At 44.6% G+C, this 127770-nt stretch overlaps 1 protein-coding gene across 1 annotated transcript; it reads right to left on the bottom strand.

Annotated features, from left to right (window-relative positions):
* Nucleotides 1-7404: 7404 nt before the first annotated feature.
* Nucleotides 7405-83231, bottom strand: LOC137561289 (DNA ligase 1-like). Its single transcript, XM_068272551.1, has 7 exons — nt 83209-83231; nt 68880-69017; nt 49336-49515; nt 33182-33236; nt 13755-13857; nt 11359-11600; nt 7405-8840 (listed from the first exon to the last, which is right to left on the bottom strand). Exons 2-7 carry the CDS (start codon nt 68997-68999, stop codon nt 8083-8085), a joined length of 1458 nt encoding a protein of 485 aa, XP_068128652.1. The 5' UTR covers nt 69000-69017; nt 83209-83231; the 3' UTR covers nt 7405-8082.
* Between the last annotated feature and the right edge of the window lie 44539 nt (nt 83232-127770).

The raw sequence follows: 127770 nt of genomic DNA, 5'->3' as shown, positions 1-127770 counted from the left end.
AGCGCAATCGCGCTGCCACGCAGCGCATATGATGGGAACGGTAGAAGGGCTGTCTATGCCCTTCTACCGTTCTTGCGTGTCGCACACTATACGCGCTGCCAAAATGCGCACGGCAGTGCGTACAGTCTGAACGAGGCCTCAGGTCTGATAAGGATGTTTTTGTTTCTTTTACTATTACAATGTGTCATTACTAAGTCCCTTCAGACTATTACAGGTGTTCAGGAAAAAAGTTAAACTTTGATAGTGTTTATTTCAACTGGTTCTAACTAGATTATTTTTTGTGCACCTCCATCCATCAGTTGATACTTGTATATATAGCAATGTATACAGTAGAAATAGGAAGTGTTTCTGATGCTGAAACCAGAATAATTAACAAAAATGTGTTTCCTGAATAATGTATTTTATTTTACTATGTGTCGGTTTCTCTTTTTAATATATGGTTCCTCTTTTTAAGTCGCACACATGCCACAATCATGCGCCCAGCAGAATTGGGCTGAATCTATTGTGATGTACACACAACACCACTCATCACAGCAGATTTCAAAATGTGTGTCTCGCGGCATCACTGCATGTTCAGGAATGCTCCTGTAACAATGTATAATACATTTTCCTGAAAACACCATAAAGTTTTTTTTTGGTGTGTTATATATATTATATATATGTACAGATTATGATCTTATAGAAATTCTCCCAAAGGAATGCAAGAGGTACACTGAATGACAAGCCAAGATTTGAAACACCACTCATTCAGCACTGAACTGCTACAGCAATAGTTATATTTCAAAACACTTCTATAGCTTCAAACTACAGGTAGTCCCTGGTTAATGAATGAGGAATGGACTGCAGGTTCGTTCTTCACGTGATTGTGTCCATAAGTCAAAACACTGCCATCTCTGTCCCCTGTACCTCCCCTATGCCCCCCTGTGCCTCCAGTGTCGCCCTCTATTTCACCTTTGTTGCCTAGTGCCTTCAGTGTCCCCCTCTGTGGCACCTCTGCCCCCCCCCCCTACACACGCGCACGCACACACACACTGTGTCACCTCTGTTCCCTCAGTGTACCACAGCAAAATGTAATTTTACCATTTAAAAAAAAAAAAATTAGTTTGAATTTTTTAAATCAATTTTCTTAAAAACTACAAGGTCTTTTTGAGAAAAAAAAATTAACTTGATCCCACAGAATCACATTTCAAATTTTAGGCCTGTTAGCATCAGTAGGTCATTCGTAAGTCAGGGGCTACCTTTCATTTTAAAAGATAGACATTTTTTTTTGTTGGCGTAGTGATTTATCTATAAGTGTTTTTATTTTACTCAAATTCTTTAAAGGATAAAGCCAGTTGGGAAATATTTTTGCACCGAAGTCAAAGCACGGTCAGCTACTACTGCAAAACCTAGTAAGCGCAGACCAGTTTTGAAACTTACATGTCCTTATGTATACAGCTATAACACTGTATTTTCCGGCATACAAGACGCATTGTCCCACGTGTGTCCTCCTCCGCTGCCCCTTGTGTCCCCTCCGCTTTGCCCGTATAGATACAAGCAGTGGCAGTTCTGGCTCACCTGATCCATTAGCTCCAGCAGCGATCACAGTCCTCTATCGCACTGCTCCCCCTGCCCAGCCAGGGCACTATCTGCAAGGAATTTGTATGTTTTCCCAGTGTCTGCACGGGTTTCTTCTGGGCACTCCGGTCTCCTCCCACATCCCAAAACACAAATAAGTAATTTTTTATATAATGGACATATGACAATGGTAGAGATTAGTTTGTGGGCTCCTTTGAGGGACAGTTAGTGACAAGACTATATACGGTACTCTGTAAAGTGCTGCGGAAGATGTCGGCCCTATATAAATACTAAATAATAATAATAATATTCATAAAAAATCTCAAGAACTCGGCGAGCACCACCTCCTAACCTAATCCTAAAAAAATTATACTGTGGGTATGCTGCACAATTGATAATGTAGTACTAACACATGGATATCACAAAACTTGAAAAATTATGCGCTGCCTCACAGTCCACTATACTTAACAGAACACTGTCAAGTCCCACAGATCCTGAAAGTTCAGAATTTTCTTCTGTCCTTGGAGCCGGAGAGCCTCATGCAAAAGAGAGGGGAAAAGAAAAAACAGAAAACTTCATCGCATAGGCTACCACGGCAGATATCAGTCCTTCACCAACTATGGCCCGTGCACAGTTCTATTGCGTATCACCACTCGTCGTGCAAAACCATCACCCGTGGCTATTGCCCTCACCTTCTTCTCAGGCTGCCCAGACCCACAGACAGCTATAATAGCATAAAGATCCAACCGATCACACTCTCATTTCCTCTGGTTTAATTCCAATTCACGAACAGGTTGCTCAATAAAACAAAGAAAAAACCTCATTGCGCAGGCTGAACTGCTAATATGGAAAGGGGGATACACCCACTCCCAGGATATATCACCGTGTGGGCTTGCGAGGGTCACCACTGACACAATGTGTAGCCCCCCACCTGCCGGGATTGTGCTCACCTGATAGCGCGGCTGCCCAGGTCACAGACAGCTCAACAGCATATGTGCACACCCCAGCGACTCAGTAGTGCTTCCACCTTCCCACTTGTCAGCCAAATATTAATGCAGCCCACTGCAACTAAAAAGTTTATATAGCATAAAACCTTTTAATAAATGGTAAAAAAGCCAGTAGCGCTACTCACAAACGAAGATAAAATCAAAGCGTGTATCAATAAAAGTCCAGGACGTCTCCTCAGTTCACTGCCGCTTCCTGCCCGCTAAGCCACGCCCTACGCGTTTCGTCTTATGACTCATCAAGGACAGAAGAAAATTCTGAACTTTCAGGATCTGTGGGACTTGACAGTGTTCTGTTAAGTATAGTGGACTGTGAGGCAGCGCATAATTTTTCAAGTTTTGTAATAATAATAATATGTAGTGCCACCCCATTTATATTAATGCCTATGTAATACCGGTAGTCTTGCATAGTGGCCCTCCATACAGCTGCTTTATATTTTTGTTTTTGGTCTAGTAGTCTTACCTTTCCCTACAGAGATTCACAGATTGGAAGTGGTGCCAGACAATTGTAATTGTCACTTCTTTCCATGCCAGCCATAATGGCAGTTGGCCCTTGACCTGTACTCCAGACAGGCAGATAGAATCCTCTGCCATCTTTACTGAACTTCATCTTGACTGTGGCCTCAATTCACTAAGCGTATCTCCTGTCTTTAATAACGTTTCTAGAGTTGTTACCATGGTGATAAGGCATCTAGTATTCAGGAAACATTTTACCTCAGGCAAACCTAAAGTTAACTCCTCAGTCTTTCTGTTAACTCTCCAATCCTTAAAATAACTCCAGAGTTAAAGACAGGCTGTTAATTAACTGCGTGTGAAAATAACTACAGAGGAGGTAACTTAACTACAGAGGAGGTAACTTAACTACAGAGGAGGTAAATTAACTACAGAGGAAGTAACTTAAGGAATGAAGAGATAAGATAACTCTCTCACTGTGTGGAGGTAAGTTTTCTCTTGCCTTATTATCTCCAGCATAATCTTAGTGAATTGAGGCCAATGTCATCAAGCTAAGATCCAATGATTAGGACAGATGAAGCTGGGTGGAGAGCAAGGCATAAGAGCACCATAATTGTCTCTTATGCACAGAGAATTGAATATATTTCTTCTCACAGGATTACTTGGGATCTACAGTGGGTTGCAAAAGTATTCAACCCCCTTGACGGTTTCCACATTTTGTCACATTACTGCCACAAACATGCATCAATTTTATTGGAATTCCAGGTGGAAGACCAATACAAAGTGGTGTACATGTGAGAAGTGAATCGAAAATCATACATCATTCCAAACATTGTTTACAAATAAATAACTGCAAAGCAGGATGTGCATAATTATTCGGCCCCCTGAGTCAATACTTTGTAGAACCACCTTTTGCTGCAATTACAGCTGCCAGTCTTTTAGGGTATGTCTCTACCAGCTTTGCACATCTAGAGACTGAAATCCTTGCCCATTCTTCTTTGCAAAACAGCTCCAGCTCAGTCAGATTAGATGGACAGCATTTGTGAACAGCAGTTTTCAGGTCTTGCCACAGATTATTATTATTTTATTATTATTATTTATTGAATTTATAAAGCGCCAACATATTACGCAGCACAGATTCTTGATTGGATTTGGATCTGGACTTTGACTGGGCCATTCTAACAGATGGATATGTTTTGTTTTAAACCATTCCATTGTTGCCCTGGCTTTATGTTTAGGGTCATTGTCCTGCTGGAAGGTGAACCTCCGCCCCAGTCTCAAGTCTTTTGCAGTCTCCAAGAGGTTTTCTCCCAAGTTTGCCCTGTATTTGGCTCCATCCATCTTCCCATCAACTCTGACCAGCTTCCCTGTCCCTGCTGAAGAGATGCACCCCCCGAGCATGATGCTGCCACCACCATATTTGACAGTGGGGATGGTGTATTCAGAGTGATGTGCAGTGTTAGTTTTCTGCCACACATAGCGTTTTGCATTTTGGCCAAATCTTTTTGTAGCCTAAGCCTGCTTTAAATTTCTCAATAACTTGATCCCTGACCTGTCTTGTGTGTTCTTTGGACTTCACGGTGTTGTTGCTCCCAATTTTCTCTTAGACAACCCCTGAGGCCCTCACAGAGCAGCTGTATTTGTACTAACATTAGATTACACACAGGTGCACTCTATTTAGTCATTAGCACTCATCAGGCAATGTCTATAGGCAACTGACTGCACTCAGATCAAAGGGGGCGAATAATTATGCACACACCACTTTGCAGTTATTTATTTGTAAAAAATGTTTGGAATCATGTATGATTTTTGTTCCACTTCTTATGTGTACACCACTTTGTGTTGGTCTTTCATGTGGCATTCCAATAAAATTGATTCATGTTTGTGGCAGTAATATTACAAAACTTCAAGGGGGTCGAATATTTTTGCAACCCACTGTATGTAGAAGAGAAGGGGTAATCAGACATTGGGTAGTGCCTCCTTGATTAGTCCAAATCTGGTCCCTGGATTTAACAAAACACAGATTCATGATAACATATGTTCTGTACCCATCAATTCTTGAGGACACACATATATGGCCTTGAGGCTTAGAAAAAGTCTCAGAAAGCATAGATATACTGTCCTCAGAATAAAACGTGGTGTAACATCAATTTTGAATAGAAGTGTTATATATGTTTAGAAAGTTTAGCTGTATCCCAACCCATCCCACCCCTGTACTTTATAGAGGGTTTTCCAAGTCTTTTTATATATATATTTTTTTCACATAAAATTCTAATCGTTCATGGAAACAGCCTACCTTTTGGAAATACTGTAATTCTATGGACAGCAAGCCTCTGATTGTCTGTTGGATTTCAGAAGGGTTTCCTAAGCAGCAGGATTGTGCACGTAATCAGGGTGTCTGATAATTGATTAGTTGCGCATATAGAATAAACAAACATTTGTTTGAGTCCCTTCCATGCCATATTTTGGTGTCTTAACTTATACAAAACAACACCCTTTGCTTGCAATCTCCTCACAGATAGGGGGTAGAAAGTGTCGAGCAGGGCTTCTTGGCGTAGGCAGCATAGCGCCTGAGTTTGGCGTGGCTATAGCAGCAATGCTATAGTCCACGGCCCGCACACGGGTAATTAGATGATCCGGCAAATGATAGTCTATGAGATCTGCAGATCATCATACACACATGATTTAACAGACATTCATCTGCAGATCAGATCCACCAGGATGGATTTTTAGATCTGCAGATGATTGTCTGATCTACAGATGAATGTCAGTTAAACAAGATGTGTATGATGATCTGCAGATCTCATAGACTATCATTGCAATTTGCAGGAACGGATCTTTGGCAGGAACAGATCTTTTGCAGATACTGATCTTTTGTGTCTGTACAGCATCTTTGTGTGCAGCATCTTGCAAAGATTTTTTTCTGATGTGGAGTTCAGCTCCATAGAACAGACTGTGTAGAGTATGGCTCTCATACTACATGAAGGGTGGTAAGATTGGTCTGTGATCTTTCATTTTCCAAAGACTATAGTCTAATGTGTGTATGAGCCTTTAGTATAGATCCTTTCCAGGGAGTGCTTTTGTGCAGAATAAAGGTAATACTGAGAATCATCAATGAGAAGGTGGACTAGTCCAAAGCCTTCAGATCTGTCAGATTTTTACTTCCTACCGTGACAGCAACATAGGAAAAGGATGATTAAAAGTGCATTTTACTTTGAACGAAATGTACTTATTATATGTACAGTATGTGTACACGTTTTCACATTTTTTGCAATAGTGGTCCTTTGAGGTTACAGTGATTACATTTTTGTTTGTGGGTAATATACATTTAACATGTATATTTGCAATCAATATTATAGTAGGCTAAAACAAATCAAACAAAAATCCTCATGATGGTGAACCAACACAGCACATGCACAATCATGCCTAATAATGAGCTATTTGGATCTTAAAATGTAGTCATGACCCTTGTGTACTGATTAACACATACTAAGGACCATATCCTATTCAAGGTGATAAGTAGCTTGCAGATGCGAGCTACTTATCACCTTGCCATCGAGCGAGGATTACCGGCAAATCCTATTGCCCATATCCTTCGTGCGATGGCCGATCGTTAGGGAGCATTACTCAGGCAAAAGCCTGAGCGATGCTCCCTTTTATCGAGCGATGGGGAGTGAGGTTTACGCTGTGGTGCTGTCCATCAGCACCACGGCCTCACTCCCCACACACGCGCACTCGACCGCCGACATCTTCCGCCGCAGCATCTGGGGGTCTCCTTTAATAAGGAGACCCCCAGAGCTTCCCGTCGGGTCGCCGCACAGTTTAGAAGCCCCCGCGCAGCTCTGCAAAGGTTCCCCTGTCATTATACGTACCGCCGCCGATCACCCGCCGCCTCTCGCCGCAAAATCCATCGTGTAATTACAGTGTATATAACACTGTAATTACTGTGCGCATAGAAGGAGCCCGGGCAAAGCATCTTTGAATCTGCAGCCGGGCTCCCCATTGGTCCGCTGTCTGAACCAATAAAATGGCTCAGACAGCGGACCAATGGGGAGCCCGGCTGCAGATTCAAAGATGCTTTGCCCGGGCTCCCTCTATGCGCACAGTAATTACAGTGTTATATACACTGTAATTACACGACGGATTTTGCGGCGAGAAGCGGCGGGTGATCGGCGGCGGTACGTATGACGGGGAACCTTTGCAGAGCTGCGCGGGGTCTCTAAACTGTGCGGCGACCCGACGGGGAGCTCTGGGGGTCTCCGTATTAAAGGAGACCCCCAGATGCTGCGGCGACGACGTGCATTATCTAGTTTAGACCTGCTTTTTGCAGGTCTAAGCTAACGCTCATGTCTGCCGGGAAGCATCGCTTCCCGGAGACATGGTAAGGATAATTGGATTCCGTGGTAAGAACTCACTGGGCGATTATATCGCCCAAGCGAGTTCTTTTCCGCCTGGGGGGGGGTCTAAAGTTTAATTAGATTAGGCGATGCCCCTATCGCCTAGGTTAAGAACTCGCCAGTGCTTAGCGCTGGCGAGTTCAGCAATAGAATATGGCCCAAAGTCTTTACGTATTAAAGAAAGCCACTAGTCGGTCAGACATTCATCAAGCAAGAGCACACAATGTAAGTAAAGTAAATATCACATAAAGTACTTTTAAAACACAGGAAAATACACATACGGTAGTACAAAAATAGTCCTTTTACTGAACATTTATTTTAAGTGGAAATATATTGATTCTTCTTATGTTGTTTTGTAGGATTCACCCTTATAAAAATTTGCATGCATTTTGCGAAATGTACGAAAAAAGTGTTTGCTGCACATCTAATGAAAGTCAATGGAGAAATGTACGTCTACTAAAATTTCCATGTTTGAATTTTTGCACACGAGGAAAAAAAAAATCATACTTCTTGCAGCATAAAGTTGCATCTCGCATATGAATTCCCATTGATTTTCATTGGCTGCAGTAAAAAAAATTGCATGCAAAAATTCACATACGAACGTATGTGAAAAAAAAAACGGTCAGTTTTATGTCATGATGAGTGTTAATACATTTTTGAGGAGTTTTTCATTAAAAATCAGACAAATTTTCAAGGACTGATACTTTTTCATTTTTCTTATCTGTCTTTGGCATGCTTGCTTCATGTTCTTCGTTGTGTTCTTCAGTTTCTCTATCTTTATCTTTCCTTCTTGGACTGTAAACCTCTTTTTGTGAACCCTGTGCACCCGCTTTCTTTTTATCGTCTTTAGTTTTTTGTGTGACCTCTTTTCTGGCTGAAGTTTCCAGAGGTTTATCTTCTGATAATATAACGTTTAGTTTTCTCTCTTTTACGTCTTCTTGTGTTGGAGCAATTAGCTCTTTGCTTATAGCTGTGTTGTTGACATCAGTCATCTTTGCACTTTCATTCTTCTGTGCGTTTCCTTCATCATTATGCATTGAATAAGTTCCATTTGCAACTTTACTGTGATTACTTTTGTTTAAGTCCAAAGTCATATTTAAATATGGCACCTGTTTTTCCTTGATCAATTCGCTGCTTAGGTTTTGAGGCTTGGAAATGTTTAACTGTGATTTTTCATTGAAATCGTCTTTAGAGAGGATGTCATCATAGTTTTGTATATCTACAGCCAAGTCATCTAGAAGGCTAGACAAGGTATCCTCAGTTGGACTGGTCATATTCTTCTCTGCCGTGTCATTTTCATGGGATTCTTTTTCTGATACTTCAGGTGTTTCTCCTCTATATGAGGCATTTCCTTGACCTGTAGTTATTTTTGATTTTGGTTTGAAAATGTTTTCACTGAGCTTAGCAGTCAAATCTTTTTCTGTGCCATCTAAAATTATAAAATAAATAAAATAACTGATTTTTTTTAGAATTTATCTGCATATTTTCAAGTACTACAAAAGGTTGTTAAATTAAAGCACAATTGATTGAAAGAGGCTCCCTATGCTGACCATATCTTTGTAGTTTGGCACTGTTATTTGGCCTGAGGAAGCGGGCTCAGACCCGTGAAACGCGTTGCCTGTGCTACTAATAAAATCTCTTGTTTCCATCAAGGATTTTTGGTTCTTTGAGGTAAGCCACCTCAAAATATTTTGTTGATTTTATACTCATTTTAAGTGCTTTTATAAACCACCAGGGCGCCTCTTTCAATCAATTGTGCATTCCATACCCCCATACCTTATGGTCTGAGGGGTTGAGACAGAATACACGTGGGTAACCACGGTAGAAATCTGTCTCCCTTCCTTTTCCAAGGAGAGCGACCACATCCAGATCCCTAGGGGTCACCCCGAGTGGAGTCGGGTTCATTGTCTCCACCTGCTTCCTGTGGTCGGTTGCCCCACTGCAACCCACCTTTGTAAGTAGTCTTGTTTCCATTCTCTTTATCCAATTTTTCTTTGACATATTACACTATTGGGCTCCCGTCCTTGTCTCCTGTGTTTTTTTCCCCAGAGGGTGCACAGACACCCACACCCCACCACGTGTTAAATTAAAGGCTATACTTGAATTAATTGAGTATTCACTATTGTGAATGGTTAGCAGACATCTTATAAAAGCACAATAAATACGTAAGAGGCGCTATGTATGAGTATACTCAGCAGCATGCCTTTAAAGAGAAACCGTAACCAAGAATTGAACCTTATCCCAGACAGTAGCTGATACCCCATTTTACATGAGAAATCTATTCCTTTTCACAAATGGATCATCAGGGGGCTCTGTATGGCTGATATTGTGGTGAAACCCCTCCCACAGGAGACTGTGAGGACCATTTTCCTGGCAGTTTCCATGTCTGTGAACCTCATTGCATTGTGGGAAATGGCTGTTTACAGCTGTTTCCAACCGCCAAAAAAGCAAGCAGCAGGTACTTCCACTTACATCACCTGCCAGCAGTAAAAATGTCACCATGTGATAAATGTCAGAATGTAAATCAAGGAGAGAAATGGCTTTTACAATGGGCAAACATTGACTAAATCATTTATACATAATTATTGTAAAAATGAAGCACTTTTTAATTACATAATTTTCACTGGAGTTCCTCTTTAAAGCAGTATCAATGTGATGCAAATTCAGGCTCAGTAAACACTTTCTTCAGAATCAACCCAAATCAGTTTCTATACCAAACTGGACAATGGGTGTATGGTTTTATAGGCATCTATTGAACAGTTGTAATACCTGCCTAAAAAAACCCTTAGAAACAAACCCAATGGAAGTAATCATACAGTAATTATACTGACTTTTGCTGCTTGTATGGTTTTTGTATACCTGGAGTGAGGTTAAGAGTGCTCCCTTACTTTTTTTTTGAACATCATTTTTAATCTTAAATTGGGCATACCCGTATTTTTTCAGACAATAAAGCATTCTGGAATATAAGAAGCCCCAAGGTTTAGAGGCCAAAAATCTGGAGGATGAAACATGGAACCTGGTGTGCCTGTAAAGCAGGGGCATCGTATGGACCCCTGTATAATTTAAAAGGTAAGCACACTAATCAACAGCATGTAATTATAGAACTCAACAAGGGTGCTTGGTCTTATAAGACGGCACCTGCCCTAAGGTCAACAAACTTAAAAAAGGATCAGCACACCAAATTGCAATGAAAAATGTGTTTTTACAAAAAATGACTAGAACACAGATTACATAGACGAAATAGTAACAGATATAGCTCTGAACAACTCAGGCAAATACAGCAAGGTTCAAACAGTGATAGCTCTGCTAATAGAAACAAAAAAAGCTTCAATGCATCAGTACATCGGCAGAAATGCAAAACAGCAGCAGAAAGTGGCAACAGTCTTTAGCAGAGCATAATCACATAGGAAGTGTATTACCCCGACATCGCCGTTTCAGGCAGCGGTCCTTCATCACAGGGCATGGGGAGAATGGCTCAGTGGCTTACAGGGAGCCATCCTCTCCATACCCTCTGACTTTGTGCAAGACCTTTGCATGTAACTATGGTTGTCAAAAATTACCCTTTTAATATAATGCACTTTTGAGATGTAAAGTTACTCTGTATGTTAGTATCTTAAAGGGAACCTAAACCGAGAAGGATGTGGATTTTTCCTTTTAAAATAATACCAGTTGCCTGACTTCCCTGCTGATTCTGTGTCTCTAATACTTTTAGCCACAGCCCCTGAACAAGCATGCAGATCAGATGCTCTGACTGAAGTCAGACTGGATTAGCTGCATGCTTGTTTCAGGTGTGTGATGCTGCCGCTGCTGCAGCCAAAGGTCAGCAGGACTGACAGGCAACTGGTATTGTTTAAAAGGAAACATCCATATCACTCTCAGTTAAGGTTCCCTTCAATTATTCAGCAACAAATGAACTTTCATTTAAGACATAGTCACTAAGCTCCTACCTGACTGTGAATGTGTGCGCTTTGTAGTATTTTGCATCGCACCAGGCTTCTGAGTACTTGTTAAAGACTCTTCGGGAATTTGTTCCGGAGAAACTTTTTCGGATCTATTTGTTTTGGAAAATGCTTGCTTCGTCTCTGCATTCACCAACATATCCTTTTCTTTGACGAGTGGCAGTAGTTTTTCTAATTTTCCCTTTCTACATAATTGGCTGAGCATATTAATGACGTTCATACACTGAGTCCTGCAGAGAAAATTGAAAATTAGTTATCGGGAAATACTGAAGAATGCATCAAAATGAAAGAAAAAGTACATTTACATACAGGCTTGTGTATATTAAAAGGATACTGGCAAATCCTCTAAGCCCCCCCCCCCCCACCTTGTCAATCCTACAGTCTCAGTACTTACTAAGTCAAAGGAAAAAAATCTGGGGGTTGCCAAGGTAGCATTATAATCACAAATCCAATACTGTGGCCCTTATTTAATTCCCTTTTTCTCCTAGGTGATATTTTCACACTTTATCAATAAAATCCTTTTAAGCCACCAGCAAGCAAGAAACTACTCACAATAATTTGGACAGTACTTTCTTACCAACTTGCTGGTTATGCCCATCGCTGCCACCCTCATCTGGAGGTAGTGGGAACCGTCAAACACAGAAACATTGTAATTAAGCTAAAACTGTAACAGATCCATAAGAAGGATATTATGTATACGTTTCTCAAGGCCCATCTCATCCAGGAAGTCATCGACTTACAGTTGTATACAGTTGTATAGCGAAGGGGGGGGGGGGGGGGGGCATTAGATACCAGGGAACAGTATAAGGGAGGGAGGTTGCCACTGGACATCAAGGTTGGTCTGTGATTTGGTCCCAGTTTTCAATTTCGGCTCTCTATGTAGTTGAGTTTGACACCTGATCAACCCCCCACGACACCTAACCCTTACTGACCAATCCCCCGCCAATGCCTAACCTTAACCAACACCCCGCCTCCACCGATTCCTAACCCAAACCGACCCCCCGCCGCAATATCCACCGATACCGATGCCTAACACTAATCTACTACTACTACTACTACAATCCATGTCCACACTTTCCAGTGATCTGAGATGGGGGAGAACACCTCTAAAATTCAGAAGAAAGCACAGAAGAGGTTGTTTTTTCTGCTCCAGTTGAAAAAGTTTGAAATTCCATGGGAGCTGCTCACCAGCTTTTACTCGGCTAATGTCGATGTCGAATCTATTGTCTGGTATTCTGGGGCCACCCTCAGTGAAAAGTATAAGGTTAATAGAGTAATCAATGCTACAGAGAGGATCATAGGTTCGCCCCTGCCACCTCTTGACCTCCTGCACTCTGCCAAAATGAGGACGAGGACCTTTAGGATTTTGCAATACCCCCCACCCAGGCAGTCGATTCTTCAAGCTTCTTCCATTGAGATGTTGTTACAGAGCCATCCCCTCCAAGACCAACAAGCTCAAAAACTCCTTCTGTCCCCAGGCTGTGCAACTACTGAACTCCAGCCCCTCCTGCTAGGCAGTGACACCCTAGTCCCTCGAACCAGGGACTAGGGTGACACTGCCTAGCAGGAGGGGCTGGAGTTCAGTAGTCGCACACCGATCTTTTGATCATGCCCTGCTTGTCCCTGGTCATAGAACCACTCATCAAACACTATGTTCCCATCACTATCCCTAGCAATCCATCCCCCCGAATGCATGTTTCCCAAGTCTATAGTTGATTGTACTAATGTATTGTATGTGATGTAATATAATGTAATATTCTAAGTAATGCAATGTCTAAATAATGTCTATACTGCTGCTATTGCCATGTGCACCACAAGTAATTCTGGGTATGCTACTTGGCGTACTTGGCAAATTAACACGATTCTGATTCTTATGATTCTGGTGTTGATACACCCACCGACTTTACCGCTCAGTACGCTAATTAGCAGGTGCAGACAGCCCATCCCGTTATTTATTGGACAATTATCAAAGCACTATTAATGCTGCTAGAAAGTGCCACAGTGTTAACCAGCCCTTAGAGCCAGAGGATCGGCAGAACAGCCAACCAAGTAACATTTTTAAAAGAGAATGAAGATCTCATCCTTCATATCCCTCCTACTTCAGGCTTCAGTTTAACGCTTACATTTGTCTGATTCACTTTGGGCTGAATATGACTGCTGTAGGATGCTGCAATGTCCACCATATTATTTCTTTTTGTCCATAAAGAATTCTTGTATTTGTAAAATAATCTGATATGGAAGCGAATGGAATAAACAAAGTAATTTTTCAAGTTAGAATGAACCGTTGTTACTCTTTTAGAGGTGTTGGCTAAATGCAGTTCTGTAATGGAAATGTTCATTCATTCTGTCAATAGGCGTTTTTGAAATTTCGCTTCCCAACTTACGACTGTGTAGAAAATTTTTCCAGAAGTTTTGACTGATTTCTTTCCAGCTGTTCCAGTACTGAGTGAATACCGTCATAGCGTGATTTCAAATTTTCATATTGATCTGTAACGATAACATTTATAGAATTTGATTATAAAACGAACACTGGGGCCCACATACAATTCACTTTTTCTCCTAGTTGACATTTTTACACTTATCAATAAAATGCCTTTTAAGCCACCTGCAAGCAAGAATATTCTCAGAGTAAGCTTGATAGTACTTTTCCACCTAATATACTTTTTGGTACTTTTTTTTATTACAGAGTGCTGAAAAGGTATTTTTAACCGAAGATGAAAAATTATCTGCTAGGAAAAAACTTGGGAGAAAAAAAATAAAAAGAAAGTATTTTTCTGTAATTATAATAATAATAAAAAGAGATGTATACATCTCCAGATGTATGCTACACCACAGCGCTGTCATGAAGGACTCATAGCTACAGTAAAGGCCCATACCCACTACTTCCGAACGGTGTTTCATGATTAACAATTTTTCCATGATATTGTGCAACATTATTTAACGAAAATTCGTTAAAAGATGTTTCACGGCGCACACCCCATTGCGGCGATTGTTCATTTTTGAACAAATGCCATGTTGGATTAAATCGTGGACGATCACTCCGATCGTTTTCGGTCCTGAAAGGCATCAGCTCGGCGAGCAAGATTGGGGCACAGATAGAGATTTTTTGATGTCATACTTTACTACTCACAAAGGTATGACAGATATCACTTTTGTTTAGTGAAACTAACTTTATGGAGTTAGAGGACATATGACTAAAAGGAATAAATATCAGTGTTAGACTAAATATGAGTGTTGTCAGTCGGATTTTCTTTTTTTGTCTAGAGATATCCTTTAAACTTAGAACACTAGAATTGAGAGGCATATGGAGGCTGCCATATTTATTTCCATTAAAATAATGCCAGTTGCCTGGTCATCCTGTTGATCCCTTTGGTTGTAGTAGTATCTGATTTACACATCTGAAACACTCATGCAGCTAATCCCCTCAGACTTCTGTCAAAAACATCTGCTCTGCATGCTTGTTCAGGGTCTATGGCTAAAAGTATTAGACACAGATGATCAGCATATGGCAGTCTCCATATCACTCTCACTTCAGGGGCCATATGCAATTACCTTTTTCTCCTGAGTTTTCTCCTAGGAGATATTTTTCATCTTCTCTTTAAACTACATTTTCAGCATTTTACCATTTAAAAAGTACCCCCAAACTTAGTGAAAAAGTGCTGTAAGATGTATTCTTAGTATTTTATTGCTTGCTGGTGGCTTCAAAGACATTTTATGACAAGTTCTGAAAATATCACCTAGGAGAAAACTTAGGAGAAAAGGTTAATTGCATCTGGCCCCAGGTGTCCTTTGAGATTATTTAAAACAAGTTCCAGGACATTGTAGATTTCTTCATTTTTTTCACTTCTGGTACCAGATTGAGATGCTCCCATGACCCAGGTGTAGGCTACAATCTTATGAACAATAGCACACACATTTATTACCTCCTTAGCTGTAATCAAGAGTCAGGCTTGGGATGGAAATCCGCAGCTCAGAGTGGTAATCCCGAGCCTGAGTGTGTTATATGCAGGAGCTGCTGCAAATTTCTCAGTGGTATGCTTTTTTTCTTGTTTTTAGGGTCTAAAAGCCCCCAAATCTAGAAATAAATCACAACGCCAGTCGCCAGGAAGGTTAAAATGCCATCCAGGTTTGCTGGATGGAATATGATATCCCCACAAAAGATGCTTGTAAATCTCTAGAGATTCCTTTGTAAATCAGGGCCACTATGCGTTGAGTACATTTGTCTCATTGGGCTTGATTCACAAAAGACAACTGTTAGCACGGCCGTTTTCGCGCAAATTCTCGCATTTGCGCGTGATTGTGAATTTTCGAGCGCAATTAATTATTTCCGTGCAAAATTGTTATTGTTTTCACGCGAAAGTTCGCATTTGTGCGTGAAAACGATAACGATTTCCCGTGAAAATTTGCGTTTGCGTGCGAAAACTATTGTGTGCGAAAATTGCGTGAAAACGGCCGTGCTAACAGTTAGCACTCTTTTGTGAATCAAGTCCATTTTCTTTTACTTAACCATTTCAGCCCATGGGTTGTTTTCACCTTATGGACTAGAGGAATTTTCACCTTGGTTTTTTTGCCACCAATTAGGCTTTCTTTGGGTGGTACATTATGCTAAGAATTATTTTATTCTAAATGCATTTTTATGGGAATAATTTAAAAAAATGGGAAAAAAAATTATTATTTCTCAGTTTTCGGTCATTGTAGTTTTAAAATAAAATGTTCTTCTGTTGATAAAAGCCACACATTTCATTTGCCCATTTGTACCGATAATTGCAAAGTCAAAATGATATCCCTTGTGCAATGTATGAGGACAATATTTTATTTCAAAATAAAGGTGAATTTTTTTTCAGTTTTACATCCATCAGTAATCACATGCCCATAATTTAATAATAATATACTCTCTTGGCATACATATTAAAAAATTGTTAGTCCCTAATGTATGTAGGTGTAATTTTACTATTTGGCCACAAGATGTCCTTCACGCATTATTTCCTATAAGTGCACAATAAGTACGCTTGATAGGAAGTAATGCGTAACTGTGTTATTCGGAAGTGACGCAGGCATCTCAAAGTTCCCATTCATTAATCTTACGATTGGCGGCGGGAGCGGCGGAAACGAGCAAGCCGGAGGCAGAGTGGTGGCACCAATTGAGAATGATCACTGTTTTTGAACAGAAGCAGTGATCATTCTTGGCGGACATGCACGGATTGGCTCAGGGGGCTTCTGTCCCCTGCCACCAATCCCCACTGACGCCGGGACCATCACGATCACGGGGTTCTGCCCGCACGAATGCACGCACAGCCCTACAGACTGTACAGACATGAGCCTCACGGTCCTGCTACTGCAGCAGCACCAGCGGGGGATGTGAGGCTCACGTCTGTGTGGCAGTAATGGTTAAACGACCACTATTGCACAAAAATACAAAATGCATGTGTAAAATATGTGTAAAATATACATTTGTTCCAGAGTAAAATGCACTATGAATATTTTTTTCCTATCTCGCTGTCATGTATTATTATTCAGGGCTTTCTTTATTTTCAAAAAGACGTACTGAATGACAGTTGCTCAGTGCAACTGCCAAAAAACCATGAAAGCAAGTAGGAGGCTGGCCAGCCGGAATCCTTGTAGATACTTTCCATGAAGTGCTTTTGTAAAGAATAAAAGATAACATCGAGAATCTCCTATGAGGAGATAGACTAGTCCAAAACATGATCTATATTTTTACTGCCCATTGTAAGTGACAGCAGTATAGGAGAAAAGCAATTTATTGTGCATTTTACTCAGGGAGGAATGTGCATCTTATAAACATGTATTATAAATTTTACAATTTTTTATGACAGTGGTCCTTTAAGCGTTGGTATATTATGATGCTGTTAAAAATCCATTTGTGGGTTTCAAGCACAAATGAAGCAGCTGTGTAAATACGCAGATGGGTCAGACAGGACAGGCTTTCAGACTTTAGACATAATTTGCTCTTAAGCACAAGCACACTAGCACAGTTACTAGAATAGAAACAAATGGTATCCATCAAGAAAACTGTCTGCTTGGAGTCTGCTTATGCTGTAGCTCCAGCACTGCAGTCCTGTACTGTGCAATGTATGACCATTTACTGTAATTTTTAAATGAATGACCATTTACAGCATTTCTGAAGCTTTATTAGGGTGATGCACGAGATAAACAGGCACTGTGCACTCCTCTCCAAATCCTGACAACATCCATATGTCTAAAATGTAATTTTGCTGGCAAGATGAACTTGACATGAAATAATTTGATGGCATTGGGTTAGAGGAGACATTAGTAAAACTAATAGGGTTGTACAGCTATCAAATATGTCATATTTCATTACCAAGATATAGACCAGCTCCATGCATTTATTAAATCCAGTCTCTCTTCTGAGATTTGCAATCATGCTGCACAAAGGAGGCTGGACAATAGCCAACCTACACTCACCATGGCTGGATGAGGCACACATTTATCACAGTACAGGCATCACGTAGACTAAGGTTGAATTTCACCCAAGGAGATCAAAATCAGCTACGGCCAACTTGTTGGATAAAGAAAGCCTCAAGTGCTGTCACCGAAATCAGCAGAGAATAGCATGTTTTGTGCAAAGTTCGCCACCACTAGTCCCGTCATTTTGACCCAGACATGGTTTGGATTCCAGCATCTATAAATAGGTACCATTTTAAGTGATCAGCAGGATCCATAAACTTGGTCACTCCCAGAGTGCACCTCAAAACCTTTGAAGCCAGAGCTTTCTGCCTTTGGAACTTCCTACCACACCCAATAAAGACAGCCCCAAGCCTGAAGATATTCAAATCCAGACTGAAAAGCCACCTGTCTAGCCTGGCATTTGTTGATGTAGAATTATTCCTACAACCAACCAATAACTGGTCTGAGCCTTGCTTAAGGTGCCCATACACTGACTGCCGATAGACAGCAGATTTGATCACTGTGATCGAATCTGCTGTGAAATTGATGCGCAAGCGCTGACCGATCGACAAATTTCCGTCCGAAATCGATCGATCCCATCAATCTGTCCATGCGGAAAATTTCGCTCGATCACCGGTGGGTCGGCAGTGCGTCGATAGCGGTGTTCGAATGTCCGACAACCGACGCTAGTGGTAATACATTACCTGTTCCGCCGACGCGTGTCCCTGCTGTCCCTTCTCCGCGCTGGGCTCCGGCTGGCTTCACTTACTTCCTGTCAGGGGAAGTGTGAACAGTAGAGCGCCCTCTACTGTTTAAACTTCTCCCGACAGGAAGTAAAGTGAAGCCGGAGCCCAGAGCGGAGGAGAGACAGCTGAGACCGGGGCACTCGCGCCGGCCGGATCAGGTAATGTATGCTGGGGAGGCGGCAGCCGCAGCTCCACAGATTGTGAATCGATTTCATAGTGAAATTGATTCTAAATCTGTTTTGATATGTCCCATAGGTAGTATGGCAGCCAAAAGATCCCTCTGTGATCAGATTAGATCCCAGAGGGATCTATCTGCTGGTCAATCTGGTGGCAATCGACCAGTGTATGGCTGCCTTTAGGCACTTTGAGTCCTACGGGAGAAAAGCGTTTTGTAAATGTTTTGTTGTTGCTGGTTCAGGCTCTTCACACAATGTTTTCACAAGAAAACAGAGTATTTGGACAGATGTCCAATCTGTCTGTCTTCAAATGAATCGGTTGATGATCTTATCTCTGCAATTTCCCTACATAGACCATCAGCTAGGCTATACTGAAGAACCTTGCCTATTCACTAGTGCATTCATGTGCACAGCTCTTCCCTTTCCCTTACTGGTAATAGGTAATAGCAATGCTTTGCTGAGCCAAGTGTTCCTGCATAGCAGAGCTAGCAATTCTGGTACCCTGAACTGGATGGGATGTGGCCTGCCATTTAAAAAAAAATATATTTATATTGCATAACTTAAAATTGATTTCATTTGGTTAAAAAATAAAACAATTGTCTCAAAAACTGAGAGCTGCATGTTACAATACCAAAGAAGGTGCCCTTAGAATTGGATGTGCACTATGATCAACAAAAAAAGGTTTGTTTGTACAGACCTGATTGCATATACTTATCACACACAAGTGTGATTATGACTGTAAGGATGTATGGACGGCTCTCTCTCCTACTGTATCTCGGAATTGCTATATTCAATGACTGACACATTTATGTGTGTTTAGCACAAGATGTGCTACAACTGTATTTTGATCCATATTCCCCTAGTTAGTCCATGCAACTTGTTTATAAAATATTTAGCTGTACAGTGGAAGTTGTTGACATTATATAAATTAATAATAATATTAATGGTCATATGTTACATCCGGTCATATGTAGACAAGTTTCATTTATTTTAAGTTCCTATATGCCTGACATGGCTGTTTGGAATTATGATATAGAAATGTCACTTCACTTTTTGCATAATTCATTTGACAATTCACATTAAAAATGAAACAAAGCATGAAAAACTCTTTTTCTGCACTCAGCTGCCCACGCAGTAACTGAATCAAAGAACACTATTAGCTGAACAAAATCATACGTACGTAAGCATATGTCATTTGAAGTGCATTGACTATTTTACAGCTTTTTTCTACATCTGCCCTCCTCCCTCAGCACAATTATAAGGTGCATAGAGCTAACTGGGGATTAAAACAAAACTGATGCTCACAAGGTTTCCTAATGGTTCATGATTTATATGGGTGCTGCCACAGAACCCAGCTTAAAGGGAACCTAAACTGAGAGGGATATGGATGTTTCCTTGAAAACAATACCAGTTGCTTGGCAGTCCTGCTGATCTCTCTAGCTGCAGCAGTGGCTGAATCACACACCTGAAACAAGCATGCAGCTAATCCAGTATGACTTTAAGAGAACCCGAGGTGGGATTTAATTATGTTAGTGGGGCACAGAGGCTGGTTGTGCACACTAACACCAGCCTCTGTTGCCCCTTGGTGTGCCTCCAGGACCCCCCTGCGCGCCGCTATACCCCCGCAGTGCTGGCGACACACAGCGTGTCGCCAGCACAATGTTTACCTATGCGCTGTCTGTCAGCGACGCTCCCCCGCCCCCTCCGTATCGGCGCTACCCGCCCGCGTCACTTCCCTCCAATCAGCGGGAGGGAAGGGACACGGCGGGTAGCGCCGATACGGAGGAGGCGGGGGAGCGTCGCTGACAGACAGCGCATAGGTAAACATTGTGCTGCCGACACGCTGTGTGTCGCCAGCACTGCGGGGGTATAGCGGCGCGCAGGGGGGTCCTGGAGGCACACCAAGGGGCAACAGAGGCTGGTGTTAGTGTGCACAACCAGCCTCTGTGCCCCACTAACATAATTAAATCCCACCTCGGGTTCTCTTTCAGTCAGAACACCTGATCTGCACGCTTGTTTAGGGGCTGTGGCTAAAAGTATTAGAGACACAGGATAAGCAGGAGAGTCAGGCAACTGGTATTATTTTAAAAGGAAAAATTCATATCCTTCTCAGTTTAGGTTCCCTTTAAGTTTGTTGCACAGCAGTGTGAGGTGCTTCATTTATGCACTGGCATTCAGCTACTCTAAGCTGCCACTTGGTTATTGTATAGCTGAGTTCCAGCTGTCAGTTGGTAAATCTTTTGGGTGTGCAGTCTTCTATACCCTGGCTTAAGCTGGCCACTAACGGTCCAATTTCTAGCGAAAAATCGTTCGAGCGATCAGAAATTCTGATCGGATGAAAAATCGTTCACTACACCATCAACTAACCAATCATTGCTTCCTATCTATCCCGACCACCAAGAAAATCCAAATTTTCGTTCGATGAAAATTCATTCGGGCGACATTTTTTTCACTCGTTCATAATCGATTGTGTCCACCAATGGAGATTATTTACAACCAATCCGATCAGAATTTCTGATCGCTCGAACGATTTTTCACTAGAAATTGGACCGTTAGTGGCCAGCTTAATAGATACATGGAATTAATAAGCACCAGTATTTGGCTATTATTATATGCCATAAGTGTGTATGAAACCATCGTGCAGCCAATATATAATCAATGCGATGCCAGAGGCTTATTCCTGGTGAATGACTTCACCCATATGTATGCAAACTAGTGGTATGAGCCAGCACTTCTTTTTCAATATTACAACTTTATTGCTTCAAAAAGCAATGCATTATGAAGTAGCCCCTCCGCCTAAGCACATCTGTGCAAACGAGTGTATAGAGGTGATTTCACCCATCCAGACTGCCTCCTTTGTGAATTTTGCAGGAACAACTTTACATTGCAAACTTGGGCATGGTGCCTCGATAAAGAAGCCGCGTGTAGCCTTGAACCGTTTGCCTATAGTTGTCTTTTGAAGCATTAAGGTTTAAATATTGAAGAGGAATTACCTGTTGTTACCACTAGTGTTACCACTAAGCCTATAGGCTTAGCCCAGCAACCATATTATCCGAAGATATAGAGGACTCTGGTTTTGACTCACTGAGCATGGAAAGTGCAAAGTTTGGAAAAAGCAAAGTTTGGATATCCAGCTTGGCTAACCCTGGATTTGTTTTCTCTTATGTAATTCTGTGAGAAGATGGCACTAGCGTATAAAAATATCGCTTGCACAGTTTGGAAGGAAGGCTTAAGCTTTGATTTTTCTTGCACTTGGGGATCTTTGTAAATATCTTTTGACTGTGGGGATGTTGACACAAGCATGCCTCGAGTTTCCACTGGAGGTCAAGAAAATGGTGACCTTCCCGTTTAACTAATAAACATGCTCTAATCCTGAATGTATGTCATGTTTTGCTTAGGAGTAAATCAAAATATTTTTATGATGGGTGAAAGAAGTCAGAAAAGCATGGTTCTTCATTAGATGCCAAGAAAATACTGACCCCATCACTTTCTTATCTGTTCTTTGTGGATTTTACAGTCATAATACTCATGTGACTGGAATGTCATCAGGGAGCTCCCAAGGGAAAAAAGGTATGGGAGTCAAATAAGGAGGTATCAGTCTGACCCTAATCAATTCACCTCCCGTTTTACTTTCCAGCTTGTGTTTTCCACCCTGGGGCCACCAGTCATTGAGCGTTAAATCAACTTGTTGAGTTCAGGAAAAGGAGTATGGCACAGGACTGGCATAGGATAAATCAGTATGTACACAGAGATACAGATGACAGATAACTATACAACACTGCACATGGCTACATTTTCCAGTAGAAACTATGCATTAAATTGCCACTGTTGGAGAGGACCCTGCTGGGTGGGATACTTTGTAATTTGCTGATTTGAATCATTTACCACTGTGCATATGTGTGAGTGTAATTAAACATTGGGTCATAATGTGTTTAATACATAAAAACACACGCATATGGATGAGGATGACCTGTCTACCAGCTGTGTAATGGGAAGATCTTTCTGTGGTGTAGACTGGTGGATGGGGAATGAGGCCCTAAATTGTTTTGTGCCTTCAGGCTCCTGAGTGCTATGTGCAAAACGTTTTGCATTGCCAATTCTCACACGTTTACTATCATAAGTATTAAAAATGTTACCCTGACTTCAACACTTATCTTAAATTACATGTTGTATTGTCATTTGCTACCATTTTTAATTATTGCGCTCCCATTTTTGTCTAAAATGTGTAATTTAATGTGTTTATTTGCAGGAGGGCTTATACGGTTTGTAGGGGTGCATCTTATTTGGGCACGGTGAGAGCCGCAATGACGGCTCTCACCACTGCCGCTAAACTCCGAGGCGGCGTTAAATCAGAATCAGAATCAAGTTTAATGGCCAAGTACAGGGGTTGTACCTGGAATTATTTTTGGCACAGACAGGCTCGAGTAGTACAAAAGACAAATTTTGCAGATATGCAGTATTGTACAGTATTGTATACAGATATACAGTATTGAAGACAAACAGATACACAGTAAGTAGAGTAATTCAAGTAAGGAGAGCAGTAGAGTAGTTTAAGTGACTCTAGACTAGTTGGGGTGGTGTAACATGGGTGAGCTAACTACCCGGGTGTAAGCGCTGGAGCACGGGAGTGCGATGTGGAGGGTACATTGAGGAGATCAATGGCTTGGGGAAAGAAGGTGTTCCTGTGTCTAGTGGTCCTGGTGGGTAAAGACCTGTAGCGGCGGCCTAAAGGGAGAAGACTGAAGTAGTGGTTGCCAGGGTGGGTGGGGTCGCCTGCTATCCTCGCAGCCCCTGAGCGCAGTCTGGACGAGTAGAGAAGGTTGAGTGGTGGGAGGAGAGTACCGATGATCCTTTCTGCAGACTTTATGACTCTTTGTAGCTTGTACCTGTCCCTCGCAGAGGCCCCTGCATGCCACACGATGATGGAAGAGCCAAGTATTGACTCAATGGCAGCAGAGTAGAAGCAGGTCATAATGTCTTGCGACATTCCATTCTTTTTTAGCTGTCGTAGGAAAAACAGGCGTTGTTGCGCTTTCTTCTGGATCATTGTGGTGTTTTCCTCCCACCTTAGGTTGCTGGATATGGTGGTGCCTAGGAAACGCGCGTGCGGGACCCTGGCAACCTCAGTGCCTTCGATGTGGACCGGGAGGAGTTCGGAACGGCCTTTCCTGAAGTCAATGATCAGTTCTGCAGTTTTGGCTGTGTTCAGTACAAGCTTGTTTGCCTTGCACCAGTTGCAGATATTCGTAATCTGTTGGTGATAGGCTCGTTCATCGCTCTCATCTATAAGACCAAGGATGGTGGTGTCATCTGCAAACTTGATGACCTGGACCGAGTTGCTTGTTGAGGTGCAGAAGTTTGTGTACAGCGAGAACAGCATTGGGGACAGGACACAGCCCTGGGGGGCACCCGTGTTGGTGATTCGCATCTGCGAGGAGAAGGTGCCCAGCTTGACTGTCTGAGTCCTGTTTGTGAGAAAGTCCTTCAGCCAGCTACAGAGGCTGGGATGCACATTGAGGAGAACTAGTCTGTCGAAGAGAATGTCGGGTCTGATAGTATTGAAGGCGGAGCTGAAGTCCAAGAGGAGGATCCTGGCATAGGTATTTGGTCTGTCTAGGTGGCTCAGAACGTGCTCCAGGCTGATATTGATGGCATCCTCCACGGACCTGTTGGCCCTGTAGGCAAACTGGTAAGGATCCATCAGATTCTTGGTGGTGTGTTTCAGGTGGGAGAGGACCAGCCTCTCGAAGACCTTCATGATGTTTGATGTCAGTGCGACAGGTCTGAAGTTGTTTAGGTCAGTGGCGCCTGGTTTATTTGGGATGGGGATGATTGTGGAGATTTTTGGGCAAGAGGGAACCCTGTGTTCCTTTAACCACTTCCCGACCGCCTAACGCACAGAGGCGGCCGGGAAGTGGAGCCCTGAAGGACCGGCTCACCCACAGAGGCGGCGGTCCTTCTAAGGGCATGGGCGGAGCGATCGCGTCATCCGTGACGCGATCCTCCGCCGGCGCCTGTCACCGCTCACTCGCCGCAACATCCCGCCGGCTATACGGAAGCGCCGGCGGGATGTTAACCCCGCGATCGCCGCATACAAAGTGTATAATACACTTTGTAATGTTTACAAAGTGTATTATATAGGCTGCCTCCTGCCCTGGTGGTCCCAGTGTCCGAGGGACCACCAGGGCAGGCTGCAGCCACCCTAGCCTGCACCCAAGCACACTGATTTCTCCCCCCCCTGCCCCAGATCGCCCACAGCACCCATCCGAACCCCCCCCAGCCCACCCCCCAGACCCCTGTTTGCACCCAATCACCCCCCTAATCACCCATCAATCACTCCCTGTCACTATCTGTCAACGCTATTTTTTTTTATCCCCCCCCCCTGCTCCCTGCCCCCTCCTGATCACCCCCCACCCCTCAGATTCTCCCCAGACCCCCCCCCCCCCTGTTTACTGTATGCATCTATCCCCCTGATCACCTGTCAATCACCTGTCAATCACCCGTCAATCACCCGTCAATCACCCCCTGTCACTGCCCCCATCAATCAGCCCCTAACCTGCCCCTTGCGGGCAATCTGATCACCCCCCCAGACCAATAGATCGCCCACAGATCCGACATCAGATCACCTCCCAAATCCATTGTTTACATCTATTCTCTCCTCTAAACACCCACTAATTACCCATCAATCACCCATCAATCACCCCCTATCACCACCTGTCACTTTTACCTATCAGATCAGACCCTAATCTGCCCCTTGCGGGCACCCAATCACCCGCCCACACGCTCAGATTGCCCTCTGACCCCCCCCCCATATCAATTCACCAGTGCATTAATTACATCTGTTCTTCCCTGTAATAACCCACTGATCACCTGTCAATCACCTGCCAATCACCTATCACCCATCAATCACCCCCTGTCACTGCCACCCATCAATCAGCCCCTAACCTGCCCCTTGCGGGCAATCTGATCACCCACCCACACCATTAAATCGCCCGCAAACCCGCCGTCAGATTACCTCCCAAATGTATCGTTTACATCTGTTATCTTCTCTAAACACCCACTAATTACCCATCAATCACCCATCAATCACCCCCTATCACCACCTGTCACTGTTACCTATCAGATCAGACCCTAATCTGCCCCTTGCGGGCACCCAATCACCCGCCCACACGCTCAGATTGCCCTCAGACCCCCCCCTTATCAATTCGCCAGTGCATTAATTACATCTGTCCTTCCCTGTAATAACCCACTGATCACCTGTCAATCACCTGCCAATCACCTATCACCCATCAATCACCCCCTGTCACTGCCACCCAACAATCAGCCCCTAACCTGCCCCTTGCGGGCAATCTGATCACCCACCCACACCAATAGATCGCCCGCAGATCCGACATCAGATCACCACCCAAGCGCAGCGTTTACATCTATTCTCTCCTCTAAACACCCACTAATTACCCATCAATCACTCCCTATCACCACCTGTCACTGTTACCTATCAGATCAGACCCTAATCTGCCCCTTGCGGGCACCCAATCACCCGCCTACACGCTCAGATTGCCCTCAGACCCCCCTTTATCAATTCGCCAGTGCAATATTTACATCTGTCCTTCCCTGTAATAACCCACTGATCACCTGTCAATCACCTGCCAATCACCTATCACCCATCAATCACCCCCTGTCACTGCCACCCAACAATCAGCCCCTAACCTGCCCCTTGCGGGCAAACTGATCACCCACCCACACCAATAGATCGCCCGCAGATCTGACATCAGATCACCACCCAAGCGCAGTGTTTCCATCTATTCTCTCCTCTAAACACCCACTAATTACCCATCAATCACCCATCAATCACCCCCTATCACCACCTGTCACTGTTACCCATCAGATCAGACCCTAATCTGCCCCTTGCGGGCACCCAATCGCCCGCCTACACGCTCAGATTGCCCTCAGACCCCCCCTTATCAATTCGCCAGTGCAATATTTACATCTGTTCTCCCCTGTAATAACCCACTGATAACCTGTCAATCACCTATCAATTACCCATCAACCACCCCCTGTCACTGCCACCCATCAATCACCCCCTGTCACTGCCACCCATCAATCACCCGCTGTCACTGCCACCCATCAATCAGCCCCTAACCTGCCCCTTGCGGGCAAACTGATCACCCACCCACACCAATAGATCGCCCGCAGATCCGACATCAGATCACCACCCAAGCGCAGTGTTTCCATCTATTATCTACCCTAAACACCCACTAATTACCCATCAATCACCCCCTGTCACTGCTACCTATCAGATTAGACCCCTATCTGCCCCTAGGGCACTCAATCACCCGCCCACACCCTCAGAATGCCCTCAGACCCCAGCCCTGATCACCTCGCCAGTGCATTGCTTGCATCTATTCCCCCCTCTAATCACACCTTGAGACACCCATCAATCACCTCCTGTCACCCCCTAGCACACCTACCCATCAGATCAGGCCCCAATTTGCCCCGTGTGGGCTCCTGATCACTCGGCCAAACCCTCAGGCCCCCTTCCGATCACCTCCCCAGTGCATTGATTGCATCTATTTTCCCCTCTAACCACCCCCTGAGACACCCATCAATAACCTCCTGTCACCCCTCTAGCACTCCTATCCATCAGATCAGGCCCAATACAACCTGTCATCTAAAAGGCCACCCTGCTTATGACCGGTTCCACAAAATTCGCCCCCTCATAGACCACCTGTCATCAAAATTTGCAGATGCTTATACCCCTGAACAGTCATTTTGAGACATTTGGTTTCCAGACTACTCACGGTTTTGGGCCTGTAAAATGCCAGGGCGGTATAGGAACCCCACAAGTGACCCCATTTTAGAAAAAAAGACACCCCAAGGTATTCTGTTAGGTGTATGACGAGTTCATAGAAGATTTTATTTTTTGTCAAAAGTTAGCGGAAATTAATTTTTATTGGTTTTTTTTCACAAAGTGTCATTTTTCACTAACTTGTGACAAAAAATAAAATCTTCTATGAACTCGCCATACACCTAACGGAATACCTTGGGGTGTCTTCTTTCTAAAATGGGGTCACTTGTGGGGTTCCTATACTGCCCTGGCATTTTAGGGGCCCTAAACCGCGAGGAGTAGTCTAGAAAACAAATGCTTCAAAATGACCTGTGAATAGGACGTTGGGCCCCTTAGCGCACCTAGGCTGCAAAAAAGTGTCACACATGTGGTACCGCCGTACTCAGGAAAAGTAGTATAATGTGTTTTAGGGTGTATTTTTACACATACCCATGCTGGGTGGGAGAAATTTCTATGTAAATGGACAATTGTGTGTAAAAAAATCAAACAATTGTCATTTACAGAGATATTTCTCCCACTTAGCATGGGTATGTGTAAAAATACACCACAAAACGCATTATACTACTTCTCCTGAGTACAGCGGTACCACATGTGTGGCACTTTTTTACACCCTAAGTACGCTAAGGGGCCCAAAGTCCAATGAGTACCTTTAGGATTTCACAGGTCATTTTGCGACATTTGGTTTCAAGACTACTCCTCACGGTTTAGGGCCCCTAAAATGCCAGGGCAGTATAGGAACCCCACAAATGACCCCATTCTAGAAAGAAGACACCCAAAGGTATTCCGTACGGAGTATGGTGAGTTCATAGAAGATTTTATTTTTTGTCACAAGTTAGCGGAAAATGACACTTTGTGAAAAAAAACTATTAAAATCAATTTCCGCTAACTTGTGACAAAAAAATAAAAACTTCTATGAACTCACCATACTCCTAACGGAATACCTTGGGGTGTCTTCTTTCTAAAATGGGGTCATTAGTGGGGTTCCTATACTGTCCTGGCATTTTAGGAGCCCTAAACCGTGAGGAGTAGTCTTGAAACAAAAATGACCTGTGAAATCCTAAAGGTACTCATTGGACTTTGGGCCCCTTAGTGCAGTTAGGGTGCAAAAAAGTGCCACACATGTGGTATCGCCGTACTCGGGAGAAGTAGTACAATGTGTTTTGGGGTGTATTTTTACACATACCCATGCTGGGTGGGAGAAATACCTCTGTAAATGACAATCTTTTGATTTTTTTACACACAATTGTCCATTTACAGAGGTATTTCTCCCACCCAGCATGGATATGTGTAAAAATACACCCCAAAACACATTGTACTACTTCTCCCGAGTATGGCGATACCACATGTGTGGCACTTTTTTGCACCCTAACTGCGCTAAAGGGCCCAAAGTCCAATAAGTACCTTTAGGATTTCACAGGTCATTTTGAGAAATTTCGTTTCAAGACTACTCCTCACGGTTTAGGGCCCCTAAAATGCCAGGGCAGTATAGGAACCCCACAAATGACCCCATTTTAGAAAGAAGACACCCCAAGGTATTCCGTTAGGAGTATTGTGAGTTCATAGAAGATTTTATTTTTTGTCAAAAGTTAGCGGAAATTGATTTTAATTGTGTTTTTTCACAAAGTGTCATTTTCCGCTAACTTTTGACAAAAAATAAAATCTTCTATGAACTCACCATACTCCTAACGGAATACCTTGGGGTGTCTTCTTTCTAAAATGGGGTCATTTGTGGGGTTCCTATACTGCCCTGGCATTTTAGGGGCCCTAAACCGTGAGGAGTAGTCTTGAAACGAAATTTCTCAAAATGACCTGTGAAATCCTAAAGGTACTCATTGGACTTTGGGCCCTTTAGCGCAGTTAGGGTGCACACATGTGGTATCGCCGTACTCAGGAGAAGTAGTATAATGTCTTTTGTGGTGTATTTTTACACATACCCATGCTGAGTGGGAGAAATATCTCTGTAAATGGACAATTATGTGTAAAAAAAATTAACAAATTGTCATTTACAGAGATATTTCTCCCACCCAGCATGGGTATGTGTAAAAATACACCCCAAAACACATTATACTACTTCTCCTGAGTACGGCAATACCACATGTGTGGCACTTTTTTGCAGCCTAACTGCGCTAAGGGGTCCAAAGTCCAATGAGCACCTTTAGGCTTTACAGGGGTGCTTACAATTTAGCACCCCCCAAAATGTCAGGACAGTAAACACACCCCACAAATGATCCCATTTTGGAAAGTAGACCCTTTAAGGTATTCAGAGAGGGGCATGGTGAGTCCGTGGCAGATTTCATTTTTTTTTGTCGCAAGTTAGAAGAAATGGAAACTTTTTTTTTTTTTTTTTCTCACAAAGTGTCATTTTCCGCTTACTTGTGACAAAAAATAATATCTTCTATGAACTCACTATGCATCTCAGTGAATACTTTGGGATGTCTTCTTTCCAAAATGGGGTCATTTGGGGGGTATTTATACTATCCTGGAATTCTAGCCCCTCATGAAACATGACAGGGGGTCAGAAAAGTCAGAGATGCTTGAAAATGGGAAAATTCACTTTTTGCACCATAGTTTGTAAACGCTATAAACTTTTACCCAAACCAATAAATATACACTGAATGGGTTTTTTTTTTAATCAAAAACATGTTTGTCCACATTTTTCGCGCTGCATGTATACAGAAATTTTACTTTATTTGAAAAATGTCAGCACAGAAAGTTAAAAAAATCATTTTTTTGCCAAAATTCATGTCTTTTTTGATGAATATAATAAAAAGTAAAAATCGCAGGAGCAATCAAATAGCACCAAAAGAAAGCTTTATTAGTGACAAGAAAAGGAGCCAAAATTCATTTAGGTGGTAGGTTGTATGAGCGAGCAATAAACCGTGAAAGCTGCAGTGGTCTGAATGGAAAAAAAGTGGCCGGTCCTTAAGGGGTAGAAAGCCCTAGGTCCTCAAGTGGTTAAGGATTGTGAGAACAGGGAAGTGAGGACTGGGGCCAGTTGGTCTGCACAGGTTTTTAGGCAGAGGTTTGACACACCATCTGGGCCCGAAGCTTTCCTGGGATTGAGTAGCTTAAGGTGTCTAAGAACCTCGGCCTCTGAGACCATCACTGTGGCTGGAGGGCCTGGGCTAGTATAAGCCTGAGAGGCGTGACCAGTGGCACCTGGTCATAGGGTACATCTTCTTGGTTGTCTTCAAATACTATTCCCCCTCCGCGTTGTCGCAACTCGGAGGGAGATGTAATTCGGGGTCTGGCAGCCGCCGGAGCCCCAAATTACTGCTACGTGCCCCGGGCAGCATAGCATTGCTGCTTTGGGGCGCCCAGTTTCGGAGCTCGGCTCTCAGAGCCGCGCGCCGAAATCAGCTGATCCGGGTTTGTAGATCTGTTTCAATGGAATGAGGGAAATTAATGAAATGACCACTGCAAATGAAAACAAACTGTGAAATATAAATTTATCAATCTTCTAAATTTGCTGACAAAAGACCACTCACTTTTGTCTACTTGTATATCATATGAGTTTACTCTGTGCCCTATTTCTACTTAAGAGGTGAATGAGCACATATATCAAGACAGGATTTTTAGCTACAGAAGCTTTATTTCACATGATAAGATAATATCTGGACACTGTAATTACTAACTTACTAGGGACCCTTAGCCCGATTCATAACGGGCCCTAGGTCCGTCACCTGTCAGTGCGCATGTGCGCACACACGCCCGCTCGGCGTGCACGCAATCGCCTGGCTGGCCCCTGACTGTCCTGCTCCTGTCCGAGCAAAGGCTGTCCCTGCGGCACATGCGCAGTAGTGCAGAAGCAGGGACACACACATGGACATGGGTCGCAGAGACACAAATGTTTTATTACGTAGGATTTGTTTATATACACAGGGTCGGACTGGGACACTGGGGGCCCACCAAAGAAATTTCAACCTGGGGCCCACACATCCCATGATTGCAGTGAAAAAAGGGCGTGACCATGCACCAGAAGGTGGGCGTGGTCATGATGTATTATGGACAGGGCCAAATGTACATGATCTTAGCAGCATTGTAATTCAGAGACACTGCTGCCCAGCAAAACTTTGCATAGAGTCCCCTCCTTCAATATAAAGTTATGTCCTACTTTGCAGAGGTTGCGACCGCAGAGGTTACAGAGGTTGCGACCGCATCGGGGCCCTTGGGCCAAATGGTCCCCGAAGGGCCCTCCCTCAACTGCAGTATTACCTCTCTATTGATCCTGTGCTCATAATAACCACTTCTATAGATACTTTGAACAGTGGTAATCATTAACAAGCTATTTCCCATCCTTTTCTTGCACCTCTGACACTGTAGTTGCCATTAGCAGGTTTTGGTGCGCCGTATCAATTGTTATGTATAGAGTGCTTGGGGGACCCCATTGTAAAATTTGCATCGAGGCCTACAGCTCCTAAGCTACGCCACTGCTCTCAGCATGAGGGATTACAGCACTGAGAAGAGAATTTTTGTGCTGCAGGCAGCAATTGGAGCTCTGTCAGACAAGGAGATGGGGCCCACCAGAGACCTGGAGGCGGGGCCCACCGAGGGAAAGAACTGTACTACTGTGGCCCAGTCCGACAGCACGTTTAAAAACAGGCTCTAGGTCTGTGTCGGGAACCCTCCCCTCCCCTGTGACTGCCGCCACCGCCGCACAGTCAGCGCGCATGCTCGCGTCCGCCGCACGCACAAGCCCAGCGTCCGGCCCCCTCGACCCTCCTGCTCCCTGTCCCAAGGCTCTCCGTGCGGCACGCAGTAGAGCAAGGCACGGACACACACAGGAACGCAGAGACACAGGGATTAATATAGAGGATTTCAATCTGTGCCTAGAGAAAAGCTCCCACATTGAGGGTGCCATGTGTGGTAGAACCAAGACCCATTCCCCCCCTCCCCTCCCTACTCGAGTGGAGGCTAACTCATGTTCTCCACCCACCCTATGGTTGTATACCTCTAGGGCAACCCCATTTTTTTAAGTATCCATTATCTTCTTCAGCATTTGTTTTAACTACAGTGTTACAGAGTAACAGGTAGTCCTCAGTTAACAAACAACATAGGGACTGTAGGTTCGTTCTTAACCTGAATCTGTTCTTAAGTCGGAACAATGTGCTATCTCTGTCCCCTGTACCTCATCTGTGCCCCCCTATGCCTCCAGTGTCCCCCTCTGTGTCACCTCTGCCCTCTGTACCTGCTTATGCTAGTTTAAAAGCCATTTTTTCTTTGAATTTTTTAAAATCGATTTTCTCAAAAACTACAAGTCCAATCTGATTTTTTTTTTTACTTGTTCTCGTGGAAACACTGAACCCATGCCGTTCATATTGGCTGGTCATTCCTAAGTCGGACATTTGTAAGTCGGGGACTACCTGTACAGCTTCAGTGTGAGCTTATTTAGTCTATGTAACATAGCATTCTGATCACCAACAGCAGACCTACCCCTGCTTAGCAGACAGCTCACATGTTCAATGTCTGTGGGTTTGCTTTCATCTAAAACCACCATCCCACAAGCACACATAGCTGTACACCCTGCATAGAATCAATATGCTGTGCTACAGATTACTGTTATTTGTTCATCATTACCTAAACAGTTTCCTTAAAATGTTTATATTACATAGTCTTACCTTTTAAATCTGCAATTGCATCATCTTTCAAGGTTATAGCATCCTCAAGTTCTTCCTGTGTGGTTGATAAATATATACATTTATTAAATAAAGCACACTTTGAACACATAAATGACTGTGACTTAAATGTTACTTTTCATCAATACTGAAATTTGTACCTATTTAGGTGGAAGAAAAAATACATTTTGGTAACAGCTCAGTTTATGAAAATAACATATAGGACAAATATTTTAGAGTGCAGGGTTTCATTTTTAACCAGTAGGTGTTAGTATTTTAACTGCTACCTTGTATGGATAACCTATAATCAAGCTCTGTAAATTGCTGAATGGCAGATCATGGGCAGATTTATGTAAAAAAAACAACAACAAAAAACAGGAGGCAAATAACAAGGGGAGATGGCTATAAAATCAGAGGTAGTCATGCAGGCAAGAAATTATGCATGGAAATACCTTTAAATACTACAGTTATGTGTATCTTTTTTCACTTGCGGTGCTCTGCCTCTCCCAGCTTCCTGCAAACCAATATGAGGGCCTGCATTGGCCACTGAAACACACTGATCAGTGTGTCAGCAGGGCTGATCTGCTGGGAGCAGTAATGTATCTACTAATCTCTTGGCACCATGGAATTTGGTCCTTTCCCCCCCTCAATCCCGCCTTCACCACCAATTCTGCTCCCCATCTCTTTCTGCCGAAGACAATCTAGAGACAACCAGGACTGATGAAACCGGCACACTGCTGGGAGCAGTCACATAGCTTCAGATCTCTTAGCCCCAGTGTGGAATTTGGACCTTTTCCCTCACCCCCACCATTCTGCTCTCCATCTCTATCTGACATAGCTCACCCCTTAAATAAAAAGATACAGGATCTCAATAATTCACATTAACCTCCTCCTCCTTTAAAATAATCCATGTTACCATAATTAAAACCTATGTATTTTATTTGCCCGTATGTCTCGGTTATGTCACCATTTAAATTTTGTCCCTATCACAATGTATGGCGCCAATATTTTATTTGGAAATAAAGGTGCATTTTTTCCGTTTTGCGTCCATCACTATTTACAAGCTTATAATTTTAAAAATGTTTGTAGTATACCCCCTTCAAATGCATATTTTAAAATTTCAGACCCTCAGGTAACTATTTATGTATTTTTTTTTATTTATTTTTTTTTATTGTAATTTTTTTTTTTACCATTAAAAATTTTATTTGGGTAATATTTTGGTGTGGGACATAAACAGTTAATTTTTAACCACTTCAGCCTACAACTTCGAAAATCTTATGCATCCAAGCAATGTTCACCTCCCATTCATTCGCTAATAACTTTATCACTACTTATCAAAATTAATTGATCTATATCTCGTTTTTTCCGCCACTAATTAGGCTTTCTTTAGGTAGTACATTTTGCTAAGAGCCACTTTACTGTAAATACATTTTAACAGGAAGATTAAGATAGAAATGGAAAAAAAAACATTATTTCTCAGTTTTTAGCCATTATAGTTTAAAATTAATACATGCTACAGTAATTAAAACCCATGTATTTTATGTGCCCATTTGTCCCGCTTATTACACCATTTAAATTACGTCCCTATCACAATTTATGGCGCCGATATTTTATTTAGAAATAAAGGTGCATTTTTTCAATTTGCGTCGATCACTATTTACAAGCTTATAATTTTAAAAAATGTAATAAGATACTCTCTTGACATGTATATTTAAAAAGTTCAGACCCTTAGGTAACTATTGATGTAGTTTTTTTTTTTTAATTGTAATTTTTTTTATTATTTTTTTTAATACAAAAATTTATTTGGGTAATTTTAGTTTGTGAGGTAAATAGCCAATTTTAGATGTAAAATAATGTATTTTTTATTCAATACAGGTATGTGGGTGCAGTTTACTATTTGGCCACAAGATGGCCACATTCAAAAAGTTCCTAGATGCGAACGATGTCGCATCTAGGAACTAAAATGAAGAGAAGTTGTTTCCTGGGGGCAGAAATACCACGCTCTCTGATGAGAAAGCGTCGGTATTTCTGCCGGGGACTTGGATCGGTGAATGGGAATTATATTCCCATTCACTGATCGGGGGGGCAGCGGGAGGCAGCGGGGGCGCACGCGGGCGCGCGCCCGATCGCGCGCACCACACGGCTGCAGCACCACTGCCTATCTGGACGGATATATGCGTCCAGATACGGCGAAGTGGTTAATGTTGTAAAATGTGTTTATTGTAATGTAAAAAAATTCGTTTTTTTTTGTGGGGGAAAGGGATCGGTGATCGGGAACCTTCACTGATCCCAGGGCTACCAGGGGACACAGTGGGGGCGGGGACGCGGGGGCGCGCCCGCGTTCGCGGGCGGGAGCGCGCCCAAGCGCGGGAGCGCTGCAGAGCTGCCGCCCGGACGTGAGCTTCACGTCTGGGCGGCGGAAATGGTTAAACACGCAGCTAGCACTTTGCTAGCTGATTGTTGGGGATGATCGCCGCCAATGCGCCGCTACCCGCCGTGTAACAGCCCCCCCCCCCCCCCCGAGACCCCGTGTTCAGCCTGGCCAATCAGTGGCAGGCAGCGCTGAGGGGTGGATCGGGACTCCCTGTGACATCACGACATCGATGACATCATTCCGTTCATCGCCATGGCGACGGGGGAATCCCTAAAAGAAATCCCGTTCAGAACGGCATTTCCTGTTGGGTTTGATCGCCGGCGGCGATCGGAAGGGTGGGAGGGATTCTGCAGGGAGGGGGGAATCATGTAAAAAAAAAATCAAAAAATACTGCTGCGCAGCCACCTTGGCGATCTTAATAGAACGCCAGGGTGGTTAATAATGACACAGGACAAATTTCAACTCAGACTTGTAAAACATACTTTCCACTCCAGGGATTTCATTAGCATTTGTAGTTTGAAATGGTTGCCATGTGCCCCCGATAAAAAAAACTACTTGGCCAGGTGCCCCTTAGATGTAAGCAATAAGTAGCCATGCACATTGCCATGTGTTGCCCCTCCCCCTCACCCCGACAGCAGTATTAGGAAGCTATGTGAGATGGCCATAGTAACATTAGGTAGCCAAGTAAGTCCTCCAGATAGCAGTATTAGGTAGCCATTTGTATCTCCCAGACAGAGGTATTAGGTAGCCTTTGTGCCCCCTCGATAGCAATTCTAAGTAGCCTTTGTACCCCTAAGAAAGTAGTATTAAGAGGAATCCTGCCTCAGATAGCGGTATTAGATAACCACAAGTGCCCCTAAGATAACAGTGTTATGCTGGGCATACACGGCTCGTTTCTTCTTATCAATCAAGCCGCTGATGGCTCGATTGATAATTTCTGACAGGTCCGATTGCCCGCTGGCTCGATTCTGCGCTCGATACCGGCGGGCAGAACAATAGAAAAAACGAAGCGCTGATTAGAAAGTGCCCGCGGGGACGAGCGAGAATCGATCCGCGCGCATGTGCGGATGGGCTGTGACGTGCCAGCATCAAGGTGCTGGCTCGATACCGGCGCACTATAGGGCCGTTTTAATGCGTTGGTATGCATTAGTGTGCATTAGTATGCTTTGGTGTTTTTTCCATAGCAGTGCATTGTGAAAAAGATTTCAGTTAAAATGCATATAGGCCTCAATTCAATAAGCAGTTTAGACTAGTCTACAGATGGTTTTTAGTCTACTGATGGTTTGGTCAGTTGCATCAAAGGGGAATTCACTATTACCAAATGTTTTAGATCAAAAGATGCAATTCACAAACAAGTAGCTATGACTGACATCCTTCTCCTTTGATGAGCTCTCCTCTGCATACAATTAAACCCCTGCATAATTAATTCAAACGGTTCCATCTTCACATCTAAAATACCTCACAGAACTACTTTACCAACAGAAATCAGCTGGTCTAATCTCTGTCAGAAAAAGTGGGCGTGGTTACTTCTTGTTTGCTTTTGTGAATTGTGTCATTAGTGAATGTTAGAGCAGGTCTAAAAACAGGTCTAAAACATTACACCAAACCATCAGTACACTAAAAACCATATGTGGACTTGTCTAAACTGCTTAGTGAATTGAATGGCTAAAAACTGAGAAATAATGTTTTTTTTCCATTTTTTACTTAACCACTTCGCCATATCTGGACGCATATATCCGTCCAGATAGGCAGTGGTGCTGCAGCCGTGTGGTGCGCGCGATCAGGCGCGCGCCCGAGCGCGCTCCCGCTGCCTCCCGCTGCCCCCCCGATCAGTGAATGGGAATATAATTCCCATTCACCGATCTAAGTCCCCGGCAGAAATACCGACGCTTTCTCATCAGAGAGCGTGGTATTTCTGCCCCCAGGAAACTTCTTCTCTTCATTTTAGTTCCTAGATGCGACATCGTTCGCATCTAGGAATTTTTTGAATGTGGCCATCTTGTGGCCAAATAGTAAACTGCACCCACATACCTGTATTGAATAAAAAAATACATTATATTACATCTAAAATTGGCTATTTACCGCCCAAACTAAAATTACCCAAATACATTTTTGTATTAAAAAAAAAAAAAAAAAAAATTACAATTAAAAAAAAAAAAAAAAAACTACATAAATAGTTACCTAAGGGTCTGAACTTTTTAAATATACATGTCAAGAGAGTATCTTATTACATTTTTTAAAATTATAAGCTTGTAAATAGTGATGGACGCAAATTGAAAAAATGCACCTTTATTTCTAAATAAAATATCGGCGCCATAAATTGTGATAGGGACGTAATTTAAATGATGTAATAAGCGGGACAAATGTGCACATAAAATGCATGGGTTTTAATTACTGTAGCATGTATTAATTTTAAACTATAATGGCCAAAAACTGAGAAATAATGATTTTTTACTATTTCTATCTTAATCTTCCTGTTAAAATGTATTTACGGTAAAGTGGCTCTTAGCAAAATGTACTACCTAAAGAAAGCCTAATTAGTGGCGGAAAAAACGAGATATAGATCAATTAATTGTGATAAGTAGCGATAAAGTTATTAGCGAATGAATGGGAGGTGAACATTGCTCGGATGCATAAGATTTTCGAAGCTGTAGGCTGAAGTGGTTAATATTCCTGTTAAAATGTACCACCCAAAGAAAGCCTAATTGGTGGTGAAAAAACAAGATATAGATCATTCCATTGTGATAAGAAGTGATAAAGTTATTGGCGACTGAATGGGAGGTGAAAATTGCTCGGATGCATAAGGTGAAAAACGACTGAAGGCTGAAGTGGTTAAAGGACAACCGAAGGGAAAATAAACTTATGAGAAAAGCAATTTTTGCTGTCCTCCTCCTCTGAAAAATTACTTTTTAAGATATACCACAGTTTTATTTTATATTTAAATCTAATTTTTAAGTTTACGGTTTTATTGTCTCTGCTCAATGACACCTTCATTGAAGTATGCCAGAGCTCAAATCTATGAATTATTTACCATTTTTTTATCTCTTTCCTGGTCTCAGAAGCCATTTACTAACAGGAAAGTGTTTTATGGCTGTAATTATTTATCAGTGAGGGTTATGTTGTGGTCTGACCCAGTCTGACCCAGTCCGACCCGGACAGAAAAGGTCACTTACATACCTAATGTTTAACTCTTTCAGGCAGAAAAAGGAAAAAATGGAACACAGCATAGTTATTTGTGTCACATCAAAAGAAAAAGCATCCGTGGGTACCAGATCATGAAGCTTCAATTTATTCCAGGAGTAATTCACATTGATTATGCAGATGTAAGTTCGAAAATACATCACCATTCCAGGGTAACTGGCAGTTACAGAGATGTTGGTATTGTTGACAATTGTTTCGCGCTTACCAGCGCTTTATCTTAGACATAACTCCATGGCGGGGAGAAGCCATGAACTTTCATCTGCATAATCAATGTGAATTACTCCTGGAATAAATTGAAGCTTCATGATCTGGTGCCCACGGATGCTTTTTCTTTTGATGTGAAATGAATTGATGGTCTATGAACGTGGAGGCACAGGAGTAGAAGCTTATCCAGCAGTGAACTTGGTCATCCCAGCAGAGGTACATTGTGTGTGAGGTACTCTTTTTTTTTTTTTTTTCTTGGTGATTATTGATAGTTATTGGTGTGATTGGCACTGTGCACACAAGTGTCTATCTCATCATGTCACATGCCACCTCAGTTGTCCTTTAAATTAAATTTATAGAGAAACCGTAACCAAGAATTGAACTTCATCCCAATCGGTAGCTGATACCCCCTTTCCCATGAGAAATATTTTCCTTTTCACAAACGGATCATCAGGGGGCTCTGTATGGCTGATATTGTGGTAAAACCTCTCCCACAGTTTGATGTTAGGACTAGTGATGGGCGAACATCCAGATGTTCGGGTTCGAGAACGTTCGGCCGAAGAACGTACCGAACACCGAACATAATGGAAGTCAATGGAGACCCGAACTTTCCTGCTTTGCAAAGCCTCCTTACATGTAACATAGACCAAATTTTCAGGGTATGTGGACAGGGGGGGGTGGGTATAAGAGGAAACTATTTTTTTTCCGAAAGGACCTTATAGTTTTTGAGAAAAACGATGTTTAAGTTTCAAAGGGAAATTGTCTTTTAAATGCGGAAAATGTCAGTTTTTATTGGCACAGGTAACAACAATCTTGTATTATTTTCAAAGCAAAGCAATGAGTTTTGTCGCCATGCAGTGATTAATAAATAGAAATGGGATATTACGGAAAGTGGCAACGCTAAGCCATCACAGATGTTCATGGTCCTTGGTCGGGGTCGGACTCGGGGAGTGTTGCGTAGTCGTTTCCAATCCACGATTGATTCATTTTAATTTGTGTCAGCCGGTCTGCATTTGCTGTGGAGAGGCGGATACGCCGATCTGTAATCATGCCTCCGGCAGCACTGAAACAGCGTTCGGACATAACGCTGGCTGCAGGACAAGCCAGCACCTCTATTGCGTACATTGCCAGTTCGTGCCAGATGTGTAGCTTAGAGACCCAATAATTGAAGGGTGCAGATGGATTGTTCAACACGGCTACGCCATCTGACATGTAGTCCTTGACCATCTTCTGCAGGCGATCGGTGTTGGAGGTGGAACTGGGCGATTGCTGTTCTGTGGGCTGCTGCATGGGTGTCATAAAATTTTGCCACTCCAAGGACACTGCCGATACCATTCCCTTGTGGGCACTACCTGCAGCTTGCGTTCTTTGTTTCCCTCCTCGTCCTGGGTTAGCGGAAGTCAGTCTGTCGGCGTGGAACTGGCTAGAGAAGGAGGAGGATGTCAATCTCCTCTCTAATGTCTCCACAAGGGCCTGCTGGTATTCTTCAATTTTGACCTGTCTGACACTTTCTCAAATGAGTTTTGGAACATTGTCTTTGTACTGTGGATCCAGAAGGGTATAAACCCAGTAATCCACGTCGTCCAGAATTCGAACAACGCGCGGGTCGCGTTCAATGCAGTCTAGCATGAATTGAGCCATGTCTGCCACAGTCCTAACAGAATCCTCATCATGTTCTTCTGAGCTTGACGCACCCTCATCATCATCACCAGCATCACGCCGTCGCCCACCTTCTTCCTCGTCTTCTTCTGCTGTCCATTCCCGCTGAATCGTGGAAGTCCAATGTGCACCGCTCTGTCCCTCGGCAGTGGGGGCATCCAAGTCCTGCTCCAACTCCAGCTGTTCCTCGTCCTCATCTTCAGCATAGCTGGGAGGACCAGCGTTTCCTGAGGCAGATTGTCTGATGTTGGTATCATCATCACGCCGATCGTTGTCCTCTTGGGATTCCCCCACTTGCATCCTGACTGCGGCTTCCTTGATCTGCAACATTGATCTCTTCAGTAAACACAGCAGTGCTATCGTAATGCTGACAAGAGTTTTCACCGCTCACAAGCAACGTGGATTGCTCAAAATTTTGGAGGACTTGGCAGAGGTCCAACATGGTGGCCCAATCAGATCCACAGAAGCTTGGTAGCTGCCCGGATGCACCTCGGTACTGCGCCGTCATGTACTGGACCACTGCACTCTTCTGCTCGCAAAAGCGTGCTAGCATGTGCAGCGTCGAATTCCAGCGCGTGGGTACGTCACACACCAAGCGATGGTTCCGTAGATTGAACCGCTCCTGCATCTTGGTGAGTCCCTCCGAAGCAGTACTGGACTTTCGGAAATATTTGGCCACTCGTCGCACCTTCAGCAGAAGATCTGCCACGCCTGGGTATGTCCTCAGGAACCGTTGAACAACTAGGTTCATAACGTGTGCCAGGCAAGGGATGTGTCTCAGCTTATCCAACTTTAAAGCGCGAATGAGATTGCTCCCATTGTCACACACAACCATGCCTGGTTTCAGGTCCAGCGGTGCCAGCCACAAATCGGTCTGTTCCTTGATTCCCTTCCAAATTTCTTCACCTGTGTGCTGCTTATCCCCAAGGCAGATCAGCTTCAGTAAGGCTTGCTGACGCATGGCAACAGCTGTGCTGCACTGCTTCCACGACGACCCTATTGCTGGGTTACCGATGCCGGACGAGGTACAGCTTTGAGAGGCGTTGGAGGAGAAGGAGTCAGAGTCGAGATTGGTGCCTCTGAGGGACGTCGGTCCAGCAGTTTGCAGCGTGGGCAACACCCGCGCCGTAGCCGGTGAGGAGGAGTCACTGCCAGGCTCCACAAGGTTCACCCAGTGCGCCGTCAGGGAGAAGTATCGACCCTGTCCAAAGGCACTCGTCCAGGTGTCTGTGGTGAGGTGAACCTTGCAGGCAACGGCATTTTTCAAGCTTCTGGTTATTTTGCTAACCACGTGCTCATGTAACGCTGGCACTGCAGACCACGCAAAATAGTATCGGCTGGGAACCACGTAACGTGGGATGGCAAGCGCCATCATGCGCTTGAAGCTGTTTGTCTCCAACACGCAATATGGCAGCATTTCGCAGGCCACAAACTTGGCTATGCTGGCTGTTAGTGCCACGGCCCGGGGGTCATTTGCTGGCAATTTTCTCTTGCGCTCAAACATCTCCGGGACAGACAACTGAACCGTAGGATCGCACACTGAAGGACAGTTGGTTGTTGTTGTCGTGGTGGTTGAAGACTGGGAAACGTCAAGAGGACTGTTGCGGAAACTGACATCGTCGTCTACTACGGATGTTTGTGCACCACGTAATGGCTGGGCTGCTGCTGAGGAGGGTCTGGTGACAACGGAGGCAGTGTTGCTGGGGGCTGGAAGCGAGCCGCTACCCTGGCCTTGCGTGTTTGACCACAGAGTGCTATGTTTGGCTACAATGTGGCGGCGCATGCTGGTGGTGGAGAGGTTGTTGACATTTTTCCCCCTGCTCAGTTGGGTCCTGCACACCTTGCAAATCACCATGGTAACATCCACCCTGCAGTCTTCAAAGTAAGGCCAGATTTTTGAGCTCCTGCTTTGCTGGCGAGTTTGCTTCGTGCCTCTTTGGCGTCTCACTTCTACGGCTACGCCTGTTGTGTCCGAAATACCCCGCCTACTTTGTGGCACACGGTGAACTCTTGCAGCAGTGGGTTCTGCAGCAGACTCATCTGTACTGCTGCTATCCCGACGGCGAGGTTCTACTCGATAATCCGGGTCTGTGTCCACATCGTCCAAAACCTCCTCTTCCATCTCCTCATCTGTGACTGTGTCTGTGTGCAGTGGACTAGAGCTCCCCAGAACACCCTCTGCGCACCTCACTCCCATGTCTTCAAGATGTTCTTGGTGGACCTCCTGCAATTCCAATTCCTTCGCACATTGCTCAGGGATTTGGGTGTCTTCGTCCTCGCCTTGCATTTCAATGAGTGGTGCAGTTTCCTCACACAATGGTTGTGAATCCGGGCACAACATTTCTGGCTGTTCCATTGTTTGTGGGGGTAGGAGTGGGAATAGCTCCTCCGAAGAGCCCATTGTGTCTGGAAATAATTGTTCGGACTGGTTATTTGGCCATTGTGTGCATGGTGTAGCTGCTGGTTGTGTCACCTTTGTGCCCACTGGCTCCTTGTAACTGGCAGAGGACCTCGTGCGTGACAAGGATGTGCTGGTGCTGCTGCTGCTTAACCCGCTGCTGGACGCTTGAGAGGTCAACCAATTCACTATCCGGTCCTGCTCTTGTGGATTAGTGAGGGTTGTTTGTCTGGCACACATGGGTGGTATTGAGTGGGTTTACTTAGGTGCTCCACTGCGGCCTCTTCGTGAACCGTCAGGGGAAACACCTCTTCCCTTGCCCCTCCCTCTTTCACTGGATTTCTTCATTATGGTTGTACTGATCCCAGCAGTACACGCACACTGACTGGCAGTACAGTGGCAATAAGACAATGCTATATAGTATGTTATACACTGGTGACGGACGGAAGTACTACTGATCCCAGCAGTACACGCTGACTGTGGCAGTACAGTGGCAATAAGACAATGCTATATAGTATATACTGGTGACAGACGGAAGTACTACTGATCCCAGCAGTACACGCTGACTATGGCAATACAGTGGCAATAAGACAATGCTATATAGTATGCTATATACTGGTGACGGACGGAAGTACTACTGATCCCAGCAGTACACGCTGACTGTGGCAGTACAGTGGCAATAAGACAATGCTATATAGTATGCTATATACTGGTGACGGACGGAAGTACTACTGATCCCAGCAGTACACGCTGACTGTGGCAGTACAGTGGCAATAAGACAATGCTATATAGTATATACTGGTGACGGACGGAAGTACTACTGATCCCAGCAGTACACGCTGACTATGGCAATCCAGTGGCAATAAGACAATGCTATATAGTATGCTATATACTGGTGACGGACGGAAGTACTACTGATCCCAGCAGTACACGCTGACTGTGGCAGTACAGTGGCAATAAGACAATGCTATATAGTATGCTATATGCTGGTGACGGACGGAAGTACTACTGATCCCAGCAGTACACGCTGACTGTGGCAGTACAGTGGCAATAAGACAATGCTATATAGTATGCTATACACTGGTGACGGACGGAAGTACTACTGATCCCAGCAGTACACGCTGACTGTGGCAGTACAGTGGCAATAAGACAATGCTATATAGTATATACTGGTGATGGACGGAAGTACTACTGATCCCAGCAGTACACGCTGACTATGGCAGTACAGTGGCAATAAGACAATGCTATATAGTATATACTGGTGACGGACGGAAGTACTACTGATCCCAGCAGTACACGCTGACTGTGGCAATACAGTGGCAATAAGACAATGCTATATAGTATGCTATATACTGGTGACGGACGGAAGTACTACTGATCCTAGCAGTACACGCTGACTGTGGCAGTACAGTGGCAATAAGACAATGCTGTATAGTATGTTATACACTGGTGACGGACGGAAGTACTACTGATCCCAGAAGTACACGCTGACTGGCAGTACAGTGGCAAATAGACAATGCTATATACTGGTGGCGGAAGTACTACTGATCCCAGCAGTACAAGCACGCTGACTGGCACTACTGTAGTATGAGTAGGAGGCTGGGGGGGCCCTGGCTAGCCTAGCTGGTGAGAGAGTCTAACCTGCCTGCCTACCCAAAGCTAAACCCAACTTCAAGTGGCGGAGAAATGACGCGGTTCGGGTATTTATTTACCCGAAACACGTGACCCGCTCGGCCAATCGCAGTGCGAGCCGCGTGTTCGAGCCCGAACCACGTGACCCGCTCGGCCAATCACAGCGCGAGCCGAACGTTTGGGGAACGTTCGGCCATGCGCTGTCAGGCCGAACATAAGTTCGGCCACATGGCCGAACGCATAGTCGAACACCACGAGGTGTCCGGCGGAGCCCGAACCGAACTCGAACAGCCCAAAATCCGGGCAAACCCGAACAGTGGCGAACACTGTTCGCCCATCACTAGTTAGGACCATGGTTCTGACTTCACTCTGTGGGAGCCTTGTTGCATTGTGGGAAATAACAGCTATTTACAGCTGTTTCCAACTGCCAAAAAAGCAAACATCATCTACTTCCACTGACCTCACCTGCCAGCAGTAAAAATGTCACCTTGTGATCAATGTCAGAATGTAAATCAGGGAGAGGTAAGATTTTCCAATGGGCAAACACTTACTAAATCATTTATACATAATTATTGTAAAAATGAAGCACTTTTTTGTTACATCATTTTCACCGGAGTTCCTCTTTAAACGTAAAATGAGCTTGCATGGATGTCTACACATTCTTATAATATTGGATGCTTATAAGCAAACAAGGAAGTTGACACTATAAAAAACAAGGCTTATGCACCATGTGACCCAATAAATGTTATATTTTAACAACATTAGAAAGCTGGAACAAATACTTCATACACGCTAGTGTAACAAAGGGGAAAGTCTAAAGGTAGAGCAGGAACAAAAGCAGATGGAATTAAAACAGACATAGCAGTACAAGTGCAACTTCACATAGTTCTAGTTCAGACTGTTCAATACCAATGAGCATTCACCTCCCTTTAGTGCTGAGCTCTGCAACAATGAACCCATGTATGACACTGAATGGGGCGGTACATAATACACATACTGCCATGTGATAACGCATCTCACTGCAACATTCTGCACTCTAACTTTCATTATTCTATACTGCTTTTGCTATCTCTTCATAGTACAATGATGGACTTCAGCGTACTATGGTCTTATGGTTATGTCTATATCTTGCAGAGAACCTCAGTTAAAGCAGACGTATGACTAAAAGCCATACTTTACATGAAGAGAATAAAGTGCCACATTCACTAACCAGCGGTAAAGTTTCAACGGGCGGGGAGGACACGGTCATTTTATTTTTTAATAATGTTGACTATGTAGCTACCGTGACCTATGTTACCTAGGTATTGCCCACATTATTATTGATTTGCAAAGCACCAGTATATTCTGTGGTGTTGTACAGAGTAAAAATCGAACACATGGATCATAATAATACAAGGGTATACACATTGCATACACAAAATATTGACATTTGATACATAATGTTACTAATGTAATGCACGTTACACTGTTTGCATAGCGCGCATTACACCAGCAATGCAGGTGTTACTTTCGTAATGGAGCATGTTAATTGTGCAATGTGTGCTATGTAGTCAGCCTAAGAATGCGTAAAATTGCCATGTGCTCTCTGCAGCCACAGTTTTCAGTGGACAATTTTGTTTTTTATGTGCATTTCCCAAACGCCTCATGCACAGTCAGCTGATGAGCTGACAAGCAATGGGAGCAAGTGTATTTCCCTGCAATCAGGAACTACATTAGATGCAAACTAGCCCATTGTTTAACCACTTGAGGACCAGAGGTTTATACCCCCCTTGTGACCAGGCCATTTTTTACAATTCAGCACTTCACAACTTTAACGATTTATTGCTCGGTCATACAACTTAGCATCCAAATGAAATGTTCTTCTCACAAATAGAGCTTTCTTTTTGTGGTATCTGATTGCTGCTGATTTTTTATTTTATTTTTTATTAATTAAAAAATACCTAAATTTTGTAAAAAAAAAATTAACATAAAGATAAATGTAATTGTCTTCCCCCTTAATTGGCCCTAGACTACAATACATATACTACACTGTACGTACTTAGACATATGGGTATGGCAGGGATTAGATTGTTAGCCCCTCCAAGGGACAGTTAAGTGACAACCCCGTCAAATCTCGCTCCTCGTGAGATGACGCCATATGGTGTCGCTGAGACCTGAGGTGCCAAGTGTATAAAAAGTGTATAAAAAGGGCGCTGCATAAATTTAAAACAAAACTGTAGATTGTAAAAAGGCACCGTATAAATATAAAAGAACTATATCACTTGTTTTCTTTAACTTTGATTCCCAACTTTATTGATTCCAATAACCCATTATTTAACAAATAATAATTTCCAAAATGGTATAATTGTTTCTAATTCTGTTCTTGAATGCTTTCTTGTTTACATTTCAACTTTTTGCATGGAGGATTAACCCCCTTGGCGGTATGATTCTTTCTGGGTTTTAGGGTCTAAAAGTGGTGGAAATTTTTGCACCCTTTCAGACCCTAAAACCTGGAAAAAAATCAAGCTGCCATGGAGATCTGCAGCACTTCTGCAATCACTCACGTCCCTGGCTCCAGCACTGCAGGTATGCCTCCATCCTCCAGGTGGCGCTGCAACTCTAAAGTGAAATGACGACAGCCGGCAATCTCAACAGCAGGAAGCAGAGTCCCGGAGGAGAGGAAGAAGAATGGCGGCCGACATCGGGATCCCACGGGAGGTATGTAAAACAGCCAGCTGCACGATATACTCTGCACAGACCTCCCGGCGGCTACTGTGAGCAGAGGTTGGGATTACTGCTCTTAGCTGCGGTTTTCTGCCCCGTCCGTAGCTCGGGACTACCACCAAGGAGGTAAAGGTTAAGCACCACCAAGTAAAGGTTAGGCACCAATGGGGGGTTAAGGTTAGGCACCACCAGGGAGGTTAAGGTTAGGCACCAACATGGGGGGTTCAGGTTAGGCACCTTTGGAGGAGGGGCTAAGGTTAGGCACCAACAGGGGAGGGTTCTGTGTTAGAGTAGGAAGAGGTTAAGTTATTGTAAAATATCAGTAAGCATTAACCACTTCACCACTGAGGGGTTTTACACCTTGAACACCAGAGCAATTTTCACCTTTCAGCGCTCCTTCCATTCATTCGTCTAACTTTATTATTACTTATCGCAATTAAATGAACTATATCTTGTTTTTTTTCCCACCAATTAGGCTTTCTTTAGGTGGGACATTATGCCAAGAATTATTTTATTCTAAATGTGTTTTAATGGGAAAATAGAAAAAAATGTGGGAAAAAAAATATTATTTTTCAGTTTTCAGCCATTATAGTTTTTAAATAATGCATGGTACTGTAATTAAAACCCATGAAATGTATTTGCCCATTTGTCCCGGTTATAAAACCGTTTAAATTATGTCCCTATCACAATGTTTGGCGCCAATATTTTATTTGGAAATAAAGGTGCATTTTTTTCAGTTTTGCATCCATCCCTAATTACAAGCCCGTAGTTTATAAAGTAACAGTGTTATACCCTCTTGACATAAATATTTAAAAAGTTGAGTCCCTAAGGTAACTATCTATGTTTTTTTTATTGTATTTTTTTTTTTTATTACAAAAAAAATAATAATTGGGGAGTGTGGGAGGTAATGAGTTAATTTATTGTGTAAAACTAATGTGTTTGTATATGTAATATTCTTTAGGGTGTAGTTTTACTATTTGGCCACAAGATGGCCACAGTGTGCTTGTTTACTTGCGACCTGTAAGCGTCCGGAAGGACGCTTACAGGAAGCAGTAAGAGGCTGGGTAAATCACAATGATCGCTGTTTCTCAAACAAAGCAGCAGATCATTGCGGGGGTTTAGATCAACGAACGGGAATGGATTTTCCCGTTCATTGATCTCTGGGCGAGCGGGGTGGCAGCGTGCATGAGCGGCAGGAGCGCGCGCACGAGCGGCTGGAGCGCGGACAGCGGCGGTAGCGCGGAAGGTACGGATTTCTCCGTCCCTGTTTTTTTTGGGGGGGGGAAAAAGGGACGGAGAAATTCGTACCGCGGGGGGTAAAGTGGTTAAAGATATTTTACTATATAAATTAATATTTTATAACTTTTTCTGGTGCCCATTTTACTAAACGTAAAAATGGAGTTTACAGTGGGGAATAGTAGAATATCAGTATTACAAATGATATTTTACAGTATATATCCTTGTGCCCATTTTACTAAACGATAATTTCAATATCGTTTATGTCTGGTGCCCTTTTATTAATCGCAGCCTTTATTATATGCACACAAATTAAGTTTAAGTATACTAACACTTTAAGGAATAACCAAATTGCAGCAGTCAAAGAACTGCATTGGAATGCAATATAATAAAAGTCTATGGGAATGTTTCACATGTGAAAAAACGCACACAAACCGCAAATAGTGGAAACGGGAGCTTCATCACTCAATTGTTTGTCTTGTTAAATGAGATCCCTCAACACTGGGATTAGTTCTTCTTCTCATTTTTAACAACATTTCCATAACATTCCCCAAATGTATCAAGCAGAGAATGTTTTATCTGTTGAAACATTGGCTAGGACCCCTTTGCACTTCCCTATGGAGACTTTTTCAGAAAATGTTTCTGATTCACCTCTTATTTTACACAACTACCTTCATCAGCAGCACATATGATGGCATTCTGAGCATCTTTGTCTCATATTAAACTCATGATACACTGATTTTTTTTTACCTTTTCTCTTTCAAAGTTGTCGCTTTGTTGCTGGCTTCGGAACTCATAAATCTCTTGTAACCTCTTCTGGTCTTTGTCTTTGCCTTCTAGTTGTAGCTGTATTTGAGCTGCCCTCTGTTGCAAAACTGTCCTCTCGTCTACAGAATGGTGGGTTTGCCTTTGCAAAATTGAAACATCAGCCTGGAAAAGTAAAAAAAACTAAATAAAACACGAATTTAGCATAGGTCCCCATATTAGCTCAATTGAGGCTTCTTGCACACCAAGACGTTGTGTTAGGTGGCACGTTAAGGTCGCATAACGTGCACCTAACACAACGTATGGTGCTGCAAAAGCCGACGGTAGAGTGAGCCGCGTTAGGCTGCTCGATGCCCATAATATCTCCCAGAGTGGCGCTGATTGGCCAGCGGGACCACGTGATGCGGAGCGAGACACTCCGCATCACGTGGTCCCGCCGGCCAATCAGCGCCCGCCAGTGCAGTGAATATTAAGTAGCCATGTGCGCGGCTACTGTAGCTGGCTCTCCCCGCCTCCTCCGCCCCCCACTGCGCATGTGCAAACAGTCTAACGCGGCTATAGCCGCTCCAACGCCGTAGCATGCTGCACTTTGCACAGAACGTGCAGCGTTACATGTAACGCAACGTGGGCTGTGTGAACAGCCCACTTGTGTTACATTGCTGTGCGTTGGGGGAGCGTTACAGGCGCACTAACGTGCGCCTGTAACGTCTTGGTGTGCAAGCAGCCTAACTCAGTGAGAAACCCTAGTGAACATGGTGACATAAAAGTAGAAAATTGTCATTTATTGATTCACTTTGATTTGCATTTGACACAAAAATGTCCTCCTTCCATTTCCATCCTGTGACACTTCAAAGAAATGCTGTCTAATATTAGTTTGCTACTGTACAGAAGTGCTCATTTTTTCTGCTCATGACAGCCATAGAACTTATTCTGTACTAAGAAAATGAATAAACTGCCTTCACTGAACTGCTCGTAAAACTGCTAGCCATTTTCAGCTGTGTACTTTCTGAGACACAAAAAAAAAAAAACTTTAGTAAAATGTGTATGCCTACACAACAGACTATTTGAATACAACTGAAGGGGATAACTCTTTGCCAAACTACAAAATGTCTCTCAATAAACTTCTTTCTAAATATGTAAATTAGACATTCAAAAACACTGTCTATTATAGATCGGCACCACCATCTTAGCACAAATAAGTGCTACTGAGCCACCCCAATGCGTGCATACAGCTAAATAATAACAAATATACCTCTGGCACCCCAGTTGTGCAGCCATAAAGCTCTTCACATAAGATAATACTTATCAAACTCCTTTAACCTTGGGGAATTGAAACTGTAAAAAAGGGGTGCGAGACACGTCCTAGGTTATGGGGTCGGGGCTGTCTTCTATGCAAACGGACAGTCCTGAAGCACAATATTTTACCTTGGACCCTCTTCTACAGGACACTGGCGGGTGTGATAGACCACAGGGGTAGGGGGACAAGGTTTTTTTTTTGGGGGGGGGGTTTATTGTCTTAGGATTAGGCAGCGGTAGAGGGAGCATTCTGTGTGAAAGTAGGGTTAGGTTAGGTCATAGTAAAATATTGGTAAATATTGAATGTGAACTATGTGACTTAAATAGGAAGTTAAGGGAAAAGGGGAGAAAATAAATCAACACATTGCAAAGTGAAAAGTATAAAAAAAAATTGAAGTGAACATTTTGGTGGTCTTTATCCACAACCAAGTGCAACCACATTATACTACACTATGTAATTATTGCACCAAGTAATGGTGGTCAGAAGAACTTTTTTGAGCTTACTCAGATTACCAGGAATGTGCCTTGTTTATGTGGTCTACCCTGTCCAAATACTGTGATGATCAAACAGCCGAACCAATTACTGGAGGTGGCCACCTCATTTTGTGTCTATAATCTCATACTTCATTTCCAAGTGGACTATTTTGGGAATGGGGTATCAGCTACTAGTTGGGTTGAAGTTCAATCCTTCGTTACAGTTCCTCTTTAAGTAATGGGATATCAGAAATGTTACCGATATTCTATTATTGACTATTAAATGTATGCTTGGTAGTGTTTATTACTCCAGTCCTTGGTTGTGTCTAGGAATCTTTACCATTTTCCATTCATTCCACACAATGTTTCCATTGCAATTAGATACCTGACATCTTACAATGTCTGCGTTTTTAGTTCAAGTATGGCCTCCGGTAGTATCTTCTGGAATATGTCAATACAGCTTTGTTCCGTTTAATAGGAACTGTATGTCTTTCTACTCTGCTTGAATACCTGGATTCTACTGTGGTCTCCAGCAATGCTCTAGCACACTTTCTAGATAAAGCAGAGGCTACTGAATACTAGTGCCCAAGGTAAAAGGCATTTTATTGCCAGACAAACCAATGCTTGCAGCATGGCAGTGAAGAGGCTAGCACTCCCAGAAGCAGAAAATGTGCACGCCATACAGCTGCGTAAGTTTGGGTGCCGCTACAGGCTCCCCTAAAAAAATATCGTTTACGGTATCAGCCCTTCGTGTGAAAGGGCCCTAAGTGTGAACTAGCACATTAACATTGGTTTGTAGCTTAAATGCGTTTTCCTATACAAAAAACATGCACAAACAGACAAGAATGCTGTGAAAATGTCACTAAATCTTTGTGAATCATTCTGAACAGAGATCAGTGCTTTCAGTTAATGAGGAACAGGATTTTCTATTATCCACAACTTCCTCAACACACCTACAGTACATGATATTTTACCAGCTCATGTCACTCGTGTTAAATCACTGATGAAGGATATCATCTTACGCACATGTAAATAAAACATGTAAAATGAGAACCACCCTAGTCGGAGGCCGACCTGTTTAGGCTGACAAGTGTACGTAGTGTCAGTTATCGGGTTAGACTTGGCTTCCTTTTCACACAGGTGATACATTACCATCATTGTGCCTATTGTATCCCTGGAGGAAAACCTACGTACAGTCAATATTTGCTAACAACACTTCTAAGCTGTTAAGTATTTAGTTATGTTTTTGGTTTGTATTTTCATTATACAATCCATAAAAACAACAAAAACTAAAATGAGAACCACCCGCAAACACATAGATTTAGAAAGGGCGCCACAGTAATTTGAGTGCTTGAAAAAGGCACTAGTGGAATTTCAGTAAAATAATACTGTTCTGACATGAGCCCTCCCTCTACCGATGCCTAACTCTAACTGACCCTCCAAATGATGCATAACCCTACCTGATCCCCCATTGCAAAATGCTTTACACTTAATAATTTGCTCTCAGTTATAACTGAGTTATAATTATAACTGAAAGAAAACTGATTTTCAAAGTAATGCCCATGTTTTCCTATGGCCTCTTTTACACTTAACGCGTTTTAACCGAAATCTTCTTCCCAATGCACTGCTATGGAAAAAACGCGTACCAACGCGCACTAACGCATACTAACTCACACCAACTGATTAAGTGTAAAAGGGGCCTTACTCTCACTGACTCCCCAACCTATGCCTAACCTTAACTGTCATCTCCTCCCGCCAATTTCACATTGATTTGCTGCTAAATATCTGCTAAATATCTGCCGGTAGTTTGAACGCCTCCATAGGCACCCATGCTAAAAGCCGCAAGTAGCAATTATAAGGTTAGGTTCACAGTGGTCAGTTGTATAATGCATGCATTATAATACGGTATAATGTGTGAACTGCAATGGAGACTGGGCATAGACAAAAATACATAGACTTGTATGGGCAGTGAGTTCACATGCAGAATTATTCTATAGCGTAACTGACCACTGTGAACAGGGCCTAAGTGAAACTTTGGGCTCCGGAGGCACCCAATAGTAAGCACCCACTATACAAACTAGGGCTACAAATAGCAGACGCAAAGTGACAGATGAGTTCAGATACAAGCACTCTCCGCTCTGCATATGGTCTGGCAAGGGGGAGAGCACAGGCTATCTCTGTTTACTCCTCAGCTTCAGCCCAGACCTGGTTAACAGCACTGCACACATAAATAAAAAAGAGTCACACTGCATTTAAAATGGATAATACAGGTGGCCTGTCCATGATGCATGGTAAGGCAAATGCACTTATAGGGATTTTTCACATGCAGAGTTACTATGAGTCTGATCACAGCAGCTGATGCCAAGGAATGATAGTACTGTAGGGTCTCTGCACAGTGCTGCAGTCCATGTCCCAAGCATGGAAGCTACCACCTTCTGACTTCAGCTGTTTTTAACCGGGGTTCCGCTCCATTTTTCCACTTCTGCGGGATAGAATAGTACCGTTACCCCATTTTTGTGGGACCAAATAGTTGATGTGACCAGCGGATTAGTCCAATCCATGGCACGTCACCCAGACTGGTTTCTGCATGCTTCAAACTTGATGCAAGTGAGTGATGGAGGGGAAGTGATGTGACTCATGTGAGAGAGTGATTTGAAAGAGGTCCAGGAGAAGAAGAGGAAAAGAAGGATGGGGCAGAAGAAAATATTAAAATGAAGTGGTAAGTGTTCATTCACCAACTGAGCACGATTGAGAGGGAAGGGGAGAAGACAAAAGCCTACTGACACCAACCCCATTGTGGGACAGTGGATGAGGTGTGGGGGGGGGGGGGGGTATATGCTCATATCCTGCATGGGGGTACATTCTGTTTAGTCCACTGAAACCAGTTCTTTTGGGACAGTACATTGGCGGCATATGCTACATGGGTGGACACTTTAACTTTTTGAGCACAAATTACTGCCCATAGCCGGCCTTTGACCTTAGTGGTCGCTCAGGGCGCCGGCTTCCAAGGGGGCACCTAGAGCTGGCTATCTAACTGAGGGAGGACACCTCTCCTGGCTACCTATACTGAGGGCACCAACACCTGGCTACCTATGCTGGAGGTACTGACGTCTGGCTACCTATGGGGGAGACCTACACCTTACTTCCTATACTGGGGGCACCTATGCTTGGCTACCTATATTGAGAGCACGTACACATAAAATCTTATACTGGGGGCACGTATACCTGGCTACCTACCTATACTGAGTCTGAGGGCGTTTTTTTATTTTTATGGGGGGGGGGGGGGGGACTGCAGCTATAAGGTGTGGTGAAAATTGTTGGTGCTGTGCCATCATTCCAAATTGTGTGTGTATGTGTGTGTGTGTGTGTGTGGGGGGGGGGGGGGGGGCTAATTTTCCCACTGTTTTTATTAATATTCCTGAAAGTTTATAGCCTTCATTTTTTATGTGTATTTAGGATAATTCACTCTTTCCATCCATTTTGTGGTTATTAATAGTATTTTTCTATTAGTATAATCTTCAATTGTGACAGCACCAATGTGGCTTGACGTGCAGCGATCAACCCTGGAGTGCACAGGGTATTACATCAAATAGGATAGCAGGATCCGCACCGTCTAAAATCAAAACTTATTTGAACATTTAAAATCTATAACAGGCAATACTGAGTGTGAGCCGGGTCACCATGACGCACGGCGTTTCAGAATTTAGCTCTTTCCTCAGATGGCTGTAGCACACACTCACTGACGGTGCAGATCCTGCTATCCTATTTAGTATTTTTCTATTATACATATGTGATGTGTCACGGAGATCTGAGCGTTTGGTGTAATGTGTCACAACTTCAAAAAGGTAACTCAGGAGAAAAGGTGAATTGCATATGGGTCTGTGTGTGTGTGTATGTGTGTACATGCGAAGCGGATGAAAGGGGCACCAAAATCAGGTTTCGCTCAGGGCGCTGTGAAACCTAGGGCCGGCCCTGTTACTGCCTTTCATATATGGGGTGATTGGTGCATTTGGGGGTGATTGGTGCATTTCATATGTGTGGTAATTGCTGCATTTCATATGTGGAGGTGTTTTGTGCATTTTTTTCATGGGGTAATTGGTGCATTTCATATGTGGGGTAATTGCTGTATTTCATATATGGGGTGATTGGTCATTTTATATGTTGGGTAGTTGATGCATCTCATATAAGGAGTGATTGGGGCATTTCATTTTTGAGGTGTGGTTGCTGCATTTTTACCAAGAGGTGTATACAAGCAGGTAATATGTTTTCAAAAAATAAACAATGATTGACTAAAATTTCTATTTGTAGGTATAGAATGCAATCATTGTTACGTTAAAACATTTCATCCTGTCAATCGAAGTTGCATGTTTTGTATTGGTTATTTTAATGCATGGGTTCCCTGACATCTAAAAAAAATTGTACGGGTTCCTCAACTCTAAAAAGATTGTTAAAAGCTGAACTAGATGAACATGATCGGCCGACACAAGCTAGTAGCTTGCAAATTGTAGTCTTGTGGCATCATAAATCAGTCCATGTCCATCCCTTGTCAGCTGGACATGAGGTGACTGGAGTATGACACTGACTATCTCTCCTCAGAGGAAAAAACCTGAGCAGGAAGATACATCTGTAGAAGTAGCTGGTGAAATTCCAGAGAGATACACATGTACATGTGTACATGTGTATCTCTTCTTTTAAATTGGTTTGCTCATTTCTGTAAAGGTGGCCACACATGATACAATAAAATGATCTGATTTTACAGCAATTCGATAAAAACTATCAGATCTCCTGAAAATATCGAAAGCTTTTTTTTATTCGACTGAAAAATCCGATTGGATTTCTCGTTTTCTTCGATTTTTATCGATCCCGAATGCCAGATATTTTTCTTCAACCTTTCTAAAGATTGTATGGTGTGTGTTAGATTGTCAATTTATTAATATACACCCCCTAGCAATTTTGTCAGAGTTTCCAATCATTTTTATTATAATTGGGGAAAAATTAAACATACGTATGTGGTACATTGGTCATATTTTTGAAATGTTACAATCAGTCAGAAACATTGATTGCAATTCTTAAATTGAACAGATATTTAAAAAATTGTATGGTGTGTGGCCACCTTTAGACGGCTACATGGTCAAGGTCCCTTAACTTAATCTGTCTGGTCCTCAGAGGGAAGATTACAAGTGAAGGAGACCCCCCCCCCCCCCCCCCTCCAAAATCAATATCAATCAATGCCATTTACAATTCACAATCCAGTCTTGAAAACTCTGCAGGATTTAAAAGAATACCCTACGCTGCAGCGTGCTGATTACTTTGCCCGGAATTGCATAATGGTAATATTGCCTGGGCATCTCCTTATGCAGTAATATTATAATGAGTATCTGGAGCTGCGTAGCATTTATAGAGTCTACTGTAGAGAGAGTTATGACCCTGTTGGTTCTGTTTTGTTTTCCTGAAATGTGGCTGCCGTTGTTTTCCTTCTTTTGTGATTGCTTTGTGTAACTGTCTAATATCCAATTTTAATTGGCCAATCACCGGCCAATTTTACCACCTCCATGAGGTAAAGTATGAGAATCAACAGATTTTGAATACTATGAACAGATTGTGCAGGTAAGCTCTCATACTACATGGAGGTGGTATAATTGGCCAATCATTGGTCAATCAAAATTGGATGTGGGTTTGCACACCCGATTTTGATTGGTCAGTGACTGACCATTTTTACCACTTCCATGTAGTACCTACACAATCTGTTCATGGTATTTAAAATCCGTTGGCCCACATACTACATGGTATATTATTGGCCAATCAAAATTGGTTGTGTATATGCACCATAAGAGCTCATTCGCAAATGGAAAATGTTAGCTATAGAATTTTATGGTACTATTGAATTCAGTTCACATTTAAGGTCATTGCCTGTGTTTGGACGGTGTTGTGTGTATGCAGCAGTAAAAAAACAGCCTAAACCAGCATTTCAGAAATGGCAAATGCTTTAAAAACACAGGTTAAATACATTAGTGGGTTTTTTTTCTGATAAACAGGGGGTGTAGTAATCACAGGACAAACTCCCAGGCCCGGTCCACCCATGATGCCAAGTGAGGCGACTTCCTCAGGTGGCAGAAGTCTGGGGACAGCACCAGACAGAAACAGGAAGTGAAGAGAGTGCCTGGCCAACCTATACTGGGGGCAACTGTCATTAGCTACCAACACTGGGGGCACCTATAACTGGATGCCTACCTATACTGGGGGTGTTTTTTGGGGGGCTCACCACAGCTATAACGTGCGGTGCAAATTGTCAGGTGCTGTGCGATCATTCCAATTCGGGGATGGGGGGCATCCTCAAAAAGTCTAGAACTGGCCCTGCAAACTCCACAAAACTGACACCAAAATGTCAGCATGTTTACAGCAGTTACAGCATGTTTGTCAGCATGTTTACAGCAGTTATTCAGCTGTAGCAGCAAAACCTCAAGCAAGCTACATTATAGTCAACTTCCCCTAAAAAATAATTATGACACCCGGGCAAATAGCAGTTTTAAAAAGGTGTTTGCTATGTACACATTTCTCTTATTTAAGTTTACTTTTTGGTCACTCACCTAAAGTAAAAAAAAATATGGTAAATACATTGAAAAACCCTTAAAGGAAACCTTAGCTGAAAATAAACTGATGATATAAATAATCTTAAAAATGACTCTTTTTTTCTTAGAATCCTACAGTTTTATTTTCTGTTTAAAAGCTGAGGAAGTAGGTTTAATATTTTATTTTCTAAGCTGAATGACAGTCTTTCACACAGTTTGCCAGAGTTTAAAGCTACAATCTATGAAATATTGACTTTCCCCCTGCACTCAGAAGTTGTTCTGTTCAAGGAAAGGGTTTAATGGCTGTAATTCCTTATCAGTGAGGGTTAAAGTGGATCCGAGATGAACTTTTACTCATTGCATAATTGTGTTCCTTTCCTATTGTTTATAGGGCATTCCTCAAGCCAAATACTTTTTTCTTTTTGTTTTAATACTCTAATTCCCTATAAACTAAACAAGCCCCGCCCAGTTTTTCAGAGAGGGAGCTCAGTCTAGGCAGGAGGAGGGGGAGGTATTTCTAGCCAGAGATTTCAGAGGCAGAGGGGAGGATGGAGGGCTGGGGGATTAGGTTTTTTTCAGTCTGAGTGCTGATGGTACAGATAAGCCTGCCTCTGTGTAATGTTTACAAACAACATGGCTGCTGTCATTGTATCACAGGAAGAAATAACCATATTCTATTAAAGCTGTTTGAAGCTAGATTTGCTGTTTAAACTAGCTAAACTTTACATAAGATATATAGACAAGTTACTTGTTATAGTTAGTTTTTCATCTCGGATCCGCTTTAAGCAATAGTCCTAACTAGAGACAAACTGTCATTTGAATGTTTAACTCTTTCAGGCAGAAAAATAAAAAAAATAACGCAGCCTAGTTATTTGTATGCTTGGCACTGTACATACACATGTTTATATCATCAAGACATATGCTAGCTCAGGTACCCTTTATTACACTGATTTGTGTATGTTTTCTGAGCCACTGACAATGTTAGTAATTTAATTAGAGGGACATCATGACAAGTTAGCAACTAGCTTTAATAAATAGAGAACAGCAATACTATCTTCCAAATTCCTTTAGTGTTTTAACTTCCTTTTTCCATATGACTGTATAATTTGACCTGCTTTGTGACAGTATAAACAATGTAGCAAGGTCACAGTCACATTGCTGCGCTATGCAAAACCTAGAGACACGCCTTCCAACACAATAGGAAATAATAAGCACATTGCTAGCACTATTATAAGGGCAGATGATGAAATCCAAATTATACTGATAGTCCACAGTTTCTTTAGAATAATATCTACTATGTAACAGTCTCATAATTTGCTCACAAGAAATTACTTATAATTTATAACTTTGCATTGATAATTTTTTTTTTCATTTAATTTTTTTTTTTGATGGATGAGTCGTTGAAAGATATGATGTAAGGGTCTGGAATATGTGTGTATTATTGCAAAGTCAGCAGAAAATGACCAATAGAGGCTCAGTATGCCATGAAAAATACATAATTAGGAGTCACATTCAGTAAAAAGTGTCTGACAAAATAATCCACTGTTACACAGACATACAGGCTGCTAAGCTGTAAAGTAGCCTGATCCTTAGGCAGGGCATAACAATAGCCCTGCAACGCCCACCGTCACAGGAGGGCCCAGGGACTGGGGGGGGGGGGGGGTGCAGAGTGTGGCAGGGAAGCGGCACACATGACCTGTTAGCAGAGCGAGCGAAATGTCCTCGTCACTCCTCTTTTTAGCCGCACCGCACAGTGGAAGGCTCCCTGCACACTGCAAATCCGTTTTGCGATTCCGTTTCTGATTTGCAATTCTGATTTTCCCTGAATACAATCAACAGAAAAATGGAGGAAAAAACGCAGCATGCAGTAACGATTAAAAATCAGTATTGTAATCGGATGTAAAAACCGATTGTAAATCTGAATCTGAATCACCTGCAGTGTGTAGGGAGTCTTAGGGCTGAGCCCCACTGCAGAACACTTTTCAATCCGTTTTGTTTTTTGTAAAAACACGCTCCTATTGACTTGCATTAAAATCCCTGTTAAAATGCAGCAAAATAGCCCTGATTGCAATTTTTCAAAATATCGCGATCACGGCTACTTTTGCTGCAATTTCACCACAATTTTAATGCAAGTCAATGGGAGAGTGTTTTCAAAAACTAAAATGGATCACAAATCGCTCTGTGGAGGGGGTCAGCCCAAACTCCTTGCGGCGTCTGATGCCTGTGACAAGACATGCAGGGACAGGAGCCGCAGGGAATGCGTTTGCCGCTTCCAGTACTACACTCTGCATCTGGACCCTTTAGTCCCTGAGCCCCCCGTGATGGCGAGGGTCGTGGAGGCTATTGTTATGCTCTGTCTAGGAGAGCGGCTGGCTCAATTTTGCCGGGGGCCCGTCGGGTCCTAGTTATGCTCCTGCTCTTAGACTTAATTATTAAAAGTTTAACATTACCATTAACACTGACAATCCTGCTGCCACCAAAAATCTCTCACTCCACTCGTGCTATGGTCCTTCTCAGTGGTGAGTAGAGCGTAATGCATGGCATGTAACGCATTGCCTTCTGCCCTACTCATCGTGTGGGAACACTTTGCGCATGTGATTCTGCTTAAAGGTGCCCACTAAGGATACAATTTACTGATCGATTATTCGTATGAACTAAATTATAATTTGGGAACACTTACGGTGCCCACTCAATCTTACTATTTCTAGGTAATATCAGGGAACTGCCTAAATTATCCAATCAATATATTCACTCAGTTTACCCTTCTTCTACGTAGATTTGGTAAAATTGGAGGAAAAAGAGTAGATCATTCATGGCCACCTTCACAGACAAAAATCTCCTAACCAATCCGATCAGATTTATTGGATCGATCTGAAAATCGGATCGATTTCATTAATCTGATCGTTTTCGTTAGGAGATTCTCATCTATTAGTGGTCTAAAATGATCACTTCATAAAATAATTAAGTAAATGATAATTTGCCAAATTGTATTATTAGTGACCACCTTAACACAATTCATTGCATACACCCCCAAATCCCCTCCAAGGTTTGAGGTCCTTCCTTAGGCTGGATTCATAGTGGTGCGGAGCAAAATACACATGTTAACCACTTGAGGACCCACCCTTTACCCCCCCTTAAGGACCAGCGCTGGTTTGATTGATCTGTGCTGGGTGGGCTCTGCAGCCCCCAGCACAGATCAGGGTGCAGGCAGGGAGATCAGATTGCCCCCCTTTTTTCCCCCCTATGGGGATGATGTGCTGGGGGGGTCTGATCTCTCCTGCCTGCTGTGGGTGGCGGGGGGGGGGCACCTCAAAGCCCCCCTCCGCGGCGAAATTCCCCCCTCCCTCTCCTACCTGCTCCCCCCCCTGAGATCCGGGCTGCACAGGACGCTATCCGTCCTGTGCAGCCAGTGACAGGACGTCCCCTGTCACATGGCGGCGATCCCCGGCCGCTGATTGGCCGGGGATCGCCGATCTGCCTTACGGCGCTGCTGCGCAGCAGCGCCGTACAAATGTAAACAAAGCGGATTATTTCCGCTTGTGTTTACATCTAGCCTGCGAGCCGCCATCGGCGGCCCGCAGGCTATTCACGGAGCCCCCCGCCGTGATTTGACAGGAAGCAGCCGCTCGTACGAGCGGCTGCTTCCTGATTAATTAGGCTGCAGCTGGCGACGCAGTACTGCGTCGCTGGTCCTGCAGCTGCCACTTTGCCGACGCACGTTATGAGTGTGCGGTCGGCAAGTGGTTAAAATGTGTGTGAACTGCAATGGAGATTGGACTCAGAGATGAATTCTGAGCCTACATGCAGCGAGTTAGAATAATGGGATCTGTTACAATGCAGAGACGTGAACAGCCCCATAGAATTGTATGGGCAGTGAGTTGACTTGCAGAATTATTGCAATGTACCTATTATTATTATGTATTTATATAGTGTTGACATCTTCCGCAGTGCTGTACAGAGTATATATAGCCCTGTCACTAACTATCCCTCATAGGAGCTCACAATCTAGTCCCTACCATAGTCATATGTCTATGTATGTATTGTGTAGTGCATGTATATTTTAGTCTAGGGCCAATTAAGGGGGAAGCCAATTAACTTATCTGTATGTTTTTGGTATGTGGGAGGAAACCGGAGTGTCCGGAGGAAACCCACACAGACACAGGGAGAACATACAAACTATTTGCAGGTGTTGACCTGGTTGGGATTTGAAACGGGAACCCAGGGATGCAAGGCGAGAGCGCTAACCACTACGCCACTGTGCTGCCCGTGCTATATAGGCCCATATGCACTTCAGTTTTTCTCCTGCGTTTTCTCCTAGGGGATAATTTTTCATCTTCTCTTTAACCATTTCCGGACCGAGGTGATAGAGATCTACGCCCTGTTTTGATGGGCTCCTGGCTGGCAGGGCGTAGATCTCTATCACCGGCGCCGCCGCTCACCGCCGCGATCGCGCGCACCGAACCGGCTGCACTTAGCTGTCTTATGACAGCTAAGGCTTCCAGGTATCGGCAGGAGCCGTCACTGATTGGCTCCCTGCCGTGTGATCGCTGTAAGCCAATCATAGCGCTCACCCTCCGAAAGGCAACATAGTTGCTGTTCCGCCTCCCTCTCCCTGTCACTGTGTGGGTCTTGTGACAGGGAGAGACGCACAGCCTGCAGCCGTGACAGGCTGTGCGATTTTAGTGTAAAAAAAAACACTTTGTTGTCCCGATCTCCCCCCCCATTCATCCCTTGATCCCCTCCCAACCATATATATATATATATATATATATATATATATATATATATATATATATATATATATATATATATATATATATATATATATATATATATATATATATATATATATATATATATATATATATATATATATATATATATATATATATATATATATACCTATAGATATATCTATCTATCTATCTAGATAGATAGATAGATAGATAGATAGATAGATAGATAGATAGATAGATAGATAGATATAGATATAGATATATTACTGGATTGTGATTTTAACCACTTGCCGACCACCCCTACCTATGGGCGGCGGCAAAGTGGAGCCCGCAACGACCACAATACGCCTGTAAAGCGGATAATACGCTTTGTAATGTATACAAAGCGTATTATACAGGCTGCCTCCTTCCCTGGTGGTCTCAGTGATCGAGGGACCACCAAGGCAGGTTGCAGCCCTCCTAGTAAGCACCCAAGCACACTGATCCTGCCCCCTGATCGCCCACTGCACCCATCAGATCCCCCCTGCCCACCCCTCAGACCCCTGTTTGCACCCAATCACCCCCCTAATCACCCATTAATCACTCCCTGTCACTATCTCAACGCTATTTTTTAGATTAGATCCTAAACTGCCCCCTGAGGGCTCCTGAACACCCCCCACACCCTCAGATCCTCCCCAGACCCCCCCCCCCCCCCCCCCCGTGTACTGTATACATCTATTCTCCCCTATAATAACCCACTGATCACCTGTCAATCACCCACCTCTCACAAAAATAAAATCTTCTATGAACTCACCATCCTCCCAACGGAATACCTTGGGGTGTCTTCTTTCTAAAATGGGGTCACTTGTAGGGTTCCTATACTGTCCTGGCATTTTAGGGGCCCTAAACCGCGAGGAGTAGTCTAGAGACCAAATGCCTCAAAATGACCTGTGAAATCCCAAAGGTACTCATAGGACGTTGGGCCCCTTAGCGCACCTAGGCTGCAAAAAAGTGTCACACATGTGGTATCGCCGTACTCAGGAGAAGTAGTATAATGTGTTCTGGGGTGTATTTTTACACATATCCATGCTGGGTGGGAGAAATATCTCTGTAAATGGACAATTGTGTGTAAAAAAATAAAAAAAAATTCATTTACAGAGATATTTCTCCCACCCATCACACCCAAATACACCCCAAAACACATTATACTACTTCTCCTGAGTACGGCGATACCACATGTGTGACACTTTTTTTGCAGCCTAGGTGCGCTAATGGGCCCAAAGTCCTATGAGCACCTTTAAGCTTTACAGGGGTGCTTACAATTTAGCACCCCCCAAAATGCCAGGACAGTAAACACACCCCACAAATGACCCCATTTTGGCAAGTAGACACTTCAAGGTATTCAGAGAGGGGCATGGTGAGTTCGTCGCAGATTTCATTTTTTTTTTGTCACCAGTTAGCAGAAATGGAAACTTTTTATTTATTTTTTATTTTTTTGTCACAAAGTGTCATTTTCCGCTAACTTGTGACAAAAAATAAAATCTTCTATGAACTCACCATGCCTCTTAGTGAATACTTTGGGGTGTCTTCTTTCCAAAATGGGGTCATTTGGGGGGTTTTTATACTATCCTGGAATTCTAGCACCTCATGAAACCTGACAGGTGCTCAGAAATGAGAGAGATGCTTAAAAATGGGAAAATTCACTTTTTGAACCATAGTTTGTAAACGCTATAACTTTTACCCAAACCAATAAATATAGGCTGAATGGTTTTTTTTAATCAAAAACATGTTTGTCCACATTTTTCGTGCTGCATGTATACAGTTATTTTACTTCATTTGAAAAATGTCAGCATAGAAATTAAAAAAGATCATTTTTTTGACAAAATTAATGTCGTTTTTGATGAATATAATAAAAACTAAAACTCGCAGCAGCAATCAAATAGCACCAAAAGAAAGCTGTATTAGTGACAAGAAAAGGAGGTTAAATTCATTTAGATGGTAGCTTGTATGACTGAGCAATAAACCGTTAAAGCTGCAGTGGTCTGAATGGAAAAAAGGCTCTGGTCCTTAAGGGGCGAAAAGACTGCGGTCCTTAAGTGGTTGAAATACTTTTCAGCACTTTGAAATCAATAAAGTAACAAAAAGTAGGTGAAAAAGTACCATAAAACATATTTTGAGTATTTTCTTGCTCGCTGGTGGCTTGAAAAGCAGTTTATTGACAAGGCATGAAAATAGGAGAAAACGCAGGAGAAAAAGTTTATTGCTTATGAGCCATAGTGTGAATGCACCCTTTAAAAGCTCTTTTAAAACCAGTCCTTCTCTACAAAAGCCAATGGTGTGGTGGGCTTAATAAACAAAAATGGACCTGACTGTATTACTGCCTGCAGGAGATGCAGAAAGAACCTGCAGCATACAAAATAACATTTATAGACATGACAAAAGATCCAATGTATGTCACCAACTTGAGATTTAGTACATACTAACCACTTTCTGTCACCTCCAGAGGCTTCCCGCGCTGCTGTCCGGTCCTTCGCTGCTGCCCAGGACCCTCTGGAATATCCTGCGCTCCTCTTCTGGCCTGTGCGGTTGCACATAGTCCCTCATGCATGAGCGGCTCTAGCTTACCATAGGAGTGGCACTACACACACAGGGGCGGCACTACACACACAGGGGCAGTATGGCCACACTCGTGTTTAAAGAGGAGCATGGCCCTAATGTTCCTACCGACAAGCACTCTTCAGGGGTCCCCGCTCGGCAACAGTGGATCGGAGGACAGCATGGGAAACCTCTACAGGATCCAGAGGCTTCCTTCTTAGGTTAGTATTTGCGTTTTGTGCTTTTTGACTCCTCAGGTACATTTTAATTCTCTCCAACAAAGACAAAGAGGAACAAAATGACGGCTTTTGTAGAAATGTTAGAACAAGGTCAAGCTGTCACTGCTGTTCTTAGATCTCCAAGGATCATAAGAAAGCTTTATTGGACCCAGACACAAGGTGAGGGATAAATGTCTCTAATCAGAGCAGGTTCATCCACAAGGCAACCTAGGAAGGTCCCTGCGATGCAGTGGCTGTCAACAGCCCATTTGCCACATTCCTATGATTCTTCTCCTCAGCTTAACAGAAATACTATACCAGGGAGGCAAAGCTGTTACCTTGCCTTGGGCCCTATTTCTCCTTAACCCTCCTCTGTCTCTAATGGTTACATAGACACCAGCATAAGAGGCTCTGTACAAAATAAAAATATTTTTCCAGGAGTTTTGCTTATAATTCCGAAGCCCCCTCCAACCCAAACAGTGAATGTAAACACATAATCATTATACGGTACAAGAGATGAGACTTCAGTTTATTCCATATTCCTTACAAAAGCACCTACATACAGTGGCGTAACTAAGGAGCTGTGGGCCCCGATGCAAGTTTTACAATGGGCCCCCCCAAGCACTCTATACATAGCAATTGATACGGCGCACCAAAACCTGCCAACGGCAACTACAGTGTCAGAGGTGCAAGAAGGGGATGGGAAATAGCTTGTTAATGATTACCACTATTCAACGTATCTATAGAAGTGATTATTATGAGCATAGGACCAACAGAGAGCTAATACTGTAGTTGAGAGAGGGCCCTTCGGGGCCCCTCTGGCCCAAGGGCCCCGATGCGGTCGCTACCTCTGCACCCCCTATTGCTACGCCCCTGCCTACATAGGTGAACCAGCAAGTAAGACTCACCGTGATAGATGACAGGCATCAGTCAAAGGAGAAGGTGCGGAGCAGAATGGCCAACGTTTCATGTCTTAATTAGTGCTTTTTCAAAACTCATACTAGTTAAGGTGTGAAATGTTTAAGCAGTATGGAATAGACTGATGGTTTATGAAAGCCATATGTGCCCTAGGATTGCACTATGGTGAAATAAAGTTCATAAAGTTACCAGCAGCAGGTGTGTGCTGTCACCTAGTCTCTGGCTTCAAGTGAACTCCAGTGACATATAGTAGAATTTAGCAAATGATTCAAGATACCCACATTTATATTACTTATCCCAGTTTCAACACTTCCTTTATCTATATTTTGGTGTTTATTGGTATGTAGCCATGCACTCCCAGTGATGTTTAGCCTAGGCTGTTAATTATGCAGCCTTCTTCTCCCAGTGCATTCTGGGGAACCAGGGGTTATGTGTGCTCACTTCGGAACACACAACAAACAAACATTCCACAGTGATACTCTTTACCAGCACTAAAGATGTCACGACCTGTGATAAATTTAGGAATGTACTGTAAATCAAGGACAAGGCAAGACACTATATCATTTATATTTTGCGCTTTTCTCCTGGCTCTTCAGAGCCACAGCTTCATAGTGTGCGTTCCATGGGCGGTCAGAAGTATTAAGGAGCCTTGCCCAAAGACTCTAAGGCTAGGTTCACAGTGGTCAGTTGCATAATGCATGCGTTATAAAGACTGTGAACTGCAATGGAGACTGGACATAAACTTCAATATAAAGCTTTCATGCACGAGATAGAATATCGCAATCTGTTACTGTGAACAGGCAAATACACTTATATGGGCAGTGAGTTGTCATGCAGAATTTTTCTGCAACGCAACTGACCACTGTGAACAAGGTCTTAGGCCTGGAACCCACTAGCAGTGTTTTCTAAGCCTTTTCTCAGTGCTTTGTGATTTGAAAAGCTCTTGCTAATGTAATGCTGTGCGTGTGATCCCACTAGAGGGATGTGATTTTAAAAAAATTCACCCATAGCATTGCATTAGCAAGACTTTTAGAAATCACTGGTACATTGAAGACACTGCTAGTGGGTTCCAGGCCTTACTCTTTTATGTACTGGCTTGAGCCAGGTTTTGAACCCTGGTCAAAGGATCAAACCCTAAGTACACTAAGGAGAGGAAAGATTTTACAATGGGCAAACACTGACTAAATTATTTCTAAAGTATAAATTGTAAAAATTAGACATTTTATTCATTATGTTGTATTTAGTTCATTATGATCAGTGTGAACTGCAGTGAAGACTGGACATAGACTTCAATACAAAGCCTGCATGCAGCAAGTTAGAATAACGCGATCAGTTACTGTGCAGAGATGTGAACAGGCCTCATAGAATTGTATGGGCAGTGAGGTAACATACTGGCGTACATTTAAAAAAGTCGCGGTCAAATTTAGGCGCGATTTATCGGGAAAAGAAAAATATCGTAATTTAGAAATATCGATAATTTAACGGTATTTGTAATGTAAAATCGATAAGTCTGATTATTATTATTACAGGTATAAAACAGATGTGAGATGAAAACGAAAATATAATAACGTTAAATATCGTAATGTAATTCAACAACACAGCTTAACCAAACCCTACTCTCACACAGAACCCTCCCTTGGTGGTGCCTAACCCTAACCACCCCCCTGGTGGTGCCTAACCCTAACCCCCCATGGTGGTGGCTAACCCGAAATGTACCTAACCCTACTCTGACACAGAACCCTCCCTGTACCTATCCCTAACCCCTAGACCCCCCCTAGTGGTGCCTAACCCTAACCACCCCCCTGGTGGTGCCTAACCTTAAAACTCCCCTGGTGGTGCCTAACCCTAACCACCCCCTGGTGCCTAACCCTAACCACCCCCCTGGTGGTGCCTAACCCTAACAACCCCCCTGGTGGTGCCTAACCCTAACCACCCCCTCTGGTGGTGCCTAACCCTAAAACTCCCCTGGTGGTGCCTAACCCTAACCACCCCCCCCTGATGGTGCCTAACCCTTAAACTCCCCTGGTGGTGCCTAACCCTAACCACCCCCCTGGTGGTGTCTAACCCTAAATTATCGTAAATACTTTATATATTATCGTAAATAGAAATGTCAAATATCGTTATTACATCTGTACAGTGAATGTTATATTTTCGTAATTACAAAATTATATGTATTTGGACAGAATTTGCTTACATTAAATATGTTCATTTACCGTTATTACACCAAAAGACTTTTTAAGTTATCGTTATGACTGACATTGTTTTTCTTTATTCAGCGTTATGATATTCGTTCTGATATATTATCATAAACTTTAAATTACCGATATTACCGATTCCACAACAAAATTAGGAATATTACCGAGTTTACTTTATCGATTTACGTACAATATCGATTTTAGGCACTTGCGCCCAAACATATGCAAAATTGAGTGTACATTTACAAAAACGATAATTAACATTAGAAATATAGCCGCGCCCAAATCTATTAGCGCTATTTTTAGCTGATCCGACATAGCGTGTCTCTCTGTTGCAATTGATCAGGTGTCACCTAATCAGCACTAGAAAAGAGAGGGTGTACTGTAGTAACATAGTCATCATATTTTCCATTTTTTCTAGAAATCATACAAGACAGCGGTGAGTCCCATTAAATAGGGATACATATGAAAGCATAAGTGCAGTGTGAGGACTAACATACCTTTTCTTTGCCTTTGATATATAAAGAAAATAAAGCCATATTGGGTTACCTGAAGCTGGATTCTTTGATACATCTCATTGAGATATCCGAACCCCAGAATAATAGAACTGGCCGCCAGCATCAGCAGGAGTAAATGGCCAGATCTTAGGGTGTAGTCACTCCCCAACATTCTGGTAGCAGCAGTGTTCTGAATGCAGAAACCAAAACAGCAAGTTAATTTTAAGGTTATGTTGTTTTATTGCAATCACTGCGCAATATAATAATTGCTTGTGTCATTTATTATTTTTTTTACAAGGCCTACACACATTGTAAAGAAGCTCAATTCTGTAATACTGATTTAGTGATGGTTTACTGCATTACAATTACAATACTTAACCCAGTTCTAATTATACCACTATATCATTGTACATATTCCCTGCATGTGTTTATAGGCTACCAGTGTTTAACAGACATTTATCAGTTTTAACAAAGAAGCTTCAAAATACCATAACCATAGCTCCCAACTGTCACTTTTTTTGGACTTTCTTCTTCATCTGTCCCTTTTTCAAGACTGATGTACAGATCTGTGAACATTTGTTTTTTTGTTTTTTTGTCTTTACTGAAAAATGTGTTTAATTGACTCTATCCCATCCTTTAAATTTATATATTTTTTATTATTAAATGTTAAAATTAAGGAAAATAATGATGATAGACGGAACCAGTGTGGTTTAAATGATAAAACTACATCTTTGGCTTCCAAATTCTTTGTGGTATGCATGATAAGGGGTGTGGTGGGGGCGTGGTTAGACATGTGGCAGAGGCATGTCTTAAAGGACACCCGAGGCGAAAATAAACGAATGAAATAAACGATTGTATCTATCTTCCTTCTCCTAAAACTGACTTTTTAAGATATACCACAGTTTTATTTTATGTTTAAATCTACTTTTTAAGTTTTAACTGTTTAATTGTTTTTGCTCAATGACACATTCATTGAAGTATGCCAGAGCTAAAATCTATGAACTATTGACCCTTTTTATCGCTTTCCTGCTCTCAGAAGCCATTTTCTGCTAGGACAGTGTTTTATAGTTGGAATTTCTTATCAGTGAGGTTCACACTGTAGTCACTTCCTGTCTGAGTCAGGACCGAGTCAGCCACTTGCATACCTAATATTTAACTCTTTCAGGCAGAGAAAGAAAAAAAGGAACACAGCATAGTTATTAGTGTGCTAGGCACTGTACATACCCATGTCTATCTCATGTCACATGTCACCTCGGGTATCCTTAAAAACTTGGGAAGTATGCTTTAAAGGGGAACTGAAAAAAGAGGTATACGGAGGCTGCCATGTTTATTTCCTTTTAAGCAATACCAGTTGCCTGGTATTAAAAGATAAGAAAAATGAGTGGAAGATAAGAGAATCGGGCGGGCAAAATGATTGGGCGCAGAATCGACCTGTGTATTCCCAGCATTAGTGGCAGAGGATCAGCAGGACAGCCAGGCAATTTGCATTGTTTAAAGAGAACCCGAGGTGGGTTTGAAGAATATTATCTGCATACAGAGGCTGGATCTGCCTATACAGCCCAGCCTCTGTTGCTATCCCAAACCCCCCTAAGGTCCCCCTGCACTCTGCAATCCCTCATAAATCACAGCCACTCTGCTGACAAACAGCTTGTCAGAGCTGGCTGTGTTTATCTCTATAGTGTCAGTCTGCTGCTCTCCCCGCCTCCTGCAGAACTCCAGTCCCCGCCTGCATCCCTTCCCTCCCTGCTGATTGGAGGGAAGGGACGGGGCAGGGACCGGAGCTATGCAGGAGGCGGGGGAGCAGCTGAGACTGACACTACAGATGTAAACACAGCCGCACAGCATGGCTGTGATTTATGAGGGATTGCAGAGTGCAGGGGGACCTTAGGGGGGTTTGGGATAGCAACAGAGGCTGGGCTGTATAGGCAGATCCAGCCTCTGTATGCAGATAACATTCTTTAAACACACCTCGGGTTCTCTTTAAAGGACACCTGAAGCAAGAGGGATATGGAGGCAGCCATATTTATTTCCTTTTAAGCAATACCAGTTGCCTGGCTATCCTGCTGATCCTCTGCCTCTAATACGTTTAGCCATAGACCCTGAACAAGCATGCAGCAGATCAGGTGTTTCTGACCTTATTGTCAAATCTGACAAGATTTGCTGCATGTTTGTTTCTGGTGTTATTCAGACACTACTGCAGCCAAATAGATTAGCATAGCTGCCATGCTACTGATATTGTTTAAAAGGAAATAAATATGGAAGCCTCCATATCCCTCTCAGTTCAGGTGTCCTTCAACTAGCAAATTGATGCCAGTTTGTCATGGGAAGGTCTAATAAGGTGGAAGAGAAAAACAAGTGACAGTGAGCTCTGCAAAATAGGTAGGTGGGCAAAGAACGTTGAAATGCATCCATAAAAAGCAGGGATAAGACTGAAGGCTGCCTTAAAAATGCAATCTACACCCTGAAATCTACAGGCTCTTGTCTCTGCCAGGACATAAAATGTAATAGCCGGTCTCTGCGCGCTCCTGTAGTTACTAAATCTGTGCACTGGTCAGCCAACTACAAAAGAAAAAAAAAAAGGCTGGGGTCTGAATGACAAATCAGAAACAAGCATGCAGTTAATGCAGTCAGACTTCAGTCAGAAACATCTGATCTGCTTGTGTGTTCATGGTCAGTGTTAAAGAAAACCTGTAACTAAAAAAAGTTCCCCTGGGGGGTACTCACCTCGGGTGGGGAAACCTCCGGATTCTAATGAGGCTTCCCCCATCCTCCTGTGTCCCAAGGTGGTCTTGCTGTGCCCCTCCGAATAGTGGGGATGTAAATATTTACCTTCCCGGCTCCAGTGCAGGCACAGTATCGGCTCTCCGCTCGGAAATAGGCGGAAATAGCCGATCGCTGTCGGTCCACTCTACTGCGCAGGCACAAGTCTCCTGCACCTGCGCAGTAGAGCGGACCCGACAGAGATCGGCTATTTCCGCCTATCTCCGTGCTGAGAGCCACAACAGCGCCCCCGCTGGAGGCAGGGAAGGTAAATATATCAAGCCTTGTCAGGCTTGTCGAGCCACGATGGCGGGACGCTTCGGGGGAGCCAGCGCTGGATTGCCTGCTGCTACAGAGATGGAGGAAGCCTCATTGGGACCCTGAGGCTTCCCCCTCCCAGGTAAGTACCCCCAGGGGACTTTTTTTTATTACAGAGTCTCTTTAAGGCAAGATCACAGACCAATTGTACCACCTTCCATGTAGTATGAGAGCCATACTCTACACAGTCTATTCTATTGAGCTGAACTCCCCATCAGATAAAAATCTGTGCAAGATGCTGCACACACAGATGCTGTACACATTGAAATGATCAGTATTTGCAAAAGATCAATTCCTGCAAAAGATCAGTTCCTGTAAAATGCATTCATAGTCTATGATATCTGCAGATATCATACACATCTTGTTCAACAGACATTCATCTGCAGATCAGACAATAATTTGCAGATCTGAAGATCCATCCTGGTGGATCTGATATGCATATGAATGTCTGTTGAACAAGGTGTGTATGAGATCTACATATATTGTAGACTATGAATGCATTTTGCAGGAACTGATCTTTTTCAGGAACTAATCTGATGCATGTGTCTTTGTGTACAGCATCTTGCAAAGATTTGTATCTGATGAGGAGTTCAGCTTAACAAGATAGACTGTGTAGAGTATGGCTCTCATACTACATGGAAGGGGGTAAAATTGGTCTGTGATCTTGTCTTTTCCACAGACTTTTATTTCAAGTGTGTACTTAGCATTAGAGGCAGAAGATTAGCAGGACAGCCAGGCAGTTTGCATTGTATAAAAGTAAATAAATATGGCAGCCTCCACTCCATGTCCCCCTCACTTCAGGTGTCCTTTAACTGGCCAGAGCCCCCCCGGCTGGAAGAAGTTAAGTTCAATAGGAAATGTAAAAAGGTGAGATTTATGAATATTAACCACTACCTCTCCCCCAGGACAAGTAACTACGTCCCTGCAAAATGCCATAACTGCTTGTAGGGGCGTAGCTATCACGTCCTTCCCCGCTGCGCATTACCGCTCGCCTCCCTCCTGCCCACCCGCGCTCGTTACCACCGCCGATTGTCAGTCGCTAGATTAATGAATGGGAGCTCAGTTTCCCTTCCTTGATCTAAGTCCCCCTGTGAATGACCACAGCAGTCTATGAGACGACGTCCGTCCACGCAGTGTTTCCTGTTTGCATATTAATACCATGCATGCGGAAGACACCTGCGAGGACATCTTGTGGCCAAATATTAAAATTACATCTGCATTTTTTTCTTCAAGAAAGGACCTATTTGTATCTTATTTTTACTTTTTAAAGTAACCCCTGACCTCCCACACTCTCCAATAGTTAGCAGTTTTTTGGGGGGGAAAAAGATTAAAAAAAAATTACAAATAAAAAAAAAATACATAAATAGTTACCTAAGGGACTGAACTTTTTAAATATGTATGTCAAGAGGGTATATTACTATTACTTTATAAATTATGGGCTTGTAATCAGGGATGGAAGCAAAACTGAAAAAATGCACCTTTATTTCTAATAAAATATTGGCGCCATACATTGTACTAGGGAAACATTTTAAACGTTGGAATAACCGAGACAAATGGGCAAATAAAATGTGTTGGTTTTAATTACGGTAGCATGAATTATTTTATTTTCCTGTATAAATCGTTGGTTGTTACGATAAAAAATGTCAGTTAAATATATCATATAAGATACACACACAGTGATATTTGAGAAGTGAAATAAAGTTTATTGGATTTACAGAAAGTGTGCAATAATTGTTAAATTAGGCAGGTGCATACATTTGGGCACCACAAAAAAGAAATGAAATCAATATTTAGTAGATCCTCCTTTTGCAGAAATTACAGCCTCTAAATGCTTCCTGTAGCTTCCAGTGAGAATCTGGATTCTGGTTGAAGGTATTTTGGACCATTCCTCTTTACAAAACATCTCTAGTTCATTCAGGTTTGATGGCTTCCGAGCATGGACTGCTCTCTTTAACTCACACTACAGATTTTCAATTCTATTCAGGTCTGGGGACTGAGATGGCCATTCCAGAACATTGTACTTGTTCCTCTGCATGAATGCGTTAGTGGATTTTGAGCAGTGTTTAGAGTCGTTGTTTTGTTGAAAGATTTAGCCCCGGCACAGCTTCAGCTTTGTCACTGATTCCTGGACATTGTTCTCCAGAATTTGCTGATACTGAGTGGAATCCATGCGTCCCTCAACTTTGACAAGATTCCCAGTCCCTGCACTGGCCACACAGCCCCACAGCATAATGGAACCACAACCATGTTTTACTGTAGGTAGCAGGTGTTTTTTTTTGGAATGCTGTGTTTTTCCTCCATGCATAACGCCCCTTGTTATGCCCAAATAACTCAATTTTAGTTTCATCAGTCCACAGCACCTTATTCCAAAATTAAGCATGCTTGTCCAAATGTGCTTAAGCATACATGTTATCCGCCTCTACCATCCCCTTCCAGCAGTCATCGCAGTCCTTTACCGCCCCCCATCCACCTCCATTAAACAATTCCTGGACAACCTGGCCTCTTGGCTCCCACACATCCTCTCCTCTGACCTCCCCACAATCATACTTGGGGACTTCAACATCCCCATGGACAGTCCTTACTCCCCTGAAGCCTCTCAACTGCTCTCCCTCACTACTTCCCTTGGCCTCTCCCAACACACCAATTCCCCCACCCACCGCGCTGGCCACACTCTCGACCTGATTCTCTCAAAATCCGCTACCCTCCCCAACCTGGACATCACACCCTTCCCCCTCTCCGACCATCACCTTCTCTCTTTCTCCATCTCCCCATCATCCTCCCCCAACCCTCCACCACCCTCAGGTCGTTGGCAGAGAGATTTGCATAACCTAGACCCAACTGCACTAGCCAACCCCCTCCACTCCCTCACATCCACCCTCCCAAACGTTACCTGCCCAAACCAAGCCGTGGCCAAATACAACCAGGCCCTTTCAGCAGCCCTAGACATTGCTGCACCCCCCACATTCCGCCCCAGCCGTCCCATCAACCCCCAGCCCTGGCACAATGCACACACTCGCAACCTCCAAAAACAGACACACACCTACGAACGCAAATGGAGGAAATCCCGCAGCAACTCCGACTTCTTGGCGTACAAGGCCAACCTGCAGCTGTTCTACACCGCATTAACTGATGCTAAACAAAAATACTTTGCTGCCTTGATCGGATCCCAAGCCTCCAACCCTCGGCGCCTCTTCGCCACCTTCAACTCCCTCCTTAACCCCACCACTCCTCCCCCCACCTCCGCCCTCTCAGCCACTGATCTGTCCACCCACTTTACCGACAAAATAGCCAGCATCCGACGGGAAATCTCATGCCTCCACTCCACCACCTCTTCCTCCCCCACCAATACCTATTCCCCACCCCACCCACCACTCACTGCCTTTACTCCTATCACAGAGGACCAAGTCAGCCGTCTCCTAGCCACTTCTCCTGCCACCTCCAGCCCCCTAGACCCTGTGCCATCCAAATGCCTCCGTCCTCACTTCCCTGTTCTAGCTCCTGTCCTCACCACTCTGTTTAACCTCTCCCTATCCACGGGTACCTTCCCCTCTGACTTCAAACAGGCCACTGTACTTCCCCTACTTAAAAAACCCTCACTAGACCCCTCACTTCCATCCAGCTACCGTCCCATCTCCTTACTCCCTTTTGCATCTAAACTCCTAGAGCGCTTAGTCCACCAACGCATGACCCATTACCTTGACTCCAACTCCCTGTTTGATCCCCTACAATCAGGATTTCGGCCAGGCCACTCCACCGAGACTGCCCTCACCAAGGTCGTCAATGACCTCATGCTTGCCAAGGCCGAAGGAAAATACACTATCCTTCTCCTCCTAGACCTCTCATCAGCATTCGACACTGTTGATCACTCCCTGCTACTCCAGTCCCTGCAATCTGTGGGTATCCAAGACCGTGCCCTAGCATGGTTTTCCTCCTACCTCTCAAATCGCTCCTTCAAGACCTCCTTCAATGGTTCCTCCTCAACCTCCTTCCCACTCTCAGTTGAGGTCCCCCAAGGCTCTGTTCTCGGTCCCCTGCTGTTCTCCATTTACACCGCCTCCATCGGAAAACTCATCTCCTCTCTGGGTTTCAACTATCACCTATATGCAGATGACACTTAGATTTACCTCCATACCACTGACCTCTCCACCACCACCATGGAGAAGGTATCCTCTGGTCTCTCAGCTATTTCATCGTGGATGTCTGCCAGGTTCCTAAAATTAAACCTGGATAAGACTGAGCTCCTAATCTTCCCGCCCCGTGCTGCTTCACCCCCCACTGACCTCTATGTCACTGTCAATGGCACAATCATTCATCCAACCACACAAGCCCGCTGCCTGGGTGTCACCCTAGACTCGGCCCTCTCCTTCACCTCCCACATCCAAACCGTAGCTAGAGCCTGCTATTTCCACTTACGCAACATCTCCAAGATCCGGCCTTTCCTGACCCCAGACACTACCAAACTCCTTGTCCATGCCCTCATCATCTCCCGCCTGGACTACTGCAACTCCCTCTTGTCAGGCCTTCCTCAAAACCGCATCGCCCCCCTAAAATCCATCATGAACACAGCAGCCAGACTCATCTACTCCTTCCACCGCTCTGTCTCCACAACTCCCCTACGCAAATCCCTTCATTGGCTTTCAATTCACTTCAGAATCAGCTTCAAGATCCTATGTTTGGCATACAAATCCTTACACAAGTCCTGCCCAACCTACATCTCTGACCTGGTCAGCAGATATACACCTGGCCGCCCACTTCGCTCCTCCAACGACCTCCTCTTTACCACCCCACGCATCTCGCACTCCCATGCCAGACTGCAGGACTTCACTAGAGCTGCCCCTATCCTGTGGAACTCTCTCCCGCTGCCCATCAGGCTCGCTCCCACCTTCAACACCTTCAAAAAAGCACTCAAAACTCACTTCTTCAAGGAGGCCTACATCAACTCAACACTACCCTAATCCTTTCTGCCAATAACTTCTTGATGCACCCCCTCCTTTTGTGTCACCAGCCCCTCCCTCTAGATTGTAAGCCTTTGGCAGGGCCCTCTTCCCTTGTGTATCATACTTGACTGTGTGCACTTTACCCAGAATTTGGAACTGGTAATTTTTTACCACTACCATTCCAGTTTATGATCTGGCATTGTACTATTATCTGCATTGTGTTGCGTATCTTATTACTATTACCTGTATTGTTGCATCTATGGTCTGTTACCTGTATTGTTCTGTCAACCCTGTTATCATTGCCTGTAATCCTATTTATTGTACAGCGCTGCGTAATATGTTGGCGCTATATAAATCTAATAAATAATAATAATAATAATACTACCTCCAGTGGCTCTGTTTGTGGTGTGGGCAGAGAAAAGGCTTCCTCTGCATCACTCTCGCATACAGCATCTCTTTGTGTAAAGTGCGCCGAATGGTTGAACGATGCACAGTGACTACATCTGCAGCAAGATGATGTTGTAGGTCTTTAGCGCTGGTCTGTGGGTTGACTGTTCTCACCATTCGTCGCTTCTGTTTATCCGAGATTTTTCTTGGTCTGCCAATTCAAGCTTAACTTGAACTAAGCCTGTGGTGTTCCATTTCCTCAAACTGTGGAGACAGACAGCTGAAATTTCTGAGACAGCTTTCTGTATCCTTCCCCTAAACCATGATGGTGAACAATCTTTGTCTTCAGGTTATTTGAGAGTTGCTTTGAGACCCCCATGTTGCTATTCTTCAGAGAAAATGAAAAGAGGAGGGAAACTTACCCCCTTAAATACTCTTTCTCAACGTTGGATTCACCTGTATATGTAGGTGAGGCATCACTCAGCTTACCAAGCCAATTTGAGCTCCATTGATTAGTTAACGGTTTTGGAATCATTAGAATGACAGTGCCCAAATGTATGCACCTGCCTAATTTTATTCAAACAATTATTGCACACTTTCTGTAAATCCAATAAACTTAATTTCACTTCTTACATATCACTGTATGTGTCTATATGATATATTTAACTAACATTTTTTATCGTAACAACCAACAAATTTATACAAGAAAATCATGGCGATTAACAAGGTTGCCCAAACTTTTGCATCCCTCTGTATGTCTATGGCAAGGATTAGATTGTGAGCCCTTCCATGCTACAGTTAAGTGACAAGCCTGTCCCCTGTATAGCGCTGCGGGAGATCGCAGTGCTATACACACCAATTTCCCCCCCCCGTATTTCAATAAAAGCAGCCTGCCAGCCGCAATCGCGGGCTGGCAGGCTGATCCCTGCAACCGGCTCTGTTTGTTGAGCTCCCATCTAATCTTGCATATTGCAAGATGACGCCATTTGGCGTTAGGCAGTCCTGGGGGAGCCACTCTGCTGCCGCCAATTGGCGTTAGGCAGTCACAGACTGGTTAACTATAATTGATTCTACACCTAACATAACTTGTCACTCTATATTAAAATGTTATACCTCCTCCAGTTCTTGCGCACGTTCTCGCAGCTCAGACCCAACCCCACCCTATATATAGTGCAGAACACAAATGAACATTCCATTACCAGGAGCAGCACACAGAAATAGCAGAGATGGTCAATGAGATACAAATAATTCAGGCTGGCGTGCAAATATAATACAGTCTGTATGCAGCTTGGAACCAGGCCAATCAGATGCACTGTCTGCAGTAAAGACAGTCCCCTACGTACAAATGATTAAAGTTTCAGAGATACAAACATGATTGTCTTCATAAATACTGTTTTTTTAATTACATATGTCTATTGTTAAATCTTTCAGTATTGTATAAACTGTTATGTCCAAATCCACAGTTGTCTGAAAGTTAATATTTTATTTACATGTCTCCATGTTTAACACAACACTCAAAGGAAATCTTAAAGGGAACCTGAAGTGAAAGGGATATGGAGGCTGCCATATTTATTTTCTTTTAAACAATATCAGCTGCCTGGCAGTCCTGCTGATCATTCTGGTCAGTAGTGTCTGAATCACACACCTGTCCCAGCATACTACTAGTAATCTTGTCAGATTTTTGTCAGAAACATCTGCTCCGCTTGATCAGGGACTCTGGCTAAAAGTATTAAGCCCCATCTACACCATACAATTTTTTGTCCGATTCAATTCATTGATTCGATTCAAAGCAATCCGACATGTCCGATAGGGATTCGATTCGATTTCGATTCAATTTGCCATTGCAAAACAATGGCAAATTGAATTGAATCAAATCCTGATCGGACATGTCAGATTGAATCGAATTGAATCAATGAATCAAATCGAATCAGACAACAAAATTGTATGGTGTAGATGGGGCTATAGAGCAGTGGATTAGCATGACTGCCAGGCAACTGGTATTGTCTAAAAGGAAAATAAATATGGAAACCTTGAGCCTGCCTCTGCCCCGACTGGTTGCTGTACTTTACTTCTTCTGCCCATGGATCCCCTGCTGGTCGTAGTATGTATACCATCATCTAACTTTATTTGACCATCTATAGACCTTGCCTCATCATTATTTATTTAGTTAGTTATATTTATGAGCATATTCCTTATCACTGTGTTCATGCACTTTACTGCACTTATGGCTCTATTCACTGTTACGCATTAGCACCTTTTTGCACACTTCAGGATCGTTGGCAACACTGACACCGGGTCCTTATTCCCCACGCAGGATTCTTGATAGAACCTTGGTGGGTTGATTTATACAGCACACAGGGCTACTATTTATTGTGTGGTGAGGCAACCATTATTACTGATTGTAAGAAATGGCGGAGATGCCGCCGCGCTGTCTGGCGGTGGGGCGGGCATCTCCGCGTCTAACGCGGCGGTTTGTCCGCAGAAGCGTGCGTCTGGGGTGGCTGGGTCTGTTAGTCCACATAGGCTGAGGAGGACGCGCGCGCGCGCTGAGAGGCAGAACCTTTATGACAGGCGAAGAGGGATCAGCTGACCAGGTTGGTCAGCTGACCTCTAGGCAAGTGGCTATTGGTTGATCTCTGATGGGCGGCGCCAGAGAGCGTTGCTCTATATATAGCCACTGCTGGCCAGTCTCAAGTTGTCTGCCGTTGCGAACACTTACGTGGAAGCACTCAGACCTTAGTCAGATCCCACAGTGTGTTAGAACCAGGAGGACCCGGGAATTCACACTGAGCCAGATTACTTCTGTGTATTTATTGTGTTATACTTCAGACTAGTTCCAGGGTGTCGAGACCACGGACCTCACACCCAAGATTAGGAACGCTGTGTTATCATTCTGTTATACTTCAGACTAGTTCCAGGGTGTCGAGACCACGGACCCCACACTCAAGATTAGGAACGCTGTGTTATCATTTTGTTATACTTCAGACTAGTTCCAGGGTGTCGAGACCACGGACCTCACACCCAAGATTAGGAACGCTGTGTTATCATTCTGTTATACTCCAGACTAGTTCCAGGGTGTCGAGACCACGGACCTCACACCCAAGTCTAGGGATACTCTGTACCATCAAATTATATTCCAGACTAGTTCCCGGGCGTAGAGACCACGGACCTCACACCCAAGTCTAGGCATTGTTTATAGCTGTTATGACCTTTTGCATTCCTGACTATCCCTCTGCTTTCTGATTCGGTACCTTCGTATATCTGATTACCTGTTGCCAAACCCTGCCTGCCTTGGATACCGAATCAGTCTTCTGTTTTTGTACTTTATCTGTCTGTGTGTTGCTGACCTGGCTTGCCCGACCTCGAGAGCGATCTCTCTCTTTAAGAGATAGTCTCCAGACCTGCTAGTGACATCCACCTTCTGGTGTCACTCACTTGCAGGTCCCTCCTACCTTCACCCTGGGACTCCGCCTACTGGGAGGTCTCAGGCTGCTGGAAGGTTGTTATACTTTCCGATAGGCAGTATCGCCTGTACTGCCAGAGACCACTTACTCAAAAGTCATTACTGTTGCACCAAACACTCACACTATATAGGTGTCCAGAGGTTAGTTATACTTGGATTATCGGTGATTCTGCAGATCATCAATAATCAGGTATAATCTGTATTCTTGGTGATACTGCAGATCGCCAATAATCAGATTCTCTCTGTGTGCTGACACCGATCGTTACACTGATCTTCAAAACACTGTTGTGTGTTTGATAGAGTTGTTTCGGTGTCATTTGATACACTGTTTTAAATGTTTTTACACTGCATGACCTATTGTTCAATAAAATTATATTTTTAAATAGATTTTTGGTAGTGCAGCCCAGGATTTTTTCTTCCAAATTTAAAAGTAGTTAAAGTGGACCTTTACTGAGAGATTCTGAATGCTGCCATTGCCAACCTGGTTATATAATACTAATTGCCTGTATATCACGCTGATCCACTGGTTACAGCGATCTCAGTCACATACCTGTAACAAGCATGCAAGTAATATATGTACAGGTCAGCATTAGAGATGGTCAATGAGATGCTCATTTTTCTGGCTTGCATTCAAATAATACTCTGCTTGGAGATGGGCCAATCAGGTGTATTTCTTGCCAATTTTGATTGGTTCAATTCTAAAAGCTTATTCAAACCATGCAATTTTCCTGTCAGATCAACAGATTGCTGGATAATTTTTGGCGTGTCCGATCTGCTTCCGTTCAAGAGAGGGATCGACTTTGTGCAGTACTTTCTCAAAATCCCTTTCTAAATCGAAAGCAACGTTTTAATATGTTTTTAATATGAACTTTTTTAATATGTATGTCAAGAGGGTATATTACTGTTACTTTTTAAATTATGGTCTTGTAATTAGTGATGGACGCAAAACTGAAAAAATGCACCTTTATTTCCAAATAAAATATTGGTGCCATACATTGTACTAGGGAAAAATATTAAATGTTGCAATAACCGGGACAAATGGGCAAATAAAATGTGTTGGTTTAAATTACGGTAGCATGTGTTATTTTAAAACTATAATGGCCAAATACTGAGAGAAATAATGTTTTTTTTTTCTATTTTTTTCTTATTTTCTTATTTTTTCTGTTAAAACACAGTTGGAATAAAATAATTCTTAGGAAAAAGTACTCTCTAAAGAAAGCCTAATTGGTGGTGAGAAAAACAAGATATAGATTGTTTTGTTGTGATAAGTAGTAATAAAGTTATAGGTGAATGAATGGAAAGAGCACTGACAGGTGAAAATTGCTCTGTGTTTTTAAGGGGAGGTGAAGTGGTTAGGCTCCTTGTCATTTGAATAACATAACGTAACATAACATACAAGCTGGAATAGCTAAAATCTCATTGACCATCTCCAGTCAGCAAAGTCAGAACATCTAAAGCATCTACTCATCCTGGCTATAGTGGTTCGGAAAAGATTAAAGGGAACCCGAGGTGAGAGAGATATGGAGGCTGCCATATTTATTTATTTCTAAACAATGCCAGTTGCCTGGAAGTACCGTTGATCTTCTGGCATTAGTGGCGTCTGAGTCAAAACCCTGGAACAAGCATATGGCTAATCCAGTAAAACCAGAGAGTCAGAGTACCTGATCTGATGCATGCTTGTTCAGTGTCTATGGCTAAAAGTATTAGGAACACAGAATCAGGGGAACTGCCAGGCAACTAGTATTGTTTGAAAGGAAATAAATATGGCAGCCTCCATAACACACACACACACACACACACACACACACACACACACACACACACACACACACACACACACACACACACACACACACACACACACACACACACACACACACACACACACACACACACACACACACACACACACACACACACACACACACACACACACACACACACACACACACACACACACACACACACACACACACACACACACACACACACACACACACACACACACACACACACACACACACACACACACACACACACACACACACACACACACACACACACACACACACACACACACACACACACACACACACACACACACACACACACACACACACACACACACACACACACACACTTTATTAGTATAGGTTCCCTGCAAAGTACACTATACATCTGGCACATCCCAATTTCCCAGAAGCCCATATCAAAGTGACCAGCACTAATCTTTATTACATTACTATAGATTTGATAGGCGTAAGTTGTTGCAAGCATTATTAGGACACTGCGACTGATTTGTCCCAGTCAGACAAAGAGCTGCTGAACACAAGTCAGGACCAGAAACACCGGCTGGATTTGTGGAAGAAATTGCTGGTCTTGTCCAGCACAGATTATAAGGAACATGATATGACAGTGTTAATAGGCATAACAAGCATAACAATGTAATGCACTTTAATTTAAATGGTGGATCATATCAGAAAGAAATAAAGCAAGATATGACACAGATAACATACCACACAGGTCCGTAGCTCGGCTTCTCTTTTCTTAACTAGTTGTGTAAAATGGGTTGTCACAATCGCTATGGTGCTAAGAGCAGTGGAACCTGTTTGTTGAAATAATAAAAGAGTCCATTCGCAGCAGGTCGTGCTAGTTTCCTTTAACTGGAATTTCCAATTACAGCTTGGTGTACAAGCCTAGAAAAATGCAGGTGCATCTCTCCTCAATAATACATGCTTCTAACAGATACATTCTTTTACATTGCAAATATATATATATATATATATATATATATATATATATAGTATGCAATAGGACAGGACCTGTGTTATACAGTAGATACTGGTTGCAGTTGCAATCAGTATCTACTGTCTAGTTGCCTACGACACAGAGTCTGGGGGGCTCATTTACTGCAGTGAACACACTGGGGAAATAAGACCTTCAGCATACCTGGACTGGGTTTTTTTCTTATAAATCGGGGTTGTTTTATCATAACGTAGGGAACTAAGGATACATGTTATTTTGGTTTGTGTAAGTTCCCTTAAAATACAAATATAACAGACGTTTCATGCTGGCCATAAGAGCCCTGTTACACTGTGCCCATTGTGTCTCAATGGGCAATATTATTGCATCGTAGCTCAATATCTCAATATTCCCATGGAGCTTTCACCAGTGATCGCTAGCGTTTTTTAAATTGCTAGCGCAATGCTAACTATATGGCAGTGATTTCATTGCCTCGATTGCCACCAATCACTGGCGATTCGTGATAAGCGGCAATTGCAAAATGGGCTACATGCAGCATTTTTCTGGGATTCTAGAGCAATCGTGACTAGAATGCTAAAAAGCGCTAAACGTGATCACTTAAAAAATCACGAGAGTGTACAGTGATTTTACCATGTTAATCACGCTAATATCGCCAGTGCAAAACACTACCGCTAATCGCTAGCATTTTACAATTACGAGTGAAAGAGGGCCCTGGGTGTATTGCGGCGGGTTCTGACAAAGTGAAGCCCAGCATCTGGTGCGTTTACTCGGCAATGTGTGCAATTAGTTAAGCATACTTTCATTGTATTGTACGCTTCACTGAGTAGTCGCACCACACGTCTAATGTGCGGTGAGTCATTTCGGCAGCTTTGCATTGCGATGGCATTTCAATGCAATTTTTACAGTGTGAAAGGAACCTGAGGCTGGCTTCAGACTGTGTATTTGCGCCAACATTGCGGCCCGTGGGCCACACCGAACTGCCAGAAACAGGTCTTTGGGTATTACCGTGTTAGTATACTGTAATCTTAGTCTGATATCCGGCCAAGCAGGAAGTGACACTCACTTCCTGTTGGCCAATCTATGAGGTGCGCAGAAGCGTATTGTTAAAATACACTTCTGCACATGCGTGACTCGAAAAACTGTGGCGGGTTTTTTTTAACTACATGTGCATTGCCATAGACATACATGACTTCCGGTCCAATGCAGGTCGGCGCAGGAGCCGCACGGTAACGTAGGTATGGGCGTACGTTAGATTGGGTGCAGTGTACAGCTACGGGGGTAGTATGAACTGCCCATAGACTAACATTAGACTGCGGTGGGGTGCGGTAAATTTACCGCACTGCCCCAGTGTGAACGGGACCTCAATGTTAAAGCCTGGTACACACTTTCAATTACCACGTGTGCACGGTGGCGGGGAGAGCGATGCATTAAAATGTCCTGGAGCTGTTAAGAGGCTCCAGCAGGATGTTTCAGCTCATTTTTTACCGAATGGGCTACAGACAGGTATAAAATCCTGATTTCAGTTCTTCCCTGCTCTGTTATAAGGGCTGGTGCACACCAAAAACAGCTAGCAGATCCGCAAAATGCTAGCAGATTTTGAAACACTTTTTTTTATTTTTCTATGGCGTTTTGCTAGCGTTTTGCGGATTGCTGCTGCGGTTTTCAGTATAGTAGATTTCATATATTGTTACAGTAAAGCTGTTACTGAACAGCTTCTGTAACAAAAACGCCTGCAAAACCGCTCTGAAGTGCCGTTTTTCAGAGCGGTTTGCGTTTTTCCTATACTTAACATTGAGGCAGAAACGCACCCGCAATCCAAAAAATGCCTCACCCCGGCATTTTTCGTTTCTGCAAAACGCCTCCTGCTCTGGTGTGCACCACCCCATTGAGATACATTGACCAAGCGGATCCGCGGCTGCAGAAACGCTGAAAAAGCCGCTCGGTGTGCACCAGCCCTAAGGCCCGGTGCACACCAAAAACCGCTAGCAGATCCGCAAAATGCTAGCAGATTTTGAAACGCTTTTTTTTATTTTTCTATGGCGTTTAGCTAGCGTTTTGCGGATTGCTGCTGCGGTTTTCAGTATAGTAGATTTCATATATTGTTACAGTAAAGCTGTTACTGAACAGCTTCTGTAACAAAAATGGAAGCAAAACCGCTCTGAACAGGCGTTTTTCAGAGCGGTTTGCGGTTTTCCTATACTTAACATTGAGGCAGAAACGCATCCGAAATCCAAAAAATGCCTCTCCCAGGCATTTTTCGTTTCTGCAAAATGCCTCCCGCTCTGGTGTGCACCACCCCATTGAGATACATTGACCAAGCGGATCCGCATCCGCAAGCGGCTGCAGAAACGCTGAAAAAGCCGCTCGGTGTGCACCAGCCCTTAGTGTGTAGTTTCAAGGTTACATTTCTACAATTGATATCACACTATTACAGTTCTTTTAGTTTGCAAATATAGATGTATAAATGAGGTGCATGTTTTTAAAGCCCCGCCAATGCTATCACATGTCCAGGCAATAAGCCCCTAGCAAAGGATTCAGGTCACATCATTTATCTGAGCTGGCATTGCTGTCCTCCCTTTTCAGAATGTCAGATTTTTCTGTATCTGAGACAGTAGAAACAGGTGACAAATCTGTTATATAATACTTGGCTGGCTTTCAAATGTTATACTATTTCACTGAAGTAAGGCAGAAGAACACACAGCATTCAAGTGCATCACAAAGTAAAGAGATTACATTCTTTGGCCCCAACTACTGCTAAGTGGCTCCTGCTTTGCAAAAGGAGTAGCTTGCTATCCAGCGAGAGGTAGTTTCCCTTATAAAAAGATGTTTTAAAAAAAATACATACCAACTACATAAATAAAAGTTCCATTAGGCTTCTTTTACATTACATAACGCTTGCAGGAGCCGATTTCCTGCAAGCGTGATGATCTGCGGCTTGGACGTCGGGAAGTTGAGGTCCGACGCTGATTAGCGGCAGTAGTTAAAATTCACCCGGCGGGAAAGCGACTGCGTTGGACGTTTAAAAGCTCCCATGTGCATCGAACCGCAATGAACCAAAACGCAGCATTGGATGTGAAAGATAACATAAAAGTCTATGCACTTTCATTTTACCTTGGTTAAGACAAAGTATTGACTTTAAACGCCAGAAATCAGCTCTGGTGTGAGAGAACCCTAAATACATAAATGGGCAAATTTTATTTTGATGACTTCTTGAAAAGCATTCTGGTCCATATATTCAGCTTCAAACTAACTCTGCAGTGGTTTTTTTGTAAAAAAAAAAAAAAAAATGAAAGTTGAATAAGCGTCAGAATTGCAAACTTGCTGCCAGCGCTATTTTTCACCAAATGATGAGAGAGCTGTTGGAGCCAAACAGGATCTGACCTCTTGGCACACACCCATGTCAGAAGACCATGCTATGCTTGAGTGTGATGTGGATGAAGGCCAGGCCATTACTTCAAGTACCGGTGAACATGACCTGATGAGGCTCCCTGGAGCACTGTACATCAGAGAAAATGCTATGGACACATTTGAGACCACAGATCTGGCTCATTTTATTAACACACTACATTACTTGAAACAGATCGTGCAGGGAAAGGCTGATATTTTAATTGATAGCATGGCTATATATATTTTAACCTCCCTGCCGTTCTAATTATTTGCTGCGCACGGCAGGGAGGGTGTTTTTTTGCATTTTTTTTAGCATGTAGCTAGCCTAGCGCTAGCTACATGCTTCCCCCCTCCCTGCGGCGTCCCCCCGTATGCGCCGATCGCCGCCGCCGCATATGCCCATCCGGAAATCCTGTTCTGAACGGGATTTCCATGAGGGCTTCCCTCGTCGTCATGGCGATGGGCGCGATGACGTCACCGACGTCATCGTCGTCGTCACGTCAGAGGGAGTCCCGATCCACCCCTCAGCGCTGCCTGGCACTGATTGGCCAGGCAGCGCACGGGTCTCGGGGGGCACCCTCTGATGCGGCGGGTAGCGGCGGAGCGGCGGCAATCGTAAGTGACACGCAGCTAGCAAAGTGCTAGCTGCGTGTATATAAAAAAAATTATGCAAATCGGCCCAGCAGGGCCTGAGGAATCCTCCTCGGCAGGTTACCCCGAGCTGAGCTCGGGATAACCGGCAAGGAGGTTAATATATATTTTTCCTTTTTGTATCAACTGGAAATTTGGGCGCAGCTGGCGCCACCGCATGCTGTAATCGGAATTACGGCTATAACAGGGCACAGTGAGTAACTTCAGCGCCGTCAGAAGACGGAGCTTAAGTTACTTTTAAAACACTGTAATTCGTCCGTCAGCAAAAGCTGAAAGCCGAATCACCTAATTTCCTACCAGCCACATGGACCTGGAGGGTGAATAGTAATTAAAGCCGCCAGGACTTGTGCAGCAGCGGGATAAGCTATATATCGGCTGTATTCTGCGCCCAAGTCTCCCGGCGGCATATTCATAGGTACGCAAAGGAAATAACTGGGAAACATCTGCAAAATAAAAAATAGTTCCATCCTATTTTCTTCCCCTCAGTTTTACGCATGGGTGCAAGGGTCCTTTTTTATTTTATACTAGCTGAATACCTGGCATTGCTTGGATATGTATTTGGTTGTTGTTAGAGATGGCCCGAACGGTTCGCCGGAACTTAGCTGGTTCAAGTTTGCGGTAAACCGTGCGAACAGTTAGCGAGTTCGACCCGCCCCCTATTCTACATCATTGGGCTAAACTTTGACCCTGTACATCATAGTCAGCAGACATATGGCAGCCAATCAGGCTGCACTCCCTCCTGGAGCCCCCCTCCCCCTTATAAAAGCGTCAGCAATGTTCTCACTCTGTGTGCTGCTGTATTAGTGAGAGAAGGGAGAGACATTGGAGAGATAGGTAAAGCGATAGTTAGGAGGTCTGTTAGATTGCTCCTTGCTGATATTTGTTGATGAAAAGCACCCCAAAACTGCTCTTTTGAGAGCTAATGTTCTTCTGCCTGACACTGCATATACAGCCCTGTCTGTCGCAGCTGGCCCTTGCTAATTGCTGTACTGTGCCAGGTCCAGCACATTCAGTGCATACCTTTCACTGCCTCTGTGTGATTGCACTTTGTATTATACCACCAGCAGTCAGGTCAAAAAAATGTTCAGTACCTCACCTTTATCATAATAAATGAGGCATGGATCCCGGGGGGCTACTGCCTGCCTGAAGACTAAGTCAGTCCCCACACACAGCATCTCTGCCTGCACGCCGTGTGACTGCCTGCCCCAAGACTAAGTCAGTCCCCACACAGCATTTCTGCCTGCCTGCCGGCCGCTGCTGTCTGCCCCAAGACTAAGTCAGTCCCCACACAGCATCTCTGCCTGCAGGCCACTTGACTGCCTTCTCCACCTCCACCAACAGGGTCCAGACCAGGACTTCAGGTGGATTCCTGAATTTTTAAGGCTTCTGCTAACAGAGGCCGCTAACAGAAACAGTAATAATTTTTTCTGGTGCATGTACATGCCTGCCTAATTTTTCTGGCTGCACTGCGGCTGCAACAACAAAACTAAAAGCATATACATGTGTCAATTCACCTTCGTGATCATTACCTTGCTGCGGTGAAGGGGCTTGTGTATCACAATAAAGCAATGACCGGCTATATGAGTGTGTTGGGGGGCACACCTGACCCAAGATAATAAGGTCGTTGCTTCATTGTGGACAGTTGTCATTGAGCTACCTCAGCCGACCATATGGGCTTGACTCTCATCATCGTGCGCACCAGTCCAGCACGGCCATCACTACACAAACAGCTGTTACACAGTGAGTTTGGTCTATTGTGTGAAGCAGTACACTACTTACACTAACTGCTGATCCATGTATACACACGCAAGATGTTTTCAAGCACTTTAGACCTCCAATTTAGCAATGCAATGTGATTTCTGCCTTTTAGGGATTATAATCCTGCTGTCCGGCAAATCCATAATTTTCCCCGGGACTTTTGGCGTGTATCCCACTCCGCCATGCCCCCCTCCAGGTGTTAGAGCCCTTGAAACATCTTTTCCATCACTTTTGTGGCCAGAAACAGTGTTTGTAGTTTTTCAAGTTTGCCTGCCCATTGAAATCTATTGCGGTTCGAAAAATTCGCAGGTTTGCAAACTTTTTCGGAAGTTTAACGTTCGCGAACCAAAAATCGGAGGTTTGAGCCATCTCTAGTTGTTGTTGGGTCTGGCCACTTTTTCTAACCTTAACACCCGGTCACTCGCTGACCAGGTTTGTGAGCTTTTTGGTCCATGACATCAATATTGTGAGAATGGAAGCGGTTTAAATTTCCCCATTGAAATCAAGAAAAAAGAACCAGATTGGCTGTGTGTGGCTCCGCCTCCTTTTCTGAATTTGAACCTTAGTCACTTAATGACCAACTGTAGCAGGTTTGAGGCCTCTGCCAATAACAGAATAAGTAAGAATGACAGCAATTTAAATATTCCCCTTAGAAAAATCAATAGGTGAATTTTGATTGGCTCTTGTAGGCTTCACACACTTTCCTGAATATTAATCTCAGTCACCCAGTGACCAACTGTGCCAAGTTTGAAAATCCTGCGATTAACAGTCTAAGAATGGCTGCAGTTTACATTTCTCCATTTAAAATGAATGGCTGCACTTTGATTGCCTGTTTTATGCTCCACCCACTTTCCCTGAATTAACCTCAGTTACCAAGTGACCAACAGTGCTAAGTTTGGGGACTCCCATTTATTACTGTACTGTGAGAATGACAGCCTTTAAAAATTTCCCATTGACATGAATTGGTGAAATCTGATTGGATGTTTGTGGTTCCGCCCGGGTGAGCAGGGGAAGGGGGCATGAGACCCCGAGAACCAGAGCCACCATCAGAAATTTTGGGGCCCCTCACACATCATCAGGCCTGGGCCCACCCCTGTGTACATGTGCGAAGTGCGCTGCGGCAAAAAATGTGCATGGCTCCGACACTGAACAAAGCGGCATGCACAGCGTGATGCAGCAAAAAATGGGTGTGGCAATGGCATATTGTGGGTGGAGCCAAATACTAGCAAAATACAGGTAGTCCCCAGTTAACAAATTAGATAGGGACTTGTGGGTCCGTTCTTATCCTTTATCTGTCCTCTTTCGTCTCCCTCTTTTCCAGATATCCAGGCATAGGTGCTCCCAGTATAGATAGTCAGGCATAGGTTCCCCCAGTATAAGTAGCCAGCTATAGATGGTGCCCCAGTATAGGTAGCCTGGTGTAGATGCCCCCAGTATAGGTAGCCTGGTATAGCTGGTGCCCCAGTATAGGCCTGCAAGATACAGGTGCCCCCAGTATAGGTATTCAACTATAGGTGGTGCCCCGGTATAGGTTAGTCAGGTACAGGTGCCCCCAGTATGGGTAGCAAGCTATAGGCACCCCAGTATAGGTAGCCAAGTATAGGTGGTGCCCCAGTATAGTTAGCTAGGTACAGGTGGTGCCCTCAGTATATGTAGCCAAATATAGGTGGTGCCCCAGTATACGTAGCTAGGTATAGGTGGTTCCAGCCCCAGTATAGGTAGCCTGTAGCCAGATATAGGTGGTGCCCTAGTATAGAAAGTCCACTGTAGCGGGCTCACTCATCTGCTCCTCTCGTTCAAGCGCTGATGTCACTCTTCTCTCAGTGCTGGAACGCGGATTGCTGGTTAGTGAGCCACAGGCCCACAGCCAGCACATGTGGCCCTTCCAGCGCTTTGGGGGGCCCAGGCCCCCTTACTGCAGTCTCAGTTGTTCCCCCCTGATGGCTGCCCTGCCCAGAACACATTGTACCAGGTAGTAAGGGATCAGTATACCAAGTTTCGTTGAAATCGATGAAGGTATTTTGAATGATGGTGGCACATACATACACACACACTGGAAAAATGTGACATCGTCATCTGATTTTGTATAGCAGATCTGGGAGACCAGACACAAGTGTTTTGCCAGTGGAGTCTCCAAGAAGTAGCAGAAACCAGTAAATCAAGTTGCAAACAACCATATCTAAGTATTAATTGTGCTGGGCTGACTGTGAAGATTGGAGGATTTCAGCTGAAGCTGACACTCGGGTTAGCACAATAATCATGAGACATACTTTACAGATGAGACAGCAGTGCAATTAATGAAGGTGTATTGTCCTAGATATGACTTAACTAGGTAGAAGTGATGCAAGCATCCCTGTAAGCATAAAAATAGCAGGCTGATTCACTCATGCTGGAATGTCGTTACAATTGCTCTCATTTTCATACTATTTACTCTCATATATTGTAGAATAAGCAGAAGAATATACAGTATCTATGGTAATTACGCATTACGCAGTTCACCCCCAAGGGTTTTTACCCTAACGGACCACAGCAATTTTCATCTGTCAATGCTCCTCCCTTTTATTCCCTAATAACTTGATTACTACTTATCACAAGAAAATGATCTATACCTTGTTTTTTTTTCTCCACCAATAATTAGGCATTCTGTAGGTAGTACATTTTGCTAAGAATTTTTTATTCTAAATGCCTTTTAATGGAAAAAATTAGAAAACAATGGAAAAAGTTCATTATTTCTCAGGTTTCGGCCATTATAGTTTTAAAATAAATGTTCTCCTGTGGCTAAAACTGACACATTTTATTTGCCCAGTTGTCCCTCTCATTAAACTGTTTAAATGATGTCCCTATCACAATGTATGGCCGTTGATCGCGGTCACGTCCATTCATTCCAGGCATTGCGATTGGGTAGTGGACCTCTTCCCCAATTGCTGTACACGGAATCCCAATGGAAATGGCAGTGGGAGCGGCGCGCACACGTGTGGAGCGACGGCGGGAATGAGCAACATTTTAAAACGTCATGTTGCCGTTAACAGGCTCAAACATGACGTTTTAATACTATACATTAACAATAGGAGTTATTTGTGCAAGTACAACATAATATATGTTTTATTTCAGGTACTTATTTTTTATATTTAGTATTCCACTTTAATAAATGATTGCCAGAAATCATATCCTAAGAAAATGCCCAATTTGAATCTGAGTTCAAGGTAAATGTAGGAGGAAGATTAGCAGTGTTCCCAGTAATGTGCTTAATAAAGAATCATTACAGCCTGAGCACATTGGTGTAATTGCAGTTTGGATTTCAGCAGTGCAGCTCAGCGTGCAATATGCTAATACATCAGACAGTGCGGAGGCAGCACAGTCTGATGGACACACTGATGCGATGCTCAGCAGTGCATTGTCACAACGCGCTACTGCACAACGCACAGTTCTCTGATTATTATTACTATTTATTGTATTTACAAAGCGCCAACATGTTATGCAGTGCTGAACAATAGATAATTAAGGAGGCAGACAACAAAGTACAAGATACAGAATCATGCAACTGAGTTTAAGTCTAAGGCTCGGTTCACATTAGCTTTTGCCAACAGAACCGGCCATACGGTTCCGTTGTCCATTCCGCTGAACGAACAAAAAAATGCAGCAGGACCCAGTTTTCCAGACCGGTTGGCTCAGCGGAACGGAAACCAGAAGGTTTTGCAGCTACATAGAAACAAGTAGAAAACTGACAGTTTACAGCACACTTGCTGTTAAAACTGACAGTTTTTACCTTATCCTGATGGCCGGATCCATATGGCTGACTCCGCAAAAAAACGCACATGTGAACCGTGCCTAAAGGTACATACACTCTTTAGACAGAAATTGGTCTAAATTAGGGGTGTCCAAACTTTTTAGGCCAAGGGTCATATTGCCATTCTTGATAGTGCTAGGGGGTTGAACTAGTGAAATTAAACACCATTTTTGCTGATTGCTGTTAGGTACACTGTGCCTGTGACATTTTGTCAAATAAAACATTTCCACAGGAAATAACCCATATACCCTGTGCAGTTAGCACCAAGTCAGCTGCTAATCAGTTGCTGTTACTGCTCCTGGCACAGTGGCGGTTGCATAATCAGTGGCTGTTACTGCTGCTGGCACAGTGGCGGCTGCTAATCAGTGGCTGTTACTGCTGCTGGCACAGTGGCGGCTGCTAATCAGTGGCTGTTACTGCTGCTGGCACAGTGGTAGCTGCTAATCAGTGGCTGTTACTGCTGCTGGCATAGTGACAGCTGCTAATCAGTGGCTGTTACTGCTGCTGGCATAGTGACAGCTGCTAATCAGTGGCTGTTACTGCTGCTGGCACAGTGGTGGCTGCTAATCAGTGGCTGTTACAGCTGCTGGCACAGTGGTGGCTGCTAATCAGTGGCTGCTACTGCTGCTGGCACAGTGGTGACTGGCAGCTAATCAGTGGCTGTTACTGCTGCTGGCACAGTGGCGGCTGCTAATCAGTGGCTGATACTGCTGCTGGCACAGTGGTGGCTGCTAATCAGTGGCTGTTACTGCTGCTGGCACAGCGGTGGCTGCTAATCAGTGGCTGTTACTGCTGCTGGCACAGTGGTGGCTGCTAATCAGTGGCTGTTACTGCTGCTGGCATAGTGACAGCTGCTAATCAGTGGCTGTTACTGCTGCTGGCACAGTGGTGGCTGCTAATCAGTGGCTGTTACTGCTGCTGGCACAGTGGTGGCTGCTAATCAGTGGCTGTTACTGCTGCTGGCACAGTGGCGGCTGCTAATCAGTGGCTGTTACTGCAGCTGGCACAGTGGCGGCTGCTACTGCTGCTGGCACACTGGTAGCTGCTAATCAGTGGCTGTTACTGCTGCTGGCATAGTGACAGCTGCTAATCAGTGGCTGTTACTGCTGCTGGCACAGTGGTGGCTGCTAATCAGTTGCTGTTACTGCTCCTGGCACAGTGGCGGCTGCTAATCAGTGGCTGTTACTGCTGCTGGCACAGTGGTAGCTGCTAATCAGTGGCTGTTACTGCTGCTGGCATAGTGACAGCTGCTAATCAGTGGCTGTTACTGCTGCTGGCATAGTGACAGCTGCTAATCAGTGGCTGTTACTGCTGCTGGCACAGTGGTGGCTGCTAATCAGTGGCTGTTACAGCTGCTGGCACAGTGGTGGCTGCTAATCAGTGGCTGCTACTGCTGCTGGCACAGTGGTGACTGGCAGCTAATCAGTGGCTGTTACTGCTGCTGGCACAGTGGTGGCAGCTAATCAGTGGCTGTTACTGCTGCTGGCACAGTGGTGGCAGTTAATTAGTGGCTGTTACTGCTGCTGGCATAGTGGTGGCTGCAAATCAGTGGCTGCTACAGCTATAATGGTGGCTAATGACTAACAGGTGAGCAAAGGGGGAGGCAGAGCTACAACACAAGGTGGCCCCACATAAAACATGAGCGATTACGAACGATCGACTGTGGCGCATGCACTTCACACAAGTGTTGCATTATACACCAACACATGGCAGTGGCACTGCTCTTCATTTCAATGCTGTCCAATTATGATGAATCATACAGATTTAGACCGTACGCCTCTGGCAGGGTCCTCCCCCCTCATGTATCCAACTTGATCAAGCATCCTCTTTATCAGGTTTCCTTGCAATAGACTGACTTGCAGCAGGCCTGAACTCTATTAAAACGATTGATTAACAAGCTTTTGACCACACGCACAACTGTGCACGACTGGCTGTCACCGTCTGTCACCGACGGCAACAAACAACCGATATTGGGAGTCAGTCGTGATCCATCCTGTTTGAATTTTTCGACCTATGATCGTTCAAGAAGTCTGTACAGTTAATTAAACAATGTATAATGATACGTTGTTTAATTAACTGTACAGACTGTACAGACCTTGTTTAAATAAAATTAGGCAGGTGCATAAATTTGGGCACTGTAGTCATTTTATTGATTTCAAAACCTTTAGAACTAATTATTGGAACTAAAATTAGCTTGGTAAGCTCAGTGACCCCTGACCTACATACACAGGTGAATCCAATTATGAGAAAGAGTATTTAAGGGGGTCAATTGTAAGTTTCCCTCCTCTTTTCATTTTCTCTGATGAGTAGCAACATGGGGGTCTCAAAACAACTCTCAAATGACCTGAAGACAAAGATTGTTCACCATCATGGTTTAGGGGAAGGATACAGAAAGCTGTCTCAGAGATTCCAGCTGTCTGCTTCCACATATTGAGGAAATGGAAGACCACAGGCTCATTCAAGTTAAGGCTCGAAGTGGCAGACCAAGAAAAATCTTGGATAAACAGAAGCGATGAATGGTGAGAACAGTCAGAGTCAACCCACAGACCGGCACCAAAGACCTACAACATGATCTTGCTGCAGATGGAGTCATTGTTCATGGTTCAGCCATTCGGCGCACTTTACACAAAGAGATGCTGTATGCGAGAGTGATGCAGAGGAAGCCTTTTCTCCGCCCACAGCACAAACAGAGCTGCTTGAGGTTCCCTAAAGCACATTTGTAAAAGCCAGCTTCATTTTGGAATAAGGTGCTGTGGACTGATGAAACTAAAATGTAGTTATTTGGGCATAACAAGGGGCGTTATGCATGGAGGAAAAACAACACAGCATTCCAAGAAAAACACCTGCTACCTATAATAAAATATGGTGGTGGTTCCATCATGCTGTGGGGCTGTGTGGCCAGTGCAGGGACTGGGAATCTTGTCAAAGTTGAGGGACACATGGATTCCACTCAGTATCAGCAGATCCTGGACAGGGGCAAATGCAGGATTTTTAAGGGGGGGGGGGATTCTTGAAGTCCAGAAGCACTTATGTCCCCGAGTGCTTCTGAAGACTGGTGGCTCCTTACTGCCCGTGCACAAAAGTACGCTGGTGTATTACAGAGCTGCCTATCTTTGGAAGTACTCAAGGACACAAGTGTTTCTGAGGGCTTCTAGAAGCAGCAAATTTGAATGGGGGGCAGCGCTGGAACAACTCCCCGAGAGAGGAAAGGGAGATAGACTTAGTTTGGACAATTCAGTGGAATATGCCACATAGTGCAAGCGATAGCCATATGATGCAGGGATATATGCACCTGCAGAAGATGTCGGTGCTATATAAATCTATATATATAAAATCGGATGTGTGTGTGTGTGTGTGTATGCATGTGCCGCGATCATGCAAAAACGGCTTGACCGATTTGAACGAAACTTGGTATACAGATCCCTTACTATCTGGGATGATATGTTCTGGGGGTCTCGCGGCCCCCCTGCACACGTGGGCGGAGCTACAAACAGCCAATCAGATTTCACCCATTCAAGTCAATGGAAAAAATGTAAAAAGCTACCATTCTCACAGTAAACAAGCCAGAGTCCCCACACTTGGCACAGTTGGTCACTTGGTGACCGAGGTTACAAATCCAGGAAAAGTGGGCGGAGCATAAAACAGCCAATCAAATTTCAGCCATTCATTTTAAATGGGAAAATGTAAACTGCAGCCATTCTTAGACTGTTAATCGCAGGGTTCTCAAACTTGCCACAGTTGGTCACTGGGTGAATGCGATTAAGATTCAAGAAAGTGGGTGGAGCCTACAACAGCCAATCAAAATTCACCTATTGATTTTCAAGGGGAATATTTAAACTGCTGCCATTCTTACAACTGTTAATGGCAGAGGCTTCAAACTTGCTACAGTCGGTCTTTGGGTGACTGGGGTCAAAATTCACAAAAGGGGCGGGGCCACAAACAGCCAATCAGATTTCCTTGGTGGATAAACTGCTTCCATTCACACATTTTTGATGCCAGGAACCTGAAAGCTCACAAACTTGGTTATTGAGTGACTGTGTGTCCAGGTTACAAAAAGTGGGCGGAGCCAAAAACAAATTTTACTAGGAAAATATAAACTGTAGCCATTCTTACACCGTTAATGGCAGTGTTCTCAAACTTTGCACAGTTGGTCACTGGGTGAATGAGATTAAGAATTTGGAAGGTAGGTGGAGCCTACAACAGCCAATCAGAATTCACCTTTCGGTTTTCAAAGGGAATATTTAAGCTGCTACCATTCTTATACTGTTAATAGCAGATGCCTCAAACCTGGTACAGTTGGTCACTGGGTGATTAGGGTTCAAATTCAGAAAGGGGGCGGAGCCACAAACAGCCAATCAGATTTGTTTATTTTTCAATGAGAATATACAAAGTATTGATACCAAGGACCCAAAGCTGATACACTTGATAATTGAGTGACTGTATGTCAAGGTTAGAAAAAGTGTGCGGCACCAACAACTTAATTTTTTACATGGCAGGGTTCCCAAACGTGACACAATTGGCCACTGGGTGACTGGGATTAATATTCAGAAATGTGGGTGGAGCCTAAAAACAGCCAATCAAAATTTACCTATTGATTTTCAAGGGGGAACATTTACATTGCTACCATTCTTACACTGTTAATGGCAGAGTTCTCAAACCTGATACAGTCAGTTATTGGGTGACTGGGGTCCGAATTCACTAAAGTGGGTGGAGCCACAAACAGCCAATCTGATTTTTTAGATTGATTTTAGCCATTCTGTTATTGGCAGGGTTCTCAAACTTGACACAGTTGGCCACTGGGTGACTGGGACTAATATTCAGGAAAGTGGGTGGAGCCTACAACAGCCAATCAAAATTAACCTTTTGATTTTCAAGGGGAATATTTACATTGCTCCTATTCATACACTCTTAATGGCAGAGGCATTAAATCTGGTACAGTCAGTCACTGGGAGACTGGGGTTTAAATTCTGAAAAGGGAGTGGGCCAAAACAGCCAATCAGATTTGTTTAATTTCAATGGTAAAATGCAACTTATTGATGCCAAAGAGTGACAGTATGTCAAGGTTAGAAATAGTGCGCAGAGCCAAAAACAACTATTTTTTACATGGGAAAATATAAATTGCCGCTATTCTTACACTGTTAATGGCAGGGTTCTCAAACTTGACACAGTTGGTCACTGGGGGACTGGGATTAATATTCGGAAAAGTAGGTGGAGCCTACAAGAGCCAATCAAAATTCACCTATTGATTTTCAAGGGGAATATTGAAACTGCTGTCATTCTTACACTGTTAATGGCAGAGGCCTCAAACCTGCTACAGTCGGTCATCAAGTGACTGGGGTTCAAATTCACTAAAGGGGTGGAGCCACAGACAGCCAATCAGATTTGCTTTTTTTGGATAAACTGCTTCCATTCACACAATTTTGATGCCAGGAACCCAAAAGCTCACAAAATTGGTCATTGAGTAGTGACTGTGTGTCAAGGTTACAAAAAGTGGATGGAGTCAAAAACAGATTTTTCTGGTAAATTGTAAACTGCAGCCCTTCTTCGCTGTTAATGGCAGGGATCTCAAACTTTGTACAGCTGGTTACTGGGTGACTGGGATTAATATTCATAATAGTGGGTGGAGCCTAAAAAGCCAATCAAAATCAACTGTTGATTTTCAAGGGGAATATTAAAAATGCTACCATTCATTGCACTGTTAATGGCACTAACCTCAAACTTGGTACAGTTAGTCATTGGGGTTCAAATTTAGAAAAGAGGACAGAGCCAAAAACAGTTTCATTTCTTGGGAAAATACAAATTATTGATGCCAAGGACCCCAAAGCTCACAAACTTAGTCATTGAGTGACTGTATGTCCAGGTTAAAAAAAGTAGGCGGAGCAAAAACCAAATTTCACTGGGAAAATGTAGACTGCGGGCCTTCTTACACTGTTAATGGCAGGGTTCCCAAACTTTGCCCAGATGGTCACTGAGTGACTGAGATATTCAGGGAAGTGGGTGGAGCCTATAATAGCAATCAAAATTCACCCGTTGATTTTCAAGGGGAATATTTAAATTGCTGCCATTTTTATACTGGTAATAGCAGATGCCTCAAACCTGCTACAGTTGGTCATTGGGTGACTGGGGTTCAAATGCTGGAGAGGAGCAGAGCCACAAACAGCCAATCTGATTTGTTTAATTTCTATGGGAATATACAAATGATTGATGCTAAAGACACCAAAGCTCACAAACTTGGTCATTGAGTGTTTGTGCGTTAGGGTTAGAAGAAGTGGGCGGAGCCAACACAAGTCAAATACATTCCCGGGCAATGCCGGGCAATCAGTGGGTGGAGACAAATACAAATTTCACTGGGAAAATGTAAACTGCAGCCATTCTTACACTGTTAATGGGAGGGTTCTTAAACTTTGCACAGTTGGTCACTCAGTGAATGGGATTAATATTCAGAAAAGTGGGTGGAGCCTACAAAAGTGTATTAAGCTTCAAGTATTGCTTTTCAAGGGAATATTTAATTGCTACAATTTTTGCACTGTTATTGGCACAGGCCTCAAACCTGGTACAGTTGGTTATTGGGTGACTGGGGTTCAAATTCAGAAAAGGGGGTGGAGCCACAAACAACCCATCAGATTTTTTCATTTCAATGCAAATTATTGATGCCAAAGACTACAAAGCTCACAAACTTGGTCATTGACTAATTGTGTGTTAGGGTTAGAAAGAGTGGGTGGAGCCGACACCAGCCAAATACCTACCCATACAACGCCGGGCAATCAGCTAGTACTAAATAATAATAATATTAGCATCTGTAAATAAGCTACATAACAATTCAGAGGATAGAAACAAATTTTAAGTCTCACAAACCAATTCCAGTAGAAGGGTACACAAATTGTCAGTATATAGATCAGTTCCAAGGCTTGAAAAGGGACAAAAGAATTTGGCACCTGTTCCTCTGTAAAAGCAAGAGCTAGTACCCAGTTTTTACAAAACTTTCAAAGTGATACAAAGGGCTCATTTACACAAGGCAACGCATGCATGAACGCAATTTCATAAATGCATTGCAATGTGCTAAATCGCATAGGTCGGCAGCTTCCATTCTATTAAAAAAAATGTATGACAATGCATACGTCGTGTGCGATGATGTTTCCGGCTAAGTTACAACGCAGCACACGGGAACGCAAACTGTAGTGTAATTGGTAACATGAAAGTATAGACTATAATGCTACCTGCATTGCAGGCATTATGTGTGGTGCTGTCTGTCATGACTCACCGCACATAGTGTGAATGAGGCCTAAAGCAATACCAAATACCAACTGCCATCTAAATAGTATCTTCAGCAATGAATAGACAAACAGTTGTGCAGTTGTGCTTGGCCTTTTAACACCTAACTTTACAACACAGCATAGAAAGTAAACATATCTCCACATTTAATGTTCACATCAGAAGACATACTTTTTGCCACAAAGGTGCAATTCATGGCAGCACAGATACATCCTGCCAGCACTAGGGGAAGGGGGAAAACAAGGGTGAATGAGGGAGAGAGGAGGAGTGGAGAGACTGAGAGCAGAGAGTGTATCTGTATTGCAGTCCCACATCACACAGAGGCTACTTGCCTGTAATGTGTCTCCTGTCCCTGCCAGCCTCTCACACAAGCTGCATGCAGCCCTCCTGACGTTTGGGGACTGTCAAAAACTTTTCAACCTGTGTGGTACCTTATGTAGCTGTCCACATGCAGTCTTTACAACGGTGCGAGAGCTGAGTTTTTCCCTCAGACCCTGCAGCAGGCAAGTCTCTGTATATTTACCAGCTTCCACGCTTCAGCGATTTCAGGGATTTTTTTTCAAGGTACAGGATTCTCAAGGGGGTATTCCAGACATCGGTAACCCCTGGCTGAATGCGCCAGTGCTGGAGACCAATGTTCAGGAATCAATGACAAAGCTGAAGCTGCGGCGGGGCTGGATATTTCAACAAGACAACAACCCTAAACACTGCTCAAAATCCACTGAGGCATTCATACAGAGGAACAAGTACAATGTTCTGGAATGGCCATCTCAATCCCCAGACCTGAATATAATTGAAAATCTGTGGTGTGAGTTAAAGAGAGCTGTCCATGCTGGGAAGCCATCAAACCTGAATGAACTAGAGATGTTTTGTAAAGAGGAATGGTCCAAAATACCTTCAACCAGAATCCAGACTCTCTTTGGAACCTACAGGAAGCATTTAGAGTCTGTAATTTCTGCAAAAGGAGGATCTACTAAATATTGATTTCATTTATTTTTTGTGGTGCCCATATTTATGCACCTGCCTAGTTTTGTTTACACAATTATTGCACACTTCTCAAATATCACTGTTTGTGTCTCCTATATGATATATTTAACTGACATTTTTTATTGTAACAACCAACAATTGATACAGGAAAATCATGACGATTAACAACGTTGCCCAAACTTTCGCATCCCACTGTAATCTCATAAATAAAAAGATTATTATGCCGTCTCTTTTTTTAAAAAAAAATCAAGCATAAAAATAGTCACGTTTCTTTTTCCGTCACTAGCCTTTATCTCTAATAACAATGGATATTTAATTAGGCACTGGGGCCCATATGCAATTCACCTTTTCACCTGAGTTTTCTCCTAGGAGATAATTTTTCAACATTTTTTTTAATTGATTTTCGACATTGTATAATCGAAAAAGTACCTAAACGTAGGTGAAAAAGTACTATCAAAATTATTTTGAGTATTTTCTAGCTTTCTGGTGGCTTAAAAGGCATTTTATTGACAAGTTTAAAAATATCACCTAGGAGAAAACTTCAAAGAAAAAATTAATTGGATATGGGCCTGGGTGTTTTATCTTGCAATCTGAGCTACATTAGTGATCGTTTGCAGCTTAAAGGATACCCGAAGTGACATGTGACATGATGAGATAGACATGGGTATGTACAGTGCCTAGCACACAAATAATTATGCTGTGTTCCTTTTTTATCTTTCTCTGCCTGAAAGAGTTAAATTTTAGGTATGTAAGTGGCTGACTCATTCCTGACTCAGACAGGAAGTGACTATAGTGTGACCCTCACTGATAAGAAATTCCGCTTTTTATCTCTTTCCTGCTCTCAGAAGCCATTTTCTGCTAGGAAAGTGTTTTATAGTTGGAATTCCTTATCAGTGAGGGTCACACTGTAGTCACTTCCTGTCTGAGTCAGGAATGAGTCAGTCACTTACATACCTGATTTTTATCTCTTTCAGGCAGAGAAAGAAAAAAAAAAAGGAACACAGCATAGTTATTTGTGTGCTAGGTACTGTACATACCCATGTCTATCTCATCATGTCACATGTCATTTCGGGTATCCTTTAACTGCATTACTAAAATAACTTGTGATTAGTGTTAAATTGTAGGACTCTCTATTTTTAAAACTAAGTAATTGTGTTTCACTTTGTTGTCTTTTATGGTTGGAGGTTGGAGGGACTGCAGCTGACCTTTCTGATCACAGCAGCCACATTACAGTATATCTCACTATGGGGCCCATGGACTCTTCCAGTGAATATATTGGTACAGCTATGAAGGTATAGAAAACACAAAATCAGAAATGTAAATGCATGCCAGCCTAGTCTTGACATAAAGTAAAAATTGAACAATCGGTACTAAAATTACATCTTTTTGTTAGGCTGCGTTCATGGTGGTGCGTTGAGGTGAAGCATAACAGTCGCTTTGTAACGGGCTTGCTTCTATGCTTCACTGTATTATTATTATTATTATTGATTTATAAAGCGCCAACATATTCTGTGATGCTGTACAAAGTAAGAAACAAACATGGGGTACAGAATAATACAGACAATGGACACCAATATACGAAATATAGAGTTTGTACAAAATACAGAGTTTGTACAAAATACAGAATTGGTTAGTGCAGTGACAAAAATGAATAAAATGTGTAATAAATTCCAAGACACAAAAGGTGAAAGAGCCCTGCCCTTGCAAGCTTACAATCTAAAGGGTTGTATTTGACGCAAGGCATGGATGACATGCAGTGCCACTTTTCCGATCCATTGAGTTGGGTTCCTGTTGTCACAGGGAATGCAACCCCCACCATGAACTTAGAGAAAACATGATTATTATATTTATGTAAGATTGTAACCCACACTCCATGTTTTCGAATCCTGAATGATGAGAATTTCCTGAATAGTATAGCATAGTAGCATTTCAGTAACAAAAGTATTAAAAGAAAAATTGCCTGACATGGATTTTACTGAAAACCAATATAAAAAATTATACAAAGTCTGATTTGAACAACAAATGCAAATAGGCAGGGCATGATTCTACTGGCATTGTAATAATTGCATACTTAAAGTAAAAACAGATACGTAACTGTCCAAAATCATTACATGTCAAACCGTGTTACCTCAGACTTGCATGGGTTGCTGGGCTATCTGCAGACAGGACGAGCAGGAGAAAATCACAGCTTGAAGCTGGATAGTTCTATTGAAAATATTTTGTGACATTTACCTGTAACAGGGGCGGGGAATGCGCAGTAAGATGAGGATATTGTAAAATGACCAGGAACTAGGTTCATAAATCCATTGTACTGTGTAAATAAGAAGTCACATGGAAAATCATTCTTTAAAAACCTCATAAAATGATAACCCTTTAAGCAGATTAGTCAATAGTTACAAATAAAACTGAAAACAATAGGGACGAGGGTCATCCAGAAAGTAACAGCAGCTTTATTTTCCTACCACATAAGGTATTCTGTGTAATTTAGCCTCTCTTTCACCTGCACCACTTGTTATGTGACTGCAGAATGTTGTTGACTGTTTGTTCAGCATCAATAGCATTATGTTATGAATATATTTGCAACCATATTAGTACACTAGTGGACCTAAGCCCATTACAATAACGTGCTCTAGGTCACCCTCCCGTCCCGCCTGTCACCGCCCGCATGTCACTGGGCATGTGCGTGCACCTGCACACCCCCGCGCGCACTCGCCAGCCCCCCTGGCCCCATCCTCCTCCTGCTCTAAAGTCCACCCGCATGCCGTGCATGCGCAGTATGCAAAACCACGGACACAGGGACAGCAGGAGGAGGATGCAGCGACACAGGGGTTTTATTAGGTAGGATTCAGTTACCAACTGCCACACTGTGCTTGGACCTAGATCTATTGTTTGCTGAGATGTAACTAAAATTCAATAGTCAAATACTAAGAATACTTACAGTGCGACAGCCTATTCACATTGGCCTCAATTCACGGATAGAGATGTCGTGAACCTCCGATTTTCGGTTCGCAAACCCCGTTCGCGAACCTTCGCGAAAGGTTCGGTTCGAGTAAAAGTTCGCGAACCGCAATAGACTTCAATGGGGAGGTGAACTTTGAAAAATAGAAAAAATTATGCTGGCCACAAAAGTGATGGAAAAGATGTTTAAAGGGGTCTAACACCTAGAGGGGGGCATGGCAGAGTGGGATACATGCCCAAAGTCCCGGGGAAAAATCTGGATTTGACGCAAAGCAACGTTTTAAGTGCAGAAATCACATTGAATGCTAAATTGCAGGCCTAACGTGCTTTCAAACATCTTGCATGGGTATACATCAATCAGGGAGTGTAATTAGAGTTCTGCTTCACACTGACACACCAAACTCACTGTGTAACGCACCGCAAACAGCTGTTTGCGTAGTGACGACCGTGCTGGACTGGTGCGCACACTCTGTAGGCCGTGGCGTTTTTCAAGCCCATATGGTCGCCGGGCTGTGGTAGCTCAATGATAGAACAACAGTGACTGTCCAGCTGATCAAATTTGGTCTGACCACAATGAAGCAACGGCCTTATTATCTTTTGTGTGCCAACCCCACCCGAGACACTCAAATAGCCGGCGGTCATTGCTTCATTGTGATACGCAAGCCCCTTCACCGCGGCAAGGTAATGATCACGAAGGGGGATGGGAACATGTACATGCCTTTTCTTTTTTTGTTGCAGCCGCCCGCAGTGCAGCCAGAAAAATTAGGCAGGCATGTACACGCACCAGAAAAATTAGTGTAGCGGCCGCTGCTAGCAGCGGCCTTAAAAATTCAGGAATCCGCCTAGAGTCCTGGACCCGGTTGGTGGTGGCGGAGAAGGCAAGCGGCCTGCAGGCAGAGATGCTGTGTGTGGGGACTGACTTAGTCTTCGGTCGTGCAGTAGCCCTCCGGGATCCGTTCCTCATTCATTTTGATAAAGGTCAGGTACTGAACACTGTCGTGACTTAGGTGACTTCTCATCTCAGTAACTATGCCTCCAGCTGCACTGAAGGTCCTTTCTGACAGGACGCTTGCGGCAGGGCAAGAGAGAAGTTGTATGGCAAATTGGGACAGCTCTGGCCACAGGTCAAGCCTGCGCAACCAGTAGTCCAAGGGTTCATCGTTGCTTTTCGCAGTGTCTACATCCACACTCAAGGCCAGGTAGTCGGCTACCTGCCGGTCCAGGCGTTGGTGGAGGGTGGATCCGGAAGGACTATGGCAAGGAGTTGGACTAAAGAACGTCCGCATGTCCGACATCACCCTGAGATCGCTGGAGCGTCCTGTCCTTGCCTGCGTGGACTTGGGAGGAGGAGGGTTACTGCCAGTGGTACCTTGATTGCATTGTGCAGCCACATCACCCTTAAACGCATTGTAAAGCATCATCGACAGCTTGTTCTGCAAGTGCTGCATCCTTTCCGCCTTCTGCTGAGTTGTTAACAGGTCCGCCACTTTGTGCCTGTACCGAGGGTCTAGTAACGTGGCCAACTAGTACAGGTCATTCGCCTTGAGTTTTTTGATACCGGGGTTCCTCAACAGGCTGGACAACATGAAAGAGGACATCTGCACAAAGCTGGATGCAGACGTACTCTCCATCTCCTCTTGCTCTTCCTCAGTGACGGGACGCAACTCCTCTTCCTCCCCCCAGCCACGAACAATACCACGGAAACGTGGAGCAGCAGAAGCCCCCTGTGACGGCTGCCGCGGTTGTTCTTCTTCCGCCGCCTCTTCCTCCTCCACAGAAACACCTTCCTCATCATCACCATCATCAGAGTCTGACTCCCCTCCTTCCCCACACGACTCCTCTTTTTCTCCTCCTCCTCCCCCCTCTGTGCTGCCGCAGGTGTTGTGGGAACATCGGGTTCGGGTGTAAATGGCTCCCACGACTCCTGCTGTCGTAACTCTTCTCGTTCACGCTCCTCCACAGCTGTATCCACCACTCTACGCATGGCACGCTCCAGGAAGTAGGCGTAGGGGATCAAGTCGCTGATGGTGCCCTCATCGCGACTCACCAGTTTGGTCACCTCCTCAAAGGGCTCCATGACCCTGCATGCATTTCGCATTAGTGTCCAGTTGTTGGGCCACAACATCCCCATCCTCCCAGATTGTGTCCTTGCACTGTAATGATACAGGTAGTGGGTGACGGCTTTCTCCTGGTCTAGCAGGCGAGAGAACATCAGCAGGGTGGAATTCCAGCGAGTCGGGCTATCGCAAATCAGGCGTCTCACCGGCAAGTTGTTTCTACGCTAAATGTCCGCAAAGCATGCCATGGCCTTGTAAGAACGCCTGAAATGCCCACACAACTTCCTGGCCTGCTTCAGGACGTCCTCTAAGCCTGGGTACTTGGACACAAATCTTTGCACGACCAGATTCAGTACATGTGCCATGCAGGGTATGTGTGTCAGCTTTCCCAAATTCAACGCAGCAATGAGATTGCTGCCGTTGTCACACACCACGTTGCCGATCTCAAGCTTGTGCGGGGTCAGCCATTACTCCACCTGTTTGTTAAGAGCAGCCAGGAGAGCTGCTCCAGTGTGACTCTCCGCTCTCAGGCAAGACATGTCTAACACTGCATGACACCGTCGCACCTGGCATGCAGCATAGGCCCTGGGGTGCTGGGGCTGTGTAGCTGGAGAGGAGATCACGGCACCAGCCAAGGAGGAGGAGGAGGGTGATGACAGCGAAGCGGTGGTAGCAGGTGGAGAGGAGGTGGCTGGAGGCCTGCCTGCAAGCCGTGGAGGTGTGACAAGTCGGTCCGCTGCGCAGCCACGTACTCCCTGCTTGCTGCCATCGGTCACCAGGTTGACCCAACGGGCTGTGTATGTAATGTAGTGGCCCTGCCCGTGCTTGGCAGACCAGGCATTAGTGGTCAGGTGGACCCTTGACCCAACGCTGTGTGCCAGAGATGACACCACTTGCCTCTCAACTGCACGGTACAGTTTGGGTATGGCCTTTTGTGAAAAATAATTGCGGCCTGGTATCTTCCACTGCGGTGTACCAATGGCCACAAACTTACGGAAAGCCTCCAACTCCACCAGCTTGTATGGTAATAGCTGGCGAGCTAATAGTTCCGCCACGCCAGCTGTCAGACGCCGGGCAAGAGGGTGACTGGCAGACATTTGCTTCTTACGCTCAAATACTTCCTTCACGGACAGCTGGGTACTGCTGTGGGCAGAGGAGAAGGAACCGCTGAAGGGAAGAGTCGGTGTGGAGGAGGGTGGCTGTGAAGGTGCAAGGGAGAAAGTGGATGAAGACGATACACCTGAAGGAGGAAGAGGAGAAGGAGGGTGGCTTGTCTTTTGAGGGGTGCTGCTTTTCCTCAGGTGTTCTTGCCATAGCTGTTTGTGCCTTCTCTCCAGGTGCCTTCGTAAGGCACTTGTCCCTACGTGAGAGTTGGCCTTTCCACGGCTCAATTTTTGCTGGCAGAGACAACAGATGGCTTTGCTCCGATCTGAGACACACACGTGAAAAAATTTCCAAACCGATGAGCCCCCCTGGGGTGATGGCTCTACGGTGGAATCAGCAGCTGACGTTGAAGGGCATGTTGGCTGGCTGGCCATAGCTGGCAATACATGGCGCCGGACACTGCCCCCAGCTGTTTCTGAGGACGAGCTCCCTCTGCTTCTATCATGGAGTCGTCTCCTCCTACTCCTCTCTGACTCCTCCTCTGAACTGTCCCCCTGGTCATCTCCTCTACCGGGAACATATGTGGTATCCGTATGATCGTCATCATAATCCTCCTGGCCAGCTGCGCTTTCCTCAGACACCTCCTCAACTGCACCAATGTCAGGTGGTTCATCATCCCCCTCCTCCATACTATCGCCACCTAACTCAGAAGTATGAGGTGGTGTACCTGCGCCTTCTTGTTGTTGCAGTAGTGGCTGGGAATCAGTGATTTCACCACCACCACCAAATAACTCCTGCGAAGTGTCAAATGCAGCGGATGTGGTGCTTGTTGTAGCGCTGGTGGCTGCGGGAGATGAGGTGTTCTGTGTTAAATACTCAAACACCTCCTCACGATTTTGGGAAGTGATGGCACGTGCCTTCTTCTGAGCACTGTATTTTGGGCCAGGTCCGCATGAAATCACAGCAACACCACCTCGCACAGACCTGCCGGTGCCTGGTGGCCTTCCTCTGGGTCTGCCTCTACCTCTTTCTCTACCTGGTTTGTCCATTTTGTCCATCTCTGGGGGATGCTAGGTATATGCAGTGAGGTGGGTTCACTCAACACAACAGGTAGTTAGATGCAGTGAGGTGGCCAGATGGGTTCACTCAACACAACAGGTAGTTAGATGCAGTGAGGTGGCCAGGTGGGTTCACTCAACACAACAGGTAGTTAGATGCAGTGAGCTGGGTTCACTCAACACAAAGCTAGGTATATGCAGTGATGAGGTGGGTTAAGTAAACACAACAGGTACTGGGTAGTTAGATGCAGTGAGCTGAGTTCACTGAACAGTAAAGGTACATAAGATGCAGTGAGGTGGGTTCTCACTCAACACAACAGGTAGTTAGATGCAGTGAGCTGGGTTCACTGAACAGTAAAGGTACTTAAGATGCAGTGAGGTGGGTTCTCACTCAACACAACAGGTAGTTAGATGCAGTGAGGTGGCCAGGTGGGTTCACTCAACACAACAGGTAGTTAGATGCAGTGAGCTGGGTTTACTCAACACAAAGCTAGGTATATGCAGTGATGAGGTGGGTTAAGTAAACACAACAGGTACTGGGTAGTTAGATGCAGTGAGCTGGGTTCACTGAACAGTAAAGGTACTTAAGATGCAGTGAGGTGGGTTCTCACTCAACACAACAGGTAGTTAGATGCAGTGAGGTGGCCTGGTGGGTTCACTCAACACAACAGGTAGTTAGATGCAGTGAGCTGGGTTCACTCAACACAAAGCTAGGTATATGCAGTGATGAGGTGGGTTAAGTAAACACAACAGGTACTGGGGTATATGCAGTACTGGGTAGTACAATGTGCAGCTCCCTGTCACACACACAGGTAGTCACTGAACGTGCTGGACTGCTGGCAGTGGCACACACACTATCAATTAGCAAGGCTGTGCATGCAACAAAAGTGTCAGTTTGACACACAGAAAAAAAAAATATTTACAGGATGAGCTCTGAAAAGAGCTGTTGCTGTTGATGGGTGCTTTAAAAGCAATAATAATCAGTCAGGAGCAAGCAAAGCAGCCTAGAACCTAACTAATCTGTCCCTAGGAGAAAAAGTCTGCAGCAGCTGTCCCTTTCCTCTCTCTAGCATGCACACGAGTGAGTGTAATGGCCGCCGGACCCTGCCTTATATAAGGGGGGGTGGGGCTCCAGGGCTTAGTGTAGCCTGAATGGCTACAATGTGCCTGCTGACTGTGATGCAGAGGGTCAAAGTTGACCCTCATAGTGCATTATGGGGCGAATCGAACTTCCGCAAAAGTTCACCTGGTGCAGGCGAACGCGAACCCCCTAAGTTCGCCTGGAACCGTTCGCTGGCGAACCGTTCGCTACATCTCTATTCACGAAGCATTATCAAACGCTTATCAAACACTTTATCAAACGTTTGATAATTTACCTCATGGGTAAAATCTCATTTTAAATTCACTAAGGTGTTATATATTTATCGAATGTTTTACCGATAAAACGTTCAACAAATATATAACACCTTAGTGAATTCAAAATGAGATTTTACCCATGAGGTAAATTATCAAACGTTTGATAAAGTGTTTGTTAAATGTTTGATAATGCTCCGTGAATTGAGGCCACTGTATACAAAGGTGACACTCGTTGATTGCTTTTTCGCACCTCAATACAGATAGTCTGACTTCACCAATATCACAAATATGTACAGTACCAGTAACCTTTTCAGGTTATGAAGACAATAACGCTCTCAGCTATTGCAAGCTGCGGATCGCTATACTCATATTTACAGGACGACTGTAACAGATTTGTAACAATGGAGACAGATACAAACTTCCTCAACTGTACACAAATAACAATGTTCCACAGAAGCACTATTAGTGTACTGCAGGCTCTATAAGGCGCTTTGAGTCCGCCAGGAGAAAAGCGCAATATAAATGTTCTGTGTTTTGTATAAGGCAAATTGTTCCTTTAAAAGTTTGCAGACATGTTTTGGCCTGCGCTGCACAAAGAGATCATCACCTTCACCAGCACTCAATTGAAAGCGACTCATCAAATCTGGTGGACCACAATTTACAATGGTCATTAGTGTGTGCTGGGCATTCTCAGGCTCATCAGTGCATGCCATGGATTAATGTGGCTCTATGGGATATAGAGCCTTGTTAATCCATGAGCCACATTAATCCATGCCATGCACTGATGATAACCAACCAGTCTGTATGCATGTTGGATTATTGTGGCTCTGTATATTTAAAGGGTATCTGAAGTGAAAATAAACTTATGATATAATTATTTGTATGTGTAACACAGCTAAGAAATAAAACATTAGGAGCAGACACATGAGTCTAATATTGTTTCCAGTACAGGAAGAGTTAAGAAACTTCAGTTGTTATTAATGCAAAAGAGCCATTGAGCTCCACGACTTTCAAAGTCACAGAGAGCTCTGTCTTCTGAAGCTTATTATCTCAACTGTCTGTCACTGTATTTTGTTTTTTTTCTGCAGAGGACAGTTCAAAAGTTTACTAGCCTGCTCTGTGAAATCAGTTAGAATGCTGAGTCTAATGTGTAAACTGAAAATATTATAGAATGATGCAATGTTTTAAAAAAAAAAACCTATATAACTGAAAATAAAAATATGAGAACATTTTCTTTGCTACTAATGTTCCAGTAATTATCTGTACTACACAACCAATTCATAATATCATAATTTTTTTCTCGCTTCAGTGCCCCTTTAACAAGCTGATATATCATTGCATTCCAGCGGATCTGGAGGTGTGATTAGCTTACAGGGACAACAATGGATAATTTGCATATTTCAGCAGTGTTGCTCTGGGAGACATCTACAAGCTCACTTCAACCTGAATTATTGCAAATATTTTCTGTTTTACAGTAATGCAGGAGGTTTGGGCTTAGGCCTTGTTTCCACTTGTGTGTTTTGTTTCAGATTTTACTCTCAGAAAATTTGCACTGATTTTGCAACTAATGTTAGTGAATGGGCCTGTTTCCATTCAATGCGAATTTTTGTACGCGTTCGTACGCCTGAAAAAAATCTGAGGTCCCGTATCATTCTTTCGGACATCGCGTACGATTCGCGTACAATGCTTTGTATAGGCAATGCACATTTTCGCGTTATTTGCCCGAAAATTCGCATTAGATCCATGGTTACAGGAAGTTGTCAGCAGTCATGACTAAGCTGTTACTAGGCAGATTATGTATATTTAACTAATGCAAATTTTCGAGTATGAAAATTTGCATAAAAACGCGATTTTCACCAGTCAGAAAAATCGTATACGATTTTTTGCAGGCGAAAATGTCACGCTACAGTGGAAACGTAGCCTTAGAGTTTTGTCCGCAGGTTCTCCCCCGCTCAGTCTCCCAGGCTGACCGATCACGCAGAGTCCCACCGGACAAAAACTCTAAGCAGCGCTGGTCAAAATCTTTCTGCAATATATTGCAACCACTTTAAGAAATTCCTGATCTCAGACCTTGGGCCCACTGGAGCTGTTTCAGTAGCGATTTGTGCTTTCTAGGAATCGCCTACAATTCCAAAATGAAAGCCTTATGCAGGAGCGATTGGGATTTGGCAAAATGCAGTCATGGTGCCTGCAGTCTTTTCGGAGTTATTTCATTCGGAGAATGCAGGGGCACAGTGACGATCGCTGCACACTAGGCGACAGTATGCCACAAACTGAGAGGAGCATAAATGAACTTCCGTTTGATAATGTTCAAAAACTGTTTCCCTATCTTATGTACCTCCATCACTCCCCCACACCTTTCATATCCCCGCATACTACTGTATCTTTGCCCTGTGGATAAAACTCTTTCTGAATTGTATTTGAAATGCAGGTACTTCCCCTGCAAAATTAAACTATATTATGCATCTGTGGGATGCTGAGCTTTTAAAACCGTTTGGGTTGCCGTGCCATCCATGTCGGGGGCCTGATAGTTATAGGAAACTTGAAAAACAATTGCCCATTTACTTACCTGGGGCTTCGTCCTACCCCTGAAGTCCTCCTGGTCCCTGTTATCATCCTGCACTCCGCCGTTCCTCTGGTGTTCCCCTTCAACACTGGATGCGTTGCCAGCCCCACGCACCTCCTCCAATGCATCCGGGAGTGCGATAGTGGACGCGCATGGCAGCGCTGTGCATGAACAGAATGCTCCCGGCCATGGGAGCATAATAGAGGACATGTGCTGCAAGCGCCATACATGTGCAGAGGCAAGGCGACTCGTCATTTGGCTGGATTACAGAGGGGGACAGCAGAGGAACGGCTGAGCTCAGAATCATGGCGAGGGAGCAGGAGGACTTCAGGGGGCTGGAGGAAGACCCATGTAAGTGAATAGGCAATTTTTACTTTAAAGCGGAATGAAACCCAGCAATTTTTCATTGCTCTAAAACAGGGGTAGGGAACCTGTGGCTCGGGAACCAGATGTGTATCTTTTGATGGCTACATCTGGCTCACATACAAATCAGTAGGGGGTTGATTCACTAAGCTACACTGCTCAAGCAGCGCAAGTAAAATTTTCAAAGTAGGCACACTACTGCTGTAGCATACGCTACTAACTTACACGCGCTACCCCAAAATGAATGGCTGCTCCAATTGTCCCTCTCTGGGCCCTGTCAGGTCTAGTAATTTTGTAGGACAAGATCCCCGCACTTGACAGGCAGCCTATTGGGCCAAAGTGCGGGGATCTCATCCTACAAAGTGAATCAACCCCCAAGACAGCTAGCTAATTCTACAAGCTGTTAGTCGGTATTTCTCTTGTCTGGCTCTTGGGGAAATTGCTGATGTTGATGAAAACCAAGAGAAGCTGAAGACGTGTCTGACACTTCTGCTGCCCGGAGGATAAACTGTATGCACATCACCATGGCAACAGGGATGTGAGCCCTACTGTCCCATATTGAAACATATTGTATGGCTCTCACAGAATTACATTTTAAAATATGTGGTGTTTATGGCTCTCTCAGCCATAAAGGTTCCTGACCCCTGCTCTAAAACATTATTTACAGCATATTATATACAACTAGCATTTTTTTTTTACTAGAACAGCATTCAAAGTGTTACACGCAGGACATAAAAGCTCAATGTCGGGAAAGCTGGATGAATCTGAACTAGAGATAATGTTATCTTGTGTCTAATTGTATCAAGTGAGGAATGTAAACAAACACTTCTCTGACACTGCAGAGTCTCCTGAACAAAGACAGACAGTCAGAAAGTATCTCTGCTTCTATTTCAAGATGAAAAAAAAAAAACAGTTATGAATAAAATGCAAAGTGAGCTCTCAAAGCAAAAAAGTGTACTTTGGAAATTTGTAATTTCTAAATGAATAATAATACTTATGCACAAAAGCAAATATGATGATGGCATATAAAAAGTAGGAAAACATGTTTCTATTGAATATTATGTCAAGGTTTTATACCGCTTTAAGTGAGGGAAAATTCTTGTAAAATCAGTCTAATACATAGCCTATTACATCGCCTAGAAGGAGGCCTTACACTCTTTTAAGTTCTTTGAATTGTAAAATATAATGCCTTTAAAAAACGTGATATATTGATCTGGGCATGCTGCTGCTCCTCTCCCTGCTGCAGACCCACCCACAGCTTCTTTGGCTGGCTGCAGTGCTCCTGCTGTCAGAGCCCCTTGGTCCCCTCCTGGATTTAATACTCAGCATGCAACCAAATCTTCCTGCAGATCCTGACATTATTGCTCACCCATGTCCATCATCCAGCAGCTGAGATGCTCCTGCAGAGGACTCACATCTTTAGGTGCATGTACCATCTTGTGGCAGCTTGTAGGGACTGCAGCTATATTTCCTTTTAGCTCACACCTGGATAATGTCAGTTCTTCTGTGTCTGAAGGTGTCTAGCTCGTGCAAAGGCTGTTATTGACTCGACTGACTCTAATGGCCCATACTCACGGGCTACAAATGTCGCCGCAACACGCGCGCGTGTTGCAGCGACAGGTCGCCCGTGAGTATGCGGCGTTGCACGGGCACGCACCCCGAACCGTCGCTCGTCGCTGATGTCGATGGGCGATTGAACTGCTCATTCGCCTGGCGACAGTCGCCGCCGCAACTCCGCCGGAACTGTCGCTAGTCCGCGTGAGTACGCGGACTAGCGACAGCAACAAGATAAGAAATGTTTTGGGCTTCCGGCGGGGGGAGGAGCAACAGCGACAGCTTCCGCCGCATCAGTTGCCAGGTCCCTCCGCCGTGTGTATGCGGAGGGACCTGGCGACGAGCTGTCGCCGGCCTGTCGCGCACACGCTCACGTGTGCTGGCGACAGGCCAAAAAGTTGCCCGTGAGTATGGGCCATTAGGCCTGGAGCCCACTACAGGGAGTGCAGAATTATTAGGCAAATGAGTATTTTGACCACATCATCCTCTTTATGCATGTTGTCTTACTCCAAGCTGTATAGGCTCGAAAGCCTACTACCAATTAAGCATATTAGGTGATGTGCATCTCTGTAATGAGAAGGGGTGTGGTCTAATGACATCAACACCCTATATCAAGTGTGCATAATTATTAGGCAACTTCCTTTCCTTTGGCAAAATGGGTCAAAAGAAGGACTTGACAGGCTCAGAAAAGTCAAAAATAGTGAGATATCTTGCAGAGGGATGCAGCACTCTTAAAATTGCAAAGCTTCTGAAGCGTGATCATCGAACAATCAAGCGTTTCATTCAAAATAGTCAACAAGGTCGCAAGAAGCGTGTGGAAAAACCAAGGCGCAAAATAACTGCCCATGAACTGAGAAAAGTCAAGCGTGCAGCTGCCAAGATGCCACTTGCCACGAGTCTGCCCATATTTCAGAGCTGCAACATCACTGGAGTGCCCAAAAGCACAAGGTGTGCAATACTCAGAGACATGGCCAAGGTAAGAAAGGCTGAAAGACGACCACCACTGAACAAGACACACAAGTTGAAACGTCAAGACTGGGCCAAGAAATATCTCAAGACTGATTTTTCTAAGGTGTTATGGACTGATGAAATGAGAGTGAGTCTTGATGGGCCAGATGGATGGGCCCGTGGCTGGATTGGTAAAGGGCAGAGAGCTCCAGTCCGACTCAGACGCCAGCAAGGTGGAGGTGGAGTACTGGTTTGGGCTGGTATCATCAAAGATGAGCTCGTGGGGCCTTTTCGGGTTGAGGATGGAGTCAAGCTCAACTCCCAGTCCTACTGCCAGTTTCTGGAAGACACCTTCTTCAAGTAGTGGTACAGCAAGAAGTCTGCATCCTTCAAGAAAAACATTATTTTCATGCAGGACAATGCTCCATCACACGCGTCCAAGTACTCCACAGCAGGCTGGCAGGAAAGGGTATAAAAGAAGAAAAAATAATGACATGGCCTCCTTGTTCACCAGATCTGAACCCCATTGAGAACCTGTGGTCCATCATAAGATGTGAGATTTACAAGGAGGGCAAACAGTACACCTCTCTGAACAGTGTCCGGGAGGCTGTGGTTGCTGCTGCACGCAATGTTGATGGTGAACAGATCAAAACACTGACAGAATCCATGGATGGCAGGCTTTTGAGTGTCCTTGCAAAGAAAGGTGGCTATATTGGTCACTGATTTGTTTATGTTTTGTTTTTGAATGTCAGAAATGTATATTTGTGAATGTTGAGATGTTATATTGGTTTCACTGGTAAAAATAAATAATTGAAATGGGTATATATTTTGTTTTTTCTTAAGTTGCCTAATAATAATGCACAGTAATAGTCACCTGCACACACAGATATCCCCCTAAAATAGCTAAAACTAAACACAAACTAAAAACTACTTTCAAAAATATACAGCTTTGATATTAATGAGTTTTTTGGGTTAATTGAGAACATGGTTGTTGTTCAATAATAAAATTATTCCTCAAAAATACAACTTGCCTAATAATTCTGCACTCCCTGTAGAGTGCTTTCAGCTGCACTTTGGGATCGCTGACAATTGCCAGAGATCCCAAAAAGAGCTATGCTGATGCAAGTCAATAGGGGTGAACCAACATGCATGCAGCATTTTTGGAGTGACTGCCCTCCAATGCAAGTGATTGGAGCACTGCAAAATCGCTTTTGAATCGCAAGTGATTTTGCAGTGACTTTGTGGGTGATTTCCCTGTTTAAATAATGTTTAACCACTTGCCGACCGCACACTCATAACGCGCGTCGGCAAAGTGGCAGCTGCAGGACCAGTGACACAGATCTGCATCGCCGGCTGCAGGCTAGTTAATCAGCGAGCGGCTGCTTCCTTTCAATTCACGGCGGGGGGCTCCGTGAATAGCCTGCGGGCCGCCGATCGCGGCTCGCAGGCTAAATGTAAACACAAGCGGAAATAATCCGCTTTGTTTACATTTGTACAACGCTGCTAACAGTAGCAGCGTTGTACCAGAGCAGCGATCCCCGGCCAATCAGCGGCCGGGGATCGCTGTCACATGACAGGCAGGAGCCTGTTAGAGGCTGCACAGGACAGATCCGTTCCTGTGCAGCCTCCGATCTCTCGGGGAAGGGAGGGAGGAGAGGGAGAGGGGGAATCCTGCGGTGGAGGGGGCTTTGAGGTGCCCCCCCCCCCGCCAGCCACACGCAGGCAGGAGCGATCAGACCCCCCCAGCACATCATCCCCCTAGTGGGGAAAAAAGGGGGGCGATCTGGTCGCTCTGCCTGGTGTTTGATCTGTGCTGGGGGCTGTAGAGCCCACCCAGCACAGATCAGCGAAATCAGTGCTGGTCCTTAAGGGGGGGGGTAAAGGCTGGGTCATCAAGTGGTTAAACTACTTGCCGGGTCTCTAAACTGCTTGCCTGCCCTTTAGCACAAGAGGTAATTGGAGCTTCTGTATTTAGATAGAGTAGTGCCTATGACCTCTTGTCCCAAATGTACACTTCAATAGTACCATAAACTTCTGCTCCTATTTTCAGTGACCCAGCAAACAAGGGGGAGCCATCTTGCCTCTAGTGGTGTGGATGGTGCTCTTGGAATCTAGGGGAAGTGCTGTGTTCTCCCTCACTACTGACAGGTTTGCTCCAGGAAAATGCAGTAACCAGGGCAGGTTCAGCTCTTCAAAAGGCTGGCGGGCCTGGAGTAAATCAAATCTGAATGCAGGCTTTAGAAAATTGCAGGAACCAGTAGGGGGGTCTATATCTTTCTTAAGTCAGATGAAATACCTGTCTTGGACCTGGAGGGCCGTTGGGTCCTGGTACTGATTCTTGGATCTGCGGGTATATGGGTACTTAATTCTGTCATCTGGGGCCACATGGCTTGATACTGCTTGTATCTGGGGGTCACATGGTCTACTTAATTCTGATTTAATTCATTTATTTGAAGGCACACAGCTGCTTAATTCCTATATTAGGCAGCACATGGACAGTGGTGTAACAATAGGGGCAGCAAGGGATGCAAGCTCAGGGGAGGGGGCTGCCCAGGGCCGTTTTGGGGGGCACGAGGGGTGGCAATGCATGAGGTGCGAGCATTGGCCACCCACAGCGGCGGGGAGGGGAGCTCACTTCCCCCCTCCCTCACCTCAGGCTCTCCCCTCAGCGCTCCCCCCTCCTGCATTAATAGGTGGCAGCAGCAATGGGCAGGAATACAGAATGTGGACATACCTCCATGCGTTCCATGCGCCAGAGGTTCCTCTCTCTAAGCATCTGACGCTACTTTCTGTTTATCAGGAAGTAGCGTAAGGCGCTTACAGAGACCGGACCTCCCATGGTGAAATGCATAGAGGTATGTCTGTGATCCTGCTCGCCACTGCTGCCACTGATTAATGCTGGATAGGGGAGCACTTAGGGGAGAGCCCCAGGTGAGGGACAGGGGAGTGTCCCCCTCCCTGCCGATGTGGGTGGCCAATGCTTGCCCCCTATGTGCTGTGCCCCTGGGGCACCTAACTGACTAGGGGCACCTATACCTAGCTATACTGGGCGCACCCATGCCTGGCTATATGGGGGGGCACCCATGTCTGGCTATACTGTGGGCACCTATACCTGGCTATACTGAGGAAACTTATACCTAGTTATATTGAGGGCACCCATACCTGACTATACTTGGGGCACCCATGCCTGGCTATATTGTGGGCAACCATGCCTGGCAATACTGGAGGCACTTAAACCTAGCTATACTGTGGGCACCTATACCTGGCTATAATGGGGGCAGGGGAGGACTGGCCCAAGGGGACGGGGGGCAATTGCCGCCCGAATCTTAAGTAACTAGGGCCAGCCGCAGACATACCACAGGTTCGCAGTGGGGATCGCAACCTCGCGCGATATTTCCCGGCAAGTTGAAGTATCCAATCAGAGAAGGGGCTGAGGCGGCCGGCCGTGGTGTGCCCTTGTGCGTGGCTGCGCCTGCGGTGTATGTGAGCGGCACAAGGACACAAATAGCTTAGGTCCTCTCCGGCCCGGTGGATTGACCCTGCTTGACTCGGCCCCCCGCCTGGAGCCATTGCCGCCCGCAACGTGCTGCTGTGCCTGCGGTGTCATCGGAGTGAGCTGTCTCACTCTTCAGCTTTCTGTGCTGGGGGGGCTGGGGGCCTGGAGCTGTGGCTACGTGTGGCTGGCCTGGCTGGAGGAGTCAGACACAGTCCTCCCCTGTGCTGCTGTGCCTGAGGTGTCGTCGGAGTGAGCTGTATCACTCTTCAGCTTTCTGTGCTGGGGGGGCTGGGGGCCTGAAGCTGCGGCTACGAGTGGCTGGCTGTCCTGGCTGGAGGAGTCGGACACTCGGGGGGGCTGGGAGTCGGAGATGCCACCTATAGCTGCTTGCTGCTGTGGAGGAGGTGTAGGACTGAGGAGACAGGAGGATAGAGGAGGTCGGGTCCAGGTCGCCAGAGGAGAAGGTGGTTTTTATACATTTTGTTTCGGTACTTCTTCTCCCTTCTTGTCACTGAGTTACTCACACTTTGCTGCCTGCCTGCTACTGCTGTCAAATTCAATTCTCTGCCCAGGCCAGTGCCCTCTGAGTTTTTTTGTGTGTGATAATCATCCCCATTCTGACCCTGGCACTGTCAAACAGGTAGTTGGAGGGGGGGGGGGGGGGTAGGTGTCAGACAAGTAGTTTGTATGGTGGGTGGGCAGGAGTGGGGTTAGGCATCACCAGGTAGGTAGGTTTGTGTGTGTGTGTGTGTGTGTGTGTGTGTGGGGGGGGGTTGTTTAAAGGAGTTATCAGGCATTTTTAATGAAATAAATGCTACTTACCCGGGGCTTCCTCCAGCCCCTCGCTCCCAGCATGTCCCTCGCCACAGCTCTGCAGTCAGCCATTCGCTGCCGTTGCCTCCCAGTCCCCGGCGATGGCACCAGTCCGACCTGGATGTCGGCCTGTACTGCGCCTGTGCGAGCAGCACTGTCAATCACCGCCACGTGGACCGGAGTGTACTGCGCAGTTCTGCGTCTGCACAGTACGCTCTGGTGCTCTGACGCTCATGTGGCGGTGATTGACAGCGCCGCTCGCACAGGCGCAGTCGGCCTGACGTCATCGCCGGGGGCTGGGAGGCAGCGGCAGCGAACAGAAAAAAAGCCTGATAACTCCTTTAAGGTTAGGCATCAGACACAGACAGGTAGATTGTGCGGAGAAATGGGGTTAGGCATCAGGTACATTGTGTGTGTGTGTGTGTGTGTGTGTGTGTGTGTGTGTGTGTGTGTGTGTGTGTGTGTCTGTGTGTCTGTGTGTCTGTGTGTCTGTGTGTGTGTGTGTGTGTCTGTGTGTGTGTCTGTGTGTCTGTGTGTGTGTGTGTCTGTGTGTCTGTGTGTGTGTGTGTGTGTGTGTGTGTGTGTGTGTGTGTGTCTGTGTGTCTGTCTGTGTCTGTCTGTGTGTGTGTGTGTCTGTGTGTGTGTGTGTGTGTGTGTGTGTGTGTGTGTGTGTGTGTGTGTGTGTGTGTGTCTGTGTCTGTCTGTGTGTGTGTCTGTCTGTGTGTGTGTCTGTGGCTGGGGCTGTTAGTCATCACAATTTGAAGATTTGCACACAAGAAAGATATGGCTTTGGGCTGGGGATGCCGTGAAACGGGCCTCTAATTTGTGTTGTCCCCCCAGGCCAAAAGGTCCCAGTCCTGCCCTGACTGGGGGCGGCTATAATGAGGGCACCTTTACCTCACTATACTGGGGGCACCTATACCTAGCTATACTAGGGGCACCTAACATGGCTATACTGGGGGCACCTACACCTAGCTATACTGAGGGCACCTATACCTGGCTATACTGGGGATGGGCACCTATACCTGGCTATACTGAGGGCACCTATACCTAGCTATCTGTACTGAGGGCACCTGGCAGGGGGCTCCGTGTGCCGAAACCATCTGCTTCAGCACCTATACCTGAGGTGGGGGGGTGGGCCCATCCAAATTTTCACAGGGGGGGGGCAGTGATTTCTAGCTATGCCCCTGCACATGGCTACTTATTTTTGGTATCTTGAGACACCCAGCTGCCTACTTCTGATATATGGTGTATATAGCTACCTAACACTGGCATCTAGGTGCACATGGCTATCTTATCATTATCTCTGGAGGGGTAGATTGCTTTTTAACCCTTGTATTTGAGGGCACATGGTATATCCAATTCTTGGATCCAAGGGTATATGAGTATGTAAGTCTGGCATCTGGAGGCACATGGCAAGTTAATGCTGGTATCTGAGGGCACATAGTAATTCTAAGACCTGGGGGCACCCATCAGCTTATTTCCTATATCTGGGGAGACAAGGCTACCTATTTTGGTATCTTGTGATACCCAGCTGATTAATTCTGATATCTGGGGTATATGGTGCCTAATTCTGGTATCTGGGTGCATACGACTACCTAATTTTTATATCTGGAGGTATTTGGCTTCCTAACCTTTGTATCTGGAGGCACATGGCTGATTCCTTTTTGTATCTGGGGGCATTCATCTACCTAATTTGGTACGGTGGCTTAGTTATTTGGAGACATTCAGCTACTTCATTCTCATATCTAGAAAAGCCTAAAGCCAGGTCTAGGTCCCTGCCTGGTCTTAGTCTGGTTCTGACAAACAGTTATATTGGTTATTGCAGCCTGACTTAAGTTTAGTTAGTTTAGTTTTAAGATGTGTTTTTTGCACCGCCTCTGGCACCCACTATTTTTTTTCCAGTTGTAGCTGTAATTATGTATTTTAACATGGGCGCATATCGTAGAGTTGGGCCGAACCTCCGATTTTAGGTTCGCGAACCTGGTTCGCGAACTTCCGCGGAAGGTTCGGTTCGCGTTAAAGTTCGCGAACCGCAATAGACTTCAATGGGGATGCGAACTTTGAAAAAAAAAAATAATTATGCTGGCCACAAAAAGTGATGGAAAAGATGTTTCAAGGGGTCTAACACCTGGAGGGGGGCATGGCGGAGTGGGATACATGCCAAAAGTCCCGGGGAAAAATCTGGATTTGACGCAAAGCAGCGTTTTAAGGGCAGAAATCACATTGAATGCTAAATGACAGGCCTAAAGTGCTTTCAAACATCTTGCATGTGTATACATCAATCAGGTAGTGTAATTAAGGTACTGCTTCACACCGACACACCAAACTCACCGTGTAACGCACCGCAAACAGCTGTTTGTGTAGTGACGGCCGTGATGGACTGGTGCGCACCATGGCGAGAGTGCAGGTTTTGGTGGCTTTACAGCCCATATGGTCGCCTGGCTGATGTAGCTGAATGACAGAACAGTGACTGTCCAGCTGATCAAATTTGGTCTGACCACAATGAGGCAACGACCTTATTATCGTGGGTGTGCCCCCCGAGACACTCATCTAGGCGCCGGTCATTGCTTCATTGTGATACGCAAGCCCCTTCACCACGGCAAGGTAATGATCACGAAGGGGAATGGGCGCATGTACATGCCTTTTCTTTTGTTGTTGCAGCTGCCCGCAGTGCAGCCAGAAAAATTAGGCAGTCATGTACACGCACCAGAAAAATTATTACAGCGGCCGCTGCTAGCAGCGGCCTAAAAAATTCAGCAATCCACCTGGAGTCCCGGACCCTGTTGGTGGTGGCGGAGAAGGTAGTCAAGCGGCCTGCAGGCAGACATGCTGTGTGGAGGGACTGGGAGCGACTTAGTCTTCTTGGGGCAGGCCAGGCAGCCAGTCACACGGCGTGCAGGCAGAGATGCTGTGTGTGCGGGGACTGACTTAGTCTTGGGGCGGGCAGCAGCCCTCCGGGATCCATGCCTCATTCATTTTGATAAAGGTGAGGTACTTAACACTTTTGTGACTTAGGCGACTTCTCTTCTCTGTGACAATGCCTCCAGCTGCGCTGAAGGTCCTTTCTGACAGGACGCTTGCGGCAGGGCAGGAGAGAAGTTGGATGGCAAATTGGGACAGCTCTGGCCACAGGTCAAGCCTGCGCACCCAGTAGTTCAAGGGTTCCTCATCGCTGTTCACAGCAGTGTCTACATCCACACTTAAGGCCAGGTAGTCGGCTACCTGCCGTTCCAGGCGTTGGTGGAGGGTGGATCCGGAAGGGCTACGGCGAGGCGTTGGACTAAAGAACGTCCGCATGTCCGACATCACCATGAGATCGCTGGAGCGTCCTGTCTTTGACTGCGTGGACACGGGAGGAGGATTAGTGGCAGTGGTACCTTGCTGGCGTTGTGCCGTCACATCACCCTTAAAGGCATTGTAAAGCATAGTTGACAGCTGGTTCTGCATGTGCTGCATCCTTTCCACCTTCCGGTGAGTTGGTAACAGGTCCGCCACTTTGTGCCTGTACCGAGGGTCTAGTAGTGTGGCCACCCAGTACAGCTCATTCCCCTTGAGGTTTTTTATACGGTGGTCCCTCAACAGGCAGGACAGCATAAAAGACGACATCTGCACAAAGTCGGATCCAGTACCCTCCATCTCCTCTTGCTCTTCCTCAGTGACGTCAGGTAAGTCAACCTCCTCCCCCCAGCCGCGAACAATACCACGGGAAGGTTGAGCAGCACAAGCCCCTTGCAATGCCTGCTGAGGTTGTTCTCCTGCCGCTGTCCCCTCCTCCTCCTCCTCCCCCAAAGAAACACCTTGCTCATCATCCTCTGAGTCTGACTCGTCTTCTGCACACGACTTCTCTTCTTCCTCCTCCTCCCCCCTCTGTGCTGCCGCAGGTGTTGAGGAAACAGCTGGGTCTGATGAAAATTGGTCCCATGCCTGTTCCTGCCGTAACGGTTCCTGGTCACGCTCATTCACAGCTTCATCCGCCACTCTACGCACAGCACGCTCCAAGAAGTAAGCGTAGGGAATTAAGTCGCTGATGGTGCCCTCACTGCGGCTCACCAGGTTGGTCACCTCCTCAAACGGCCGCATGAGCCTGCATGCATTTTCCATCAGTGTCCAGTTGTCGGGCCAGAACATCCCCGTCTTCCCAGACTGTTTCATTCTACTGTAGTTGTAGAGGTAGTGGGTCACGGCTTTCTTCTGTTCTAGCAGGCGGGAGAACATGAGCAGGGTCGAGTTCCAGCGAGTCGGGCTATCGCAAATGAGGCGTCTCACCGGCATGTTGTTTTTGCGCTGAATTTCCGCAAAGCGTGCCATGGCTGTGTAAGACCGCCTCAAATGCCCACAGAACTTCCTGGCCTGCTTCAGGACATTCGCTAAGCCAGGGTACTTTGCCACAAATCTTTGAACCACTAGATTCATGACATGTGCCATGCAGGGTATGTGTGTCAGCTTCCCCATATGCAAAGCGGCAAGCAGATTGCTGCCGTTGTCGCACACCACGTTGCCTATCTCCAGGTGGTGCGGGGTCAGCCACTCATCCACCTGTTTCTTAAGAGCAGCCAGGAGAGCTGCTCCAGTGTGACTCTCCGCTTTGAGACAAGACATGTCTAAGATGGCGTGACACCGTCTTACCTGGCATGCAGCATAGGCCCTGCGGAGCTGGGGCTGTGTAGCTGGAGAGGAGAACTGCCACTCAGCCAAGGAGGAGGAGGACAGCGAAGAGCATGTAGCAGGAGGAGAGGAGGTGGCAGGAGGCCTGCCTGCAAGCCGTGGAGGTGTCACAATTTGGTCCGCTGCGCCCTGCTTGCCATCGTTCACCACCAGGTTCACCCAATGGGCTGTGTAGGTAATGTAGCGGCCCTGCCCGTGCTTGGCAGACCAGGCATCCGTGGTCAGGTGTACCCTTGACCCAACGCTCTTCGCAAGAGATGACACCACTTGCCTCTCAACTTCACGGTGCAGTTGGGGTATGGCCTTTCTCGAAAAATAAGTGCGGCCTGGCATCTTCCACTGCGGTGTTCCGATGGCCACAAATTTACGGAAGGCCTCAGAGTCCACCAGCCGGTATGGTAACAGCTGCCGAGCTAACAGTTCCACCACGCCAGCTGTCAGACGCCGGGCAAGGGGGTGACTGGCCGAAATTGGCTTCTTCCGCTCAAACATTTCCTTCACGGACACCTGACTGCTGCTGTGGGCAGAGGAGCAGGAACCGCTCAAGGGCAGAGGCGGAGTGGAGGAGGGTGCCTGTGAAGGTGGAAGGGAGAAAGCGGCAGAAGCAGATAATGCACCTGATGGAGGAGGAAGAGGAGAAGGAGGGTGGCTTTGCTTTTGTGTGCTGCTGCTGCTTTTGCTCAGGTGGCCATCCCATTGCTGTTTGTGCCTTTTCTCCAGGTGCCTTCGTAAGGCACTTGTCCCTACGTGAGTGTTGGCCTTTCCACGGCTCAATTTTTGTTGGCAGAGCGAACAGATGGCTTTGGTCCGATCTGAGGCACACACATTAAAAAATTTCCACACCGCTGAGCCACCCTGGGATGTGGGCACTATGGGGACCGTCACCTCAGCAGCTGATGCTGAAGGGCAAGTTGGCTGGCTGTACATAGGTGGCGATACATGGTGCCGGACTCTGCCACCAGCTGTTTCTGACGAAGAGCTGCCCCAGCTTCTTTCAGCAACTTCTCTCCTCCTACTACTCTCTGACTCCACCTCTGAACTGTCCCCCTCTTCATCTCCTCTATTGGGAACATACAGAGGATCCCTATCATCGTCATCATCGTAATCATCCTGCCCAGCTTCGCTTGCCTCAGACAAATCCAAACATGCACCATCAGTAGGTCCTTCATCCTCCTTACACGTTACATCCATAGTGTTGCCGGGTAACTCAAATATATGAGCTGGTGAAAATTCATCTGGCTGTAACAACAATGGCTGTGCATCAGTGATTTCAACACTAAATAATTCTTGCGAAGTGTCAAATGCAGCGGAAGTGGTGCTAGTAGTAGCGCTGGTGGCTGAGCAAGATGAGGTGTTCTGTGTCGCTAAATACTCAACCACGTCCTGACAATCTTGGGAGGTGATGGGACGTGCCTTCTTCCGAGCACTGTACTGTGGGCCAGGTCCACACGAAATTACATTTACACGACCTCGCGCAGATCTGCCGGGTGGCCTTCCTCTGGCTCTGGCACTACCTCTTCCTCTACCTGTTCTGTCCATATCGGGTATGCACGGAGTGGTATATCACACCTACACCTACCTACCTGCTGCCCTCCTTGGATGTGTGGTGGTAGCCGTTTCTCAGGCTCCACACCGGATTCCATCCCTCATTCCCCGGCCATTACCCGGGGTCACAAATGACAGACTTGCCCGCCTCCATATGATTCTTGTGAAAGGAATGTGGTGTCATCTTTGCCCGCCATAACTGGTTCTCGTTAAAGGATTTAAAGTACATTCATTTCAAATACACAGCAGGGCCTCGAAAGTCCTCCTCCTGTATTGTTATTTTTGGTCACTACCTCGGGGCGGGCGGGCGTGCATGCCTGCCCGCTGCCCTCCTTGGATGTGTAGTGGTAGCCGTTGCTCAGGCTCCACACCGGATTCAAACCTCTCATTCCCCGGCCATTACCCGGGGTCACAATGGCAGACTTGCCCGCCTCCACAGGATTCTCATTGTAGCGGTACTGAACAAGTACACAGCAAGTAGAAAATGTAAATTAAAAACAAAACGTAAGCTTTTTAACAATGCCATGGAAAGTTGAGAAGGAAGTCACACATTACCTGACATCACTGAGTGAGGAAGAGCAATCACGCCATGTTGCGCAGTAGTCCAGCATGGCCGTCACTACACAAACAGCTGTTTGCGGTGCGTTACACAGTGAGTTTGGTGTGTCAGTGTGAAGCAGTACTCTAATTACACTCCCTGTTTGATGTATACACATGCAAGATGTTGTAAAGCACTTTATGCCTCCAATTTAGCATTCAATGTGATTTCTGCCCTTAAAACGCTGCTTTGCGTCACATCCAGATTTTTCACCGGGACTTTTGTCATGTATCCCACTCCGCCATGCCCCCCTCCAGGTGTTATACCCCTTGAAACATCTTTTCCATCACTTTTGTGGCCAGCATAATTTTTTCTATTTTTCAAAGTTCGCCTCCCCATTGAAGTCTATTGCGGTTCGCGAATTTTTCCGCGAACCGAACCTTCTGCGGAAGTTCGCGAACCCGGTTCGCGAACCGAAAATCGGAGGTTCGCGACATCTCTAGTGGCGGGTTCACTGAACAGGTATACAGTGGCGGGTCCACTGAACAGAACAGGTATGCAGTGGCGGGTTCACTAAACAGAACAGGTATACAGTGGCGGGTTCACTAAACAGAACAGGTATACAGTGGCGGGTTCACAGAACAGGTATGCAGTGGCAGGTTCACTGAACACAACAGGTATGCAGTGGCGGGTTCACTGAACACAACAGGTATGCAGTGGCGGGTTCACTGAACAGAACAGGTATACAGTAACGGGTTCACTAAACAGAACAGGTATACAGTGGCGGGTTCACAGAACAGGTATGCAGTGGTGGGTTCACAGCACAGGTATGCAGTGGTGGGTTCAATGAACAGGTATACAGTGGCGGGTCCACTGAACAGAACAGGTATGCAGTGGCGGGTTCACTGAACAGGTATACAGTGGCGGGTCCACTGAACAGAACAGGTATACAGTGGCGGGTTCACAGAACAGGTATGCAGTGGCAGGTTCACTGAACACAACAGGTATGCAGTGGCGGGTTCACTGAACAGGTATACAGTGGCGGGTCCACTGAACAGAACAGGTATGCAGTGGCGGGTTCACTAAACAGAACAGGTATACAGTGGCGGGTTCACTAAACAGAACAGGTATACAGTGGCGGGTTCACAGAACAGGTATGCAGTGGCAGGTTCACTGAACACAACAGGTATGCAGTGGCGGGTTCACTGAACACAACAGGTATGCAATGGCGGGTTCACTGAACAGGTATACAGTGGCGGGTTCACTAAACAGAACAGGTATACAGTGGCGGGTTCACTAAACAGAACAGGTATACAGTGGCGGGTTCACAGAACAGGTATGCAGTGGTGGGTTCACAGCACAGGTATGCAGTGGTGGGTTCAATGAACAGGTATACAGTGGCGGGTCCACTGAACAGAACAGGTATGCAGTGGCGGGTTCACTGAACAG

The sequence above is a fragment of the Hyperolius riggenbachi genome, chromosome 3 (genome assembly GCF_040937935.1).
Source record: "Hyperolius riggenbachi isolate aHypRig1 chromosome 3, aHypRig1.pri, whole genome shotgun sequence".
Classification (NCBI taxonomy): Eukaryota; Metazoa; Chordata; class Amphibia; order Anura; family Hyperoliidae; genus Hyperolius; species Hyperolius riggenbachi.
This window is presented reverse-complemented; position numbering and strand designations above follow the sequence as displayed.

Coding starts and splice junctions, on each gene's coding strand:
- LOC137561289 (XM_068272551.1), bottom strand. CDS start 68,999: ATGTTGGGGAGTGACTACACCCTAAGATCTGGCCATTTACTCCTGCTG. Junction 13,858..33,181: donor TGCAATTGCAGATTTAAAAG/GTAAGACTATGT, acceptor TTATCGTTACAG/ATCAATATGAAAATTTGAAA. Junction 8,841..11,358: donor GCGCACACATTCACAGTCAG/GTAGGAGCTTAG, acceptor TTATAATTTTAG/ATGGCACAGAAAAAGATTTG.